The sequence below is a fragment of the Micromys minutus genome, assembly GCF_963924665.1.
Source record: "Micromys minutus genome assembly, chromosome: 15".
NCBI classification, from domain to species: domain Eukaryota; kingdom Metazoa; phylum Chordata; class Mammalia; order Rodentia; family Muridae; genus Micromys; species Micromys minutus.
Genome location: NC_137984.1, coordinates 5334893 through 5479071, shown reverse-complemented (window position 1 = coordinate 5479071; position 144179 = coordinate 5334893). Strand labels below are relative to the sequence as shown.

General features: G+C 45.9%; 2 protein-coding genes, 1 long non-coding RNA gene and 2 pseudogenes across 7 annotated transcripts; 1 reads left to right on the top strand and 4 right to left on the bottom strand.

The window, feature by feature from the left end:
- Positions 1–8947: 8947 nt before the first annotated feature.
- Positions 8948–14790, bottom strand: LOC308430358. Its single transcript, XR_013975345.1, has 4 exons — positions 14669–14790; positions 9646–9725; positions 9202–9254; positions 8948–9099 (listed from the first exon to the last, which is right to left on the bottom strand). It is a non-coding gene; the product is annotated as an uncharacterized lncRNA (long non-coding RNA).
- A 42759-nt stretch (positions 14791–57549) lies between these two features.
- On the top strand, positions 57550–110354 carry SLC2A12 (solute carrier family 2 member 12). 2 transcript variants are annotated; one of them, XM_080929366.1, is made up of 5 exons: positions 57550–57806; positions 76239–77579; positions 96764–96886; positions 100642–100774; positions 108517–110354. In XM_080929366.1, exons 1-5 carry the CDS (start codon positions 57689–57691, stop codon positions 108665–108667), a joined length of 1866 nt encoding a protein of 621 aa, XP_080785492.1. In that variant the 5' UTR covers positions 57550–57688; the 3' UTR covers positions 108668–110354. The 2 variants fall into 2 exon arrangements, with proteins under 2 accessions (XP_080785492.1, XP_080785493.1); XM_080929367.1 differs by lacking the exon at positions 100642–100774 and having other exon boundaries at positions 108517–108612.
- On the bottom strand, positions 80271–95390 carry LOC308430255 (aurora kinase A-like; annotated as a pseudogene). Its single transcript has 3 exons — positions 95342–95390; positions 90510–90577; positions 80271–81724 (listed from the first exon to the last, which is right to left on the bottom strand). The product of its transcript is annotated as an aurora kinase A-like (transcript).
- Positions 110355–111805: 1451 nt separating the features above from the next.
- Positions 111806–135427, bottom strand: TBPL1 (TATA-box binding protein like 1). 2 transcript variants are annotated; one of them, XM_080929370.1, is made up of 6 exons: positions 135223–135427; positions 117939–118011; positions 115352–115434; positions 115170–115233; positions 113789–113987; positions 111806–112340 (listed from the first exon to the last, which is right to left on the bottom strand). In XM_080929370.1, exons 1-6 carry the CDS (start codon positions 135342–135344, stop codon positions 112261–112263), a joined length of 621 nt encoding a protein of 206 aa, XP_080785496.1. In that variant the 5' UTR covers positions 135345–135427; the 3' UTR covers positions 111806–112260. The 2 variants fall into 2 exon arrangements, with proteins under 2 accessions (XP_080785496.1, XP_080785495.1); XM_080929369.1 differs by having other exon boundaries at positions 111832–112340; positions 117939–118117; positions 135223–135351.
- A 7047-nt stretch (positions 135428–142474) lies between these two features.
- On the bottom strand, positions 142475–143067 carry LOC308430281 (sorcin-like; annotated as a pseudogene). The gene has a single exon. The product of its transcript is annotated as a sorcin-like (transcript).
- Between the last annotated feature and the right edge of the window lie 1112 nt (positions 143068–144179).

Here is a 144179-nt window from a genome sequence, read left to right as displayed (position 1 = left end):
AGTATCCAGCAGGGGGCAGCAACAGCAGCAGGATGGCCTTGAAGTGCTCCCACATGCCCAGGCTGTCCTCCCTGGTGACCTTGAGCAGCTCCAGCAGTCCGCCCATCTGCTCTTCCACACGCTGTTGTGCTAAGCTAGCTCTGTAGCAAGTCAGCCACCAGGTCCGGGTGCTCAGTGGGCACATCTGGGATGTATCATCACTTCCTTCAGCACCGTCTCGTCATAGGTGTTGATGGCTGAGCTGGACTAGGCAGTGACATTCCCTTCAGTGTCCATCCGGGACCTTTACATACAAATCAGCTGACCCATCATCAGGAGTGGCAACCATCACATCTGAGCCACTTGCCGTGGCCCTGCTTAAGCAAGCAGCTGAGGAGCAGAGCTGGCCAGCAGACACAAATTCAACAGCCACACGTGGAGAGAGCGACTGAGCCCAGAAAAACGAAATATTCGAAGCCCCAAAGGGGAGAGACTGCCAGTGTCCAACCAGAAATACACTGGAGGGTTCTGGGTAGTTTGGACATTCAGACTTACATCAAAAAACCGCGGGTGCACCACCAGCAAGTAAAGCATACACGTGATTGCATGGACAGTCCTCTTCCCTCAATCCTCTTGACTTGGTGGAGCTCTCTGAAACAGTGACCTTCGGGAATGGCTGCCAAGAAGCTGTGTCTACCCTCCAGGTTTCTGATTCGAAGCTCAATGAAATGTGCACTTTCCCACCCTTCCCCCAGGCCCTTTGTCAAGCAGACTGAACCAGTGGCCTGTTCGATGGGAGGTTTCTGGCCACAGCTGCTTTGGCTCTACTCAGACCTTGCCGGGACGTTGGTTGTGCATCGAAGCCTGGAGTAGCCCCAGCTACTTTTCACCACCAGGAAGAAAACATGCCCCCCTCATATTGTTGGGAATGGAACCCAAGAGCCTTGTGCATGCAAGGCACATGTCTGAGCATGGGGGAATATCCCCATCCCTGAGAATGTGCCAAACATGTAGATGTACTGCGGGAGATAACTTCAAACCACCCACTGAAGCATCTACTTCTAGTTCCCATAGCACCCCCTTTATCATCTTTACTGAATATTCTCTGTATTTACATTTCAAATGTTATCTCTTTTCCCCCCAACTCCCATCCAACACCCCCCCTTGCTTCCATGAAGATGCTCCCATTCCCAACCACCCTCTCCCACCTCATGTGTGCTCATTGGTTGGTGTGTTAGTCCCTGGGAGCTGGGAGGGGGGGTGATATTGTTCTTCACATGGGGCTGCAAACCCTTTTACTTCCCTTTAGTCCTTTCTCTAGATCCTCCATTAGGGTCCTCGTGTTCAGTCCAATGGTTAGCTGCAAGCATCCTCTTCTATATCAATATGGCTCTGACAGAGCCTCTGAGGAGGCATCCATATCGGGTTCCTGCCAGTAAGCACTACTTGGCATCAGCAATAGTGCTTGGGTTTGGTGGCTGCATATGGGATGATCCCCGGGAGAGGCAGTCTCTGATCTTCTCTTCAGTCCCTGATCCTCTATTTGTCCCATTATTCTCCTCCTGTGAGTGTTTTTCCTTCTAAGAAGGACTGAGGTATCCAGTCTGGCCTTCTTTTTAAACTTCATAAGTCTGAGTTATTGGGTATTCTCAGCTTTTAGGGCTAGTATCCACTTATCAGTGAGTGCACACCATGTGTGTTCTCAGTCTGTGGTTCCCCAGTGCAATGGCTATTTCTGCTTGTCAACTTGACTATATCTGGGATGAACCATAATCCAGAATTGGGAGGCCCACCTTTGACTTTGATCTTTATGCATAGAGGCTAAGAATCTTAGGAAACTAAGCAAGTCCCCAGATCCAGGTGTGGTGGCACACAGCTTTAATCTGGGACACACCTTCAGTTGGAGACCTACCTAAGGACATTGGAACAAGGAAGGGGCTCTCTGACTGCCTGCCTTGTAGGACTGAGCATCTGCTAGATCCTTAGACTTCATAGCTGCTGCCAACCATTTTTAAGGAATTGGACTACAGACTGTAAGTCAACCAACAAATACCTTGCTTTATAGACTCTAGAGAACCCTGACTAATAGACCCAGATAATTGGACATAGTACTACCTAAGGACCCAGCTGTTAGGGAAAGGATGAGGAGAGTGGGGGGCATATGGCCTATGGAGGTTCGGCAAGGCCTTGGGGGTAAGGGGAATGCCTCTGGAGGGGGGTCCATGTTGGGAAGCCCTTCCCCCTGAGGGACCGGCCACACAATGGTATAGTACAGAATAGAGTTTATTCAGGTCATGGAGTTAAGAGGGTGGTAGAGGCAGAAAGAGGGGGAGAGGAGTAGAGCCCGGCCATGAGCACGTGGAGAGAGGGGGGAAGGGGAAGAGGAGGAATAGGGGTGGGAGAGCAAGAGCCAGGAGGCAAGAGAGGCCAAGAGCAAGAGGGGGCAAGCAGCCCCTTTTATAGTGTCAGGTCACTGGGGCGGAGCATACCTGGCTACTGCCAGGTAATTGAGGGGTGGGGTTTACAGAATCACAACACCAGCTATACCACTCCTGGGCATATACCCAAAAGATGCTCTACCATGTTCATAGCAGCCTTATTTATAATAACCTGAAGCTGTAAAGAACCCAGATGTCCTTCAATAGATGAATGGATATAGAAATTGTGTATCTGAGGCCAGCTCGAACAATCAACAGGGGTTTGCCAGAGCGGTAGAGAGGATTGAAAGAAAAAGGTTACAATGTGACTTTGCCCAGCTTTGAAGTTGAAACCTGGAGGCTGTAGCAAAGGCTTGTATTTTTTTTCTCCCTGTTCTTAAACCACTTTAATTACATGCAGAAAGATTACATCAGTTCTGAATCAAAGATCAATCAAGTTAACAAAGATCCTGTAACTGTCATTTTGGAGACCAGGTGTGAAGATCAGGGGACAAATGGTGAGGGTGCCTACATCTGCTAAACTACACCTCTAAGGGTTCCTACCAGAGCTTCAAATTCAAATGTGCTTCCCTGGGCTTCAACCCTAAGTGATTTGCCCAGAACTTTCAGATGCAAATGTACTAGTTAGGGCCTTTCTTGGGTATAGCACTAAAACCCAGGTTCCCGCCTGGGCCAACTTCAGTGTCCTGGTAAAATTAATATTACCCCGCTACCAACTGTCCAGAGGTGCCAAAAATGCTCTCCACAATTGTGGTACATTTACACAATGGAGCACTACTCAGCTATTAAGAACAATAACTTCATGAAATTCTTAGGCAAATAGATGGAACTTGAGACTCTCATCCTGAGGAAACCTAGTCACAGAGCCACCTCTTTTATAGGTCGATTGTTATCCCAGTGTTCATGTTTACCCACACAGCTGGAAATTGAAGCTCTGTCATATACTTCGGGCTTACTATACTTTGGAGACACTGGACAAAGAGGGAAGGATCCTGGAAGGAAGGGGCATGGGGAGGCTGGGCAGGTCCCATAGACATCTAAGGCACAGGAGTAAGGTGCTCTTAGTGACTGTCCAAGAGACCAAAAGCCTTGTTGCAGGAGGCCACACAAGCCAAGATGAACAAGGTAGACTGGTCCATCCTTAGCAGACTCTATTGAAACCACATCCAGGATTATGAAAGCTTGGAATCATACGTCCTCAACCTCCTGCCGCAGGGTGGTGGTTTTCAGTGCTAAGATTAGATTTTTCTCCAGGAGGAAGAGGGGCTTCTCAAGCTCATGAACTCGCTCGTTCTTCATCTCAACCACACGGTGCAAACTCTCCAGCTCTTGCCCCCAGAATGGGTCAAGAACACATAGCCTAACCTTGAACTCAAAGTCACAATGCCTCAGCCTCCTGAGTGCTGGGAACGTAGGCATGTACCACCACATCCAACTAGATAAAGAGTTGAATTTGCTGTAGAGCTAAGCACTGTTAATACTTAAGCATATTTATCTGAGGTCTTAATGTAAAAATTCAACTGCTTTGTTAAAATAAAACTATTTTCATGTTCTCTTGGTGAGGTCCTTGCCCTTCTTTACCTTCCTTCTCCCGCTGCTGTTTCTCCTCATTGCCTTTTGGGGAGCTCTTATTAGTAAGCACCCTAAAGTCCTCTGTGCAATGCCCTTGAGCGCGATCTTGGGGCTGCTGGATTCAGGGTCCGCGGTGGAAAGCGCCCTGTTAGCGGGCTCCAGCTCTCCACTCTTCAAAGCTGCGCAGGATCTCTGATCGCTCACAGCTCGTCTCAGGATGCTGAGTCCTCGCCTGCTTTGGAGCTTGAGCTTTTCCGACATGGATTTCTGACTGTTGGGGGCAGGCTTCATGGCTTCAGGTGTGGGCCTGGGGGTTTAATGGAGAGCAGGGATGAGGTAGCACTATGCTTTACGCTGAGGAGGGATGGAAGGGCTGTTCTCCAACGAAGCAGGCACTGTTTTTTTGCTCATTCTGGGATGGAAGGAGGCAGAGCTTACCAATGGCTCTGCAGAGACACAGGAAGGGAAAGCAACCTGAGTTATCCACTGAGCTGCACTGAAGGTGCAGGAAGGACAGCCATGGCTACCCGGAAAACCATTCACCATGCGTGTGCCCTGAAGCTCCGCTACTGAACATGAGGATTATCAGTGGTGACAATGTAAACCCAGTTCATCCTCCGTCTTCCAACGTGCGCTGTCCACAGCCCCTCCCCCAGCCTCACCACATCTTGGTTGTCTGTTCTGTAAAGACATGCCAATCGTAACAGTGCAACTCAGAGCACAACTAAGAATGTAAATCTATGGAAAAGAGAAAATCCTTTACGCCACCACATACAGCCTGTGGTATTCGAGGGTGTAGGAAGTAAATGCTTTAAATGATTGAACCCAGAATTCCAGTTATGAACTATAGTCAAGTACCCAACCTTTAGAGGACAACTTATAGACATTAAAACAGACTGAAGTAAAAATAGAAACTAAGAAAAATCGTTTTCGATGAAAAAGATTATTCATAAAATTTACTAATTCCTAATGTCTTTAAGTCAGGGTTTCTATTCCTGCACAAACATGACCAAGAAGCAAGTTGGGGAGGAAAGGGTTTATTCAGCTTACACTTCCACATCGCTGTTCATTACAAGAGGAAGTCAGGACTGGAACTCAAGCAGGTCAGGAAGCAGGAGCTGATGCAGAGGCCATGAAGGGATGTTACTTACTGGCTTGCTTCCCCTGCCTTGCTCAGCCTGCTTTCTTATAGAACCCAGGTCTACCTGCCCAGGGATGGCACCACCCACAATGGGCTGGGCCCTACCCACCTTGATCACTAAGAAAATGCCTTACAGCTGGATCTCATGGAGACACTTCCTCAAGGGAAGCACTTTTTTGTGATAACTCCAGCTTGTGTCAAGTTGACACACAACCAGCCAGTACACCTACCTATGTAAGATTTTTCTGTTAGCTCTTTTTTTATGACAGGGTTTTTTCTGTGTAGTTCTGGCTGTCTAGCAACTCACCCTGTAGACCAGGCTGGCCTTGAACTCTGAGATCTGCCTGCCTCTGCCTCCCCAGTGCTGGGATTAGGGTCATGAGCCATCATGCCCAACCTAAAGAATTTCACTTTGTCCTATCCTGTTCAGGGGAACAGGTGAGGCGCATTCACCTGGGAATTGACAGTGGAGAAAAATGAGGGATTTTCTCCAGTGAACACTTAAAACCCACACACATCTCAGAGTGGGTGTGAACTGCCAGCCTTTCAGTTAACAGCCAAATATGTGCTCAGCAATTGCACTGGGGTTTTCAAAGGCTCACAAAGCAGACTTTGGAGACCCTCTTAAGAGCACAACCCGAGCATGTGCCCCAGCCCCCATCTCCAACACACATGCAAGGTGAGAAAACAGCTTATCTGAAAGTCAAACCTTTCTCCTTCGGCACTGGTGCATGCTTCCCTGCCCACAGTCCTTTCCCAGAAACCCATGAAGAGATCTCCGTGAGTGCCAGGACCATGCTGGGAAGTGTGCACTCCCCGATGCTTCTGTCCTGTCGCCTACCACACCACAGTGGGCCCGGCAACAGAGAGCCCCCCAAACTGCAGCCCCTTGTGATGGGTCAGTGGCTCCAAGTGCCAATAGCTGCTAGAGAAAGTGACCATTAGAGGAAACACCCTCCACTGAGCCTGTCCCAAACCCAACCCACCCAGCCCCTTTGTCACTGCGAAGTCACAGTGGCAGGACTTACCTAACAGCGGCCACTTTCTCCCACAAAGATTCTCTAGGAGAATTTCTGCAAGCGGAGAGGCCGCCCTTCCAATTGTCACAAGTGCTTTCAGTTTAAACTGCCCAAGTTTCTAATTAGCTTTTGTCATCCGCATACTCCTGTGCCCAGAAGGGCAGGATCAATGGCTGCCTCCTCAGCCCTCTGTCCTTTCCCCACCTCCCCTTCCTAATAACTACGCTCTGCTGCCTCCCAGCAACAGAGTACACTGTACATAGAGCCGCTTTGGATGATTTAAAAGTCAACGGCTGGGTCAAGGCAGCCCTGTGTGGGGTGCAAGCGCTGAGAGCGCAGCTGCCTGGGGAAGCCACAGCTCTGGTGATCCAAAGCAGACCTCCCCATGTTTTAAACCGCATCTTCCTGACTTACTGGATTTGGAGGGGACGGTGCTCCACCAGAACTCACAGGTGTAGCTGGATCTTTTCCTAGGCAGAATCACAGACTGGCTTACTGTAGGAAGCCGCTGGTGCCAATAGATGGCGCCAGCTTCCTACCTATATTCAGCCAACAAAAACCTTTCCCCTCAGTGCTCATAAACCACATAGGTCACAGCCCACTCTCAGGGCATGCTAATGAGCTACTGGAGGATGCACCAATCAGGTAGCGACACAAGTCTCTTAGACATATATAAGCAGTGCATTTCTCTCCCACGTGGGGGTCCCCTGCTGAAACTATTGTACAATAAAGGTTGTTCGCAGAATCGGGCGCGCGACAGCTTACAACCTACCTATACCAGCTTGTCATAGGGGCTCCTTGGCTTGCCCCGCCTCCTGGGAGGTGTCTCATGGATATCTGAAGGCACACCACTCAACACACTGTTAAATGATGTTCCTCCTCCCCTTTTACAAGAAAGGAAACAGACCAGGCAGGGCTGTTTGACTGTGTTCTATCAGTTAAAATGGAATACCTGGGATTTGAACCCAGGTCTCCTGACACAGTACTCTCCACAGCAGAGACATCTGTTTGTTTTTTGGTTGTTGTTAAAGGCACAGTCTCCTGTATCCCAGACTAGCCTTAAATTCGTTCTACAGTTGATGACCTGCCTCTATCTCCCAAGTATGCGGGTCTGGGAAATGAACTTGGAACATGCTAGAAAAATTTCTCTACAACTTGAGCTCCAGCTCCAGCCCACCACTTCCTTTTAAAGAACAAATGCAAACATCAGTCTCTACTGCCTAGAGGGCTTTCCTCACACCTTACCCTGGTGACATCCTTAATGAGAGGCAGCCACACCTCTCAGCAGGAAGCTGCTATATCACAGAGTCCCTCTGGCTAATGAAAGTAAGTTTTCAAGTCCTGGAAAACTTTTCCTAGTAAAATCGGTTCCCTTTACCTGGGATCTAATCAGAAGCCGAATGAAACAACACTCATCCACCCACCCACCTGCCCACCCCTTCCTCCCACTCCCCCACCTGCCCACCCCTTCCTCCCACTCCCCCACCTGCCCACACCCTTCCTCCCACTCTCCCCCCACCCCCATCCACCCACCCACCTGCCCACACCCTTCCTCCCACTCCCCCTCCCACCCCCATCCACCCACCCACCACCTGTACACTCAACAGTCACTAGTTTATCAAGCATGTCACACACACACCCCAAATACTGTTCCAGACACAACAAAACAGATCTTCTGCCTTTAGGGACTTTATATTTTAGAGAAAGGAAACAGGAAATCATCAGTCACATTTGCTGGAAAATACGCGCTGAAGAAGAGTGAGGCTGACTTGTAAGATCAGCAGCGGGTTCTGCAGGTCTCCGAGATTGAGACTGGCTTTGTCTATACAGTAATGCATGGGGTATTTCTTTCATTCTCAAATATTCTCCCTAATGTTTAGTAATGGAGGAGGCTGTCTGGGACAAGGTATTGTCAACCTCGTTAATTCAGAAATGCTGGTGTCCTAGGAAATCAAGCCTGGAGGAAGAAGGGGGGGTGGGTCTTCTAAATGAAGAGAGCTATTCTAATAACAGCTCTTGCCTTTTTTTTTTTTCTCATGTATATGGGCCTTCCCCTTCCTTACAGCAAAGGAATGTGTTGGGGAGGAAGGGACAGGAGAAAAGGATTGTAGGAAGCCCTTGGTGCCAATTCATGGTGCCGGCTTCCCACCGAGAACTCAGTAAACAGAGCTGTTGCCCAGCCAAGAGACTTAATGCACATGTGCCACATAAGTCACAGCCCACTCTTGGGGCACGTGATTGAGCTACAGGAGGATGCACCAATCAGGTAGCAACACAAGTCTCTTAGGCATATATAGCAGTGCATTTCTCCCTCACGGGAGGAAGAGAGGAAGAGAGTGGAGAGATTGCGAGAGACCCCACGTGGAGGGATGGCGGAGAGATACCACGTGGAGAGAAGCCCAATAGGAGAGGTTGTGGGAGATCCCACGTGGAGAGAGACTCGGTAAAAGAGATTGCGGGAGGACCCGCGTGGACAGAGACTGGACAGAGAGATCGCTCGTGGGGGACTGCGCGTGAGAGGTCGCCTAGACGGTAGAACTCGGTAGGGAGTCCCCGGCTCAGAGAGAAGTTTCCTGCTCAAGAAGCCCCCTGCTCAAAGTGCTGGACAATAAAGGTTATCTGCAGAAGAATCTGTTTGTTGCACGCCTGTTCCTAGCGGCGGGAAGCGTGGGCGCGTGACAAAGGATACAAGAATATTCTGGACATTCTATCCCCCATAGTGCAGGGGCCACTGTTGGGAAACCACTTTATTTTCACAGACCAGGAATGAGCATTTTTATCCTTTTCAATGTATTTTGCACCAGTCGGTGTATAAATGAACCATTTCATGTTTATTAAATATACATTTGAGCTTCAAGTTGACTTAAAAACATGATGCAGAGAATCACAAATGGTTTGGAGAACTGGTGAAAATCATATAGGTTCGTGAGCAATGCAGGTTGAAGAAACACTATTAAAGGAAAAAAATATGTATTTTATATTAAATCTATCCTTTTGCCATATGTCGTGCTGGCTTCAGAAGTCATCTGAAATGGCTGCTCTGGGCACTTACGTCCTGAAGGGTGTGAAGTTTACTTCTGCGAACAGCCAGGTCAGCGGCAGGACCTAGAGTTGATGAGCACAGGTGAGTTTAAAATAAGCTCATCACGATTCACTCAGCAGCTTGTGAACTTGTGTCTGTGTACGAGCATGAACAGTGCTGACATACTTTCTAAAACGACACTGTTGCCGGCCTGCCTGCCTATCTCTCCCTTCCCCTTCTCTCTCTCTGCATGTGTGCCCTGGCATCTGCATGCTTGTAAACAATTTTCTGGAGTAGATTTATTCCTTACACCATGTAGATCACTTTCTGAGCCATCTAGCCCCCACCCCCCCCCCATTCTCTTATTGTGTCGACATAATGTGCTCTAGTGTAATGTTTACAATGCTAGCAGCAAGGACCTTAGATTAGCTCAGTGTATGAAGGGCTTGCCTTCCGACCCCAGAGCCCACTTACAGTCCTCAGCATGGAGACATCCACTTTTAATCCAGGTATCTTAAGGCTTCAGGTCTCTTAAGCCATCACAGAACAGGCACCTGTAAAACACGCTTTGCTGAGAGGTGCCTGTCATGCTTGTAGGATTCAGAGCTTTCTGTTTCTGATGCTGGGGGTGGGGTGAGTTGCTGCTCTCCTGGCTGAGGGTGAGGATCCAGCCCAAGGGAGCCAACAAGTGCAGCCTCCCGGGTGTTTTTCTTGAAAAGCCAAGTGTGGAGCATCCGGGAGTGAACCTAGGTTAGACAGGAAAAGCAGGATGATTTATTGCCCCCCCCCCCACACACACACACCTCCTACTCCAAGAGGGAGGCTTATTTTGAAGAAGAGGATGGGCATGCAAATGTGTTGGCAGAGACACTACAGGATTTTTTTTTTTTTTTTTTTTTTTTTTTTTTTTTTTTGCAGGAGAATTCAGGGAGGCAGGTGGGATTTGGGACCAGCCAGCAGAGGGAGCTGTGTGCTTGAGGCCTACGGGAGACTACCCCACCTGTCTGAGTCCTGTCCCCTTCTCTCCTGGAAATTCTTCCACAAAATCTATATATCTTCCCTGGGCTTTCTAGGGCAAGCAGAGATTCGGGAATACAAAGAGATGCCAAGTTCTGCTTCCCGACGCGTAAGGGGCCAGGAACGAGCAAGACAAAGCCGCAGTTAGGTTATTCCGGGTTCGGGTGTGCTTCCGTGGCTCCTAGGGTGCACAGTGAGCTTGCAGGAGCCCTGCAGGCACACTGCGCCCGGTGAAGGGAGATATCCCTACTGGCCGAGGCACAGTAAGTCTCCGTCTCAGCGCCCGCCCTCTTCTCTCCTGCACCGACTGCCACACACCAGCATGCCAACTGGCTGACTCAGCATTCCTCATCGCCTCCTTTGGCCTTGGCTCCGTCCCAGCCTGTCTCGGGTGACCGAAACTTACCTGACTCTTCTTGTTCCTCATGATCAGGGCTGAGAGGTCTGAAGAGACACAGAGCTCTCTGTTCTGGGAATGAGTCACACTTCTCAACTAGTATTTACATTTCCAGCCCAATCAATTCTGGGCTTTAGCATCAAGTGGGCGCATCTATGGAATCCATCTGGTAAGCCTGCCCAGTATGGTTTCCGTTTGGTAAAAGGGGGCTTGTTGCTGTTCCTTTGCTTTTTTTTAATTATTGTGTATTGCCTGTGAGTTTGGACGTTTTTGTGTGAATGTGTTTGTCGTATGTGTATGGTTGGTGCCTGTGGAGACCAGGAGGATGCGTCGGATCCCCTGGAACTGCAATTACAGGACGTTCGAGAGGCCATGTGGGTCCTGGGGAATCAAAGCCAGGTCCTCTGGAAGAGCAGCCAATTCTGAGTCGTTTCTCCAAACCTGTAACTTTTTAAAAAAGAAACACACTGACACAAGTAATGTGTGCAGGGCTGATGAAAATTCCCAACAGCCAGTCCAAACTGTGTTTCCCATGCAAACAACCTGAGTAAGGAAACATCAGTGCACACAGGTTGCTCCAAGTGAAGCAAGTCCAGAGAGGCCCCCAGGGCACAGGGCAAAGGCAGCACAGGTCTTTCCACGGTTTCACCCAGGAAAATGTGGGAAGTAGATTGCTCAGAGCCCGGGAATATGATAGGCATTCAAATGCATTTATCTGTGTGTCGATATACACACAAATTCACACCCCTTTACTCAAGGGGGGATGCATCAGCCATTTATAGCAAGTCATGAGGCACTGACTTTTGAGATAATCAGGAACAGGTATTTCAACCCTGTGGAGAGCTTTTGGGGTCACTTGGCAAGAGTTTGACATTGGGCCAGGACAAGGAAGTAGGACTACTCCAAGCAGGAATTTGACATTGGGCTAGGACAGGGAAGTCAGCTCAGAGAGGAATCCGATTTTAGGCTAGGACAAAGAAGTAGGCTTCAGGCAAGGGTATGACTACCTAGAGCAGGGAAGTAGGCTCAGATAATCCTGTCATCTTTACAAGCCTTAGAAACAGCGATCACGGGATGTTGTTTATGGCTTTGCTTGTTCCCTGTTTGTGTTTACTGTCTTGATTGTTCCTTAACCTAGAACTGACCTTATTACTACCTGCATGTAATTAAAATGGTATAAAAATTAAACCGACCTTTCAGTCTCAGAACTGGCTGGGGACATGCTGCAGTATTGTCTAACCTTCTCTATCTTTTTAACCCTTGCTCCGCTGCTGGAGAACCCTGTTGACTGAGCAGGCTTGGTCGCAACCCCAAAGCATTTGGCTAAGGGAGCGCGTGTTGTATTCTGAAACTCACTATCGTGAGGGAGTGACACAAAAAATTCTACAAGTAGAGTGTGCCCTAGACCTGGAGACAGGTCCTGGCTTCACCCTCTTTTTACACTCAGACCGGGTAAGCCACACAAACTCTTCCAAGTCCTCCTCCTATTCTGTGAGGCACAGGCAGCATTGGAAGTCAACATCTGAGAGTGGCCCCTGGCTGGCATTTGGGGTAGGAACCGTCTGTCTGATCAGGAAGGCACTGCCGGATCCCAGAAGGTCTGACACTGTCCTGAGGGGTCAGAGTTTTCCACGACACTTGTTCAAGAGAACCAGGACTTGCCCGACAGACACACTTCTGTGTTGTGGGCAGGAAAGTTGTATGGAAGGAACTTTAGAACCTCTGGTCTGCAGGCACTTTCCAGCAGTGGCTGCCCCTGTCCTACCCTAGGAACACATCCCACCTTCCTTCCTCACAAGGGAGCCGCATTCCTTTCTCAGCAGTTCCACAGCTAAGAGGTTTGCCTTCCATCGAGGCAACCAAGTGACCGCTGTGCCTTGAGCCCTGGGCCCTTCTCAGATGTCAGAGCTGCCAGGCCTATGGGGGAATCCCAGGTTGCTGTGTTTTATGTTTTTACAATAAGCTTTTACCAGGAAGACTAGGAGAAAAGGGGCTGTCCCCCACCCGGTAGACAGTGTGGCCCTGGATACAAAATGACAGTTTGCACAAGTGTACTATTTATTCTGGTTCTGGAGTCCCTGAACGGAGCCCTGACGGAGTCATCTTAGGAGGAACAAAGCTGTGTCTGCCTCCCAGCTCTACAGGACTCACACAAGCCAGTCCTAGCCATGCTGGGAGACAGCATGGGAGCCTGTGTATGTCATATAGATAGGGCCACTGGTGCCCAGCTGGACACGGATCAGCATCAGCACCGCATCTTCTAGTTCGGTCCATATACCACCACATCACAAGAGAGTTAGAGAAGTCAGCCTGGCTCATAGGGATAGCCAAGATGGAGAGAACTTTCTAGAAGAAATTTACGTAAGTCTGCAGTTCCTAATAAAGGGAAAGAATTGGCTCCTGTGCCTATCCAGGTTAAAATGGGAATGGAAATTCCCACGCAGGCACACTGGTTTGTTGAGGCTCAGAACACATTAATGGCCTTCTTCCGGTGAATCCTATTTTTAACACTCTAGCTCAAAGAAAAAAATCCATTCTACAGGGCACTGAGTCTGGAGCTCAGGAGCTGAGAACTATATCCCCGAGATGATGCTATCTACAGCTGTACCTAAAGTCAAAGAGATGCATGTCCCTTTCCCTGCAACCTTGTTGCCGTGATAAGACAGCACATCTGGAGGATGAAGGCAACAAGAAAAGGCAAATGGGTTGGCAAAGTGCCTCAGCCAGTAAAGGCGCTCGGGTTCAAGTCTGGCGATGTGAGTTCAAGTCCCCAAACACACAAAAGCAGAACGAGATGCTGACTTTGTAGCGTTTTTTACTCTGAGAAGAATCAGAGGCTTCAGCACAGCAGGATGTCCCTGACCTGTGTCAAGCCATATTTAGGGCTTTCCCTTACGTCATTCACATGCCACGCAGTGTCTGCTCACTCGCAGGCAAATGCCATAGGGCTTAAACATGTGACAGTGCAGCGCCGAAGGTCGGTTATAGCAGCATGCCTCTAAACACACAGGGACATCTTCTCCATCACTTCTCCAAACAAGGCTTGCTACCTTGGGATGCTAATGTTGTCTCAGAACTTGGGCTATCGGCTTGATGGGGAGGGGGGAGAGGGAGGGGAAGCTCCCAGACCTGAGGCTACAGCCTCACATCAGTCTCTCAGACCCTATCAGAGATCGCACGGTCGTGTTTCCAGTGCCCAATGCTGCTATTGTCTGTCGGTGACAAGAGTCGTCTGAACAACTAAGGAGATTCTAGATAAGTATATCTCTGCTCAGTGAACCAAGCTTCCACGTGGATTCTCCACAAGTGGGGAGTTGGGTTGTCCTGGCCAGGGGCAGGGGAAGCTATAACACACTCGTGAAATATGCCATGGTCACAGCTGGCTGGGTGTGGTGGTCCATGCCTTTAATCCCAGCACAGAAAGTCAGAGCCAGGTTTAGGCCGAGCTAGGACAGCCAGGGTTACACAAAAATCCACTGTTTGTGGGGAGGGAGAGAGGGGGGAGAGAGGGAGGGAGAGAGGGGGGAGAGAGGGAGGGAGAGAGGGAAGAAAATAAAATGTCAGGGTTGCCAGGGTCTTACCAGGTAGGAACTCCTTCCATCTTCCCTCTCAAATCTTCCCAGGACTGAAGCCCTCTAGACTACTGCCTGACACTTCCAAGCCTTGACACCAGCGGACTGAAGCCCTCTAGACTACTGCCTGACACTTCCAAGCCTTGACACCAGCCCATCTTTCTCCCTCCCCACTGCACCTGCCCAGGCCCCATTAAGAAGCCAGACTGAAATGGCCACACCTGCTGTCATGGTGACCCTGCCCATCTGGCCTCTGGCTTCCTTTGAATTTGGGCGACTGTATTTTCTCAGACCACCAATAACTTCCAGACAAACCCTTCTCCATCTACTTTAAGGACACACCACCGAGCCTTCCTGCCTTCCTGAACCAGGACACATGACAGAAAACAGCGGGGCTGAGGGGGTGGGGGCGAAGAGCGATCTCTCAGAGGACTCACAGCAACAAGATCCTGGTTGAAAGGAGCCTTACCGCTCTCCCCAGACACCCTTCCCATGCCCCTCACCCACTCACCACTTTATAATGGTCACAGGAATCACGACTTTGGTCCCGAGGAGGAGGGACCCACACGTTGATGTGTATAGGCATAACCGGACCCCTGCTGGCAGGCACTAGTGTGGTCCCCAACAATCAGCAGCCAGCAGCTGGTGCCCTGTCTAGGTGTTTAGTTCAAAGCAGTGAGGAGGCGCGTGCAGCCGCAGAGGTTAATTTTAGCTGTGGTCAGATTTCCTTACCGGAGCCACCTCCTGATCAACCGCAGCTTATGTTACCCCATCCGCGGGGCGGCCTCCTGGCCCCCTGCTCTGGCTTCTTGGTGCTGTGGCTCCTGTACCTTTGTCACATCTGCCCCTGCTACCCTCTTAGCTCCCCTCCCCATGCCCTGAATAATTCTGTTCTGCACTATAACGTCATGTGGCTGGTCCCTCAGGGGAGGGGACTCAACATGGGTCTGCCAGAGGCATCTCCTTTTTGCCCATACCTCACACCTCAACAGAACATGCCCCCTCTTCTCTCTTTATCTTCTTCCTAACACACTAAGCATGAAAACACCCTCTTTCGACTTGATGCTCATACGGAGAGCCCTGTGTGGTGCAGTCCACTGCTTCATGTGTAAACAGCAAAATCACCCCTAATGTGAAGAGCAGGCTGGAGACTGGCCAAGGGACAGTCAAGGTTTCAGGTGTTCCAGAGGCACCAACGAGGAAGCAACCAGGTCATTGTTAATGATTCGATTATATGTGTGGGCCTTGTGTGCATTAGTTAATATAGAAAGCATACTGCATATACTTAACCTATAGACTCTAATGAATATCTATGGTATATATATTACAATGCCAGAAATCATTAGAATTTTTTTTTTTTTTTTTTTTGGCTTCTGTTTTGGTTCTTACCACCCACCCCCGCAGCAAAAATACATAAACCATTTTCTTGCCAAATATTGTCAACACAACAGAAAAAGCTACCAACAAAGTAACCAAAGAACAGTGCCACCATGGGGCAGAAATTTCAAGAAATTCCTAATAAATGCAGCCTATTGAAAAAGATGAAAATTCAAAATAAATACATTTCTTTAAAAAAAATAACTTGCAACATGAAATGACAATTTTATATGCGCTGAGGTCTTTGAATATTTTAAAGCGGTGGGAACTTTTTCAAAACCTTTAATAACAGTTTAGGCTTTTCATTTGTGTTCAGCTGCAAAGTTATTTAACAAATACATACCTTAGATGTTAGCAGTCCTTCCACACAGTGACTTGCCTTAAGAATGGTGGTAATATTGCTGGATAGCATGTGCTAAGTGCATATGAGACTGCCCATACCACAAGAATGCAGCCTGGTAGCAATTCTTGGTATTTAAAAATCATTATGTTTAATCTTTACACACCAAGAGAACTTTGACTATTTCCGTGTTACGTTTTGTTTTACATGTACTTTATGCTCATTGAAACTAGTAAGATTTCAATTAATACTATCAACCTTAAAAAAATCAAATACTGACAGTTTTGTGCAAAAATGCTTTTAAAGTCTGTACGTTTATCTCTGTCTTTTTAAAAAATAAAGTTGTTTAAAATACTTAAAAAAATAAAAATAAAAGACTGCCCATACTATCTATGCATCAGGAGACAAAGGCACAGAGAGTTTAAGTGACTCCACAAGGTCACACAGCTGAATGCAGACTGTAAGTGTTCTAAGTCAGTGAGGCATGTTGTAAAATCTTTCAGGAATGAGGAGGGACATCCTCGATCTAGATAAACATTTTTAAGTCGTGAAATGGGACTAGAGCGATGGTTAAGAGCTCTTGTGGACAAGTGAAATCGGTCCCAGGTCCCGCCTGATGACTCACACCTCCAGGCACACACGTGGTGCACATGCTTGTAGGTAGAACACTCGTAGATATAAGTAGATCTTCTAAAAAAAAAAAAAAAAGTAAAAGTAAAAGGAGGTCACAAAGCAAAGCAGAGCTGAAAGAACGGTTTCCGGTTTCCGGATACACTTATCCCTCCAGACTTCATTTTCCGGAACACTGTCCTGGTGTCTCCAGTAGATGGCGATATTGGCCAAGAAAAGCTACCACACCTGTGGTCCTCAGACACTGAGGCTGCAGCAACATTTACTTGAGAGATTTTGCTTTTGATTACATTGTTGCTCGTTGTTGCTCTATTAATTGTACTTTCTTTTTCATCTTAGAGCATTGAAGTTAGAAGTGAAGCAAAAGACAGTTCCAGAAACCTCAAGTTCTGCATTCTGATAGTTACTCTTCCTAGACGCCTTTTGTAAGACTTAACAGTGAGGCGCCCGCAATCAGGCCCAAAAGGTTTCGCTGACGCTACCAGCAACACAGGAACAAAAATCAATTACATGTCACTTCCAAAACTGAAAACAGCATCCAGTTTTAGCCCTAGTGTCTCTGGAGTTGATGCGACACACACTTTCCCCAAGACCAGAGAACAGGAACATGAGACATAGGAGTTGCAGTTAATTTAAAACGTTTTAAAGATTATATATTAATTATATTAATGCATAGTAACGGGTTTCATCACGACATCTTCATATATGTATGCATGTTTTGATTATATTCAGTCCTCAATATCCCTTCTTTACCCTGCACTTTCTCTTCATAGCTTCTTGCCCCTGCTTATTAAAGAACTTTGTAATTTTTCGAGTCTAACTAGGGTTAGACTACTAATTACTGCTTACAGGATCATGGGTGTGAGGTTATATTCCAAGAACATGGACAGCTTACATTGGGTACACCACTGAAGAGAAAGTCTCTTTTCATTCTATCAACCATGGGCTGCCTACAGAGCCTCTAGTAGGGGTGGGTCCTCAGGTAGGGGTGGATCCTCAGGTAGGGGTGGGGCTTCAGGTAGGGGTGAAGCTTCAGGTAGGGGTGAGGCTTCAGGTAGGGGTGGGGCTTCAGGTAGGGATGGGGCTTCAGGTAGGGGTGGGTTCTCAGGTAGGGGTGGGGCTTCAGGTAGGGGTGGGGCTTCAGGTAGGCATGGGGCCTCAGGTTAGAGTTAGAGTCTCCCCCTCCTCCCTAGCAGGGTTTTGTTTGGCCAAGTCTTATAACAGATCATATTTGGGTCCCCACAGTTGCTGTGAGTAATTCTAACTCTTTAAACCTTATATTGCAGATTGAATTTATACAAACACAATTAAAATTCAAATGAGGAAATATAACCGAAACCCTCTGATGTCATTTACACCAACACCATTTTCAAGAATTTGTTTGCCTGGTTTTCTGAGGTGTTCAGCTTTAATTTTTCACAAACAGTAGCTAAAAGCCCTTTAAAACAAACAACTTTCAATATGTGACATAAATATTGGATATTTCAAGACTCCACCATAATCAGAGGACAGAAACCTAGACGGCTTGATTTAGGGGTTAACAATCTGTGTGGGACCACAGGCTAGTTGTCAGTCAAATGCTTAGATGGGGGAAGGTTTCTTTGTCTTGATGATACTTCTTATCTTGATGTTACTTCTTACTGATTGTACCCATCTTTAGATGACTCATTCTGGGATCTCTTTTTTATTCTTTTTAAGATTTATTTGTTTTATGTATGTGAGACACACCAGAACAGGGCATCAGATCCCATCACAGATGGTTGTGATCCACCATGTGGTTGCTGGGATTTGAACTCAGGACCTCTGGAAGAGCAGTCAGTGCTCTTAACCGCTGAGCCATCCCTCCAGCCTGATCTCATAAGACCTATGTTGATGTCATGAAAAGAAAGCTTGCTTTAGGTTTGACTAAATTTGCTTATTTATTACTGTATGTATTCATTTAATAATTGCCTGTTAAGCCCCTGGATAACATCAAGATGGGATTAAGAAAAAAAAAAGCTAAAACCATACTTTAAAAAAACTCCCCTTCCTTCTAACTCGCTTACAATACAAGCTCAGATTCAAATGAACTGTGGGACACAGTCACCATGGCACTGTAGGGACCGCTGTGAGCGGCACTGACGTCATCTTCACAGAGCGTTCATGGGGTTGGCACTAATGTAATCAAGTCAGTGGTGGCCTGGCTCAGAGTCTTGGCAGCAGGGTATTTTGACCTTCAGGCTATTTTGACCTTGGGGATGATGCAAAATTTCTTCCTTGAGTGCCAAGAAATGTTATTCAGATCATTAGGAGTTGCCAACAGCTATCAGACCAAAGTGATTTCATCCATTAGAGAAAAGTTATTGAACAGCATCTATGTGTCCAGTGCAGTGTCCAGTACTGTGTGCCCAGTGCTGTGTGCCCAGTGCTGTGTGCCCAGTGCTGTGTGCCCAGTGCTGTGTGCAGTGCTGAGTGCCCAGTGCTGTGTGCCCAGTACAGTGTGTCCAGTGCTGTGTGTCCAGGGCTATGTCCAGTGCTGTGTGTCCAGAGCTGTGTGCCCAGAGCTGTGTGCCCAGGTCTGTGTACCCAGTGCTATGTAGCCAGTAATGTGCTATAGCATACTGTACTATATTAACTAAGAACCATAGAATGGGGCTGGAGGGATGGCTCAGTGGTTAAGAGCACTGACTGCTTTTCCAGAGGTCCTGAGTTCAAATCCCAGCAACCACATAGTGGCTTACAACCATCTGTAATGGGATCTGATGCCCTGTTCTGGTGTGTCTGAAGACAGCGACAGTGTACTTATATGTAATAAATCAATCTTAGAAAACAAAACTGACTTATCTCAGTAATATTTCTGGAACTTTCTGGAAGTGTAAGGTGGGTAAACCCTTTCCTCCCCACGTTGCATTTAGCCAGTGATTGATCACAGCAACAGAAAGCAACATGACAGTTGTCAAATGTGTTTATACAGACCTCTGCAGTGCAGTGTAAAGTCCTTTCTCCTGTCTCTAAAATACTAAAATAACTGCCAACTCCACATTGTCACTAGGGAGGGAAACTAGAAAGTGCACTTTCAAAGACAGGGTGGGTGCGGTCCACTTAGCAGCAAGGCAGATGTCTGAGCTTAGCCTCGGGCCTACTGAACTCCACCCGAGTGACTGGGCAGTGAGCGCATGGGTGAAGGGAGATACTCTGAGTCACTGTTAAGAAACTCTTAAAGTGGTACCAAGGTCTAGATTTCTCAGTGGCCAAATAACAAACACAGCTTGAACAGGGCTTAGGGGAATGAGTTTTATTTTCATGGTAATTGTAGTCACTGGGCGAAAATATGATCTTTTCCTTTCAATACATATTTAATCAGTGGCTTTATGTATTATAAGTAAGCAATGTACAGTGATCTCTTTGTCTCTCCATCCTCACAATAAGATTTGACAGGCGTTGTCTGCTTTGATCATGAGACATGCTGACATTTTATGAGCAATGGCAAAGGTTAAAATTAAAGAAAAAAGTAACTGTTGCTAGAGGAAATTACATGTATGGGGTTTGCTTGTGTAGATGTGTGTGAGAGAGTATGTGTGTGTGTGAGTGTGTACGTGTGAGAGCATATACACATATGCATGAGTGTGTACATGAAAACACACATGCTCACACACGTTTGTATAACCATTCACACACACACACACACACACACACACACATATGCATGCTTATACATACACACACCTCAATCTAGGCTTATGCATCATCCTCGGCTTGGCTTATTTCGCTTGACGTAGTGATCCCCAGTTGCACCTGTTTCCCTGCAGGTGCTACAATCTGTCTTCTTACAGCTGAGTAAAATTACATCCATCTGCTGAGGTGCATCTGGGCTGCTACTGTGTTTCGGTCGTCAATAGTGCAGGAATAAACATGGATGTGCAATATCTCTGTGTTGGAATTTTGAAGACAAGATGAGGTTGACTTGGGTCCAGCGAAAGCTCATTTTCCCAGTGTAGGGAAATGCCAAGGTGCTGAGGTGGGAGAGGAGGTTGGGAGAAGGAGCAACTTCAGGGAGGCAATGGGAGCAGGAGGGGGCTGGGAGTGGGGAAAAGGGGATAACATTTGAAATGTAAATGTAGAGAACATCTAATAAAAATATTTTAAGAGGACATACTCGGAATTCTTAAGTCTAGAAGATCATTTTTGAGTATAAGAGAACAACCTCAGTAAAGTATTTTATCTCAGCAAATTTCTTATGGGTATAGCCTACTTAAAATACTATCCAGTATGAGAGTTTTATTAAGTGAGCTCTGTTAACTTTCTTCACTAATAATCCAATTCTTTTTTTAAAATATCTTTCATTCTTTTGGCTTTTTAAAAAAAATTATTTATTTATTTATTTATTTATTTATTTATTTATTTATTTATTTATTTATTTAATGTGAGCACACTGTCGCTGTCTTCATACGCACCAGAACAGGGCATCAGATCCAATTACAGATGGTTGTGAGTCACCATGTGGTTGCTGGGAATTGAACTCAGGATCTCTGGAAGAGCAGTCAGTGCTCTTAACCACTGAGCCATCTCTCCAGCCCATAATCCAATTCTTTCATGTGAAATTTATATGCTGAGTCCAATGAAAATGATTTAGGCAGGGTAGTGTTTTTAATCAAATCTATATGTCATTTGATTTATCTATAAGTACTTTTAAAGTAATGCCTATTATAAACAGAAACTAATAACCTTCATGATTTTTACAGTAGAGTAAAGCTGTAAAGCATCAGGGTGCAGTATTCAGAGAACAGAAGCAATTGCCAAATACTCTTTAAACATTATATCAACAGCTTTATTGTCATGGCATTTTTACTTTTATTCATTAAACTTTTGTTCATTTGTGTATTACTTTTCTATAATGGCAAATTAAAGATATAATTTTACCATTAAAAAAAAAAGTCTTCGCACAGTCTTGATGTAAATGAAGATTTTTGTGTAACCTGGATCCTTATCCAGAAAATGAGTCTAGCCTGTGCATCTGGTCATATTTATAATTCTATTTTTATGATTTATAATGCTAGCCTTTCTGGTAAAAAGAGGGGGTGTTTTGTTTTGTTTTTTTCCCCAGTGCTAAAAGTGAACCCAGTGGGCTGGAGAGATGACTCAGTTAGAGCACTGGCTGCTCTTCCAGAGGTCCTGAGTTCAATTCCCAGCAACCACATGGTGGCTCACAACCATCTGTAATTGGATCTGATGCCCTCTTCTGTGTGTCTGAGGACAGCTACAATGCACTTGTATATATTAAATAAATTAATAATAATAATAACAACAACAACAAAGTGAATCCAGGGCCTTGAGCAAATAGAAAAGTGCTTTACTGTTGAACAGACACAACCAGCCCTTCCTCTCTCTTTTGAAACAAGATTTCACCATGTAGCCCAAGCTACCCTTGAGCTTGGGTTCCTCCTGACTCTATCTTCTAAGTGCTAGGAAACCCATCAAGGCTGGCTAGAAGTCATTTTGATCCAGGTATTTTTTAGGAGGCAGTTGAAGGAAATTGGCTATTTTAAAGATTTATTTTAACGTTTGTTTTTATGTATATGTGTGTGTGTGTGTGTGTGTGCTCGCGCGTGCAGTGTGAGGTTTGTGCACAGGAGTGCATGTTCTCACTGAAGCCAAAAGCATTGAGTCCTCTATAGTTGGAGTTACAGGGCTGTCAGGAACCATCTGACTTGGTCCTAAGAACCAACTCAGGACCTCTGGAAGACCAATTGTTTCAAAACTGGCTGGAACACCACCTTTTCAAGTCGTCATGGTGCAGACGCTGAGCTCTATTGATGAGGATCAATTTTGACTCGTGGTTTTATGGGATGTAATCCACCCTGGCAGGAAAGACATTGGAACGAAAATGGATACAACTGGCCACACTTTGTCCACCGTTTGGAAATAGAGAGATGAATGTTCGTCTTTCCTTCCTCCTTTTATCCTCCCTCAGCCCCTGGGGTGGTACAGCCTGCAGTTAGACTAGAGCACTTCCTTCAGTTAAACCTCCCTGGGTGAGTACAGACAGGTACAGAAGTGTGTCTCCCAGGAGATTCCAAAGCCAGTCAAGGTGATGAGGAAGAGTAACCACCACCAAGGTGAAGGGGTGTGTGTGTGAGAGAGAGGGGGGGGGGAGATACGTGAGCATGTGTGATGAATTGGAAGAGGAAAGGGGACTGTGGATGAACTCCTTCAGACACCAACAACTAGACATTGTGGCCTTGGTCCTCCTATAGATGGATGCCTATGCTACACAGGGACACCAGGGACAGCCTTAGACCCCTTAGGATTGATTTCTTTCATTTAGAGTGTGCAATATAACACAAATTCATTGTGTACATGAATTCATTCCTTGTGTACATCAAATTCATAGCTGGTGCTGGCAATCTAAATTTAATTTGAAGGAGTGGTTGACAATTACATGAAGGATGTAGAAAGTGGAACAAGGAGAAATTAAAACTTTCCCTAACACAGGAGGACAATGTTCACAGAATAAACACATGCTTCCTTTTCTGCACAAAGTTGCTCTGCCACAGGGAGGGAAATCCTAATTCTGAATAAGTTCTGTTCAAAATAGAAGCAGCATTTTAGTCAACTAAATAGAAGCCTAAAATGTGAGTTCCTGTTCTCTCTGTAAAAAAATTTTTTTCTTAAATCATTCTGGATAGAAATACAAATATGGGAACTGGAGAGATGGCTCAGTGGTTAAGAGCACTGACTGCCCTTCCAGAGGTCCTGAGTTCAAATCCCAGCAATCACATGGTGGCTCACAACCATCTGTGATGGGATATGATGCCCTCTTCTGTGTGTCTGAGGACAGCTACTGTGGACTTATATATAATAAATAAATCTTTTTTTTAAAAAAAAAGAAATACAAATATGTTGATTGAAGTGTCCCCCAACAGTCGTATCTATGAGAAAGAAATGTTGTTTAACCTGACCAAACAGCAATAGAAACAAACCCTAGCTACTTTCTTCAAGACAATTCTGGGTGGGAGTGACTTGCAATCTTCCTCCCTGATAATTTTAAAAACACTGGGCCTGGATCGTCCTTAGTACCATAATGACTCACAGAGAAAGCCACAAAGCGTTTGAAAACGGTTTTGATTTCTTTGCATTTGCCATGATGTTTGCCAAGTCTGAAGGTGTTGTGTGAGAAAAGTTGTTAAGGGTTTTAAAGATTTGTTGTTCTGTCCATTTTTTGCCATCCTCTGTTCACTGAATGGCAGATTTAATTTACATAAAAATTGTTGTAAAACTCATTTCCTAGCAGTAGCTCTGTCTCACAGTCTAGCTCCTTTTCCGTGGATCGAACTCAGACTCACGGCCTGGGCCCCACTCCACCCCCATCCCGTTATGATCTACCTGTCTCCCCACCAGAAACCTCCAAACTTAGTATTGTAAATGTCTGTGTTAACCTAAGAAAATGCACATAAGAAGTACCAGCAAGCAAACGAGGTGTGAAAATTCTTTAGTTTGACTCTTTGCACACAAAGTCTATTCTGATGTGCTGCGGGCCATTGATCACACCAGAAACCCAAGAAGATTGTTGTTAACTGGAAAAGCCTGTTTTTGTCTGTGCTGTGGCTCAGCCTTAGCATACCCCTTTAATCCAAGACCTTTCTGATTGAACATTGTAAATAAGATGAAATAAAGTCAACCATAGGTCAAGCAACCAGTTGGCAAGAAGTGAACTTGGGAGAATCGAGAAAACCTTAGAGAGAGGGAGTCAGGGATGGAAGTAGAAGGGAGGGATGTTGAGGTAGAAGGTTTCATGAGTCAGCATGAGAGAGGAGTCTTCCTGCTGGGACTTTGGCTAAGGAGGAAGGTCAGCTGGGTACCTTCTCTCCTCCTCTGAACTAGCGGGCTTTCACCCCAGCTTCTGACTCTTCACTGGTGAGACCACATGACTATGATTTTGTTAAAAACCATCAATGATATGTGCTATGATTTATGTCTTTTTCATCTTACCCTCTTCCAGACTAAGATCTGGACAGTGTGGGTCCTCTTCATGTTTACATCCCTCGTGTGCACCTCAGACCATAGCACACAGCAGAAAGAACCTCTTTTGTCTGTCTGTCTTCCTCTTTCTCTTCCTCTTCCTCAAAGCCTTCATGTGGGCTATGCTGGTCTTGAACTCACTATGTGGCTGAAGCTGAGTTTGAACTTCTCTGCTCTTCCTGCCTCTACTTTCCAATGCCCAGATTACAGGCGAGCTCCACCACCTGGCTCCAAGCAATTAGTTTTTAACTCATTAGCGTTGACTAAATTAGCATCCCTGCAGTCTGGTTGCTCCCTATAATTCATACTCTGAAGTTCTCACTCAGAGTTAGATGTGAGTAAGAAGAACAGAGCTCAGAGTGCAAGCAGCATTTCTAGTAGATTACTGTTTCCAGACTGCAGTGAGATAGCTCCCCTCTGTCAGTTGAATAGGCCCTGAGGAAAACCTCAAGAAACTCTTTTCTGTATAAAAAAAATTAATAATAATAAAGACCTCTCTCCATAGGCGCAGTTATTTATGGTAGGATTATTTATCTCATTCATTAATATTAAGCTGCTGAAAGAAAATTAAATTCTAGGACTGAGAACTTTGTAAAACAAGTCCAGGCATACCCAGCTAAGCCCATTGTTAAAAACATCCCTAAGGCTAGGTTAATTGACCTTAAAGATAAAATAGAAATACAGAAGCATGCCCAGGCAGTCTTTTACTGAATGAGTCCTCAGTCAAATGTAAATTAGATGTTAACCACTTGTGTGGTAACTTAGATAAGCATCTTCCCCACCAGCCTCCGGACTTCTTAACTGCACATAGACTATGGGTGTTGGGTAAACTTTGTACTCCTGCTAATTATTCCCAGCCCCCAACCCTCTCTCCCAACCCCCTCTCTATAAAACCCCCCAGCTTTTGAGCCTCGTGGTGAGTACCTCTATCTCCTGCATGAGATACGTATCAGTCCGGAGCTCCGCCACTAAACTACCTCGTGCTTTTGCAGCAAGAAGGTCTCTCAAGTTTCATTGGGTAACCCTGTGTCCCGAGACTCGAGTGGGGTCCCCGAAAGGGGGTCCTGCACTGCTTCCTTGGGAAGTAAAATCAAACTTGGAGACAACTTCATCCAGCCAGGCCTCCTTTGGTCTAGGTATGGAAAATGGGGCCTGCTGAGGGTGAGTTTCCCTGAATTTTCCTCTCAGCCACTCTGGGAATCTAACCGAGGACAGGGTAGAGAGGCTCCAAGCTGACAAGTTTCTCTGATGCTCCTAAAGGTTTCCTAGAGACCTCTATGAAGCCTTCTGGTGCCTGGTCCTCTCATGGGTAAATGCTTCTGTCAGAGCCATTAGGCAACAGTCACCTGTACCCATGTGTTTCCTTATCCTTCCTATCCATTCCCTCACATGATGGCTTACTTGTGTAGGTAGGGTTCCTTGTCAGTGGGGTAGTTATGATCTTCCTCGCCCTGTTGACCCAACATCTGGCCAAGGATCTTTGAGTTTATCTTGGTTCCCACCACAGCCAAGGAGAAAAGATGGCAGCAGAATTTCACTGACTTTCTCAGAAAGCCTTCAGGAAGGTGGGCTCTGTCTCCTCTTCCTAGCTCCACAGGATCAGGGGAAGCAAACAGGCTTTTTTTTTTTCTTCCTTAGAACACATTTTTGTCAATCACAAGGTTAGTGGCTACCTTCTCGTTCACATTTCCTACTCAATTAGCACGTGGCCAGTGGTGTGTTTAGCCCTGGAAAAGAGTCTCCATGGGGATTTGGTTTCTATAGGAACCCAGCAGCCTACCATCCTGCTTGGTTTATGCCACACTGGAGTAAACCCGAGTTTTTAATCAAGGAGAGTGGCCCCCGTTCCCTGCCCACATCCACAGTGTTTCACTCCTGTGTGCCCCACACCCTCCAGGCAGCAAGCCTGTCTGAGAGTTGCTTTGGAAAACATATCTGCCTCTTGCGTTAATGAATCTCCCTCTCCATGGAGAAAGAAGAAAGGACTCTCACTCGAGAGACTAGGTCAACACCAGAGCCCCACCCCCACCCCATGCACACACTGTGGAAGTTGGGGTCAGAGAATATTTGAGAGCCCAGTGGCCCCCATCCTGTGAAAGATGTGTTTGATGGGTGAGGAAAGGGTACAGTGAGTGACCCTGAGTTCCCAGTGCTCACTGTCCATATACAGGAAGCAGACGGTTGCCTTTGGCTACTAAGGCATCTGAGTTCAGGCACCAGTTATCTCCTGGGAAGTGCCAGCTGTCTACATCTGGATAACACAAGGAGGTCTGCCGCCTGGAGAATTTAAGTTGGTACAGGCTCCAGTAGAGCTCTAGGTTTTGTGGAGAAATTTAGACTCTCCGAGGATGCCTCAGCCAACTAGCTTGTTGCCAGGTAACCAAGAACTGTCTTCCCAAATTAGAGAACAAATAAAAAGGGCCAGGAGGAATAAACAGGCTGACTAATCCTGGAGAAATCAATTTTTTTAAACATGGGACCAAAGATACTTAAACAACAGGAAACAATAGAGAAAATGCCATGCATACCTCACTCCCACCATGCACACCCCATTTTCATGATGTATACCTCACTTTCACCATGAACACCCCACTTTCATGATGTACACCCCACTCCAACCATGCACACCCCACTCCCACCATCATACTTCCCACTCACCTCCCGTAGGAGAAGGGCTGACATGAGAGACACAACTGCTGACACTCAGGGATGACAGACGATTGGGTGCAGAGGTGGAGTTTCTTTCAGGAGGAGCACAAGCCTGCCAAACTCCACATCCCTTGTTGGGAAGGCAGTTTATTGTTTTTAGATAACAATTGTTCTCTGAAGTATGCTTTTTACATATGGGTGTGTGTGTGTGTGTGTGTGTGTGTGTGTGTGTGTACAAGGGCTTGTCTTCCTGGTTGCCCCCAGGGATTATCCATTTGTTCTTACCTTTTATTTTTATTGTATTTCAGTTCTTTTGTGTGTGCACAGAGTTCAGAGGACAGCTTGAGAGAGTTGAGTTCAGAGTTCAGAAGGCAACTTGGGAGAGTCTTTCCATCACATGGGGATTGAACTTGGATCAAGTTCCCCCCTCCCCCTCTCCCACCAGAGAGTCTTCTTGATGACACCGTTACAAACATGCCCTGTGAAAATGTCTTAGTATTTTTATCACTAAGTGTATGTTCAAAAGGTGCCATTATTTGAATCCAGACAGCCAGGGCTTCTTACACAGAGAAACTGTCTCAAAAAACAAAACACACAAACAAAATTGCTTTCACTGTCCTGTATTTTGTTTTAGACCCTGGGACAAGAGACTGAGATACATATTTTGCACACCAAAGCAGACCTGGCCCCCAGGTTCTCCCAGCATCTCTGTTTCTCCCTGGTATGCCCTGACCCCAACCCTGAACTTATCTGGGAAGCCCTAGAATGTAGGAGAAGGGCCTTGGTATACAGCCCAGGTGCCAAGCAGCACTTCTTCCCAGGGAGAAGTGTCTCATCCTTATCTAGGCAGCCCCTGGAATGTAGGGCATAGATCCTGAGATTCAATTCACATCAGCAGCAGCCAACTGACTTAAAAGTCAACCAAACCCACTAATGCTTGTATGCCTAATCACCATCGCTGTAGCCTGCCCATTACAAAGTATATAAAAACTGTACTAACAGATAGCTCAGGGTTTCCTCTCCCCTGGAGGTAGGCCACCCCAGTGCACTGGACCAATAAACCTCTTGCTTTTGCATCAATCTCCAACCTTTCATCTTATTCACAGGAGTCTCCAAGTAGATAAGACTCAATTTGGGTGTTACAGTCTCCCCAGCAGGTGGTCTTTCAATGCTGGTAAGGGTTCCAGTTGCTCTGTCCACTGTTATCTTCTGCAACTACAGGATACCTATATCGAAAATTGTTCCATATACTTCTGAAATCTTGAAGCATTTTCTCTGGATCTCCCCAGTAGTGATGAAAGACCCCTGCAGAGGGGAGACCCTCAGTCAAGTCTCGGGATAACATGACCCCCCAAGAACTCATGAGAGACTGTCCTTGCTGCAATTACATGAGGTTTTTTAATTGACCAGTGCACTGGGGTCGAGACTCATATTCCACACAGGAGTAGAGGAGTCTGACCCCAGTGGCTGGGAGATGGGGGTTTTAAAGGAAACAAACCATAAGGGGGGGTACGGCATTGAAGAATACCAAAATTACCAGTGAAGAATTGTAAGGGAAATACCTGGTTTCTCAAGATTGCCTATAAGGTAAAACTTACCAGTGAAGAATCGCGAGGGGAACATCCGGTTTCTCAAGATTGTTTATGATATAAAAATTACCAGTGAAGAATCTCGAGGGGGACATCCATTTCTCAAGATTGTTTATAATGTGTTATTTAACTTTTATGTTTTTATGGTCAGTCAATTTCTGAAACAGAGTCACCCTGACCTTAGGGTCATAAATTCTTTTATGGTTGGCTAGTTCCTAGAATAAAAGGATAGTATTGCAGAACTGGCTAGCCTACATATTTGGTTCTACTCTACCTGCTAGGGGTCTTCTACTTTACCTGTTAGGGGGTCAGGCTTTATCCTGGTCTTTCAGTTATAAGTCATATATTCAGTCATGTGTTAGTTTCTCTTTCCCAGCTGTCAGGTGGATCAAGATTCAGACTTCTTTGAACAGAGATATCAGTTTCCCCAGCACTGGTGCTAACAAGGCTGTGTTTTCTACAACCATCTCCTTACGCTGTTATGGAGAATTGGGTGATCCTCTATTGCATCTTTGTCCCTGCAATTCTTTTAGACAGAGCAAATTTTGGGTAGAGTTTTGTGGGTGGTGTGGGGGTCCTGCCTGGGTACAGGAGCAGGGACTGAAGGAATGGCCAACCAATAACCAGCCCTACTTGAGATCATCCATGGGCAAGCACCAATTCCTAACACTATTAATGATACTCTGTCATGCTTGCAGACAGGAGCCTAGCATAGCTGTCCTCTGAGAGGCTCCACCCAACAGCTGACCAAAACAGATGCAGAGACCCACAGCCAAACATTAGACAGAGCTTAGGGAGTCTTATGGGAGAGTTGGGGGAAGGATTGACGCCCCGGAGGGGTGGCAACTCCATAGGAGGACCAGCAGACTCACTTAACCTGGACCCCTGGGAGCTCTCAGAGGCTGGATTAGTGAGCAAAGAGCATGCACCCGCTGGACTGAGGCTCTCCGTACATATGTAGCAGATGTTCATCTCAGTCTCCCTATGCACCCCATAACAACTAGAGCATAGGCTATCCCTAAAGCTGTAGCCAGACTGTGGTATCCATTCTCCAACAGGGCTGCCTGATCTGGCTTCAGTGGGAGAGGATGCATCTAATCCTGCAGACTTGATGTGGCATGGTGGGGGGGATATGGGATGAGGAGTGCCCACCCTCTCAAAAGAGGAGGGAAGGTGGGGGAAAGGACCTTGGGAGAGGGGCAGCAACATTTGGGATGTAAATAAATAAAATAAAAATAACTAGGTGGCCTTTAGCTAAGCAGACCTTTCCCTGGCTTCCCTATTTCCATGGTTACCCTTTATTGTATAATAACTGTGCTTGTGCCGCGGCTGGCTGTTTGGCTTCACTACAATGATGGACGGTAGCCTAGAATGCAAAACTGAAATCATTCCCATTTCTGTGGCAGCTTGCTTTTGGTCGGTGATTTTACAGAGCAGCAGAAATGAGGTTAGGTGGGTGCTAACTCCAGCTCTGGGTTTGGTTCCCGTTTGGAGAGTGATCTGACCACAGGTGATCTTCTCTGAGGACTTGGGGCTTAGCAGTGGTCCCCAGAGAATGTTTACCAACCTGTCCCATTGTGTCTGGAATGTGAGTTTCTTTCAGGGTAGGGGTTAAAGAAGCAGAAAGAAGAGAGAGCCATTGGGCCAAGCAGTCAGTAGAACAGTAAGGACTGAATGCATTAAAATCTGAGGCAGGACTCCGAATGGGATTCTGACCCAGGACAAATGGCTCGGGTGCATATTTTACAAACCAAAGTGGAGCTGTCCTCCAGGTTCTCCCAGCAGTCCCCATTCCCTACCTGTTACAGGGCATGGTTGGAATCCATGCCCTCTACACTGAACTTTTCAGCCCAGCGGCTGGGCTTTGCCTCCCCCCAAAAGTTCTTCCTGATTCCCTATATAATCCAAACATTTTGGCCTCTCTCTCTTCCCCACCCCCCCCTCTCTGCACATAAGTTCTTCCTCTCTCTTCCCCCTTCCCTCTGTCTCTCTCTCCATGGTGACTTCCTGTCTTAGTCGGTGTTTCTATTCCTGCACAAAACATCATGACCAAGAAGCAAGTTGGGGAGGAAAGGGATTATTCAGCTTACACTTCCATATCACTGTTCATCACCAGAGGAAGTCAGGACTGGAACTCAAGCTGGTCAGGAAGCAGGAGCTGATGCAGAGGCCATGAAGGGATGTTACTTACTGGCTTTGCCTCCCCTGGATTGCTCAGTTAGGAAAGGATGAAGAGAGAGGGGTGGGAGGAGATATGTTCCATGGGGGAAAAGGGGAATACCCCTCTGGGGAACCCATGTTGGGAAGCCCTTCCCTCTGAGGGACCAGCCACAGGACGGTATAGTACAGAATAGTTTGTTCAGGGCATGGGGAGGGGAGTTAAGAGGGTAGTAGGGGCAGAGAGAAGAGGAAAGGAGGAGAGGCCGGCCATGAGCATGTGGGGGGGAGGGGATGGGGAGGGGAGAGGCAAGTGGGGAGAGCAAGGGTGAGAGACCAAGAGAGCAAGAGGGAGAGGAGGCAAAGCAGCTCCTTTTATAGAGTCAGGTCACTGGGGCGGAGCGTACCTGGCTGTTGCCAGGTAACTGAGGGGTGGGGTTTACAGAATCCTAACATGCTCAGCCTGCTTTCTCATAGAACCCAGGTCTACCAGCCCAGGGATGGCACCACCCACAATGGGCTGGGCCCTCCCCCCCCATCACTAGTTGAGAAAATGCCTTACAGCTGGATCTCATGGAGGCATTTCTTCAACTGAGGCTCCTTTTTCTGTGATGACTCCAGCTTGTGTCAAGTTGACACAGAACCAGCCAGTATAGTTCCCTGGCCTTGTTCCCTGGGACAGTAACCCACCCCACCCCCTCATTCCCAGCTGCTTCTCAATAAACCTACCTATACATACTTTCATTTGGCTTGAATTGGCTCATTTCATCGAGAAAAACACAATGAATTTGGAGGTGGAAGGGCAGTAAGCTCCTTTGTCCCCATGTAAGGAGCAGAGCTGATTTAGAAAAGGACATAAACAGTAGCTCCAGGACCAGGCCATAAAATCCAGAAACAGGGTCATAGAACTCCCTCTCAGAGAATGCCCTGGGGGTAATCTCAAGAATGGGAGAGTATCTCAGGATGGCCCATCTGTGCTGGGCAGCCCTATCTCATCCCGCAGTTAAACTAGTTAAACCTTAGTGATGTAGGAATGCTGGCCCCTGACCACCCGGCACAAGCCAATCAGAAGCTGACCCCTGTGACCTACCCAGCAGTTCAACTTTAGATCACCCAGCCCGCTCTAAATACAGAACTAACACAGAAGCCAATCAAAGTCCTACTGCTGGCAATGCTTTGGCCCCCGCCAATCACATGAGAGATTACCTAATCCTTCTAGAGAGTTCCCAGGCTCCCTAAAGGAAGGCCTGCAGGCTTTGGTCAGCAGGTGTCATTTTGGAGAAAGGCTGACCCTCCTCCACCCGCACCCCGGTTGTTTCTTAAACACTCTTTGTCTTTGTATATTGAGTCTGGGGTCTTCCTTCAACGGCTTCCCATCACTTAGAGAGGAGAGTGAGGACCTGGGTGTTTGTGTAGGTACAGGTACTGATGGGAGATAAAATCCAATCCCCCCTCCCCCTCTCAAAATTCAATCTTCTGAGATTCTGTCATGCACCCCTCTGACCCAAGTGTACAAGAGGACTGAGTGTTGCCTTCCCAGTCACAAGCACCCCGACTCCTCCCTCCTTCCTCACCCCTGCAAAGTTCTCCCCAAGGTCCCGTTCCTGCTGTGGCTCAAGTCTGAAAGACCCGAGCACTCATTCTCCTTTTGAAGCTGCAGAATTCTCTCCAATCCGCTAAGGGGGAGTCAAAACAAAAGCCAGGAGGAGGGTGCCTGGTAACCGCTACTTCCTGCAGAGCCGTACAAAAGCACCCACAGCAGCCCGGAACACAAAGGCCGGCTTGCTCGGATGGGGGAGGGAAACACACTGTAGTTATGATGTAGAAGGTCAAACTGACGTTTTCGGGGGGGGGGGGGGGGCGGATATCTTGAAATCTCTACCCCAGGGCCCTCTGAGTAGACCAGGTCTGGGAATCCCAAGATATTATCTGCCTTAGCTCAAGGTGTCTGTTAGTAAAAAGAGGTCTTCTCCACAGGTTCCAGGGCTAGGCAAGTGCAGCTGAAGGAGGACTGCTCGGAGCAGGGCTGCAGTCTTTAAAGTCAACGTGGGGTCACTGCATAAAGTAGTAATGGAGGGGGAGGGAGAGGAAGATACGGGAACTTTGGATCGTTTTGGAGGCAACATCAGGCATGGATGGTTGATTCCAAGAACCATCACAAAAACAGAAACATCATCAAAAACAATCTGGCACAAAGACGGCTTGTGCTTTCTAACTTAGGATGACCGGAAGCCACACACCGCCCTCCTCAGCGCACCTTTACCCACACTTGTTCCGGCTTGCACCCTGGGAAGTGCTCAATCTGTGATGACCTCAGCAGTCCTGATGTCCTGATGACCTCAGCACTCCTTTCCCCTCCATTTTATCTCACAAACAAGTGGATTTTGGGCTTTTTGAGGCAGAGTCTCAAATTTCTCAGGCTGCCTCCAGACTCTCTCCTAGCTGAGGATAACCTCAGACTCATAACCTTCCTTGTACAACCCGAGTGCAGAGATCACAGGCATACCAGCTCCAAATGAGCCTCCAAATATTTACAGAATTTATATTTTTTAGGTTGTGTACCAAATGGTGTCTCTAACCCCCGAGACCTCAGAATGTAATGGAATCATAGAGACACCGCACAAACAAAGGGGTTAGTTAGGGGTGCACTAGGGTGAGGTGCCACCCTCATGAAGCATGGTAGTGTCTTCAGTGGGGGAGGCCAGGAACAAAGTGTTTCCGAGAAAGTTCTGAGGGTGTGTGACTTACAGCCTCTAGCACTTAGAGACCATAATCGTGCACTGTCTACCTAAAAGGTCTTATGGGTGTTAATTATATATGATGCTGGGCTTCGTTGTATTTTCATATATGTATTGTTAATCCCACAGATGTGAGAAAAAAAAGACCGCTGACCCCAAGTGTTGGGACAGAGATGGGTCGTCTTCATCTCCATCTCAATTCTCCCCCCTTCTGCCTCTCTCCTGTCTTACAAAAACTCTGTCCCCGCCCCGCTGTCTACTGTCCAATCATGTATCGCCTTGACATCAACCTAAAGAAAACGTGTCTTGCGTTGCTGATAGACGTGATAGGCCCACGGAGCATAGCCAAATTAATTAAAGTAACATTTTAAAAAATGTGTACACAGGCTATCTCCTCCTAAAGTGGGGCCAAGAGAACAACCTTGGACATGGGGAAGACAAGGGTTTTTACAACTCAGGAGCAGGGAGTTTCCAAATGAGGGATTTGGTGGGCAAACAGTCGGGGTTACAGGGAGCATAAACAAAACAAGTTGGTCATAGCAACTTCCTGAAACAAAGGCATCTTTGCAAGGTGGTCATGACAAGGTGGCCAAAATAGATGTGTATATAAAAAAAGAAAAGATGATGTCCCAGGTTTCGGCACCAAGAATCGGGGGGATATGTCCCATGGAGGAGTGGCGAGGCATGGGGAAAAGGAGGATGCCTCTGGGGGAACCATGTTGGGAACCCCCCCACACCCTCGGGGACCAGCCACAGGACTGTGTAGTACAGAATAGAGTTTATTCAGGGCATGAGTTAAGAGGGTAGTAGAGTCATGAGCACATGGAGGGGGGGGAAGGGGATGGGGACAGCAGGGGCAAGGTGGGGAGAGCAAGAGACCAAGACAGCAAGAAAGCAAGAGACAGAGGAGGGGGCAAGCACCTCCTTTTATCGTGTCAGGTAACTGAGGGGCGTGGTTTACAGAGTCCCGACAATAATGACCTTTGAAACAAGGCATGGCTGCTATTCCCTGGAACAGGCTGTACAGAGCCATTTGTAGTCAAGGTTACAGGTGGGGCATTGCCAATGCTTGAGAAACAGATTAATTATAAATGAGAATGAATATAGTTTGTTTTTACTATAAGACGGCTTTCAAGACCAAGATGGAGGCAGGCTGGCTTATCAGTATTTGAGCACATTCACCGTTCAGGACCCTTTTCATTGATCCCTTCTTTATAATCAGTCATCCCCCCCTTCTTTCAAAGCTCATTGGTGTTGGAGCTATGATCTTTCCTCCCATCTCCAGTGAGCTTAAGGTTACTTACAGCAACGTGAGTAAGTTGTAACTACAAGGGTATGTAACTTACCAGTGCTAAGAAACTGCCTCTCCTTCCCCTTAGCATCCATGAACTCCCCATAGATCCCAAAGTATGGGAGGGGCTTCGGGAGCTCCTCTGCTGTATACACTATTAACTGTTAACTGCTTATATACGTCCAGGGATGGGTGAGGCCTTGTGAGCCCCTCCTCCTTGGTGACAAGATATTGATGAAGGACCCATAACTGAACTTTTGTTCAGGCAGAAGACAGTAATTCCCTGCTGCGTAAGTGACTGAGTTTGTAGCACACTGTTGGTTCAATCTCTTAGAAACTACAATCCGGGCTATGGATATCTTTCACTGTGAAACAACCCACTTAATCACACTTGTCCCTGCCTAGGACTCTGTTGTGGTAATAATTAATATCAATTGGGGGTTTCTACTTTGCCTTGGATAATTTAGTTCCCAAACAAAAGACAAAACCTTTATATTTGTGATAAGCCTTTAATATCACCAGACCTGGGCAGATCTCAGTCCTCTATGCTATTTTGTTTACTTTCCTGTCACTGACCCTGAGTTATAATTTGCCACGATCTCCCTGGGCCACTCTTACTCTAACTGGCTGTGTTTTCGTGATTCACTTACCCCATGTTGTCTTCTCTCTCTCCTTTCTCTTCTCTCTGGTCTCATCCTCAGACTCTAAGCCCAGGAACTGAAGTTCTGCCTACCTCCCTTCTACCTTCTATAGGGATCTTTATTGACCAATCAGGAATATGTTGGGAGGGGGTTAGAATACATAGATATACTTGGTTTATATAGAGGATCACCTTGTCCCAGAGGCAACCAGGGCCAGCATTTAACATCACAACAGATAGCAACAGACCAAACCTCAACAAGACCTACCACGGCTTGTTTTTCACTGATTTTTACTAGGGGCTGTTTCCATTACTGTCCCAATAGCTTAGACTGTAAGTCAGGGAGCATGGCACCTTGGAATGCAGGCATGCCACTTTTATATTCTTAGAAAAGGGCTATTTTTTCTTCTTTAAAGACACATGTCTTGAAGGCTAGTGGCCTTACAGATCAGTTCCACATGCTTCCTGTCATCAAATCCTGAGACAATGCAAAACCACTCAGCACTGTTGTCTCTATAGCCTCTTCTGACAAGTCTGTCAATACCTCACTTAGCATTGCCCAAGGCTTCTGAAGCATTCTATCAGTCTTGAAAGGGCTTCAAAGTATCTGAAGGTGCTAACTCACACTTGTCAGCCCAACGCTCAAGAGGGAGAGTTGGAGATCATTTGGTGATAGTGAGTTCCAGGCCAGTCTGTGCTACATGAGACCCTCTCCGGCAGAAAAACAGTCCACAGATCTCCTCAGCAAAGATGTAGGAGGCAGCTGTGGAGACATGTGCCGGTAATCCCGGCATTGAGAAGCTGACACAGGAGGATTGCCAAAGGCTAGCGTAGCTTACATAGTTAGCTCCTGGCCATGTAGGACTACAGGTGAGGTCCTGTCCCCAAAACACAGATAGAAAAACAAAGCCCTCACTCAGCCACATTGATCAGTTATCCAAGAGTCAAGTTTTTATTAAAAAAAACCAAGCCACCAGTAGTTCGATGAGGATGAAGCTCAGTGGGGAAGCACTGGCTGAACTTGAGCAAGGCCTTCTTTGGTCCCCAGCACCAATACCAGGGGGGAAATGATGTTCAACTTTGGATTGCAATTATTTATAGATTGCATAAGAATTCAGATAGCCATTTTGGGCACCATATAATCCTTGTCTTCTCCCAAGTTCACAAAGACCCATTTATAACAGGATAGCTTCATTTATGTCCTGACTCTTTACCTCGGTCCTGGACTGAAGAGTGTCCCCCCAAACCCAGGCACTTTCTGGGACTTCAGACTGTAGCATTATTTGCAAATAGGGTCTTCAAGCATTATCAAGAGTTAAGGTGATAGCACACTGGAGTGTGACTGGGGTCCTTATTAGAAGAAAAATGACAGAGACCCATCACCGTTCTTCCTCGGACAAGTGAGGTTTAAGGCAAAGGAAACAGAGATTGCTAGCAAACACAGAAGCCAGGAAAGGCAGGGACAAGCTCCTCCCTGCAGCCTTCACCTTCATTCTTAGACCTCCAGCCTCAGATACTGGAAGAAGAAACTTCTACCATTTGAAGTATCTGGGTTATTATGTGCCTTATTCGAGGGTGTGCATCAACACAGGCCTCCCTGTTCTCTGTCTTCTACAGGACCCAGCAACTAGACTTCGGTAAAGCAAAGCCAGGAGGAATCTTGTTTTCTCAGCCCGGGCCACTGCTGCTTCCTGGCTGATTATCAGTATCCCCAGGGCAGGGTACCCCAAACCTTGGGATGCTGAGAGCATGTGGAGGTAGAGTAGGGTGTGGAAGGGTAAGCAGGTTGGGGGTAGGGGTGGACGGTGCAGATTGGGTATCTCTGTAAATTATCCAGGTGCAATTCATGACATCTGCAAAGTCGAAGGGCAAAATCTGACTGGGTGAGTCTTGAGATTCCACTTTCCCGTCTCTAAAATGCATTAAATCTCACATGTCTGATACGGCTATTCATACAAGAAGGGCTTAAAATGAGGGCCGAGCATAAGTAGCAACTCCTTCAGCCTCTACAAGAGCTTGGACGGTGGAGGATTTCACTCCCGGGCTCAGGGGCCACGCCCATCCTCCCTCAGACACAGGCCCTATCTAAGAACATGGCTGCTTTTCAGTTTGCCTCCTTTGGCAATCTTAAGTTCAACCTGGGTGGTCAGCAGGGAGATTCATGTGGTTCCATTGAGCAGAGGAATCCAGGCTGCCGACTCTGGGCTGCTAGGCTCTGCAGCAGCTCTCTGAGGAACAGACTTTGCTTGGAACTCTCAATGTCTCTTGATCGTGGACAGACCCGGCTCATCATTACTGTTGAAGTTCTTATTTGCTCTGTGGATCTGCAGTGCCAGCAGTCCATACAGGATGGCCTCCTGTGGTGCCAGTAAGACAACATTTAGTTAGTGTGCACACAGACTAACATTTCCACAGGTTCCTCAAAACAGTGCAATTTAGTCTGGTACTGTAATGTTTGCGAGACATTGCTATATCCGATGTATCTGCTTAACCTGAGGCTGGTGGAATCATCTGCCTGTCTGTCTATCTGCCTATCTATCTATCTATCTATCTATCTATCTATATATATATATATATATATATATATCTACCTATCTATCTATCAACTATCTATCTATCTATCTATCTATCTATCTATCTATGAATCTATCTATCTATCAATCATCTATCGATTTTGTTAGAGCAGTTCTAGGTTCCCCGTAAAATTGAACAGAAAATTCAAAGACCTCTTTTATACACCACACATTCAATCTCTCTCACTATTAACAGCCTGTAACAGAATGGCATGTTTGTTACATTAGCTAAACCTGCATCAAAATATCCATGACATCAGAAGTCAGCGTACCCTGGGACTCCCTACTGGTGGTATGTTCTCTGGAGCTAGGCCAGGGTAAAAGTCATCATCATCATCATCATCATCATCATCATCACCACCACCATGATGTATCTTCCATTAGTTTCTCATCCAACACCTGTCGTTCTCCCAGAATTCTTCATGCTTTACTTGTTCACCTTTCTTCCTCCCCACAAAGCTCAACAACTGCTGAATCCTTTACTGCCCCTTCCTTTTTGTCTGTTCTGGCCTGTTACAGAATTTGAACCACACACATGACAATTCTATACTTGTAACCGAGCCTTTTCAGTTGGCTTCTCTCCTTAACAGCGGGTTTCCTCTGGACTCTTGGTGGAGTTGTGGCTCCGGCTGCTTTTTCACATTTTCCAGTGTGAGAGGGGGGCTGGGCCTGCCTGCTCCTCCTGCAAACTTGAGGCAACAAACCCCATCCCTCCCTCCCTCCCTTCCTTCCATCCAGCATCTATCTACTTTAGAACAGGAACTCAGAGACAAGAGGTCAGTCACCGAGTACTGTGTATTTATTTAAATTTAATGTACGCCTCAGCGTTTCCTCATGGGGGAAAAGTGAGCATTATCCACCGGTTATGTAGCAGATGTTACATACAAGTTGGATCTAGAATTCCTATTTAAATTAGCACATTTAAATAACATACATATTATGCAGTACCTTGTCAGGGGAAACAGACATTGGACTACTTCATTTGTAACGAAAATCTAGAGTCTGTCGTGATGCTCGGGAGACAAAGGTGTTGGCTACCAAGCCTGTGGACTTCAGCTTTCTCCCGGGAGAGAGAATGAGGTTGCACACACATGGGCCTTGAAAAATAGATAAATGTTCATTTAAAAAAATGTTCTTTGTTGTTTTTTGGGGGGGGGGTGGTTAAAGATATCAGCTTTAAAATGCCCAAAAAGGTACACAGCTTTTCAAAATTCTTTCATGGTGTTCATGAGCCAAGTTGTGTTAGAACCACCGATGTCCTGAAGCAACCGAGTAAAGGATGTGAGCTAACTCCACTTCACGTACCGATGCCCTAACCAGGATGTAACAACGGGGTGTTTCAGTCCACAGCTAACCGGGGAAATGTTCGCTCGCCCTGGTTGCTACCATAAGAGAATCAGGGGCATGAAGCATTTAACAGAGATTTGGGTGATGACTAAAAAAAAAAAAAAAAGATTCTCTTGAAGTGGTTACCCCCCCCCCCCCCAAATGTATTCATTCATAAATTTCCTGAGCCCGAGACAATTTTAGACATGCTTTATATTTTTAACTGCCTTTTGTGGTGTTTAAATGTTTCACAGTGTAGAGAGGAAACAAAAAGGGAGCGCCTCCTAGGGGTAAGAGAGAGAAATCGTCTTCAAGAGGCTTCCGTTTGTCCTTGTCCTGGATAGGCTGAGTGAGACCTTTGTTGCCCTAGGACTGAAGCATACAAGGTCAGGGGTGGGAGTGGTTTATGCTTCTCTGTTCTTGCATAACCAAAAGTCAAAGCATTTAACCAGACATGACGGCACAGGACAGCAACCCCAACACTGGGGAGGTAGCGGTGGGAAGGTCAGGAGTTCAAGGTCACCCTCCTTGGCTAACGGGTGAGTGTAAAGCCAGCTGCGCTGCCTAGAACCGCCACTGTCTCACAGTTTTCAGAAAGCAGATGTTCAGAATGCAAGAAAAAGAACTGTCTGTGTCCATCAAGTGAGTGGTAAGCAGGAGTTCTGGAGGTAAGGGGGGTTTAGAGAGCTCACCCACAACCTCTGAGCTCCCTGGACAACTGAATCAGCAGGAGCTGGGGACAGGTTGTGAGACATTATTTTCCCACTTGCCTGAGATAATACAGGCTTATTTTTCCCACCAACAACTTAACTTCTTTGAAAAAAAAAAAAAAGGTTGATGTGATGAAGTATTTTAGCCACTGCATGTACAAGGCCTTTAACTGCATTTCCACGTAGAGAGAATTTACTATGAAGTGCAAGTTGTCAGCATGAAAGATGGGACCCACAATGGTCTTGTGAACCTGTGTTTCTATAGAAACAGGCTACCTGCACATTTAAGTCTTGAGACTTAACATTTCTTTGCAGATAGTCTCTCATGCCCAAGGTAGGCTGGAGTGGTGCATTATGAAACCCACATTCTACCTCAAGTCTCAGTAAAAATCAAAACAAAATCGCAAACAGTGAAAATCATAACCCTAAAGAAGCCATACATAACTAAAGGACAAAGTGTCCTTGCACAGTACTGCTTGGGACCTAGAAAGCCGTAGAAAGTTGCTTGCTAGATATGTTATGAGAAGATAAAGAAACCCAGATCAAAGACATGTCTTTGTAATTTACATTTAGAAAGGAAGAGAAAGCCAGGGATAAGAGCAGTGAAGGAAGCCAGGAAAGTCTCCTTTGTTCTGTTCTGACCCTTTGCTTCACACGAGGCTCCATGTAGGCATATGGCAAGTATTTGGATGGGTAGATGGATAGATGGTGGATATATGGATGGATGGATGGATGGATGGATGGATGGATGGATGGATGGATGGATGGATGGATAGATGGACAGGTGGGTGGGTGGATGGATGAATGGATGGATGGATGGATGGATGGATGGATGGATGGATGGATAGATGGACAGGTGGGTGGGTGGATGGATGAATGGATGGATGGATGGATGGATGGATGGATGGATGGATGGACAGGTAGGTGGGTGGGTAGATGGATGAATGGATGGATGGATGGATGGATGAATGGATGGATGGATGGATGGATGGACAGGTGGGTGGGTGGATGGATGAATGGATGGATGGATGGATGGATGGATGGATGGATGGATGGACAGGTGGGTGGGTGGATGGATGGATGGATGGATGAATGGATGGATGGATGGATGGATGGATGGATGGATGGATGGACAGGTGGGTGGGTGGATAGATGAATGGATGGATGGATGGATGGGTGGATGTACAGGTAGGTGGGTGGATGGATGGATGGATGGATGGATGGATGGAAGGATGGATGGACAGGTGGGTGGGTGGATGGATGGATGGATGGATGGATGGATGGATGGATTGATGGATGGATAGATGGATGGATGGAAGGATGGATGTACAGGTGGGTGGGTGGATGGATGGATGGATGGATGGATGGATGGATGGATGGACAGGTGGGTGGGTGGATTGATGGATGGATGGATGGATGGATGGATGGATGGATGGATGGATAGACAGGTGGGTGGGTGAATGGATAGATGGATGGATTGATGGATGGATAGATGGATGGATGGAAGGATGGATGTACAGGTGGGTGGGTGGATGGATGGATGGATGGATGGATGGAAGGATGGATGGACAGGTGGGTGGGTGGATAAATGGATGGATGGATGGATGGATGGATGGATGGATGGATGGATGGATGGACAGGTTGGTGGGTGGATGGATGGATGGATGGGTGGATGTACAGGTGGGTGGGTGGATGGATGGATGGATGGATGGATGGATGGATGGATGGATGGACAGGTGGGTGGATGGATGGATGGACTGATTTCTAAATGAACGACAACCTCTCTTTTCTCTAGGTCAAAGACGCCTAGACAGGCTCAGAAACAGCACAGACAGGTAACTGGCAGGAGTCACAGAAATTACATAGAGTTGGAGGATGACACTTGAACCATACGAGTTCAAGTGGCACCCTCTGTCCGCTCCTCTAGTGATACCTCCTCTAGTGATACCTACCCTTCTCTGTCTCTGCAACTAGAAACCTGCCCTTCCCTTACGATATCAGCAGGGGGCAGCAGAGAAGAGGAAATGTAGGTTCCTGGCTATGTTTAGTAAGAGGCAGTACAGTTTGAATGGCTAACCAGGCAAGTAGCTTAGGGCATCATCACTGGCTGCTGTTGCTGTCGCGCATGGGAGAGACAGATCATGTTTATGTATTGCTTTCACAGTTTTAAGATGACTTTCGATCCTTCATCTGGTTTTTATCTTAACTAAAATCTCCTGAGAGGATGCATATTAGGAAATCATTACACCCTGGCTAACATTCGGCAAAAAGAATCGCAGTTTTAGAACTGGTCACCCAACTATTAATGAAGGGAAAAGGAAAAAGTAGAGACTTGTACAGTGCCTGGAGCGTTTCGGTGAATCAGGTGATAGGAGACAGAAAAAAAAAAAAAAAAAAAAAAAGACCTACCTTAGCCTTCTATGCTAATCTGGATACCTCCCAGCCTCATCCCACGATATTTGCAGATTGTTATTGACTTGGTTCTTTGGGTTTCGTGGGTGTGTTTCCGTGATCTTTCTCTGGACCCCTTCCTTCCGGGTCCAAGTGCTCCATCCTCCTGGCTGATCTGAATCTCGCCCTCTGCCTCCTCTGGTTGGCAGGTGTCCTGCCTTAGTCTCCATTCTGCCCAGCCATTGGTTGATCAGCATTAATTGACAAGGTATAGTGATGGTAAGAACTGTTGACACAAGCTTGAGACAGAGATACTTGGTATAAGCTTTACAATACCACGTCCAGATTAAAGAGGGAATGAGGGCCACGAACTTAGCATTTGAATAACACAAGGACACACTTTACTCCGTGCACAAAAACATTCTAGCCACATACCCCTGTTTTCCACCAGTTGCTAAGAATGTCTATTTAGGATCTTACAGTGTTACCAGAAGTTTTGGGACCCCAATGTAGGCTGCCATATGTTACCATGGAAATTGGAGGTCTCCTCTTGGGATCTTAATCTTATTCATAAGAGATTTTTAAAACAGACTCATTAGGATACTCAAGGGCCATGTTATCAGCATTGGAGAGAAAGGGACAGAGCAGGAGAACTGCTCAGAGGGCATGAAAAGATGAAGAGAAAGTCTCCTGGTGTGTGAGTTAGACCAGCACGTTTAGCAGCAGAGGCCTTAGCAAGAAGCCCCAGGACAGCAAGCAGCAACATGGCACGGGGGGGGGGGGGGGGGGGTTACAGTAGGCTTTAGCTAGGATCTAACAGAAATACAGAAAAGAAGTCAATGGTACATTTCTCAGACAGACTTGGAAGAGCTGCACCAAGGTGGCTTTGTAAGAACGTTATCTAATTATCTAATTAAAGGGTAGCCTTGTCTTTTCTTTCTTAGCTTTCTTTAGATGTAACAGCCTTTCTGAGAAGTCGGTCTCTTATGCCGGGTGATTGACAGACCCAGACGGATTAAGTATTTTTATTTTACGAATATGAGCATTTTGCTGGCATATATGTGTGCCCGAGGTGTGTGTGAGCTACACGTGGATGCGAGAGAAGGAACTCAGATTCACGGGAACCGGAGAAGGTTCTAGGAGCAGAGCCCAAGTCCTCTGCAAGAGCTCTTCTTAATCACTAAGCTGTCTCTCCAGCCTGTGTTAACCTTGAGTGAGAAAATGACGGCATGACATTTTCTAATGTTTGGGGCAGGTCAGAGGGCCAGGTCTACCCAAGGCCAGGCGTATTCTGTTCTTTTGACTGAGCCTTACAGAGCAGCTAAGCCAATGTTTACTTTTCTAGCGTTTCTGGGGAAATGGGAGGAAGGAGTAGCCATGCCTCTAAGGCTATGTGGACAGAAGGAAGACAACAGACACAAGATCAAAAAGTTCCACCGGCTCCGTGCTCAGCCCCAGGCTCCAGGATGGATTGCCGGTTCACCACTGCAGGCTGCTGCCAGCCTGTGTCTGTTGACTGAGAGGTGGTGTATGTTAGCTGGCAGGCTGCTGGAAGCCTGCCCCTTGGCTAAAGCAAGGTATAAGCTCATTGGCAGGCCTGGAAAATTGCTATTTCCCAGAAGAATGTTATAGGAATCTTGCCAAAACGAGGGCACTTGGCTCTGGGCAAGCGTCTAGGTCCTTTACCCAAAGTCGATACATGCCTCCTTGTCTTAGAGAGGAATAAACTAAATTTATGGCGAACATTTCATTTTCTAAAAATCCAAAACTAAAGATGAAACATCAGAATGCATGTTGTCCAACCCTTGGTTGGATCTTTCTTAATGATACTTTCTGCATCTGTGGGGCTCTTGGAAGTAATGGTAACTGTCATTTCCCGGGAGCACTATGTTCAAATATTGGCTTAAGTCCCGTTTCTGCATTAACTTGGTTAATCCTCTTGCGAACTCCATGAGATGGATGGGCATAATTATTATCCCATATAGAGAGGAGGGATCTGGAGCAAACAGAGGCTCCGGAGTGACCAGTGGTTGTAGCTATTTTGAAAATCAAGTCCCAGGATCTTCAAAAGACCTGGCAATGACTCCACCCAAGGTCAAGGTGGGGTTTCGTGGTGTGAGCCCCCTCCTCTCCATCCTGTTCTTCTGGATGGGGTTCAGCAAATAGCTAGTGAGGGACTCAAGGTTTCAGACACCTGGAGGGATAGGAACAAGCCAGTCATGAGCTACCTCAGCACAATTAGAGGCTGCCTAGAGACTCCCTAGGGGGAAACAGCGGAGAGTGATTACGCCACTCTCCTCTGCACTCCAGCAATACAGCCCTGGGAGCTGAGAAAACAGATGAATGACCCATCCAGGGGAGATAGGAGACTAGTGAAGGCTAGGGTACCTGAAAAAATGTGAACAGAAAGGGGTCAACGAGAAAAGGATGTGTCACCTACCCATTCCGTCCAAGTACTAGAAGGTGTCAAGTACAGGTAGTCCACAGAGAAACCCCAAACCAACACCATGGTCATGGGACCATAGAGTTGCAGCTTCCTTCCAATGTCTCCTCAACACACATTTCCGGTACTGCATAGGCATGTGTGCCTTATTTACACATGTGCACGTATGCATGTTCACATGTATGTGGGTACACATGTGTGGAAGCCAGAGATTGACAAGAGGATCATTCTCAATCACTCTTTACCTTATTCCTTGAGGGGGAGTTTCTCACCAAGCCCAGCTTGCTTTAAGGATGCCATCTTCACTCTCAAGCCGTAATAACAGGTGAACAACTATACTCATCCAGTGTTTCCATGGTTTCTGAGGGTCCAAATTGTGGTCTTCTGGCTATGGTAACTCAAGCTTCAAACTTGGACCTTCCATGAGCCATCCTCTAGACCCCACACCAAATAATCTATTAACCCAAGCGGTCACCATTGTAACAGATAAAGTATAGTGCCTCTGGGCACCTCCACCCTCTCCTCTACCCCACTGAGAAGAATAGAAATCTACACACCTGGTTCCCAGGTATCAATTAGATGCACCTGCATAAAGGAACATATGGTTAACTGGGGGCTACTTTCTTCGTCTCTGTAGGGAGCTTCTGCTAGCTTCCAGGATCAGGCAGACGCAGGCTCCAGGACAGACAGCTTCTCGTGAACATTGTTTTGGACGCCGATATAGTCTAGTCCTGAAATAAAACCATAGATTTATATTTTCTTTTTCCCTCGCTTCCTGTCCCTTCCTTGAGGTATGTGGTGGTGGTGGTGTATGTGTGTGTGAGTGTGGGTGTGTGAATGTGTCTGCCTGTGAGTCTCTGATGTCCTGTTAGTTTCCACCTTAAGTTTTCAAGATTTAGTCTCTTGTTTTATTCAAGAGCTTTTGTTTTCGGCTATACTGGCTGGGGAGTGAAACACAGAAATGTGGCTAGCTCTGCCTCCCACAGCATGGTCACAGACGTGAGTGACTAGGCACGTTCTATGGGTGCTAGGAACTTGAACTCATGTCTTTGTGCTTTCGTAGTAAGCATTGTAACTCCTCTCTACCCTATGCTACGTAACAGAACCCCTGATCGATCCGTCTGCCTCTGCCTCAGAGTGCTAGCTCCCTCCCTCTTCTCTGCCTGTCTTCCTATGGAGGCCGTCTGTCTCCACAGCTCACACTGACCTCAAAGTCATAATCCTGTTCCTGCCTCTCACCTGCTGTGTGTCATGAGGCAGCTGTTCTGGTCCTCACTGCTCCACTTGGCAGCTTAGATGTAGGAGCTCAGCAGATGCGTGAGCTCTACGTCGTCCTGAGATGTGATCCAAAATGCATGTAATCAGATGGTTCAGGCCTTGCAACATCGTGTTATAAATCCTCTAGTTCCTGGGTTGACTTTCCTTCTGCTTACAGGACCGATCGGCTCTGACTGACACATCTACCCCCCAACTTCATTCAGAGGGAATTAACCTGGCAAAAGTACTTTCCACTAACCCTTTGCCTCCTGCCCATGGGATGTCTTGGCTCTGGCTTGTTCAGTTTTGCTGGAAGAGGTGGAAGCAGGTGAGAGAGCCAGTAAGTAATAAGAGGGGAACATCTACGGAGGAGAGGCCCAAGCAGGGAGCCCGTGGGCTTGCTCAGCAGAGTCCAGTGTGTGGCCAGATTAAACTAAGCCAGAAAGATCTGCATCTACAAGGCTAGCTCACACCAGGCCATGATGACATTTTAAAAAAAGATTTATTCCATGTATGTAAGTACACTGTTGGCTGTCTTCAGACACACCAGAAGAGGGCATCAGATCCCATTACAGATGGTTGTGAGCCACCATGTGGTTGCTGGGACTTGAACTCAGGACCTCTGGAAGAGCAGCCAGTGCTCTTAACCACTGAGACATCTCTTCAGCCCCCATGGTGACATTTTAGGCAACATTAAGGAGTTTTGCTCAATCCTGAGACCTAATGGAAGCTGATGAAAAGTTGGCCATTTTGGTGGTAAGTGAGCCTAGACTCTAATGGTTGAGTCACCTCTCCAGCCACCGTGAAAGGTTTGAAAAGGAAATAATTTTGATTTCAAGCCTTCCATGCCTAGAATCCCAATACTCAGGAGGGAGAGGCAGAGATATTCAAGGTCACTCAACCACAGCCAGGTCTACATAGTGAGTTCCCGGCAAGCCACGGCTACATACCAAGATCTTGTCTCAAGTGAAACAAGACATCTAGATTTAGAATAAACCCTTCCTGGCCGCAGCATGGAATCTGCTGAGGCAGAGAAGACCTGTGCTGCGTGGTCGGCTGTCATGTGGGAGGTGGTGAGGCAGCCTGGATTTAGAGAGTGGCAGGGAGGATTTTCGAGGTTTCTAGCAGGCACAGTCATCTGGAAAAGCCCAGGTTTTCAAAACATAGTCACGGGGGACAGATGCAAGGTTTTAGGGCCTGGAATTAACAAGATGTGGTGCTCCTATATAACACAAATAAAAAATTCAAAATTAAGTATGAAAGTGAATATTTCGATGAAATGCTAAGGAGCTATCGAGCATTCTAAAACGTGCAGGGCTGAGGGGCTGTCTGGTGTTCTCCTCTTTGTGTTTGGCTTGAAACTTTGGCCCTCTTTTCCAAGCCATGTGTCTGTGGTGAGTCCACACTGTGTCCCACGCTGACGCGGCCTAAAGCCACAAGCCAGGTCCACATCGAGAGACATCATCTGGCTCAGAGCCTTGTCCTTGCTCTGTTCAGGAAGAATGACATGGAGCGTGTGCCACAGGAGTTGGAGTTATGGGAACAGAATGTCATATGGGGGGGATGGCTATGTATACACAAGTATGCCCGAGAAGGCAAAATTAACCCACAGCAGTGACACAGACCAGTAACCCCAGCTATGAAAGAGGCTGAGGCAGGAGGATGACAAGTTCAAGACTTGCCTGGGCAACTTAGTGAGCCTCAAACAGTGAGAGAGAAGACTTGGGGTACAGCTCAGAGGCAGAGCTATATTCTATGTGCATCGTGAGTAAGGCCCTGGCTTCAACCTCCAGTTCGTAAAATAAGGGGAGGGGAGGAAGAAGAAGGGGAAGGGAGGGGAGGGGAAAGGAACGGAGCAAAAAGAAAGCCAGTATTTTCCAGTTTGATGCACCCAGTCAGCTCCAAATTAGTCCATGGTCACATTTTTAAAGTCACAAGAATAAACCTCAAGTCCCGTCTTTAACTGGGTGTATGTAACTGTGTGTATACATATTTTAATTGAAAAATCATTTATTTTTGAGAGTACAGTATAGTCATGTCATTTCCCCTTCCCTTTGTCCTCCAAATCTTCTCATTTACCTCTCCTTGTTCTTTTTCAAATCCATGGGCTCATTTCCCATTAATTGTTATACACATGTAAGATGTATATGTGTATGACATATATAAATACACACATCTTCCTAAATAGAACCTGCTTGTCTATATAATTACTTGTACATATGTTTTCAGGGCTGACTGTTTGGTATTGGATAATCAATCGATGCACTTTTCTCTGACGAAGACTGTGTCTCCCATGCTCAGCATTCCTGAGTTGCCCGTGGTTCCTTGTGGAGGCCAAGGCCTCTTGAACTTTTTCTCATCCACATTAGCACATCCATTGTCCGTGTTCGGCTCACGTTTAGGCAGTCATGTCGGTGAGATTTTATGAGTATAGCTGTGACGTTCCTTGAAGACACAATCTCACAGCAAACTTCCTGTTCTTCAGGGTCTTAAAATCTTCCTGGTGTAGAAATTGTATGGTAGATGTAACCGTTGGGAATGCGCTCCATAACTCTGCAGTTTGATTGGTGGTGGTTTTCTGTAATGGTCTCCATCTACTGCAAAGAGAGGTTTGCTTGATGAGGGTGAGGACGATACTCATCAGTGGGCATAAGGACAAAAATTTAGAGCGTAGTCAGGGGTTGTGCTGGTTTAGGAAAGGGTGGTTGCAGGTTCTCTTCCAAGATCCATGACGTCAGCAGCCTGTGTGGTTGGCTAGGTTTCCAGTACCAAGCACGTTCTCCTTGTTGAGCAGGTCTTCTGACAAATTAGACGGTTGCTGGTTACTGCCAAGGCCTGGGTGCCAGTTACGGTTATCATGCCGTGCTGATTGTTGATTTGGTCCATAGGCATCATGGCAGGTTAGGACTGTTGGCTGCTTTTATATTTTGGAAGTTTGCATACACCTTCTGGTACCGCAAGAGCTAGTCCTCGGGGAGAAAGTTTTCAGGTCAGTTCCCGTGGCCCCTGAGCCTTGTGTCTAAGTGCCTGCTGTCGTCAGCGATAGGAACCCACCTACCTTCTACCTTTCACCTCTGAGTGGTGACCCCCAAGGACAGCAATAACCTGCATGCTTTAGGAATCTCCTGGGAAACACTAGTCAAACACACACTCACGTACACACTCACATGCACACACTCATTGGGGGAGGGGGAAGAAAAGTCTTATGACTGAGTGTTGGGGGTTTTGTCAGCTGGTTTTGGGCTCTTTCATGAAACATTATCAGCCCAGATGCAAAATTTGTTTAAATTATATGTACATATTCATACAGCAACTTATCTGCATTGTAGGTATTTTAGGTAGTAGTTAACAGTGTGATTCTTTGTGACTGTGTAAAAAATCTTTATTGTTATTTACCCTTCTCTATTTGTCCCCTGCCTGATTGGAGCCCTCCATTGCCCCCATTTCCTCGTCCAGATCACTGGGACCCCATTATTCTCCTTCCATTGTTTCCTACCACCCAACCCCATCAGTGCTTCCTCTTTACTTTCCTAGTCTCTCAGCTACTCCAGGATCTATACCCACATGTGATAATTTGGAGCTCGGTGCCTCAGAGGAGAATGAACATGTGATTCTTTTTAGGAGGTATCTAGGAAAGGCTAAGGCTAGCAGGTCACCTTCTTGGACTGCCGTTTTTGAGTGGTCTGTGATGGGTGAGCTGAGCAGCAAGGCCCCAAGAGACTTCATCCCTGGATTGCTTCTTAGATCGATATGCCTTTCCTGTCACTATTACATAGACTAAGGATTCCCGCATCAGCCCAGCCTATTGAGCAGATTTCCTGCAGATCAACATCAAGATGAACTTCCATGAATTAATGCTGTTTAGATGAGTTAATGATTTCCTAGAATTCCGGATTTGATTGAAATAATTTTAGGAAGAAAGTTTTAAGATGGCTATATTCATTTTGCTAGAAAGATGTAGTAAAGTTAAGACTCAAGAATAGAATGTGCCTCCCCCTCATAGGACAGAAAGTAAAGGCTCCATAAGAAATACAATGAGCTTTCGTAATTACACTAAAAAGAGATATGGGCTTGGGACAAGTTTGCATTCACAAAAAAACATTCGAATTCAAGGGTGAAGCCACAAGTGTGCACTACAATGAGGCAAAGCCATGCAAAACTCATTGCTGTGAACTTATAATGAGCTTACAGAATGGAACATTGCTTTGAACTTCTGTTACACCCCTTTTATCTAACATTTCATCTTTGAGCTAATTCTTTCTCACACAGAAAACTTTCTGTAAAAGAGCTGAAAGCAATAAAGGTGGTGTAGCCATTTTCTGCTTCACTTGGTGTGTGCTGTCTCTGTGGCTTCTTTCCTTTCCTCTCCTTTCTCTCTGGTTCAAAAGCGTTAACAAGCTCTGAGCCTCTTGCCTGGCCAGCAAGAGGCTTCTTCTGGCTGACTCACCAGAGAAGGGAGAACTAGCAATGAGTCCTTTCTGTAGTCCCCCAGTACCTGTACACGCACCAAGAGTTAAGTTTTTAGTGTGTATAGAAGCATAGAAGAGAAACAGAGAGTTAACCCCCAATGTTTAAGTACAGAGAGCTAAAGAGAAAAAAAAAAAAAAAAAAAAAAAAAAAAAACAGCAGTTGTCAGCCACAGAACAAGCAAGAGCGTTGTTTCCTCAAGTTATCTGCTCCTCACCCCCAGTACAGTCAGAAAATTATAAGGCCGGAGGTCAACAGGATTTTGGCTTTCATGAGACTCTATGCTCCACCTCAGCTCTGAACTCCAAAATGCTGGGGCAGGCCCCTGGCAAAGTATGTCTTTGTGGGTCTGGGTTACCTTAGTCAATATGATCTTTCCTAGTTCCATTCAATCACCTGCGAAGTTCATGATTTCTTTTTTTTTTTTCTTTATGGATGAATAGTCTCCCACATTTCTATTATCCATTCATCAGTTGAGGAGCATTTACGTCACCTTCATTTTCTAACTATTGTGAGTAGAGCAGCAATGAATGTGGCTGAGCACATATGTGTGGGGTCCTGTGGGCATATGCCAAGATGTTGCGTGGGTGGTTCTGATGGTAGATTTACCTTTGTTTTTTTTGTTGTTGTTGTTTGTACAGTCTTGTCTATTTGTGGGTAGGTCCTTTCTAAGGTTAGGAAAGTTTTTCTCTATTGTTGAGCATCTAGTTTATGCTGCTGACTTGGGATTCTTCTTCATTTATCCCTATGATCTAAAGGTTTGATGTCCCACGGTCTCATGGTGTTCTGAATTTTCTGTATGTTACTTTCTTGCGTGTGTGTGCGTGTGTGTGTGTGTGTGTGTGTGTGTGTGTGTGTGTGTATGTGTGTGTGGTGAGGGTTTCAATATAGTCTTCTATAAATAATAAGCAAGTATCTACCACTAAGCTGTATTTCTATCCCCCAAACAAATTTAAGACAATAGTTTTACACGATTACCAGCCCACCACATCAATAATGCTTCATTTTAATTCCCCAAAGTTCTTGAGCAATGCATACATGTATATCCGTGAAGGCTTGTATGAAAATATTGAGTGTATAAGTTTCTGCTGATTTCCCTACTTAAAGTAACAAGATCGACATTTTCTTGCACTGCTTCATTGTCTTGTATTTGATGACTAATATATAATATTAAATTAATATTATACTATATAATATTAAATATAGTGACCGCATCATTAACTTACCTATGTTCATTTTGTAGCTTAAGAGATTGTAAATAATATGAGCCATAATAGTGCTCTCACCGTATGAAAGAAACACTGAAAACATTTAGCAGCTTGGGGTTGCTGGCAGATGCCTATAACCCCAGCATTTAGAAATCATGGGCACAGGGATCACCAAAGAACAGGATCATTCTGGAAAGTTCCATCACATCTCCTCTGAGAAAATTCTCACCCCAACCTCTAGAAGTAACCAATATTCTTCCTTTAAAAAAATTTATATTCCTTTATTTATATCCCAAACGTTTCCCCCTGCCTGGTCTCCCCCTCACAGAGACCTTACCTCCATCCCATTGCTTCTCTGAGAGGGTAGCCCCACCCGTCCTTCTTCCCTAGTTCGAGTCTCCGTCAGAGTAGGAGCATCCTCTCCCACTGAGGCCAGATGGGACAGCCTTGTTGGCAAACTGATACCATAGTCAAGCTGCAGCTTTAAGAAAAGCCTTCCCAGTTGTCCAGTATTCTTGTTTTCTATGTAAATCATCTTTATTTGCTCTGAAAACAGTGTTACTATTCAGACAGCTACATAGCAAGAGCCTATTTCAAAAATCAAATGGATAAACAAGAAATCGTTTAGAAGGCAAAACTATTCAGATAACATAAGAAAACAATAAAATAAATATCCTTACAAAAATCAGGCCAGTGTGGGTATTCATTGGCTTATGACTAAGCAAGCACCAAATTTGTACCTAGACTCCTTGTTGGTCTAAAGATCCTATTTCTCAATTTGTGTTTATACCGTAATGAGTCCTTTTAAGCTGAAACCCCGGAAACATCCACATAAACATAATGGTAGGGTGCAGAGAAGCAGCAGGCTGTAAAGGCGAAGCCCCGTGGACCTGGGATCCAGCAGGCCTGGCCTCTGTGCCAATGCCGAGCTGTCAGGTTCTGCCAAAAATACTTGTCCTCATCACAGCTTTACTTATACAGGAGCTGGGGATGGCCTAGGAGGCTGAAGGAAGAAATGAGTAAGTCAGGAATTCACTCATGTCATGCCGTGAGCAATAAAGGGCATGAAGTGATAGGTGAGGGGCAAACACCGGCGCGTCTCTCCCCTTGTACAAGGATTCCAGGCAGGCGGAGGTGACTGACTGGCAATGTTATCCCCCTCCCAAATCCCCTCCCTCTCGATTTATCTCCACAAAGGTGCACCCTCTCCCAATCACCCTCTCCACCTAGTGCCTTGGCATTTCCTACACTGGGAAAACATGCCCTCAATGGACCAAAAGCATCTTCTCCCATTGATGCCAGACACTGCTGTCCTCTGCTGCATATGAAACTGGGTCTCTCCATGTGTGCTCATTGGTTAGTGTTTTAGTCCGAGGGAGCTCTGGAGGGTCTAGTTGGTTGATAATGTTGTTCTTCCCATGAGGTTACAAACTTTTTTTTTTGCTCCTTAAGTTCTTTCTCTAACTCCTTCATTAAGGTCCTCGTGTTCAGTCCGGTGGTTAGCTGCAAGCATCCTCATCTGTATCTGTATGACTCTGGCAGAACCTCTGAGGAGACATCTCTATCTGGTTCCTGTCAGCAAGTACTCCTTGGCATCAGCAATAATGCTTGGGTTTGGTGACTGTATATGTGGTGGATCCCCAGGTGAGGCAGCCGCTGAATATTTTCTTCAATCCCTGCTCCTCTATTTGACCTTGTATTTTCTCCTGTGAGTGTTTTGTTCTCTCCCTTATAAGAAGGACTGAAGTATATACATTCTGTTCTTCCTCCTTTGTGAGATTTATAAGGTCTGTGAATTGTTTCTTGGGTATTCAGAGCTTCCTGGGGCTAGTATCCGCTTACCAGTGAGTGCATATCATACGTGTATTTTTCCGACTGGGTTACCTTACTTGGGATGATAGTTTCTAGTTCCATCCATTTGCCTAGAAATTTCATAAAGTCATTGTTTCTAAAAGCTGAGTAGTACTCCAGTATGTAAATGCACCACATTTTCTGTATCCATTCCTCTGTTGATGGACATCTGGGTTTTTCCCAGCTTCTGGCAATTATAAATGAGGCTGCTATGAACATGGTGAAATTTGTGTCCTTGCTATATGTTGGAGTGACTTTTGGGTATATGCCCAGGAGTGGAATAGCTGGGTCTTCAGGTAGGACTATGTGGATAATGGCATTCTTAGGCTCGAAGCACAAAACTGTATGTAAAACTTTGCTGAAAGAAAACCTAAAGAGTGGAGATTTCCTTAACGATACCACATAGAAGGCACTGACATTTTTTTTAGCTGTAACAAAATCATTAATGTATTTCAATAGATGGGGTATTGTAAGGTAATTGGGAAAACAGTGAGATAGTATTAGAGAATATAGGATTTCCTGTGTGATTTGAACTTCTCATTATCAGACACTGGAAAATATCTTTTGATCTTGGGCATGTTTGGTACAGTTTTGAGTTGATTTTTGCAAAGTGGGGGCAATGATTTTTCACAAAACAAAGCAGCTGCTGTCCTCCGCTGTCATTCTGTGAGCCACAGTGTTTGGACGCCTGACAGCACCGTCCGTCAACAGTGGTCTGAAGTACAATGTAGTAAACTTATTGGTGATATGAGCGGCCGGCTGCCTGTCTTCCAGCGGCTGATTATATATTCTCTGAGTAGAAGAACAGCGTTTAATGTTGGCCTTAATAGTCCAGACTCCCTTGGGATGCCACAGTGATACTTTTCGCAAAGGCAAAGGTGAGAGTAGGGACCAAGCGTCATAGGCAGTCACAATTTGGGTTTTGATATTTCAAAAAGAGCTTTAGCTATTTGGCCCACTAACAGCTCTCGTGGTGATAAATCATCTGTGCGTCAGATATTTTGAGCATGTACAGCACGGCTGGCATCCCCCCAGGAGCTGGAAATACAGGGATAGATGAATGTGCCGACATCTACAGCATCCTGCCCTCTTGAAGTCCACGTTCTGGAAATGATAAACGTTGGGTTTACAAGGGCCAGTCTGCTAGCTGTGGAGGCAGAAGCATGGGGTAGCTTTTCTTACCACCCATCCTGACAGTCATCGTCCCCACAACCATAGCAAAAGGCTGGCTAACCCAAGAAACCACAGCACATTCTTCTAGCTACACTTCTGTGTGGTGTAGGGCCCTTCTAAGACCTATGGAAGACTGATCTCATTCTTGGGTTCAGGACAGACTGGACAGGACAGCCATGTAGAGATGCAGATGGATCCCAAGGGTGTAGTCTAATGGTCACAACTAAAACAAAAACCCAGAAGGGCCTGTGTGTTCAGATTCTTGGTCCTTTTGTGTAGCGTACCTTCTGAGAATCCAGTGAGACCCTGCTTGAAGGGAGAACGGAAAAGGTAACTCGAGTTTTATTGCCTGCTTTGAAGAAGGGCTCTAGCTTCTATGACTCACCTTGTGTCACTAGCATCCTGATCTCTATCACTTGCTTTGGGGAAAAGCAGAAGTGAATCTGCTGAAAGGTGGGACAAAGTCAAAGAAACTGTTACTGAGGGCTGATGAAACTACACAGCACACCCTGGTGCCGCACAGTGAGTGGAGTCAACTTTGATGTGAAAGAACAAAGTGAGTATAGACCAGAGCTTGAGACAGCCAGCGGCATTAGTCAGGCCAACACAGAGACAAGAAACAGATTCGGATTCCAGGAAGCAATGCTGTCGGTCAGGTTGGTTCCTTATTCTTCTTGACTTCTGATTTATACTTACGGAGTCTTTGAATAGTGCAGTTCCAGAGAGCTGAGCAGGGGTACTGAGCCACTTACAATCATAATAAGGTGTTCTAGAAATGGGTTTGTCTTGTGCCTACTCAATTGCCCCAGCAAACAATCCAATGAATACTTCCTGCTAACAGGAAGCCGGGAGGCAGGGGTGGGGAGCTGTCATAAAACAAAGCATTTGTACAAGTCACCCACAGCAAGAACGTTTGTCCCACCCCACACTAAGTTCATTACAGGTCCCCAGCAGGAGACTGTGAAGGAATGATAAATATGTGTCTTTCTTTATATTCACAGATAAACCCTGCCAACCCTGTAACGCACATGGGGACAAGCTAAAAGCACCCTCTTCAGCTGTTTTGCATATGAGTTCTTTGGTCTTGGTACATTGATCTTCTTTGCGCTTCTACTGATAATGAGGCATAAGTGGGGTCTCTGTAGGGATCTCCCCGGAATGAGAAGCATCAACAGCCGGTGTTTCATCGATGCCTGTTGAATAGTAACTGGATTACGGACGAACCTGTTTGTATTCGCTCCTGTCTTTCCTAAAGCACAGTATAGAAATGCCTAGAGATGAGGGAAGATGTGTGCAAATGATGCTCATGTAAAAGCCCAGTTCTGACGTAGAGTGTGCACAAAATAAGCAGGTCACTGCCTAGCTTTCCTTTGCTGGGGAACGGCTGATCGGAGAATCTAGGTTTCCTGGCATCTCTTAAGGTCAGGAAGAACTACGGAGTGTTGGAGCGGGCTGGAATGTTAGATGCAGGTGATTACCGTCCACTCCCGACTGGCCTTGAAGAGTTTGGGAGCACTGGGTGCGTCTGTTGCAGCTCTGGCACTCGGAACCCAGGACCTTGAGTGTGGTAGGCAGGCGCTCTACCACTGAGCTGCATCCGGCCCTGAAAAGCGTAGGCAAGTTACTTTGGCTCCCTTTTCTCTGTAACAAGCTTTATTTTGGGTAAGAATCGCTTGAGGGTCACACGTCCGGCATAGCTTCAGTCTTACAAAGCACTTCCTACATTTTGAGTCCTTACCCCCAATGATTTCTAAGGCGATGTCACAGCCCTCTCGGAACGGATGGTAAGACATGCCAGTCTGTCTGACTGCTTACGTAAGTCCAAACCAGTAAAGCACCCCTCCCTCCGGTGCTCTGATTTGTTTCATGTTACAACAGCTCTAGTCATTGATGAATGCCGAGCCCCCTGCCAGCCGAGCCAACCAGCGTCCCGACAGAAGATCCTCTGTTTGCTCCCCGATTTCAGGTCAACTGTGCGTTTTTAAAAGGACCGTCTAGCTATAAACTCAGGCTAGAAAGCGCCTGAAGAATCCGTGCGTTTGGAGTTGGGAGCGGGCCTCCATCCGCACGGCAGGCCTAGAGAGAAAGCTATGCTAGGCATTTACCTAGACCCAAATCCAGTGGAAACAAACAAGTTTTCCGCTTTGGTTTTCTTTAAACCGGTGAATGTCGTGGCTTTAGGGTAACAGGATTGCTAGCAAAAGAAAAATTAATACTTTTCCTTCTGGTATGCCTTTACATAAAATGTTCCTCTTCGGCAAGATTAACTGATACCATCTGTGGGTGTTTGTTCCCCACTCTTGGCGTGCAGACTTGCATTTAAATCTGCGTGCTTCTTTTTCTAAGCTGCTTTTCAAATTGCGGGAACACAAGAGCTAGCCCTAGCTGGTGGCCAAACACTGCCTTTGAGTCCCAAGTCTTTTTAACCTCTTGCTTCCAATTCGCATCTAAAGGCAAAACAATCCTGGAGACTCGGCCCTCCCCCTGACTGTGATAGGCTGCTTGGAATAGCAACAAACTGTGTCACCGAAAAGGGCAAAGCCTTCGGAAATAGAAACAAAGTTGGTTACAAATCACACTGGCTTTGACCGAAGGTCGCCCCCCCTCCAACCCCTCCCACTTTTCTTTAGCATGCTGCCCATGGGGAAAGTGACCACTGCTGTCAGCGCGCTAGGTCGGGGTGGTCCGGTGGCGAGGGAGAAGCTGTAAGTCCTACGGTGACCATGGTACCTGTTGAAAACACAGAGGGCCCCAATCTGCTGAAGGAGAAGGGGAGAGAGGCGGAGACCGAAGGCAGCTGTGGAGGAGCCAGCGGCGGCCGGCATCCTGCCTGCGCGGGAGGTAAAGTGAGATGGCCGGGTTGGCTCCGGTGACCGCTAGAGGGGACAGTCGTCCCCGCGAGCCCCTTCGGGCCGTGCGTGTGCGTGGGAGTGCGTGTGCGCGCGCAGCCCGGGAGCGTGCCGGGTGCGTGGAGACGGGAATGCAGGGTTCGGTGCGACGCGGAGTGACCCAGAGCCATACATGCGGGGACCCGAAGTCTCTTTGGGACTTTGTGCGCTCAAACAGGAGCTGCTGCAACAATGGGCTACAACAGTTTGCTTTATGTAACGCGATGTACACAGTTCTTCTCTCTTGGAAAGGTGGAGCCCCTGAACTCCACTGCTTGCCCCTGCTTTCCTGGAAACTGGCCTTTCGGAATGAGATTCATTGAATACTCTTTCATTCCCAAAGAGAACTTTAGTAGCTTTCACCGAGTTTTCAGTGCTTCACCCAGATGCTTGTCTTTGCTTCCACATCTACAGTTCTCCACCTTTTTGTTTGTTTGTTTGTTTCTTGGTCCCTCTTTCTGTTCATCTGTTTTGCAAGGGACCATATACTAATTGTGTTCTGACACACAGAACACAGATGACCCTCTTCTTCCTGTGGTTAATACCTTTTCATGGGCTCCACATCCTTCAGTCATACACCCCATTCCCAAACTGCCTAGTGGAATGTTACCAATAGTCAGCACTAGTCACCGATGCTCAGCGACACAGAAGTCATTCACTGACTTTCACCTGGGGATGGGTCTACACAAGGATCTTTATGATTTGGGAACGGAATCCACAAAGGCTCATTTGGAGGTGAAGAGGTTCCCACCTCAGGAATGCCTTGCTCCAAACTTCCTGGCTTAATCTTTCCTTCCCTCATCTAATCAAGGATGGACACTTGAGGCCATCTTTGACCTCTCTCTTTCCCCAAGGCCTTTTGGGTTGACTTGAAGTTCTGTTAAGAGCAGGCAAGGGGAGTCAGATGGAAGTTGGAAAGGCTTATCCACACATTTCTGAGAAAATGAGCCACAGCAGACAGCAGAGCATGGAGATGGTGCTGGCGAACAAAGGGTTAATTAGATGGTGTCTTCTTGTGTCTCAGGGTCACAAAGACCAAGAAAAGTAACTGCCCAGTATGACTTTTGCAACAGCCATAAAGAGCTGACTGATTTTTACCACCCACCCTGTAATGTCAGTAGTATACAGGAGGAGGGGGAGGCAGGAGGACTTAGGCCAACCAGCATGACATAGTGAGTCCATCTCCAAACAGACACACACACTCTCTCTCTCTCTCACACACACACACACACACACACACACACTGAATCACACACTCACACTCAGATACTCACACACACAGACTCACACACACATACTTACACACACAGATTCAGACACACTCACATACTCTCACACACACACACACACTGAATCACACACTCACACTCAGATACTCACACACACAGACTCACACACACATACTTACACACACAGATTCAGACACACTCACATACTCTCACACACACACACACTCACACACACACTCACACACACTCTCACACACTCACACACACTCACACACACTCTCACACACTCACACATACACTTACACACACAGACTCAGACACATTCACATACCCTCACACAGACACACCCTCGCACACACACACTCACACACACACACTTACACACACAGACTCAGACACATTCACTCACACACACACTAATACACACAAACACACACCCCTTTAAGATAGCTTTGAAAGAACAGTGTACCTTCATATACACAAGTACAACTACCCTCATGGAAAGTAATATATAGACAGACTCATATATCTTGAATATTTATGTAGAAGTCAGTGCAAGTGTAAAAGAGTTACTGCTTATCACTGTAAAAAATGAATACCTCAAATAATGTATCAAATTTAATCCTAAATGAATCTTCATTATGTAAAAGAAGAAAAGCTCTAGAGTTTTCATTAGCATCTCAGATGACTATAGCTTTGGGTTATCTTTATATAGTTTATATTTAGATGAACGTGAACATTTTAGATGTCCCTAAATTGTGTTAAGCATCTCTTGACCCCCCCAAGAAATCCTGTGCATATATGTACATTTATATTATACAGCCTTGCTATATAGTTTTAGAAAGTCATTTATGTCCCCTTTTCTAATATTGGGATTATATTTTAGTTCATTTAAATCAAGATGTTGATGCTTTATTGAAACATTTGACAAGCACTTTTTAGCCTCTTTGTATTTCAAACTTATATAATTTCTTTTAATCAGGAAATTCAGAGTTTAAATTTAAAGTATGCTTGGTGGTGATCCACGTATTTCTGTATTTAGAGTTTTTAACTATACTTCTAGGTGGGGGAAAAAACAAGAGAAAAGGGAAATAAATTATATATCCCAGGCTGTGGTGAGTGATTAAACCTTGTGAGACACGGAAGACACAAACAGAGTGACCGAAAACTCAGCTCATTCCATCTGCACCCCAAACTCTTGCACATGGGGAAAGCATTTTTGGCTAGAATTCCTTGGTCAACTCCTTAAGTAGGAAGGGCACTCTGTCCCAGGGAATGGAAGATAGTGAACATCATTGTTTTTCCAGGAAGCTATGACTCAAAGTGAATCTGTTGATAGTAAAATTCACAGTGTGTGTGGACACATTCTAATTGTCCTCTGAAGGAGGGTCATGTTCAGTTTCAAATCCTGATGCTTAGAGCTGATGTTTGATCTAGGTGAAGGCAGAGGCTACAAAACTAGTACATCTCTCACAGGGTTCCGGAAAGTTGGTAGGGAGTCAGAAGGTCAGTATAGAACTAACCGTGGAGATTCCCTGGCTAGGAGCTCTGAGCCCTGCTCCTTCACCCTCAGCTCCCACACTTTCCTCATTTGACAGACTCCTGGCCAGAGAGTTCCAGAAGCCTCCTCTGCCTCACCCAGTGGTTTCTCCCTCCCTCTTCTGCCTAAAAAGGTCAAAAGCCAAGAGCTGTATTTGTTGTATAAGTTCAGAACAGGACTCACAGACCCTTCTGGAAGGTCTCCTATGTATCCCACTCTGAAGACATCAAAGAACGGAACTTCAAAATACTTCCACTAATCAGAATGCCCTAAGGAGCTGTTCTTAGAGACTGTGAGGCTGGGAGGACTGAGATAATGCCACAGGTCATTAAGACAGCCTGCCCTGTCCCCTCAGGCTTAGCCGAGCCTAGAACCTCTGAATGCAACTCATCTGGTTCTCTTGGCCTGCCCATGGGGTACTCTTTATAGAGGAAACTTATGGGGAACAAACCCATTCCCAGGGAAGGGAAAGTCAGACCAACCAGCCAGGCCAGATAGACATTTGATTTCAAAAAGAGTGTAACAATAAGTTTATTTTCTTGGTCAAAAAATACTGAATACCTATAAGCACACACACTACAGATAAATAAATGTAAATTTTTTTTAAACGACAAAATTACTGACTCTTAAAACCACGTATTTCACAAAGGGATGGCAGACAGCCAGGGACTGACAGGATCTGTAAAGCACTAGAGACGTCTGTATGATAATGAGACCGATTTTAAAGGTAGTCAGCACCTCTTTGATGTTTCTTTGACATTCAATCTCACTTGGAAATCAGGCCAGAGTTTCCAGCTTGGGACTCCGCTTAGATGTGAGACTAGAGAAAGTGGTTCCTAGGGAAGCCCCTGGGGAGGGGATGCTAGATTTTCGAACCACCACGGTAGCACACATAAGAAGAGCAGTGCTCTTGTCCCTTTCTAAGAACCACTGTCACCCAGAGAAAACGCAGACAGGTTGTCCCTTTGCCACAGATCCTGGACCAACTACAGCATCAGGAGCTACCATGGGAGCAGGCACATCAAGCACTCAGGCTGTGGCAGGGAGTTGGCAGCCATACCTAGCGCTAACAGCCAGCCAAGCCCTGGGGCCCACCTGTGCGGCGGAGACTTTGCTGACATACACCTGCATGCTGGAACTGGCTCTTATGACCAGCGTCCCTTCTGATAGGCCAGTACCCCATCCCAGGTGTTGAACGTTTCCAACACTGCGCTCCTCTGGCAGACTTGCCACAGTAGCTGCAGCAGCAGATTCCAGGGACATGCTTGTTAGGTAACTGTGGAGGGAGGTGTCCGCTGATCTTGAAACGCAGATTTAGATTTGTGAGGTTTTCATTTTCTTTTAAAGAAAAAATATATCCCGGGAAAGAGGAGCTCACAGGGAGCATCTGCTCAGTGAGAGGGATCCAAGTACTACTCAGCCTCATCGTTAAAAACTTACTAGAGCGTCAGAACCCTCCATCAGTGAGCCTCGAGTGTCCACAGCTGAGTTGAATGGAGCAGCCATTTACCAGGAGCTGTGTAAGCAAAGACAGGTTTTATAAGATCCGAGGGTGAGCAGCAGGAATACCCTATGTCAACTGCCATGTGAATAGTCTTTTCCAGAAGAGCAAGTCACCACAGCACCAGGAATTTGGGGGTGAGACAGGGGAGAGTTGAGCAGCTTCTCCACTCTTCCCCAAGGACTCTGCAGAATTCCAAATGAGGACAATTTCTCATCTTGTTAGTCCTTCAGAAAAAAAAAAAAATTCAATTTCGGTTTCAGGCGCAGATGCCGAATGCTCTCTAAATACTTCTCAGCTGAAATGGAATCAAATGAGCCGCACGGTGAATCCTAAGCTTCTGTGAGCTACGCCTATTTCTTTGGGTTTGCTTTGTCGCTGCCATTCTTTCCCTTCATACGTGAGAGCACGCTCTCCGTACGTTTGTTGAGCGGCCATCTCTCCGTGACATACTAATTATTTATGTACCTTGTACAGAAGCAATACAACGGAAACAACTTCTTCCAATGCTAGCAGGATCCATTATACTTGAACAATGACTTCCTTTATAAAATTCTATTCAAGTATCAGGGAAGAGTACGGTCCCTTATTGGACGTGTAGGAACTTCTTTCCCTTAATAAACAAATGCAGTTTGATGTCACACTTCAGCTGTGATCCCCTTGGACGTAGTTGATTCTTGAGAAGTTTGTCTGCCAACTATTAACATCACCCTGGGCCACAGGCTGTGTCCACAGAACTTCATACACAATGTCTCCACACTTTTACGGACCTTGGAATTGGGAGCTATGAGGCAAGCTGCTTTGGAAGCCTGCTTGAAATAGCATCTTAGCGTCAGATGTGTACGACTCTTAAGACCTGGAGGGCGGGGGAGTTGTAATTAGGATCAACTTGCATGCTGAGAGAGCATTCCCACCTGAATAAAATACTTGATTTCTAGTGGGACTAAGTGGTAGAAACCCACAAAGCAAGAATCATAGAAAGAATGCTTTGCATGATGCAACTGTATTATCCAGGGCTGTGGGTTTTAAAACAAGGGAATTCACAAGTTTATGAAAATACATGCTGGACTCAGGCACCATTTTATTTCCTAATAGGGTGTAAGAAGCAGTATCCAGGTTTTACTTTTCTTTTTGACGGTTTCAAAAGTTTGTGCTGACTCTCTCTTATGTGGTTCTCTCTCTCTCTCTCTCTCTCTCTCTCTCTCTCTCGTGTGTGTGTGTGTGTGAGTCTCTGTCTCTTGTTAGTAGTTGAAGAAATCAAGTGGTTGTTCCTATAGTTTCTATAGCGTGTGTTTGGCTGTCCGCAGGTTGGTGACACAGCTCAGCGCTCTCCCCGCTGTGTTTAGTGTAAGTTACTAGTTGACTCTCCAAGGCTCCATCAGGTGGAAGGAAGAACCGAGGCTCAGAGGTCCATAAATTACTCCCGTGGTTTAAGCCTGGAAGAGTTCTTTGTCTAAAGTTGTTCCTTTGATAGGTATAGAGTGTTTTGTAGTTATTTCGTTTGCTTATTAGTTTTGGTTGGTTGGCTTGTTTTAAGAGCAGGTTCGGCACCTACCAAATGCCAGGATGGTACCATTTTCATTTTATGGAGATTTTACATCAATTCTGATTAAAGGCTTTCCTGAAATGAGTACCATGGACCAAATGCTTCAGTGACGGCCTCCCTTCTTCTCTCACGATGACGCACTGCAGTAACATTAGCCCTGTCTCACACACGGGCTCAGAAACAGCAGTGAGCAGCGGATGCTCACCGTGCACTTGATTCCGTCAAACAGCCAGGCCTCAGCTCACCCGCTATCCCAGCGCGATGAAGTGGGTAATATTATTTGATCTCATGACTGAGGTCACAGAGGAACAGAAAGTCTGAGTCGTGCCGATTTTTCTCAATGTCTAGCCACTAACTAATCAGGCGCTCTGATTCCAGAAGCCTTCTCTTCTCAGCCCCACATACCTGGCAGGGAGAAGCCAAGTGTCTGTTCCATGTCAGCGGCAGGATAGGTGGCAGCAGAGACACCAACCACAGAATCCCAAACCTCCACCAGTCCTACAACCAGCACCCTTTCAACCTCCTGACCTGCCAAATCCAGAGAGCAGAACTTGACTGTGTTCCTTTTTATCAAATTCCCTTAGGTTCATGGTAACATTTTTTTTAATGGAATTATAAGTTCCTGGGCTGAGGATATGAGAACTGGTCGAAATTCCCATCATCCATGCAAAAATGCAGGTCACTTCCAATGCCAGCATTTGGGAGTGGGTTTGTTAGCTGTCCAGGCCAATGAGACCCCATCTCAAGGGGAATTCCTGAGGGTGACATCTGGGGTTGTCTTCTAGTGGTGTCTACAAGCACCCCTCCGCATGCACACACACATATATACACGCACATATACAAATACACACGCATGCATGCATGCACACAGGCACACACACACATGAACTCACATGCATACACACACATAGGCAGGCACAAACGATATTACAATGTCATAAACGACATATATATGTGTTTTGCCCATCAGAGCTGACTGACAGTGCTCGCAGAAGGGGGGATCACTCCCCTCTCTGTGTATTCTAACATCTATATCAGAAACGCTGTATGTTTAGCACAGGATCACCAGCAGTGGTATCCTGGGAGCTTGGTGCTTATTGGGGTCTCCAAGGTGCTGAGCAGCAAGATAAGCCTTGTCTGCCCTCTGTGCACAAGCCAGGGCCATGCGACACACGTGATTGCTCAGTGCACAAGATGAATAAGGAAGGGCTTGTTGGAGTCAACAAGAGAGACTTTGCATTCGGCAATGTATGCAGCAGCTACTATATGAGACACAGCGTATGGCGCTTCAGGGTAGGAAAGACTTTAGCACAACTCCCCTGCCTATAGATCCCGACCAGCTCATCTGAAAGAAAAGTCTAAATAACTATAGTCATGCAGTCGTGTTAATCAGCTGTGGATACCTGGAAGGCTACAGTGCTCCTCTCTGGGGCTTTTGATGTTAGATCGATCGATGTTCTCTCAATAGATTGGTCTTTAGCACTTAGCTCTGTGGCATGCTATACAGGTTTTCCCCTTGTCTACTTTGTTTTTAAATTTTCTTAATATTTTAAGTAGGAAGAACTGTGTATTCCTTCCTTCCTTCCTTCCTTCCTTCCTTCCCTCCCTCCCTCCCTCCCTCCCTCCTTCCTCCCTTCCCTCCTTCCTTCCTTGCTTTCCTTCTTTATTTTGTTGAAGGGACTGTGTTTGTCTTTTTTTTTTTTTTTAAGTAGGAGTTACTTTGTCTATCTTTGGTAGAAGGGACTGTACATTGGATGTTTTATAGGTGTTGCATGGGTCTATAAGTTACACTTTTTCTTTATTTACATTTCTGTATTTACATTTCAGATGTTATCCCCCTTTCCCTCAATCCCATACTCCCTCCCCCTCCCATTGCCTCCAGGAAGGCGCTCCCTCTACCAACCTCCTTCTCCCATCTCAGCACCTTGGCGTTCCCCTACACTGGGAAAATGCACCTTCACTGGATCAAAGGGCTCTTCTCCCATTGATGACAGACAATGCTATCCTCTGCTACATATGCAGCTGGAGCCATGGGTCACTCCATACAAACTCATTGGTTGGTATTTTAGTCCCTGGGAGCTGTGGTGGGTTTGGTTAGTTGATAATTTTTTTGCAGACCCTTTCAGCTCCTCCAATCCTTTCTCTAACTCCCATATGCAGCTATTAAACCCAATCAGCTATTAAACTGCTGATGCCAAGAAGTGCCTACTGGCAGGAACCTGATATGATGCCTCCTCAGGGGCTCTGCCAGAGCCATACTGATATAGAGGAGGATGCCTGCAGCTAACCATCGGACTGAGCAAGGGGACCCCAATGAAGAGCTAGAAGTTACACTCTTAAATAGTCATTTAAAAAGTGATGAGGTCCAATGCCCTGGTCCAGAGCTCCACCAAATCAGAAGCAATGAGAATGGGAATCACACCTCACAAAGCCAGGTAGTGAACAATGACAGGAGATACTCTATATCAAGTCTGGCATACACACACACACACACACACACACACACACAAATACACATGCATGCACACATATGTGCAGATGAACACACACACATACATGCACATACACAATACACAAGCACATGCACACACACATACACACAACATATACACTCAGGTACACATGTGCACACATGAATGCTCACACACTCATTCATGCATACATTAAAATATAATTGAGACCGATAGGTTGTATAACATTTGACTGGAGAAAATCAGCAGATAGAAAGCTGTAGAAAAGAGGACGGCACATTGGGAAAGGGCAGGCGTTTCAGTTTAATGGGAACAATGGGTCCAGAGAAGGGACCACGACAGAGGAATCTGAAGCAGGGTGCAGGGCCTGCAGGGAAGCTCAAGAAAGGAGAAATTCCAGGGAGCATCTTACTGTAGTGACCTCACAGTCTTCAGCTCTCAGAGGTCCAGCCCCCTGCCATCCCATCCCCCCCACCCGCCATCCCATCCCACCCTGCAGTCCCATCCCCAGGCCTCCTGGCTCCCAACCTTTGCTCCCACCCTCAGGCACACAGTCTCTGCAGGACTTTTCTGATTCTTGGTGCCATAGCTTTCTGTTTTCCCTGGATTCTTGCCCTTCCATTACAGCAGAGGGTTGGTCTTACCCAGCTTGTGAGAATGCTCTAGCCATTCCCTCACCGTTCGCAAATCTGAGACTCACCGATGAGCTCCGGAGACGATTGAGTGTAGGCTTATTTGTACATTTTTGGTTGTGAGCTTAGCCTTTAATGGCTGAGCCCTCTCTCCAGCCCATGTAGGCACATTCTTAAACGTCTCTTGTCATACCTAACGCAGAGAATTTATTGCAAACTTGCTTTTCTAAAATCTTCCCATTTCTCACCAAATTGTGTTTCTTGGCTTCTCTTCCCTCCCTTGTCCCTGCGAATTTTCATCATATTCCAGTCTTTTCTTCCTTTGCTCCTTTGTCTTGTATTTCTAGACCTTCTTTATCGATTCCTCCCTACTTCCAAATTTTCCATGTCATATGAACTATCTCAGTCTTTTGTCCCTTTGTCCCCCTGGTTCATCTGGCCATTGGCAGAATTCCCTGTGAGCATCTCTCTCAATGCCTATGTGACCACCTAAGCCTTAATTTAAATAAGGAGCGCTCTCTAAAATTATCCCCATTATAGGATTTGCAACAGTATTTGTGTTCTTCCCACCTTGCTGCCCTGTTTGAGGATTTACGAAGGACAAATGGAGCCAGGTGCGGTCCTGTGCCAGCAGTGTGTAGAAGGTGAAGGCAGGAACAGCCGGAGTTTGGCTAGAAAGGCCAACCTGGGCTACCTTCTCAAAAACCAAATGCAATGGTAACGAGGAAGCCTATAAAAGGGCAACTTTTCAACCATTTTAAAGTAAAGGAATGACTTAAAATCCTCAATTTTTTTGAGGTTCTGTACTTATTAATTAGAAAACGCAGTGACAGATCACTTCTATGTATGTGAGTTAAACAAATTCCACCCCATGTCCACACATTTGAAAGTCTGTAAAACAAAAGGGATGTTTTTTTTTATTAATATAAAGAGCATTAGATAGTCACTTATGGGAATTCCTTATAAGAAAGTATAAACGTTCAAACATCCATATCTTACCACAGCTCCCCCACACTGAAAAGTTCCACTTAGAAACAATCAGAGGTGACTAGAGGCAAAATGGCTGTGTGGTTTCTGCTTATTAAACTCCTTCTATTGGAAACCTCTATGTTGACATAGAAACACATGCAAAATGGCAGTTGTGTTGAAAAGCAGAAATAGTTGTAAGTGAAGTAGAGGCCACGTTGATAAACTATGCTACACTAAAAGATGCTACACCAATATCTAAGACCCAAGGAACAATTTAGACTCTGGATAGGTACCTCTGTGTGTCTCCATTTGGTGGATGCAGAGAGGAAGAGAAAGGCACTCCCACGAAGTTGTCCTCTCTGAGGGGCAAGTGCTTCATTCCACAGCCCGTCTCTTCCCACATTGTTCTGTTCTTTCTGAACTTCTTCAGGGAGAAGATTGCCAGACCTTCCACAAGTCTGGCCCGGTGTTGGAGAGAGCATCAATGCATTAAGAAAGGCAGGGAGTGGTAGGGAGAGGAAGGCAGAAGGAGGGAGGGGGAGGCAGAGGGAAGCAAAGGGAGGGAGGGGGAGGGAGGGAGGGGGAGGCAGACAGAGGGGGAAGAAGGCAGAGGAAAGCCAAGGGAGTCACTGGACACGCTAAACCCAGCAGAGGCATCTCCACTGAATACATATGAAAGTGAAGAAGATCCATCATGTGTGAAGCCTCAGAAGGTTTCAGGTCTTGGGGTTCTTGTAGTCAAGAAACATCATAACTGGCTCATGAGTGAAAAAAAGTACTTGAAAAAAATCTGGTTATTGTCCAGTGCATTCCAAATACAATAGAAAAGAATGAGTTTTTTTTTCCTCATTTTTATCAGAAACATAGATTTTAGGAAGCTACCTCTGCTCTCGAAGTAATCTTAAAACAGTGGATTGTGAAAGAAAGTAACGGAATGCCTGTATTAAGCTGCTATTGTTTAATTATTACTAAACGCCGCAGGCAGCGTTTCTTTATTTAGCTTACGTTTTCAGAGGCTGGTAGTCCATGGTTAAAGACTTCCTTAGTCCTGCTGGTTGTGAGGATCAAGAGGTCATAATGTTGAAAGTGCGTGTGAGAGGGAAAATAATGACCTCATCTCAAATCAGAAAGCCAGATTTAGTCTCTCATAACAAAGCCAGGAAGAGACACAAAGTCAGGATCAGGCATGTTTAAGAACCTGCCCACACTGAAGCTCACTTGGGAGTTGAATATGGTGGCATGTGATGGGTAACATTTGACACGTGGAACCAAGAAGAGCCATTAGCTTTTATCTTTAGCATTATCTGTAGCTACATACCAAGTTTGAAGCTAGCCTGGGCTACATGAGACCCTATATTTCAAAAAGAAAGAGAAAAAAGCCTCACTGTACAATATTAATATTCCCTCTCGAGGACATCAGTATTCCATCTCATTGGTGATGTCCCCTGTGGCCTAAGGACCCCTCACTGGAGTGACCACCTCCTGAATTCACCACACTGGCAACATGCTTCACCACACGGACATTTAAGGTTCTGAAGAAGTGGAGATGCTTGAGCTATAACCCTCAGAGATGTATAGGATTTCCTGAAGCTGAGAAAGAAGATGAATGCAGATGTTTGAGAGCGTGGTGGAGAGCAGAGAGCTGTCCAAGTCTGGGAAAGAATGGAGACGTTTCTGGTAACCGGAAGTGGTGGAAAGTGATGTAGAATTTGAAAGGCTGGGCCCTGAGAGGGGATTGCTAACGGTGAGTGTGGGCAGGTGGGTGGTCACACAGGACAGACTCATGCTCAAAGCTAATTTTATCAAAACGCAGATACGCAAAAGACTTTATAGTCCGGCAGCCACCCGGTGGGATGGTAACAATCCAATGACTGCTCTGAAAATGTTTTGGAAACGTTGATGGTATGCTATCCAGACAGCAAGCATGTAAACGGTGATACAGTCCTGCATGTTAGCAGTGCATAATGGAGTGGAGGGGAGGAGAGGATGGACCAGAGGACGAGCGTTCTGCAGCTGTTTCTAGTCACAGTATCAACAAGACACACAAGACTAGCGCTAAGAACAGAGACGCGTGGAGAACAGAGCTTGGCGGCCAAGCTAACTTAAAATCTAAAAGTAAAAACGAGGAGATCCAGGAACCAGCCTGTCCCATGGGGCGGGCCCTCTGAGAGCAGCCTTTGCACAGAGGCTGGACTGAGCCTGCAGAACACAGTCAGGCAGGGTAATGACAGCATGTATGAGGGTCTTCGCAGGGGTGGTAACACTTGAGGTGGCCGTTGAAAGATAAGTCGGGATCAAAGGCCCCTGGGTGAGCTGGTGAAAGGAAGTAGCAGGCACAATAAACGGGCAGCTTGAGGGGCAACTGCGAGCTTTTCTCGAACAATACACGGAGGAGGGTTCTTTAAGTCTGAGAAGCATTCACAGTTGGTCAAGCTGTATAATCACCTGGCTGCCCGCCAAGAAAACCTGTGCGCGCATGCTCTTCAGCCCACTGCGGGACTTAGTGAGGCGGCAAATATCTATTGTGTGCCCATTATGTACCATTGGCATCCGGGGAAGAAGGGGGAGAAGAAAGCAGGCAGAAACCCAAATATTGTGGAAAACGGAGCATCTCCTGTTGAGTGTGGGGTGCCGTCATGGTTTCACGTGACTCGCCATGAGCAGAGACAGTACAGCTGTTGTTGTGCCCCTGCCGGTCCACTCTGTGTGGCCCCGTGGGTCTTAGGGCGCCTTTGTATACAACATCTTGATTGTGGTCACATCTTCATATTGCCTTGGTATGCAATCCTGGCCGCATCAAAAGGCACCCGGTTATTTCCGTTGCAGGTGTGGACCTCCCAGCAAGGTAGCCAGAAGACACAGGGACAGGTGTAACCCAACAGCCTGTGGGTCCCCAATAGTTTCCCTTTCTGCCATACGCTTTTCACCCTCTGCTTGCGTCAGCATAGAAAGCTGCAAGGTTCCTGCGGCACTTTTGTGGAGAACAGCCAAGTGAAAGAAGGGAAGCTGGGACTCGGGGTCAGGAGGAAAGGCTGTGAGAAGCTGGGGTCGAGCTTTCGACTTGATGTCGGAGAATGGTTTTTGTTGTTGTTGAGGTTTTGTTTCTTACATTCATTTCTGCCCCAGCCCTGGCTACTTCACCTCAAGCCCTCCTGCTGCCCCAGACTCTCCCGTCTGTTTTGTTGACAAACGCAAACTTTTTGTTTCTGCCATTACCTCAGACTACATCCTGTTTCGTTCAGTTTACTGCCAGATTCCCTGGACAGGTTACATCTACTTCCTGGCACCTGTAGGATGACATATTGTTTCTGTCAGTGTCATTAACCAAAAAGTAGACCCAAGAAAAGGCCCGTCGATGTCTCTCTTCATGACTTTTCTATGAATGAGCAGTGTCAAGTAAATGTTCTCTGCTGGAGGTCTGCCGGGGAGGAGGTGGCCATCTTGGAGGCATTGCACGTGGAGCTAGAGTTCAAAACCCAATGGGACAGCCTTTGAACTGGAACCAGAGTTGTAAGGTGAGGAGAAGAGTTTGGATCGTGTTCCTGGAAGCATACAACTGGGACAATTCAGGGTTTAAACGAGTCCCCAGTTCTTACCAGTGTTGGTAAACACTTCCCATAACATAGAACATCCTACTGCAAGGTAAACTGGCCAGAGAGACAGAACAGCTCGGTACTGAGAGACCCAATGCTGTGATGTTTGCAGATTAAAGCAGAATTGTTTCAACAATCCATAGACACATGCCATCATTAATCACTGAAAACTGCATGCAGTGTTCCAGGTCCTCAGACATCCACAAACCGGATGGCTGCCAGGCCCCCTCTGCACCTACCCCTGTTTGTTAGTGCTTTGTGCCCTGGCTAAGGAACGAGGCAAGTGGTCTGAGTCCAGAGAGCGGCAGCAGGAGCCAGGCCTCTCTCTCCTACTGAGTACTTCTTCACTGAGCAGATGGCAGGAAGTCCTGCTGACTCCTGCAGATCTCTCCAAGGCAAAGCAGCAGACCCAGCATCAGAGGAGGGGACCTTGAAACACCAGAAGTACCCTTGTAGGAAAACAACCTTTCCCATCTTCCAAGAGGGAAAGGAAGGGAAGGGGAAGGTTGCCGGGACAACCATCTGTTTCCTAAATTCTTCATGTCCACTGCATCCTTAACCCTGGCTACTCTTGTCATGGTGAACACCTTTCGGCTGCCTCACCACGTCTGCCTCCAAGGTTTCACTCTCCAGTGGCGTCAATCAGAATGTGAGAGGCCACGGTTGCCAGCTGACAAACACATGCATACACCAGTCCATACAGCACACACACAATAGTAATGGTAGAGGGAAGGGTGGATAATACCGTGTTCTTGGGCTGGCAAGGTAGCTCAGCGGGTAAAAGCACTCAACCTGGATGTCTGAGTTTGATCCCAGATCTCATGACAGGAAGGAGAGACCTAACTCCCAAAGGTTGTCCCCTGTTCTCAACCTGTACATATAACCACACTTTATAACACATTCACATCATACTTTATCACACACACACACACACATACACACACACACCACTTCATAACACACAAACATACAACACTTTATCATACATACATACACCCCCCCACACACACTCCCACACACCCCACTTCATAACATACACACAATAACATACACACACACCACACTTCATCACACACATACACACACTCCACCGCACATCATAACACACACACCACACCACTTCATCTCTCTCTCTCTCTCTCTCTCTCTCTCTCTCTCTCTCTCTCTCTCACACACACACACACACACACACACACACACCACAGAGAGACAGGCAGACAGACAATACTATTCTTATTCAGTTAGGAGGCTTTCACTGATCTCTTTGCAATAAAAGAGTTTGCTGATGGGAAAGGGATCTGAAAGAGATGAAGTCATTTAGTGTGCGCTGAAACAAAACAAACGTAGTACATAGTAGAGCATCAGCAGGCGATTAAGTTACTTGAAGGTAGAGACAATATTTATTTCATCTTCTCTGTGTGCATGTGAATCTGTGTGTGTGCTGGTACGTAGAGACGTGCCTGCTGAAAAGATACGTAATATTTATTTTCTGATCACATGGATTGCTGATACAGTTTTAATCTACTGGCTTAATTCTTATTCATTTGCTTTATTTGGTTTATTTGATGTGGTCTATTTTACCATGGCTTGCTCTGTCTATCTATCTATCATCTATCTATCTATCTATCTATCTATCTATCTATCTATCATCTATCTATCTATCTATCTATCTATCTATCTATCAATCTGTCTATCATCTATCTACCAACATAATCTCTGTAGCCCAGGTGGACTTTAAATTTTATGTGTACCCAAAGATGACCTTGAACTTTCTCAGATTATCTTGCTGAAACTTTTAGAGTGCTAATATATGTACCAAAGAGTCTTTATGTAGTAGCAGGAACTGAACCAAGGGTGGTTCTGAGCATGTTAAGCAAGTATGTTACCAATCAAGTTATAACATCTGCCTCAATTTATTTGTTTATTTTTTTAAAGATTTATTTATCATTTATATATGACATAATGTGTGTATATATATATATTGTGTATGTGTGTGTGTGTGTGTGTGTATGTGTACTATAGTTGTCTTCAGACACATCAGAAGAGGGCATCAGATATCATCACAGCATTACAGATGGATGTGAGCTGGGATTTGAACTCAGAACCTCAGGAAGAACAGTCAATCCTCTTAACCACTGAGACATCTCTCTAACCTCCTATTTGTTTATTCTTAATTGTCCATTCACATGTGTCACTAATTTGCTGGTGATGAAGAACCTTGGCTATTTGGTGCCTAGATCACCTTAATTTGACCTGTTTATTTCAAGAGAGCTGAATAGGCTTTTATGGTTTGGTTTGGTTTGGAGACAGGGTATCCCTATTGAGCTCTGGCGGGGTAGACCAGGCTGCCCTTAAACTCACAGAGATCTGCCTACTTTGCCTCCTGAGTGCTGTAATTGAAGGTCTGTGATTCCATGATTGAGTTCTGAATACCATTTAAAATGGCATCCTGCTCATCATCAGAAGCAGGCAGAGTTAAATGGCCTGAGCCTTTGAGAGTGAGGCCCATACACTTGTTCCAGTCAGCTGGCTCAGGATTACTGCTTCTGCACATTTCTTCCTGATCCTGTCTTAACCCTGCTATGTTTCCTCCATTCCATCTTCTTAAGTGACCTCACACACTCTGTGGTTTTAAACACCACTCTCCAGCCTCCATCTGCCATGTGTCCCTCCTGGACACTTTTATCTTTCAGGGGAAACAATGAAAACATTTTAGTAAGTTTAAAATGAAGCTTCTGGTGTTCATGTCTCTTGTTACTACACACAAACAGTTCCATTTTGTCTCTACAACACGTCTCAGCTCTAGAGAAAACATAGTCATTTAGAATATTTTCAAGTGGTAATAGTTATGCACAGCTTACATTTGAAGGTAAAGTTTTTTTTAAGTAAACAAAAAGGGTGATGTGTAGGTTTAAGGAGATCCATAATTGGACAGTGGAGAGGTAGGCAGGGAAAGAGGCTGGAGGAGTAGAAGAGGAGGCAGTAGACAGAGATTGACAGAGGAGGAGATGGAGGGAGATGTGTATGTTTTTGTTGGTGCATCTCTACCTTGATGAGGTTGTTATAATTATTTCTAAGGGTTTATATGGGTCTAATTTATCTCATATAGATGGGCAGTTTATACCTTTATCCACTGGTTGTAACCTTATTGTGTAGAGAATTTGTGGATTGAGAATTTAACACATAAACCTGTTTGATAAGTTAATGGATGTGGAGTCATGTTTTTACCAGGCTATGGAGACTATGAGCTAAGTTCTCGGCTGGTAGAAGAGCATCTGGGGTGAGTGGTTTCAGTGTGATGGCCTGTGGCTTCACACAGGAACTGGTAGCCAAAGTTCCAGACTAAGAGAGAGACAGCTGAAAGAGGGTAGTGTAGGGACCATGTGGTAGAGAAAGAGCACAAGGTTCCACAGTGGAGTGGCTCCCACAGAGAGAGACCGAGCAGGACTGGTAACAACATATTACTATTTTAGTATTTACCACAACAGGATATGTTGTACCAGTCCATCTAGATAAACATGCATATGTGCGCTGAGTGTTGTAGAAGCACCCACTTGACTGCTCAACCCAAATGCCATTTGAGATACCAACGACCTGGCTTAGTCCACTCTTAGTTCATTCCCGGTTCATGAGAAGCTAAACTCAGTGGGCACTCGTTTGGCTTGACAGGAAACCTTCTCTTTGCTGACTTGTCTCCAGTTCCACCTGAGCCCTCAAATCTGAACCAATGTCATTTTCTGTCACATACTGTATGCTGTCTTTCTCACTGTTCCTGAGACATGGCAAGAGCTTCACTGTTGTGCCCCAGAAATGGCTGCCACTAGGAAATAAAATGAAATAGAATGTAAAGTTTATTTTATGTTAATATTAGTTACATAGTAATACAATTATGTATTAATATTAATATAAAATTGATATATTCAATTATATATATTTCTTCCAACAACATTTTCTGTTTATTCTATTTTGTCTTGTCATTGAACAAGATGTCATTTTTATCTATTTTTGTATATATGTGTGTGTGTGTGTGTGTGTGTATGTGTATGTATCTTATAATGTCACATACATATATGTCACATACATATATATTTATGCATACCCATTACTGAAAAGTAATAACTGTTTGACTTTTCCGCTTTCCCCTGGGGTTTTACATTAAAAAGGGAAATTGCAATCCCCTTTGCTCCCCTCTGTTACGTCCCACTTTCCCGCTTCATCTCATGAGTAACAGACATTGTGGGCTGCCTCCCCCACTTATTTCTCCCATCCTTATCTTTAACACATCCTTGACTTTGTTCAGTCATTCTTACACCACCTGCTCCTACCTCTATGGCACTGGCAAAAGCCAAGTACAGCTTAATGGTGTCCAGTGAGGAATGAAGGAAGGTAAGAGACTTCTGTGGAACTCCACACAGCCAGGAACCCACACCTTTGTGTAGAGGTCCCTGCCCTTGGAAGTTTGTCTTTAAAGACCTGGGTTGGGCTGGAACAAGCAAGTTATCTGAACATCTAATCTAATACCGAGGCAGGGACTAACTGGTAATCTTGTTCTGCCTTTACCTTCTGCCAGCTGCTTATCTCCCATAGCTGCTTACTCTTGGCTAAAACAACCTCAGCGTTCTAGCCAGAAGGAAGCCAGACTTCATAAATGCCTCCATGCATCTTCTCCCAAACAACAAAGAAAAAAAAAAAAAGATCTTTCCCGCTGTTGTTAATTTTCTTTTTGGCTAGTGTCTTATTCTACCATGGTATTTCTATTTAACCGTGGTTGGTTGGTTATAGGCGTGTCTAAAGCCAACATTATGAAAGTCTTACCCAGGGACAAGTATCCATATCCTTTTGGATATGGCATGTTTGGGATGATCTCTTAGACCCATCTCACCATTTCTCTTTTCTGCTCGTAGGTCCCAGCATGTTTACATTCCTGACATCTGTTACTGCAGCCATCAGCGGCCTCCTGGTGGGTTATGAACTTGGGCTCATCTCTGGAGCTCTTCTGCAGATCAGAACGCTATTGGCCCTGACCTGCCATGAGCAGGAAATGGTTGTGAGCTCCCTCCTCATAGGGGCATTCCTTGCCTCTCTCACTGGAGGGGTGCTGATAGACAGGTATGGAAGAAGGCTCACCATAATCCTGTCCTCCTGCCTCCTAGGACTCGGAAGCTTAGTCTTGACAATGAGCTTGTCCTACACACTTCTTATCATGGGACGCATTGCTATCGGGGTTTCCATCTCCCTGTCTTCCATTGCCACGTGTGTGTACATTGCAGAGATTGCCCCTCAACAAAGAAGAGGGCTTCTTGTGTCACTCAACGAGCTGATGATTGTCACCGGTATCCTCTTTGCCTATATTTCAAATTATGCCTTTGCCAACATCTCCAATGGTTGGAAGTACATGTTTGGCCTCGTGATTCCCCTAGGGGTTCTGCAAGCAATTGCAATGTTCTTTCTTCCTCCAAGTCCCCGTTTCCTGGTAATGAAAGGACAAGAGGAGGCTGCAGGCAAAGTTCTTGGGAAGTTAAGAGTGACCTCAGACACTGCTGAAGAGCTCACTTTGATCAAATCTTCCTTGAAAGATGAATATCAGTATACCTTTTGGGATCTGTTTCGCTCCAAGGACAACATGAGGACCAGAATCCTGATAGGTCTGACACTGGTATTTTTTGTCCAGACCACTGGCCAGCCGAATATACTATTCTATGCATCAACTGTCTTGAAGTCTGTTGGCTTCCAGAGCAATGAGGCAGCTAGCCTTGCCTCCACTGGGGTTGGAGTGGTCAAGGTGGTTAGCACCATCCCAGCAACCCTCCTTGTGGACCACGTTGGCAGCAAAACCTTCCTTTGCATCGGCTCCTCCATGATGGCCGCCTCGCTGTTGACCATGGGCATTGTGAATCTTAACATCAACATGAATTTCACCAACATCTGCAGAAGCCATAGTCCTCCTAACCAGTCTCTGGAGGAGTCTGTGTTCTATGCCACAGGAAACCCGTCAGTCAGCAACAGCAGTCTCAGGGAGCAGTTTAAAAGAATCACTCCCTACAGCAAGGGCCCATTTATACCCATGGGGAATGACATGGAGCCAGAAGGGGAGATGACCATCACATCTTTACCAAATGCTGGACTGAGCCGAATGGAACAGCAGGGAGTCACAGACCCTACAGTTGTCCCAGCTGCTTACAAATGGCTGTCCCTGGCCAGCTTGCTTGTTTATGTGGCTGCATTTTCAATTGGTCTGGGACCCAGTAAGTACCTTTTTTTTTTTTTTTTTTTTTTTTTTGCTTTATCACTTTCGACTGTTTTACTGCCTGTGAACAGTAAAACCATCTAGGGTCAGGTACAACCTTGTTAGATGCAAGTTCGAGAAGCAAAATGAGTCTGCTGGTGGATACCCATGTTCTGCAAAGGTGGGAAATGTGCCTGTTGTATATTTGCTTCCGAAAAGCACAAAGCCTGTGTTGGTCTACAGGATCAGCTGTTCATCACTATCTGCATCCTAGGAGCAGACTTTAGCACACTTGACCAGGGGCAAATCAGACCTCGAAAGAGATTCTCTGCTCAATGGCACTAGATTGCTGTATGAATGCAACTTTATTGAGGTCACATTGCATTCTGTGAATCTCTTTGTGGATGGGAGGGGAACCAATGAAGTGTTTAGATTTTGTTAATGATTGGTGCATTCCAGCAAAAATGAGAAAGGGATTATGAGTTGGGAAGAATTATTTCTTATTTGAGTAAAATTTATTTGCTAGAGCAGTTTCCTGGAGGAAATGTCACGCTCTTTCATTAAATGAAAGGATGAATGTGTGGTTGTGAATGAATGACAGCTTACTGGAACCTACCTGCAAGGCTCTTTCATTTTCTAGACTTGGTCTGTTGGAACACAGACTGAGATAGTCTGTCTCTGTTCTGCAGTCTTTCTCCTCACAAGACGTCTCAACCTTTTACCGGGATTGTGGAGGATCTTTTCTATGTCACTGTGGGAAAAATGCTAAAGTCCAGGGTAGCCCCCATCTCAGATCCTCCTGCCCTCCAATTCCCATCTCTCTCCTTGCCTCCCCCTCTGTTTCCTCCATCTTTCTACCCTCTTCTTCAGTCCCTCCACTTAGTAAAGTCATCTACAAGGACCAAGGTGACATTTTCTCTAATAAAGGATGTTCTCTTTCGGATCGAAAGACAGCTGAGTTGACCTGTTAGGTCTCAGCTAATCAGTACCCTGAACATGCTGCCACAGCCTCTCCTGCCCCAATTCTACTACCACTTCATTGTTTCAATTCTGCACTTCTAAAATATCTGTTTCTAGATATTTTTTTTCAAATTCCAGAAAGGCAGGGATCCGGTTGATTCTGCACTGTGTTCACTCACTTGAGGCAATCTAGGACCAAGCAGCTGTACCTGGGCTGAGCAGTCAGAGGAGGTAATCTTCTTACACCGTGGGTAGGGAGATTTCCCATATGAGCTGTGAAGGGGCAGCTAGAATGAATATCATTACACGCTAGCTTCTGATCGATTTGTCTCAGCCTTGATCCTGTTCATTAAGATGATAAGATAGAAAGCTGTTTACCCATGATGGCACCTGTGTGACCGGTCTCGCTTTTTGAACAACTTGACATTGTCTATTAAACTCTGCCGTATAAGCAAGGACAGTGAGACTTGTTCATCTGATAAACTTTGTGTGGTAGTTACCCATCTCCTGGCTTTCTTTGCCCCACTATGTTCATCATGTAATTAAAGAATATATATATATAGCTAGCTAATCCTCTGAAACATCAAGGATCTGAGAAAAAGCATAAAATAGGTGTGCCCTCTTGGTTTGAAAGTTGTGACCCTCTTCAGTTGAAAGAGCTCACATTATATGTGGTATGCAGCCTAAGAGAGCCAATGACCTTGAACTTTTAGAACCACCCTACTCAGGGAACAGGTAAATGAAGTTCTATAAATGTGTACTTTAACATGAACAAGGCCTGTCCAGGGCTCAGGTACTAATGGCACATGGTAAATTGGCAAAGCCATTGCCCATACAGGCCAGGCTGTCTTCTCAGAAGTGAGATATGAGTGTTTACGAGCCCTTGAACGGTGTGTGCGATGCCTAGCAACCACAGCTTCCTCCTCCCAGCTGCTTCCAGCCTGAGGCTGCTCACCTGCAGGGGTTCTCTGCAGAGACGAGCTGACCCCGCCCTGTGTCCTGCACACAGCAAACACTCGAGGTTCTAGGTTGCCAGTCTACAGAGCCCGTCTCCTCTCTGGTTCCAGTGTCATTGCACGTAGTTCCGTGTGTCCGTCTTTTCTTCATTTTCCCGCTGCTCTGCAGCCAAGGTTCAAGGACCACCGCTGCTTAGGACGCTGACAAACCCGTCCACCACTGGAGTCTTTTAATATCATGTCATCTCTCTGTCAATTCCAGCTCGTCTTGGATGGAGCACATTTTCTAATGTAGCTCACCAGTTCCCATCTCAATTCAACAGAACTGACTTCTCTGTAGAGAATCCAGTTCGATTCTGAAAGAAATTAGTGGCTTCATTGTTTATGCTCCTTAAAAGGTATTCTGCTCTTTGTTTTTGTTAGATGTTATACACACAGTTATATATTTAACAAGTTTGCACACATGACAGAACTCCAATATACAAAATAGCCTTTAACATCTAGAAACACCTGAGTCAGGTCCCAAGACAGAGGTTTGGCACAGGCTCCATAACAGTGGTTGAGGATCCGAATCCCATGTGGGATTCAGAAGGCTGACAGCAGGAGGGCCCTGAATGGGCGCCACTTAAGAAAGAGTCTATACAAATCTTTATTTTGACACTTGAAAGATTACATATCCATTCCAACAGTATTCCCAGGCCTGATGACCCAATAAGTACACACACACACACACACACACACACACACACACACACGTTCTGGCACTTGAGGGCTACGATGCAGATGATCACTGGTTACTTTCCCACAGTGAGACCCCCCACAAGGACAGCTTGGGGCATAGGCCGGGGAACAGTGGCAGTGGAACCTTCCCTCCAGATTACTAAGACAGGAAAAGCGACATGGTTCTTGGGGGCTGGGTGACAGGTGGGACTTCCCGGATGCAAGGCCAAGGACTCTTTGCTCAGCAAGGCCCCCTGAGGGCAACAATGATGGTGGACAGCTTCAATGGGGGCTTTTCTCACAGTTGCACAGTGCCCATGGCCCCAGATTCCCTTGGATGATTTGCTAGTTGGCTCTTTGCTATTGTGGCCAGTTCGAGGTTTTGAAGAATTAGCTTTGATCCAAAGGTACTCAAGGGCTTCCCCTAGTTTTAACCTTTGGCTTGAGTTGTGTTTTAACAGTCTTGAAATGAGGTAGGCCCCTGGTTCCCTTCATCATGAAGTTAGGAAATGTGAATTCGACCCACGATATCCTTCTGTAGGTCTCCTGGTCAGTGTGCGCCTTGAAAGGAGGCATCCCCACTAGGAACTCATAGCAGAGAACACTTAGGCTCCAGAGATCCACCTTCTCATTGTGTATCAGGTCTTCAATCATCTCCGGGGGCAGGTAATCCAGGGTGCCACACAGCGTGGTTCTCCTGGGAGATGGAACTTGCACGGACCATCCGAAGTCTGCGATCTTCAACTCCGTATTTGACCCAAGCAGCAGGCTCCTGGTTTGATGTCTCTGTGGATGACTCTCTTTGGATGGCAGTAAGACAGAGTGTTTGTTAGCTCTGTGATGTAAGTAGCTGTCCTCTGTTCATCAAACTTGGGGACTTTTTGAAGCTCCCTATAGACTGCTCCAAGGGGTGCATATTCTAGAGTCAGATAATTTCTGGTGGCATCGTGGAAATAGCCGTACAGCCGAGGATGTTGGGGTGCCGCAGTTGGGACTGGATCTCCACTTCTCTCCACAGCTGGTGCTCCACACCAGCCTTCTCCAACTGTGTTTTAAACAGCACCTTCAGAGCCAGATGAACTTGCTTTGCTATTCCCTCTCCAAATAGACATTTCCAAACTTCCCTTTTCCTAATGGGCAGCCAGTGCTAAAAATCTTCCAAAGTCCATTGCCTTTTGTTTTGAGTCTTCCATTTTCTGTGTGGGTGCCTGTTCCTTTTCAGAATTATTTCCCAAGGCTGCGGGCTGTGGCTGCTTACTCTTCTGGGGTCACTCAGCCAGGGCACAGGTCGAGGAACGCTGGCAGCAGGCAACTGCTTTGGCTCTGGCTTCTGACCTGGGACAAGTTTCTGTGATTCTGGAGGGACATGCTGGGAGTTGGAAGGACACAGGGCCTGCTGGGCCTGGCCACTGCTAGCTGATCCTCGGTTCTGGGAAGAAATCTGCTTGTTCACCAAGACTCGTTTCGGACCGAAGGGAACTGTCGTCTTAACAGACCCAGAGACACTTTTCTCTGCATCTGTCCTTGCCTTGTGTTCCCGGGTTAGGTTTCTCTATCACCTTGCTAACTGTCATTTCCTACCCTCGTGGCTTAGACTCATTTCTCCCCCAAGTCCAAGGCCTTCCCCTTTGCATAGGCAGGAGCGTGCTTCTGACCGAAGCCTCCACGCAGTCCTGGTAGCTCTCTGCTCTTCTTCTTGAATGTATCTGAAACGTAGTGTTGGGTATTGGGTATGAAGGGTCAACCAGCCCAGAAACTCATGTGCTGAAGGGCTCATTCCTCAGCTGGTGCATCCAGTTTCCTGTTAGTCTTGATAATAAACATTAATGAATTAGAGAGCTTCCTGTTCTTCTCATAGATTCTCCTTGTCATATGGTGTCTCAGTTTTTAGTCTGTGATCACCGTGTCCCTTTTGCCTTTGAGCCAATGTTGAGGCAACACCTCACAGGACAATGCACAGCCAAGAAAAATACTGTCGACAACACAAAGGAGGAAGGAAGCAAAGGTCCTACCTTCTAGAAGGGTCCACCACTTCCTAATAGCTCTATAGGCTTAAAGCAAGCTCTTAAAGTAAGGGCCCTTAGGGGACACTCTGAACAGAGACATGGTAGTTAACTTTGTTTAGCTGAGTCCTCTCCTTGAAGATGCATTAGAAGTAAGAGTGAATAAAAATAGTTAATGTAGTCCCCCTTCTCCCTCCCTCCCTCCCCAAACTAGAGACACAGAAGGGACTCTAACCTGCCCCCGCATGTCAAACATGGCTCTAGCAGTCCTTGTTCCTCTCCTTTATCCCCCATGCCTCACTAAGACCCATTAGATTGCATTCCTACAGCTAACCCCTGTGGTCTGTTTCCTTATTTGGCTATTTCCTCCTCCTGAGACTGACTAGCAAGGTACAGCTATGGAAGTATTGAAGTCCGACAATCAAAAGCCCCCTTTGGCTGCCCTGACTGACCTGTCTAATCAAAATGATACACCTCATCTTAACACAGGGTTTCCCTTTTTACCTTTACACACTGCCTTTCCCTGTGGGCCATGTCTCTCTCCTGTTTATACAGAGGCTATTCTTTGTCAGTCCCCCACCCCACCTTCCTGGGACAAATATCCCTTCACCCTCTCTCTCATTCCCTTCCCCTTCTTCTTTGTCGTCTATCTCCTTGTCTCTTCGTCTCTGTCCTTTGTCCCTCCTTTTGCTGGGAACTTGGTCTTCGGGTGTCTCGAGCCAATTGACAGCACTGCCTTCAGGTCTTTCTGTGCACTGTGGTGATGCTCCCAGCAACCAGTAACTTCCCCACTTGGGGTCTCTTACCTTCATCAGGCTGTGCTCTGATGCTGGCTCCTCCTTTGCCACGATTTAAACACCGAATTATGTTTTACAGTGTCGTCACCCTTTAGTAGTAGCTAGTGATCCCTTAGAGCAAACACAGTGTGCACAGTAGAGAAGGACCTGGGTTGTCCGCGTCCTTGAGGACGATTGCACTGAGGCAGGATCGCTCTGGGTAATGAGCTCTTTTTATTCATTTTTCACACCTCACCACTGTGCACATATGTGTGCGTGTGTATCTGCGTGTGTCACTGATGCACGAGCATCTGGGGATTGTCCTCCCTGGATGCCTCCATCTTGAATCCCACCATATTAACACGGAGATTGTGGATGCTCTACCCACTGAGCCATCTCCACAGCCTGGGATGGGTTTCTTACAGAGGTCAGACGTCACAACTGGGAGAAGTTAAAGAAGCAAAGGTTAGCAAGGGGAAAAGGAAAAGGCTTAGTAACCAGGGCCGTGGGGAAGCTGGTGGGGACGTGTGGAAGGCTGTGGCCTGTTTATTTATTTGCAGCCTGGGATCTCTGCAGAGCAGAAAAGAAACTTACATCAGAGTAGGCAGAAAGCAAAAATCAACTGAACTTGCCTTGGCAAACTAGGAGTGTGTGGGAAGAAACTTCAGCCTGCTCCCACGTCTTCCCCTGAGGTCTGAGGAAAAATGGCTGTGTCTCCTCTGTGCTCGGCCTTGGGAAAGTTCTAAAAATAGATCTGGCCGCATTTTGTGTTCCCTGCCACCTATAAGGGGACCCAGTATTTGACAGCGTGGTATCTAAGCCACAGTGATGTTGGGAACCTGGGCTGTGGTTTTAACCTTCATGTCTCCATTTCTCCTGTAAGGTTGCCACCCCTGCAGCTCCTCAGGGTTGATAGTTGGGGCTTTTTTTTTTTCCTTAGTTCAGTCAGTGACCAAACCCTTGAGCTGTTCCTCAAAAGTGACTCCTGTATTTGTTGTAGCTTTTTGATTTCTGCTGTCCGAGGCTGGGATAACACTGAGCTGGTCTCCAGAGGATTCCATTACAGGCCTTGCTCACACCCATCTACCTTCCCTGCATGCCCGTTTTATATCACATTAGAGAAGCTGACTGCTTTCCAAGATGAAAAGATGGTGGGTTATTTTTATTTTCTGATGGAAAGGGAATAAGCTGTCAAGGAGCCTGAGGCCACATGGGTTGAGGTCTGTAGCCCCAGACTCCTCTAGCTGATCCCTCACTCCCTACCATTACAGCCCAGCCCGAAAACCTCAGCTTCTCGGGGCCTTCACCATGTCCCCGAGTCCCACTCCTCCCTACCCCAGTCATAACCGACGAACACGTCACCTCTTCCTCCCTTGATCCCAATCTTCCCTACCTCTGAGGCCTCATGACAATTTCCTCTATGCATCCACTCAAATTCATGAAAGGCCTCGGTTTGTGTGAGCCGTTAATGGATGCCAAATGTAGAGTGACTCGGTCTGGGATTTAAAGAGACCAAGTTAAAAAACCAGGAACTCTGGGTTCTAATCCCGGCTCTTTAACTCACTGGCTATGTGACCAACAAGCCTCCGTGTGTCCTCAGTTGTTCTCCTCTTTGAAATGGGCAGAGTGATGCCTGCGGCATCTGTGGGAGAGAAGAGGTATATGCCAGCACAGCTACTAGATCATACGTTCTTGGAACAAGGAAACCAACCCTGCGTTTCTTTCTTTCTGTCCTTCTTTTATATGATCACCTTAGAATTCTGCTTTGAAACCATGCCAGGGCTACATTTGGATTGTGAAGGGAGCTGGGGAAAGACTTTGAAACCAAGGAAGGAACTCTGAGTCAGCTCAAAGTGGGCAGGCAGAGGATGCAGGAACTTAGGAATGCTGCGCTGTCAGAGCAAGCCCGCCTGCTGCCAGACGCCAGCGAGGCTCTCCGTAGAACAGCACATCCCTTTGGATACAGCTTTTAAAAATTGGTCTGGTTTTGCCTGTAAGAAAGGAGGCTGGGAGACAGTCATGCTCAGAAACATGGTGGGAGGCAGCCAGGGCATGTCTTTGTTAAATCCTAAATAGCTGGACACAGAGTTCTGAAAGTCATCCTGAACTTTCTTGGACAACTTGGCTCCCCCCCCCCCCCCACCTCCAGGATGTGGAGGAGTCAGTGTCTTTCAGAGCTGTTAGGTCCAAGGTATTGCCTCTGGTGAGGAAGCTGAGGGCTGAAAGCGCTTGGGGTGGGGATGGATTCGCTCTCCCATCCCATGGTATCGCACTCGGAACGGCCCCTCCAAGGACTGGCTTGGGTGTCCCACGTGAGGCTGTGAGAGGGGCCAGGTTCTGAATGAACCCTCCCGACACGGAACAGTCACCTCTCACCACGACTTGGAGGCAGAGACTGTCCTAGTGTCTTTGGGATGATCTAAAGAACCACCCTTTGATTATTTTACAGAGAACCAGTCCCTCACAGCTGTATTTGTGTGTGATTTTTTTCCCCCTCCCAACGAAAACATGCCATAGGGGGTTCCATTTCAATGTGCAAGATCTCACTGTAGGGCCTCGGCATGAACTGCAAGAGCCAGTTAGAGCTTTGGTTTGAGCTTTAAAAACATTATTAGGAGCAGGCTTTTCATACCAGATTTTAAGTGCATTATAAAACTTATTAGCTCGGCGTGATTATTGCTCAGCTCTGGAGGTTAGAGAGTTTATTGCTTGTAAAAACAAACAAATCTTTTGTATACTCAGAGGCATAAAGGGGAAAGTACTTGTTGTTCCAAAGCAACATTGAAGGGAAGATTAAACCATCCTTGTTAAATCTTCTTAAGTGTGAGTTGGCTTAGGGCAGCATTCTTTAATTATATGAGATCATAGCGTGGCTTTTCCTCTGCCAGGGAACCGTTTCTATTCTTAGGTTAAAGTCCTCTTGCTCTTGGCTCTTTGGGTTTTCTAGCTGCAAACTAACAAGGTTGCCTTCGGATGTAGTTTCGGAGGAGGGGACCTACCTACATGTGGCATCAAGTAACGTTACATACTTCCTTGCGTGTACTTAAAATGACATCCCAAGGGGATCACTGGCTTCAGCCATGCTAAATGGGTCCCTGGGACTTAAGAGAAAGAGAGCCCTTGTTCACTTCTGTGTATCTAATGGTAAGATTCTTGCATGGAATTAAATTGGGACATGAACCCCCACTGCCATTAATTCAACATTAATCACATAGGCAATTGTTCACACTTTGTGCACCAACATAGATTCAAAACCTTAACCTGACTTTGCGGTGCATGTTCAAGGGGCCTTGTCCATTTTAGCTCCTTTTAATGACTGAGAGTGTTTTTAGCATATAATCACAGATTCCTGATACCATGAGAACATCCACTTACTCCACACATGAAGAGGAGCCAAGGCCGAGAGTCTGTTGTCATTACGTCATGAGTTCATCTGAGGTAACATTTGTGGAGAGATTCGGTTCTGCCTACAATACCCACTGTAACATAGAAACAAATGTGTGGTTGTTCTTTCTCTCTGTTTGTCTTCCTTCCTTCCTTCTTTCCTTCCTTTTTTGGAGGACATCTCTGTCCATCTGTATTTACTAACTTAAATCACCATATGGTGATATGCAGCCAGCATACCGCTTCCCGTATATAACAATATGCATTGCTTTTAGGCTACACCTTGTTCTAGGTCACAGAGGTTGGCTCCCAATGCTACACAGGTTTGGATCACCTAAAATCCTCTTATAGACTCGGTCCACACTCCACCATAGTGTTTTCTTCTTAACTGCCCGTTGCTCCTCCTGGCTTTTCTCTAATAAGCTCATCTGTCAAGGTTTCTGACATTCCTGTTCGATCTAGAGTGTCATCCAGGAGCCACGTGTGACTGCTCTATTCACGGCTCTTTAATCCAAAAATCCATACACCCAAAAACAAATTAGTTATCCCCTCTCTCATTCATAAGTCCCTTCTCACCAGGAGTAGATGTAAGGGGTTTTGTTTTGTTTTTCCTCTAGGTCATAGATTAAGACTGTCACCCTTAGACTATGTTTGTTTCACATGTTCAAGCAGAACATCACGCCAAAATCTGAATGACAGCTGACACCAGAGAAAACCTCTTCCGGTATTGCCTGCCCGTTCTGGAGTTTGGTATCGGCAGGAAGAAGCAGATAGAAAAGGCCAGGAAGAGAAAACTAAGGGACAACATGGTGGGAAAGTCTTCATTCATCCGTTCCTGCGGAGCGGTGGTTCAGCACAACATACCTGGCACGGATGTGTAAGGGACAGACCACGGGATGAATGCAGTTTTAGGGAAGAGCAGTGTTTCGTTTCCGTGGAAGCCAGAGAGTAAAAAGGGCCAAAGGAAGGGTGTCCTTGGGGAAGGGCTGCTCCAGGTGGCCGTGTGTGGGGTGAGGGTGGTTCTGTGCCCGTGAAATTGGGGCAAGTTTTGTACAAAGAAAGCAGTGTGAATGTCCGGAAGGAGGGGGTTTAAGCAGGGATAAATGGAGGCGGGCCAAGTGTCTGTGAGGATAGGCATGAACAGGAGAGACTCGGAGCAGTCAAAGGGGCTCATTAAGTCTGTCGACACAGTGCTGTGATTTGGATGGGATTTCTGGGATTTCTGCCCCGGGCTTCCTGGTTTCAGTCTCAGCCCCATAGTATGGCAGTTTGGACAAACGAGTTCCTCTCTTGGTGTTCTCGGTTTGCTAACCTGGACAGCGGGCTGTGTAGTATCTTCCTCACTGTAAGAGTACAGTGAGAAGAAGCAATTGGTACGACATGTCCTTCATTGAGATTCTGGTGCACAAGGTGAGCTCGCCCGGTGTAGACGTGAGAAGTTCAGACGCTGCCAGCACTAATGTCCCCGAGGACTTCCCATGGCTTGCTGTTGTTCTACATCAGACTCTGGGTGTTTGTGGCCGTGACCAAGCCCTGTGCTGTGAGGCTAACACACACTGGTTTCTTGTGGTTGAGAGTCAGCCATGGCATCTAGGAAGGGCCGGGTGGGGGTGCCTCTGTGTGTGTGTGTGTGTGTGCATATGTGAGTATGTGTGCATGTGTGTGTATAAGTGAGTGAGTGTGTAAGTGAGTGAGTGTGTGTGTGAGTGAGTGAGTGTGTGTTGGGGGGTGTGTATGCACAGGTATGTATGTATGTGCCTGTGTGTGTGAGTGAGTGTGTGTGTGTTGGGGGTATGCATGCACAGGTATGTATGTATGTGCCTGTGTGTGTGCATGTGTGTGTGAGAGTGTGTGAGTGTGTTGGGGGTGATGGCACATGTGTGCACATTCAGAAGTCAGAGGACAACTTTTGGGAGTCAGTTTTCTCTTTCTTCCATTTGTGGGTCCTGGGGCTCGAACCTAGGCCATCAGGCTTGGTAGCCTGCCCCTTTATCTACCAAGCCATCCTTACTTTACCTTCAGTAAAGTACTTACCTGCACACAGATACTCTAACGTGACACCTGTGGTCTAATACTCTCCATTTTATTTACCTATTTGCTTGTTTTTGAGACTGGCTCTTACTTTGAAGCCTAGGTTGGCCTCAAACACATATCCTCCTGCCTCGGCTTCCCTCACTGCTGACATTAAAGACTTGGGCCACTGTGCCCATCTAAGTCAAATATGAAGCAATTCCTTTGTAATTTTTTCTAAGAGAATTATGTGCCAGTCTAAACCTGGGGCTTGGAAAGGTTATTATTTTTTTTCCTTTTTTGTGTCCCTGATTAGTATTAAAGCTTGTAGACATATTTGTGTGAATTATCTTAGCCTTAAATTTTCCACTGGATTCCTCTGGTGTGAATGTGTGAGTGCAGTTAATAACTGTAATGGAAGGCGTACGCTCTCCACAGTAATTACTGTGTCAGTAACTGGAGTGAAGCCATGGTTTTTCCCACTTGCAAGCTCACAGGTTAGGCTCCTCAGCCAGAACACAAGGCCATCGATTGCTCACAGAGCACTGAGGATATCAGCACTTACGGTAGACATCCAAGCTCCATAGATCAATGGGATTACTTATAAAATTTTGTACAGATGTTGGGTCATCTGAGAGAGAAACCCAAACTTTGGAAAACCCAAATCTTGGGGTAGCACAGACAATAAGCCAACCTGTTTCCTTTCTTGGAGGCATTGCATTTATTTAACAATGATGAGATAATTTACCTGTGTTATATATAATAGCTGTGTTGTATGTAATAGCTGTGTTTGTTGTGTGTAATAGCTGTGTTGTATGTAATAGCTGTGTTGCATGTAATAGCTGTGTTGCATGTAATAACTGTTGTGTGTAATAGCTGTGTTGTATGTAATAGCTGTGTTGCATGTAATAACTGTGTTGTGTGTAATAACTGTTGTATGTAATAACTGCGTTGTGTGTAATAACTGTGTTGTATGTAATAGCTGTATTATATGTAATAACTGCGTTGTGTGTAATAGCTGCGTTGTATGTAATAGCTGTGTTGTATGTAATAACTGTGTTGTGTGTAATAGCTGCATTGTATGTAATAGCTATGTTGTATGTAATAACTGTGTTGTGTGTAATAGCTGCGTTGTATGTAATAGCTGCATTGTATGTAATAGCTATGTTGTGTGTAATAACTGTGTTGTGTGTAATAGCTGCATTGTATGTAATAGCTATGTTGTATGTAATAACTGTGTTGTGTGTAATAACTGTGTTGTGTGTAATAGCTGCGTTGTATGTAATAGGCACTATTAGTGGGTCTGCAGCAGAGATCTGTCGAAGCCACTGCTCCTACACAAGAAGGAATTCCAGACACGCATGGGAAACTCTCCCAGCTTATGTGCATATCTGAAAACTCCGATGCCCCTTTGCTGTCTCTCATGAGATGAGAGTTTGAGAGCCTCCGGATGGTCTAGCCTGGCCTGGCCTGGGTTTGTTTCACGGGTATCAGCAGGGAGCGGGAGAGTCCTTTGCCGTAACATTTGAATCAGAGGTTGTATCCAGACACCTCTGGCTCTCCAAAACCCATTGCTCATGTGATGCTTACACAGCCAGGATGCATGACATTCCAGGCATGTGGACAGCAGGTTCTAATTTGGAAGTTTACTCTGCTGCTTCATGCCAAACCCATGCTGGGTTCAAGACAAGGGCTGACGTTCCAGACGTGCATCTTGTGTTTCATAGCTTTCCTTGATCAGCTTTGCATTGCCTCCTGGGCCCCACGCCCCTAGTGTTCAGAAGCGTCCCCTTAAAGGCTTTGCAAGTGTTCATTCTCTCCCTGCAAACACAAAAATGGGACACGTTACAAAAATCACCTTTTAAACAGTAGAATTTGAACATCGAACATGGACATTATATAACAGTATTCACACAGTGGGCATGTTAAGTGTTAACCCCCTTTAATATCTTTAAAACAGTTTTCCCCTCTCAGATCTGACCCACATCTGCAGTTCTCACTGTTCTCTCCAGTTAGCTAGGCTAGTCTGAGTTATTTCACCCTCTGGGTTATGTTCCGGGAGCGTCACACCGCGTAGTTCTCGGCTCACTTCGTGTTCAGGCGCAGAGGCAAACGTAAAGAAACCCGGGCATCGGCTTACGCAGTCCTCCTTCCTCGTCAGAGTTAGGTGATGCAGTTGTGCTACTGAAGGAACCACCGAGTTCTTCGCTGCATAGGAGCAGAAGTAACCATGCGGACGAACAGGACCCCCGGTTCTCTGGCTGTCAGTGACTGCTCACGCCAGCTGTAGCTTCCAGTCAGCGTCCCCACTGTCATCTTTTGTTCTGGAACGCTGTAAATCCTGGGTATCACAGACATTAAAGAAGCACATTGAGGTTTTAACATGATCTTAATAAGCGCAGACATTCATGGGTTACTTAGCTGTTTTCTAGAACATATTATTAAAAATTGTTCCTAGGAGTGTTGGGAGCAATAAAAACCACAGCATCAGTAACGAAGGGGTGGAGTATGGAAAATTATGTCTGCATACAGGAGTACTTCAAATGCCATGTCACTTAAACCAGAAAAGAGAAATGCCTTGCCCGCTGTTGCTTTCATGTTTGTTTGCCTATGGAGTGCTACTTCTGTCTAACCAGGGTGTATACATTATATTCCTCCATGATACTATAAGAGAAGTCACTTTCCAAAGATTCATCTTTGAGAGCAGCAGCAACAACAAACTCAATTGGTTGTCCTTTCTAGGCCAGACACAGTGGCACATGTCTGTAATCCCACCACTTGGAAAGGGGAGGCAGATGGAACAGGGATGCAGGATCAGCTACACGAGACCCTTATCTCAAAAACAAGATACATAAGAAGGCTTGCTCCGTCAACACAAAGACCTGGGTTCAAACCCCCAGCATCCATGCAAAAAGCCAAGTATGGCTGAATGTATCAGGCCCTCTGATCAGCACCGGTGAGCAGAGACAGATCCCGAGAGCTGACTAGCCAGCCAGCCTAGACGGTTGAGTCTACAGAGATGCTGTGTCTGTATAGATGCTGTGTCACTATATATTGAGGCAATCGGGTATAGAAGGAGAGGAAAACCAGCACTGTGCTCTGGCTTCCACTCGTGCACATATGGTGGTGTACCCACTAACATACATTCACCACTAACACAGCACCCGCCGCGCAGGGCAAACAGTGAGTTTAACTCGCCCCTTCCGAGCTCCTCAGTCATATGTAGGCTCTACTTAAAGCTCATGGATTGCTTTATGACGAGTACTGTTATTATACATAGGGTGAATTATAAGAGCTGAAGGACACCGATTTAAGAAATACATGAATGTAGGTGTTGAGAAATGACTCATGGCTAAGATAATAATTCTTTCTTCTCCACTGATTTGCTTTCAACAATAAAATAAAGGATGAGTTAATCAAACCACCAGCTGGCAGATCAGCCCCAAGAAGCATTTGTCCTTAATTCAGAGAGGCGGGTGACAGTGCTGGTACTGAATTTCTTCCTCCTGACACCTATTTTATTTCTGGGAATAGTAAATGCCGTGTGTTTGAAAGGAGGAAAAGTGATGCTTTACCCGCCCACAGGAACCCAGCAAACGACAGTGTCCCATCCGTCTCTCGAAGGTACTGCGATGCTTTTGTGTTCAATAATCATTTGAACATTTCGGTAAAACATTTGAACATTTTGAGATGCTACTCTCGGTTTTTGTTCCTCTCCTAGGGTGTAAATTCATGATTAAAACGTGAATGTAAAAAAAAAAAAAAAAAAAAACACTCGCTTTTTCCAAACTTCAAATTACTTTTTAGGCTACATGAGTGAGAACGGTTTGAAGCCCCATGGCACAGTGGTTTCCTATTCTTCTGGTGCCTGACCAAAAAAAAGGGATGTCTAGTTTTTGGCTGGGCATGATGGAGCACACCTTTAATTCCAGCACTTGGGGGAGGGGCAGAAGCAGATGACAGATTGAGATCAGAGTGGTCTACATAGTGATAAGAGTCTGTCTGAAAATCAAGAGGGACTAATTTCTAATCTCACTCTATTTTAAGTTAAGAGTCATTCCAGGGCTGGAGAGATGGCTCAGTGGTTAAGAGCACTGACTTCTCTGCTAGAGGTCCTGAGTTCAATTCCCACCAACCACATGGTGGCTCACAACCCTCTGTAATGGGATCTGATGCCCTCTTCTGGTGTGTCTGAAGATAGCGAAAGTGTACTCACATATACTAAATAAATAAATCTTTAAAAAAAAAAGTCATTCCATTTAGCTAGTTTCTGCTAACATCCTCCCCCCCCCCCCCCAAAAAAAAGAAGAAGCCGTTCTGGTTGATTTTGATTAGGAATCCTTATTTGGGAAATTCGAGTGCTTTATTTCATTGCCCGACTTGGCTTGTCATCTAGGCAGGTCAAGATCATATCTGTGAATCAAGTATTTCTTTTACAGAAGACCATACATGTAACAACTCAGGGAGGCCACGGGACATGATATGATAAAGCCAGCCAGCAAAATGAAAACTGCTTGTCCCTGCCCATGTTGGAGCTGGTGGCCTATTGTCCCTGCTCATGTTGGAGCTGGTGGCCTATTGTCCCTGCTCATGTTGGAGCTGGTGGCCTACCAGAGTTGCCTCAGGGTTCATGCATCTGGCTGGACGAACATCTGGGCAGCACACATCAGCTCCTGTCCACATTTTAAGCAGATCTTTGCAGGGGAACTAAGTGTGGGGTGCCCTGCGTGAAAAGGCAACACAGCCACTGAGCCTGGGTTTACTTCTGCCACGCTCAGGGATGGATCCCGCGGCAAATCCAGCCGTTGAGCTCTTTGCTGCCCAAGTGTGGAACTCCCTCCGAAGCTGATGGTTCTCTGGCAGGACCTCAGTAAATCTTTCAGACTCTGGGTTCACACGCCAGGTAGTTCAGGAGAAACTCATGCCAAATGGAAAGTGTGCCCAGAGAACGGCGGGGTTTATATGTAGAAAAAACTGGGGCAGTGGACCAGAATAAGGAGGAGGCTGGAAATGCTCAGGACGACTTACGTGGGACAGGGCTGTTACTTCTATCATCCCTCCTAACCTGAGGCTGAGTCCTCACAGAGTCACATGAACACTTCCCTCCCTCATGGGCTGTTTATGTTACTCTGTGGTTATAATCACCGTGTCTGTAGACTTTTTCATCTGAATGTGGCAGATTCTTATGGGACCCTGATCTGATACAGTTTGGCATAGGAGTTACATAGCTGTGGGTGATTACTGAATTTGGTCCCTAACAAGCTCAGATTCCTATAGTCATTAGGGCACAGAGTGACATTAGGGGCATCGCAGACTCTGCCATCTTCAGGGGCACTGGTTGCTGAAGTGGTCCAGTAACGGTAAGACGGCTTGAATAAGAGTCGAGGAGAGATGTTTTATGCCTGCTTGGGCCACGTGTGCTGTGAGTGCTCTACAGAGCAAACGGGACAGCGCATGTTCTGCTGGCCCATCATTAGGGTAGGGAAAGAAGAGCATCTTCAAAGAGAATCCCCATTTCTTCCTGTATCAGTGAAAAAAAAAAATTTCCATGTAGCCGTAGATTGGATTGACTTCCTTTAGAGAGAAAATGGGCCCTCATCGCTGATGCTAAAAAGAAAATATCACACTGTTTTTTTTTTTTTTTTTTTTTTTTTTACAGTGATCACTGTACTGTACACGTGGTGGGTCACATGCCTGTGCTCTTTCCCTGTGCACCGAGGCCACGCTCTTCTGTTCCTTTTATTTGGGGCATGCATAGCATCTTTCCAGGGGCCATCACGACTCAGACTCTTGCTCTATCTTGCTCCTGTCTGTCACAGGAAGCCGTTCTTGCTTCTGCATTCCAAGTTTTATTGTGCTTTCCCAGGGTTTGAAAGCTTGTGATTTCACAGTTCCGTCATCGTCACTAAAACAATACCCTTATCTTAATCTGCCAGGCTCCGTATTGGGGGGCTAAGCATTCATTCGACAGTTGCCACAGCATCCGACTGTGGCAGTGTTTTATCAGCCAAGACATCGGTTCTTGAGTTCCTCCCATGTGATTTGAGGTGAGGTAGAAGCTTCAGCAAAGATGCTCTTTATTTTTGGAGACGTCAGGTTCAGGGCTTGACTGACAAGTTTCCGTCAGAACACACACCGAGGGAAGTTTATTTTCAGTCTTCAGTTCATTACTTGGGCTGGTTACATGGCCTCAGGACTTGGTTCAGCTGCTGAGCTGTTTGTATAGTGTAGACTTTCTGAATGTCTATTAGTCCTTGAGACGAGTCCCCAGCACCTCAGACCAGCACGTACAACCTCCCGCCAGCGCTACATACAACCAGCTTCACCCGCTTTGTTCTCTTGAGATGGAGGCCTATGTCTTCTAGGAAGGTCTTGAACTCATCTGTAGCTCCCACCTCCTTTTTTTGCCTTCAAAACGAAGGCCTGCGGGGCTCCTCAGATGAATGGCTGTGATCCACACCCACAGTGAACAGTGCAATGGAGGGCGGTTGTTCAGCTCTAAGAACAGAAGTTAAGCCTAGTATGGCACAAAGCTATAACCCAGGCACTCAGGCTGCTTTGCTAAAGAACACACTATACTGCATCTACCTGGGACCAGTCTTTATTACAAGAATTCCCTTCCTTCTGCTTATGATATAATCATCTTGCAGGTCTTCAGGATAGTATAGATTCTCTTGGAGGCTTATCAGTTTTCATACATTTCTTGAAAGAAGGAAAGAAAGAAAGAAAGAAAGAAAGAAAGAAAGAAAAAGAAAAAGCAGACAGATTCCCCATGAAGCATGGCTGTGGTAAGAGAGGCAAATCGTCAGCTGGAGACCCTGCTGACTGCTCAGTCCTGGGCCACGCCTGTCACTTTGCTTCTTCCAGGCTATGACCATGTGGTTGGAAATGTCCAATGGGTTTGCTGCCCTCCGGAGAGCCTGGGCTGTGCACTTCAGAAATCCTTCTTTCTGGTCCTTTGGATCCTCTTACCTGCCAGGCTGCCTTGTCTGTCTTGCAGCTGGGATACCAGGAGCGCCATCCCATGTGGTTCAGGGAAGGCAGAATGTAGTCCAGGATAGCCCTCCCAGCCTGTGCTTTCTTGGGTGAGAAACAGCAGGGGCTGGGACAGATGGTGTGCTTCTCAGTCCCCCATGTATGCAGATGCCGCTGGGGACCACAGGCACTGAAAACAGTGGTCTGCGAGTCTGTGGGTCTGTACTGTCCTTACACACCAGGCATGGAGGGGACGGCTGGGTCCCAGGACTGGGCCGAATCCAGTGTGGTTCGGAGTGAATGTAGAGAGGTCACCGGCTGGAAAAGAGAAGGTCTCCTTCTCGGGGAGATTTAGATAAGGCTCTTTATGACAAAGAGCACCTCCTGCCCCCATCCTTGATGAAGGAGATGGTCTCTTCTGGTCCAAACTGCTTTATTTATGATGAATACGGATGTATACGTCTTACTCAGAGTAAACCAGGGATTAAATACCTTTCGCAGGAAGGGAAGCTCATTGGCTAAATACCCAGGGCCTATCTAGATACCTCATTAGCATGGAGAACTCTGGGCTTCTTTTGATTTATGTTTTATGCTACATGACTGGTTCTAATGGTCCTCTCCGTGGGGCCTCATGGTGACATGTTCTAGGACAGGTAAGGTATGACCAGGAGCTGGTTCTGCAGCCTGGCACTCTTAACTATGAGATTCCCCGGGTTTTTGAGCCCTCTTTGCCGGTTCCTCTGCTGGGCGGCATAGTCCGCTGCCTTCACACTTAACCTTCAGGTTTCTTCACTCCTTTACTGTTTATCGAGCCATCGCCAACAAAGCACATTGACATGAAGAGGGATAAAGACCGTTCGGGGTTCAGTGCTCCACTTCCGCTAGGAGCTTCGTGACCTTGGCAAGTCATTAAACTCCTCAAAGCTCAGAGCCACCACCTCTTCTGCGAATGGAAAACAGCAGTGGTTCGACCTGGGTTGGTGAGGGTCAAATGAGAAAATGCAGAGGCGTTTGTGAGCGGAAGACAAGTTAATTTGCCATCTTCTGCCCTTCCCGATCCAACCAAGCAGAGCCCAGGGTGTTCCCTGTCCCTCTCAGATTAAAAAAAAAAAAATCCTCTGATCAATTTGATAGCAAGAAGAGTCGCTTTCCAAAAATCTACATGTCTAGTCTGGTATTACAATCAAATCTGGAAGAAATATTTAATTTAGGACTTCTGTCTGCCCATCTTCCCCCGGGCTCTGGCATCCAGTCAGAAAAGGGAGAGACGTCATTATCGGGGCTGCCCTGTGGAAGGGAAAAGCAGACTTGACCTCCAGCCGTAAAGCCAGGCACGACTTGAGGAGAGACCATAAGGGTCTCTTGGCATCAAACAGCTCCACTAATTTCTCTGTCTCATCGTTCTCCCCTTTGTCCTAGTGCCTTGGCTGGTGCTCAGTGAGATCTTTCCCGGTGGAATTAGAGGCCGAGCCATGGCCCTGACGTCTACCATGAACTGGGGCATCAACCTTCTCATCTCTTTGACATTTCTGACGGTGACTGGTAAGAGCTCTTTCCCATTCATGGCCCTCATAGTCTTCATTAAAGTGTTTACTGTGGAAAACTTTCAAATATACCCAAAATTAGAGAGATTGGTAAAGAAACACCAGTATGTACCTAACCTAAGCAGCCTTTAATCTTAATGTCTTTCTAACCTCCCACTTATCAAGTTATTTTGAATCATACCATATATATTTTCTTCATGGAATTTCAGCATGGATCTCGAAACGTTTAAAGCACAATATAATTATCACCCTTGAAATATTAATAATTTCTCCTAGTATCTCTGTTTACATTTTACCAAGTACCTTAGAGTTATTTTTTTATTGCTTGGGTTATCTGTAAATGCGTAATTTACAGGAGAAGGGTAGGTCCCAGCATGTGTAGGCACTGACTTCATTGTTTCCACTAGACTTTCACCTTTACAGTTTCAGGGGACAGACTACCTGGCGTATTGCACAGATCTTTGCAGGGTCCCCATAGGTTTCATGTCTGCGCTCCTCTGTGTTCCTTGTTAGGTTCTATGTATATCTACATGGAGGCTGGTTGAACTCCTTTGATTCTTGTCACCAGCCCTGTCCACACTCTTTCAGTCAGCCTGGGTTGTTTGTTGTTGTTTTGTTTTATTTTCCTGGACTGCTTCTCCAAAGAGAGGTTTATTTCTTCTCACTGCCATTTGGCTGCTCTGAATGCAGACCTTGTGTAAGGCAGGGTAAGTGCTTGAAACTTTGTGAGCCACCATGTGGTTGCTGGGATTTGAACTCAGGACCTCTGGAAGAGCAACCATTGCTCTAACCACTGAGCCGTCTCTCCAGCTCTCAGTCGTTCCCCAAATGCTGAAGTAACAAGGCAGTTTACCAGTGCTTTTCAAAACTGACCACTGAGATTTAATTTACACACACACACACACACACACACACACACACACACACACACACACACACAGAGGAGGGGGGCGAGGGAGAGAATCTGTTATTTAGTGTGTGTGTATGTGAAAGATTAAAAATGGCAACAAATGATCTAACTGGCTGATATACTGGCTGAGCTGAGGAAGAGGCGGACCCTTGAATAGATTTTTAAGCATGAATCCTAGGAAAACAGATTCTCCTCCTGCCCCCACAGTGGTAGTTGTCCTTCCAAGAGCTGACTATGACTATGTAGTACAGTCTGGCCTTGAACTTATGGCAATCCTCTTGTGTAAGCATCTTCCTTCAGCTAGGATTATAAGCACAAGCTACTATATACAACCAGATCCAATTAGTTTTGTTTTTTAAGATTTATTTATTATATATAAGTACACTGTCATATGTCTTCAGACACACCAGAAGACGGCATCAGATTCCATTACAGATGGTTGTGAGCCATCATGTGGTTGCTGGGATTTGAACTCAGGTCCTCTGGAAGAGCAGTCAGTGTTCTTAATCACAGAGCCATCTCTCCAACCCCTCCTCCCCCTCCAATTAGTTTTTAAGGCCTAGACTGATCAAAAATATTTACTTGACTTCTACTTGAGATGTCTAAAGATCTCTACATATTTTCAAAGATTGAATATTCAATCATAGATAAGAGCGATTTAAGAGATATGAGTCTTTTTTTTTTTTTTTTTTTTAGTGAGATTCACAAGCACACTGTTGTTAGTAAATAAGCATTGTACAGTGGGCACTGAATTCTGTTCTGAGAATACTAGTCTGACTCACTGTGTACCCAGGACAGAGCAGAGTGTTCAGAAAGACAGATCTGCAGTCCAAGTAAGGTATGGTTGTGGCGATAAGACTTGATCTGTCTGTTTCTGCTGGTGTTCCAGCAGAATGAGGAACAAGCTTAATGAGATAGCCGTTCAGGCTCTACTAATTCCAACTAATGCCACAGAGTTTGATTAAGCAATTCACCTGGCATTAGCGTACACCAGTGGCAAGAAAGGCATGAAGACAGGATTAAAACTGCCAAGGGCTGGCTTGGCGCTCAGAGGCTGTCTCAGCAGTTAGGAGCACTGGCTGTGCCACTAGGGACGATCAGAACTTTACCAAGGTGAGCACCTGGCACACATCTGTAGTCATACCTCTGAGCTGAGCAGAAACAGGAGAATCTTTAGGGCTTGTTAGTTTCCATCCTAGCTGAGAAAACATGGACTTCATGTGTGGGAGAGACCCTGCCTCAAAGAACATGCAAAGGGTAATAGAAGATGAGACTTGGTGTTTTCAGGCCTCCACATTTGTGCATGCACACACATACACACACATGTGCACACACATGCACATAAACAAACATACATACACACATGCACATATACACATGCACATATACATATACACTTGCACACATGCACATACACATACATACACACACATGCACATATGCACACATATACATCCGCACACACATTCACATACACTTACATGCACATACACACACATGCAGACACACACATGTGCACACACATATACTCACACACATGCACATATACACAGGCACACATACTTGCACACATGTACATACACATACATACACACACATGCAAACGCACACATACACATATGCGCACACACATGAACACTTAGACACATGCACTTGTAGCATGTAATTTTAAAAATCCATGCTAAATCTGGCTAGGCGCCTGCCTCTGAGGTCACTGCTAGCTTGGTGTCATGTTGCTGTGCCATTCTGTCTGCCCTGGTCTGGCATGTTCTTGTCTTTGTCTGTTCCTAGCCTGGTGCAGCAGCCTGAGACTGTGACCACTGGTCGCCTGTTTGTCCTAGCCAACACCTCTCCCACAAACACAGACTGCCTCTCCAGAGCTCTAGGCCCTCTCTCTTGCCAGCCCACCAGAGTGGCCAGCTCCGCTGGAGCCATGTGTCTGCTCCCTCTCACTCACTGCACAGTGAGTCACTATCCTAAAGTCATCAGCTCTTCTGTGTTGGGATTCTTCTTGTGGCACAGGCCATCACTGAATCTAACAATTCCCGGCCAACATCCTGCATCTTCATGTCTGCCCACCGCCTGATCTGACAACTCATCCTCCCTCCCCCTACCTGCCTTGCCCCGAAAATCCTACCTCCATGTCTTTGATCAGCAATTTGCTTCTTGTCATCTTCATTAGCAGTCAAATAATTGGGGGGGGAATTCCCCTACATACACTAACACACGTATACCACACACATACACACACATTCACACATAAGAGAAACGCACACCTTTAAAAAGAAAGAAATATGTCTTTGTCTTCTTTGTCCTGTTTCTTCTTACCTCATCTCAAACTTACCCACAGTGGTTGCTATGCTTAGACCCACTATTTCTTGTCATACTGAACTCTTACTGCAGTCCAGAGACCAACAGACAAGCTTACACATGTCCGAATGTCTAGTGTAATGTACCTTGAACTTGGCTAATGGTTAGAAAGGGTTATAATTTTGTTCAGAAGTGGTCAAGAGAGCTGACAAGTGAAATCTGCCAAAACCTGAGGATCTCGGTTCTTGCTGATGATGTCTTACTCTGCAGATTTTCCTTTATTGGCTCTGCTCTCAAATTGAAATTGTGATGGTTGTAAGACAGCCTTGTATTTTACCTGATAAGGTTGGGGGTGAGGTATTATAAAACAAAAGGAACCTGGCCATGTTCTGAATTTGCAAACTGTACTTCCACGGTGGATAGTAGCGTGCAGAAAGATACACGTGGCTTCCCGCAGGCTCTGAGAAGCTCACAAACGGGATCAATGCAGCACAGAATACCTTTCTAATCACATTGTTTTTTGTCCCTTATAGATCGTATTGGCTTGTCATGGGTGTGCTTCATATATACAATCCTGAGTCTGGCATCCCTGGGTTTTGTTGTTCTGTTTATACCCGAGACAAAGGGACGTTCTTTGGAACAAATATCTGTGGAGCTAGCGAAGGCGTAAGTATCTGTATCTTTGGCCTTTGGTCAAAGTGTAGCTTTTATATACAATTAATTCAATAACATCTGACGTTGTTTTAGGATATTCCCTTTGCTGTAAGGCTGTCTACATAATCCTACTTCCCGCCCATGCCCTTGATGTGTGTGAACCTTTGCTTATTGGTAAACAAGGCTTTTAAAACTCTGTTCAAGCAATGAGCAAGAATCCCAAGCTGGGCATGGAACTAAAAGCCCGTGATCCTAGCACACCAGAGGCAAAGTCAAGAAGACTGAATTCAAGGTGACCCTTAGCTACATGTAAGTGTTAGGCCAGCTTCAAGAGATCTCACCTTAACCTCCCTCTGCCCCAAGAAAGAACATCTTCATTTCTAGCTCCTCACCCGGGAGGCCAACGTTGTTTGAGGTTCTAGGTAGATGCTGGGATCTGACGCTTGTCCTGGGCTAAGACCATGGATAGCTTCGGTGCATCATCTAAAACAGGCTCAAGGGTCTCCTGAATCTAAAACAGGCTCAAGGGTCTCCTGAGCCCAAACCCTTAAGGCTAAGATTAGCAGAAGAACTCTCGGTGCTAAATGTCTACGGTTTCTTACAATGTGGCACACTCGAGTTAATTTTAGTAAGGTAAGGAGTGTCTTACATGATTAGGCATTTAGAATTAAATTCTAGGCACTTAAGTGAATTACACATGGAGAGAGAAGACAAATAATTTAACTGGAAAGTGGGCCATGAACACCGTTCAGAGGCAGAGCGCCAAGTTCTAACTGATAGGTCTCAGGGCCAGAGGGAAGTGGTAGCCACAGTCTAGGCATGAAGGGAAACATGTTCTTCTTAGGATTAAACTGGAAATGGTGCCCCAATTAGTCCTCAGCTTTACGACAAAGGAGTAAAGTGTATTAATTTTTTAAAATAGGTTGTAATTTCTGTCTTAAAAATAGTGCTCAGGCACCGAGGACTATGACAGGGACGCCCTAGGCTCCGTCTGAGGGATGGTCCAGGGCAGCAGACGAGCTGATAGTGGGAGGATAGGCCGGCAAGTCAGTCCCGAGTTAGCCTGGCCCGGAATGACTAGGCTTGTGGAACTTTGTGTTGATGACCCTTGGTGTGGTTGCAATCGTTAAAACAACTGAAGTCACTGAGCAAAAAGTTCCTCTCAGTTCAAATCGTAAGTTGGCCATCAAGTTTGGGTTACACTTTGCTGCAGATGAGGCCACTTTCATAAAATAAAACAGAAATGATTAATATATAACGAAATGAATGCAGTTGTCAGGAAGGCTGATTGATTACCTAATTGCACATGAGACTGGGTATGAACAAGTCAACCCTTCCTCTTAGCTGCAGGACAGCACAGGTTTGCTTTTTGTTTGTTTGAAAGAGGGTCTCAACACAAGCTGGCCTTGAACTCCCAACCCCCATCCTCCACCCCTCAACACAGAGCAGGTTTTCACTGAGGGTCCTAAGAGGTCTCTTTGTCCATATTCTACATAGTTCATGCAACGACAGGAGGAAGCAGTAAGGATTAAAATGAGCCACATACAAGCTACTCTCATCTCTGCTTTGCCTGCTACTTCCTTCATGGTTTAATTCTTCTTCCCTAAGGCAACAGACTAGAAAGAATCAAAACCGTTAACTCCAGCGTTTGGGAGGTAGAGGTGAGGGATCTCTCAAGTTCCAGGCTAGCCTGGTCTGTCTACACAGCAAATTCCAGGCTAGCCAGTGTTATATAGTTATACAGGAGGGTCACTAGATCCTCCCCCAATTAAATACTGAAAATTAAGGGAACAAAGAAGAACCTGTTCCTACTTTAGGTGGTAAACAAGAAATGAGATCACTGTAGGATACCATTGCTGGTTTTGTTAGAAAATGTCATTGTATAGGTCTTTCCCCCCTAAAGGAGAGAGTACCAGCGCTGAGTCTTGAAAGTCGAGTCGTTTGGGTAAGAAAAGTTCTTGGGGGCTGAGGTGTTTTGCACAGGAACACTGCACTCACAACTATGCTACGAAGGTAACATGCCTTTGAGACTGCAAGATGAGCCCAGAACAAAGAGGGGTCAGGCAGGATCTCTATCTTAGTAAGGACTTTGGACTTTAGGGCAGTAGTGAGTTTTATCCCCTCGGCAATGCATAGCATGTGAGAAATATACCATGTGTCAGACGGAATACCTGTGCCATGAGTATACATATGGAGGCCAAAGCTGGGCTTTGCCACCTTCTTCTATTGAGCTCCACTGTATTCTTTTGAGCTAGGTCTCTCAGTGAACTTGATGTTCACCATTTTGGGTAAGCTGGATGGATTCTCTCGGCTCCACCCCTTGGTGCTAGGGTTGTAGGCATGCTTAACCACACCCAACTTCTACATAGGTGCTAAAGCTTTCCACGCTTGTGCAGAAAATGCCCATATCCACTGAGCCACCCTTCTAGCAGAAGTGTTTAAAATAAAAGGAGATGAAGTGGCCAGAGTTTAGAAGGAATGTTCTGGCAAAATTGGAAGGGTAGACAGAGAAGTGGCGGAATGAGATGGCAGATGGGAAGGTGTGAAACTGGACACGGTGCAGCAAGAGAAACCACGAACCTGGGTGGCAGACAGGAAGGATGGATGAGGGAAAATAGCCAATGGGAATTGTTCTCAGGCATCCAGAACCAATCCAGCATGCATGAGAGACATTCAGGGCAGCAAGAGGTTGGGGAAGAGGGGCAGGTTTGGCAGAGGGTCTGGGGTGGAGGTTGCAGATAGCCCTGGGTTCCGTCTGGTCCCCTCTGTGGTGCTCATGTGACAGTAAGTGGAGGATGCAAGCATGTGCAGGAAACTGGGACACAGGAGAAACACCTCTCAAGATACAGACGTGGCAGCCAGCACAGGGACGCAGGCACTTGGGACGCGGGCAGTGGCTGCGTGAGAAACATCTGCAGAGCCCACGCTTTTGGCAGCTATTTAAAAATATATATATTAAGAATCATCAGTCCAGAAGAGGCTGGCCTTTCGTTGCATGTATGGTAAATCCAATTTGTGTGTATGCACTTTTGAATTACCCAACTCCTAATGTGTTTTACAGGTCTGTTTAGAAAAAGTCTTGTGAACAACAGTAAGTCTGTTAGGATTGAACTGCCGAGCAAACCGTTCCTTTCCTTTAACAGACAAAGCTAAGGGCTTATAACCGACCACACTGCCTTTCCTTCCAAAACTCTTAATCATTTCTCTTTCAGCAGCTTTCAGGTAGGGTTGTCAGGTAAAGCAAACCACAAATCCTAATGACCTGAAGACAGAACTAAGAAATACCCAATCTTTCTGTTCAGTGGGCTTCAAGAATGCTCCTTAAGAGCATAGGATTTGCGTATCTAAAACTCAGCAAACTTTTCAGCATTCTGGGAGCAGGGAGGATAGTAAGAGCATACACCCCTGACTGACTGTCTGAGTCATGCAGTTACTCAAAGCCTCGGTCGGGCACTGTCTGAGGCAGTCACGTGTTGAAAGCTAGAAGACTGAAGTGAAGTTACTGTGAGCCCTCAACAGTGCTGTGAGGGGAAACAGGCAAGGACATGGGGGGGGGGGGTGGCGGACAGGTCTGTGGCTGAAAGGGACAGCAACAGCAGGGCCTGTGGGGTGCGTGCTGCAGGGGGTTCCCCAGACTAAGCTCCGAAAGGAAAAGAATTCTTTCAACTCCTCATCACCCAATCTTAAAGGGCTGCAAGCTTTTCTCTCCTTGGTGCAGTAGGTTGAGCCAAGCTTTCAAAATGAGTGTGAGTAAGCAGTGAGCTATGGAAGCCTACTTGGGACAGTTTGGGACATATGTTAACAGGGTTTCCTGGTGAGAAACAGAGACAGAAATTTGAGTGGATTATCAAATGAACCAAGGAAATGTAAGGCAGTGGAAAGCCTGGGGAACCGCCAGTCTGTGGAGACTGAAGTGAAGCTGACAGAGGAGGGCTACTGCTGAGCTTTTGGAATCTAGAAGTTAATAAAACGGGAGAATCGACTTTTGTCACCATGGAAACCAGTCCTCACGTGCAAATCCCACTAGAGTTTTCCCAAGGAGTAAGAAAGTTAACTCTAACATCGCGCTCATTTTAAATTTGATACTGCACATTGCTTAATATTTCCTCTCTCCTATTAGAGTCGGTCCCCACCCCAGCCCCAGTTTTTACAAAGCTGAGAAAACAACTCTTCTTCCAAGGATGCTAAGTTCCTAATAAAATAAATAGAGACTCAGCTGAGAGTCAGGAAACACACTGCTATCATGTAATTTGAAAGGGTTTTGTTTCTAATATCTGCCTTGCCAACTACAAACCCCAATGGGATGTTTGTTATATTCAGTTTCTTCAACTGTGATTTACCTTCCTTGTTCTCCCAACTTAGGTGAAAACAAACCAGCTCATGTTTTATAAATAGGTCAGTTCTGACGTCTGTTTTATTGTTAGGAGTTGATGTGGTTTGTCCATTCCTGCAGGCAAGCAAGCTGCTTCTAAACACCAAGAGAGCCTGGGAGATAGCGCGGTCAGTTCCGTGTGTGCCATGCAAACATATTTGTCCCCAGCACACAGTGGGGTGGTGGCAGCGAATGCCTGCAATCCTAGCACTGAGAGAGAAGGCAGGAGGACTCCTGAAGATTGCTGGCCAGCCAATCCAGCCAGATCTGAGTTCCAGGTTCAGTGAGAGGCCCTGGGTGTATGTGTGAGACACTCAGTGTCGCGCGCGCGCACACAAACACACACACACACAGTAAATAAATGAACGGATATGTATTTATTGAGCAACTATTATGCATCGGACCCTGGACTCTGGTGAGGATTCTGTAACCAAATTATCAACACAAAAAGACAAAAACAATACTCCCAGGATAAGGAAAATGTACTGACTAGTGCTTGGGGCAGGGCGTCCTTTAGAAGGCTGCACTAAGATAACCTTTAAGATATGGTCCGGGAGGGTAGGGATACAGAGAATGCAGGCCGAGAGCTGCTAGTCCAGAGGCTAACTCAGAAACAGGCTTAACCTGTTCCTGGAAGGGCAAGAACTCTTCAGAGGGCACAGTCCTGGGTTGATGCAGCAGGTTGAGGGAGGAGTTGCTCTAACTGCAGTGGGGAGAACCTCGTGTTTAGCATGGACAGTGACAGGATGTGACTGGCATTCCAGGCCAGGTGCGTTATGGGTAGCCTGAGGCTGAGGACGCTCCCATGCACAGCGCTGGCCTCACATGGCCCTTCATGCCGCATGGCAGCCATGAATCTCCAGTCTGTCCTAACGATTGTCTGGCTTTGTGCTCACACCACCAGCCCTCCAGGTTTGAGCGCCGGCTATGTATTCCCATTGTGTCAAACCCGCATACCCCGTCCCTTCTCCAAGACTTACTCCTTCACTTCATTCTCCATTTCCTTGTACCTTGGTACTTTTTATCAGCCAAGAACACAAACTTGTGGGGACTCCCCCTCCCCCTCTTTTAAAAAAGCTATGGCTCCACAAATCCCTGCCTTGTCTTTAACTGACTGCATGGTTGAGCGTCACTGTGAACACCAGACGCTCTTGCCTCTAGCCCCCAAGTGCCATCTTTACAGGTGTGTGCCACTACATCCGGCTTATGAGGTGCCAGGGACTGAAGCCAGGACTTCCTGTATGCTGGGCAAATCATCTGCCAACCGATCTGCACACTGCTTCTCCCGATCTTCTATAAAGGGTACTTTGGTACCATTTGTCTCCCAAATTTGCCATTTCCTTCTTTACAGCGAGGTTCTTTACCCCTTCTGCCTCTTTTCCCTTCTCACCAACCTGCTCCCATGAGACCTCCATGGCTACCCACTTCCCGGAAACAGTCCTGCGGCGGGACCAGTTCTCAGCGCGTGTCTTAGTGGAGTGTGTGATCTTTTCTCAATGGCTTTACCGAATACGGGGACCTACCTCTTGGCTGTCCCATCTGTCCCCACACAGCTGTCCTCACCTGGTTCCACATCATGTCTGTGGTGGGCTTGAACTTCCTCCTGTGGCTGCTCTCTCCCTCTCATGGCCTCATCTGGGTCAGTGTCATGCCCTCTGAACCACATTTACCGGGAGCTGAAATGAATCAGCCTCCATCTCTCCTAGCCTCGAGGTGTGCCTACCCGTGCCTTGCTTTCCGTGTCTCCTCAGGGGAAGAGATAAGCTAAGCATGCTAGGAAGCTCAGCCACTGGCTCCACACCTACCTTTCTCAGTTGAGTCAGTGTCTTCTTTTTCATCGCTGCAGCCAGACGCCCGGCTTTCGTCTCTCCCCCACACCCTACCTTCAGAGCAGGCTGTGCTGGCTCCTCTTCCCACCACCCATTTCTTCCACCACCTCTGAGGTACCATGAACTCCTTTCATTACCACAGTGGCTACTACCTGGTCCCGGCTTCCCAACTTCCTTCCTCCCCTCCACTTGTTCCTTTCGAAAGGTGACCAGTCTTTTGTTGCAGTCTCCTTGGGGTTCATCACGTGGCAGAAAAGCGATATAGGTTATGCTTCCTACTCCTTTACTCCAGCCAGCGGCTGTTCTCGTCCTTCCCCAGGGCAGCCTTCTGCCCTAGTGCCACCTGGTCCCTGCCAACCTGCTTGACGTCGCTCTCGCCTCCCGCATTCCAGTTCTCAACAGTTCTGACTTGGCTCATTAAGGATCTCTCATTAGATCTGGTTCCTTGGGAGCAGGAGTCTGTATAATATGTGGGTAATATATGTACCACATATATGCTTAGTGTCAGAGGCTAGAAGGCTGGAGTTAAGGACTCGTGTGAGCCGCCACGTACAGACTGGGGACCAGGCAGAGGTTCTCCGCTAGAGCAACAAACGGTAACAACTTAACAGTTTGCTGCTGTTTCTCATGATCTCCTGGCTTGTAAGGAAGCTCACTGCTGCTGGGCAGTAACAAATGAACAGGAGAACGAGATACAGGAGTGAGGCATGGTCAGCCCATCATCCAAGCTTCTGAGGCACCGAGATACAGTAGCCTGAAGGGTCTAGGCTTCAAGGCACAGGGGGACCTTTCCATCTCCTCTCTTTCCCCCAGCCCCCGTAAACTGTCACAGGCCAGTCCCTCGGAGTACTGTGCCAGTGTATTCTGGGATTCTGCACAAGGATTCCCAACTTGAACTCCAGGAATTATGGATTGTTGAGCAGCGTATAATCCCTACCACAGCCCTCGCTGTCTCCTATGGTCTCATCCACAGCTTTACACTCCCAAATCACATACTTTTGCATTTGTCCATGAAAACACAAGCCCCTTGGAAGCCACTCTTACCCAGCATCACCCACATTGCCTACTGAGACCTATCTTGCTCACTGTGGAAGACAGAAAAGTTCAAAGGCCCTCCCTTCCTGATACATAAAAGGGTATAGCATATTTTATGTGCATACAAGTAATTTATGCTGTAGGAAAGGGGAACAGAAGGCAGAATATTGGCATAAGAGCAAACTAGAAAATGCAAGAAAATGAGTCAGGATTAGGGGTGAAATCACTCCTTCCTGGCTGGTAATACACTTTTGGAGTCTTGGCCTGAATAGAGCAGTGCTGTGGCCATGTTCTGAGAGGACAGCTGCCTCTTTACTCTCGAATGAGACTCAGCAAAGGCCGAAGGTACATACCACAGTTCTCAACACCTTAAGGCTTTGCAGTAAAAAAAAAATGTTTTTCCATGAACTAAACCATGACAACCCCAGAGTGATTTTAAAAATAATACACTGCAGATTTCTTTCAAGTACTATATAAACGAAGAATGACATTTTCATTAGCGCCTCTTTCTCTTTCAGGAACTATGTGAAAAACAACATTTGTTTTATGAGTCATCAACAAGAATCAGTGCCAACGCAGTTTCAAAAGAGGAAGGCCCAAGAGCCGCTTCCAGAGTGTAAGAAGCTGTGTGGAAGGGGACAGTCACAGCGGCCCTCACCAGACACCTAAGGCTCCACCTGTGGCACAGTGGCAAGCCTTACGAGGGTCTCTGCCATGGTTTCTCCTCACTGTCATGGAGAAGTTTTACACAGGCACCATGACATCAGAAAGACCACCGTTAATTCCTCTTCCCCCAAACTTGCAAAGGCACATGAGGCACCAATGCCCTGAAGTATCAGGTCAAACAAAACAATACTGGCAGGTTCAAAGCCCTCAACTTTCTTTCCTAGTTTAGCTTTTGAAAAGACTGTGTTCTAGTGATGAGGCCTCTGCCTGAAGCTGTCTGTGTAGATGCCACTCACAGCTTCATACTCAGGCACAGCCGTGTTCTGGGCAGGCACTTAACATGTGTGCCTCTGAAGACACTCCTCGCTCCAGGTCTTCTGTCAACACACTGTGGGGTGACGTCATTGCATCTATGTTGTACGTTAGGACAGAGTCCCGGACAAGACTTTAGTTGTCACTCGAGTCCACCAGGTCAACGATTCCTCAGCTTGTACATCACACCGAGTGAGATACTAGTCAATCAAAATGTTCTTTTGTAAGTTTTATGCCAATTTTTAAAACTCTTCAGATAAGCCATTTTCTATCTTTTTGTTTAAATGACTAGAAAGATCAATTTAAAATTCCTGGGACCATATTTATTTAGAAATAGCTGCTAGTAAATATTAGAAAAGGAGTCCGATTAAATAGTATTATTTATCCAGATCTCTAGGCAGTTAGCTTTAAGTTATAAAGTCAAATCTCCTAAGACTTGTCCCCTGGGAAGGCTTTCGTGGCGACCGGCAGCCTTCTGCACGTCTTCCCACTGCTCAGGACCGGTTCTACCTCAGGCTTCAGCAGGCTGACTCTCATTGCTCACTTCCCACTGGCTCGGAGGGCACTGGCATCAGGACACGCCCCTTTCCCTCTGTGAAGAGCAGTGATGGCGAGCCACACCAGCAAGGTGGCTTCTACCCACACGATTCTCCATTTTTTCCACTTGAATTTTAAGATCTGCCAAAGCATTTCACCAACAGAATTTGCATATGGTAGAAAAACAACCCGTTATAAAAAGAGCCCAGACCCAGTTTGGGATTTCCTTCCTCCCGGCCTGAGGTGCATGCCCACCACACGCCCTGGGAGCAAAGTGCAGACACTGAGAGCAGGCAGCAGGAAGAGCAGGAAGAGCACTGCCTCAGCCTGGGGCACCGCAGGAGGCCTGGTTCTCAAATGCAGCCTCCACATTAACCCACAACTTAAATCTGGGGGATGTCTCGGTATATTTCACATTGAGGATTGTGCATGGTTTCTTTTGTTGAGTGAGGAGAGGGTCGGGTGTGTTTCATAGAGCACCACCAAATTCATCATCAGTCTCTGAATTACAGGCCACATTCTTTGAAACACGCGAGGCAGGTTATCAGTGCAGGCTGTTTTCTCCTTTTTCCCTCCAAGTTCTTGGATTAAGATATTTTTAAAATTGTTAAATGACCCAATTTTACACACTTATATTGTTTGTGTATTTCTTGTGAATGGGCAAAAATCAAGCAAACGTAGCTGATTACTAATGACAATGGAAGCACCGCAAGCCTTCTACTCTCTAGTATGGACCCTAAGCACCTGTGTCTTTAAAAGAGCTTTTTACCCAGTATTAGCCCCACCCCACTCCCAGCACATGAAGCCTTTGGTTTTCAAAAATAAAAAGGGGGAATACTTAAAACTTGTATTATATATTCACAGTTTTTATTTATAGAAAAATTTTTACAGTACTTGTAGAAAACCAGGCGGCGCGAGACCCTCGTACTCCTCAGCTCTGTTCAGTGAACCGTGCAGGAAGCTGCCGGAGTGCCACACTCGTGAACCCCGACGCACCGTGCTCCCCCCGACGCACCGTGCTCCCCCCGACGCACCGTGCTCCCCCCCCTCCTCACCTGGCTTTCAGGTCACTCAACACTGAAAAATGCTACAGCACTTGGATCTGCACCTACCCCAGTTTGTACCTCACACGTTTCCGAACGCTGCAAAACAGGAATTCACTGTCAAACAAGTGGTGAACCCTCGTGGTTTTGAAGCAGTCTACCTCTACCTCTGAATTTTTGATAATCTTAAAAGCCAAAAACAAAACAAAACAGAAAAAAAAAACACCCAAATACAAAAACAAGTTTTAAAAAAATTGAAGGCTTAAAAAAGTCACAATTAACTATGAGAAAAGCAAGTGTAACAGCTTCCCTTTGCTCCCATGTTCTGAAGGAGCAGAGAGGCAGGGTATGAGAAAGCTTAAAGACAAAACTGAACATCCACTCCTATGCACGATTCAGCCTTTTAAGGTTTATAATATGGTGCAGATGCTGCAAGCCTTTGCAAATGTTTAAAAAAAATACCGTAGTAAGTCAGAGCTTTGTGGGGAATAGTTTGTACAGAGAATCTTAAGTTTGGACTCCATCTGGCTTATCTGTAGGTAAAGCCACTCTTGGCTACTCGAAGCTCCCATCAGACTCAGTCTTTTCACCCAGAGCCCATGCATGGCTGGGGGCCCTGCCTCAGAGAACAGGAGTTTCCGGTGGCCTCTCTCAGTCCTCCAATCGCTCAAGACTGGAAAGGACGGAGATGAGCCTGCCAGCGGCTCCCTGGGTCAGGTGGAGCTGGAACCATAGTGGCACAGCCATAGCTTGTGGCCATGTCTTAGTAAAACACAAGCCAATCATTTCTGACAAGACTTTCGGTACAACCTTGAGCACCAACCGAAGGGTAATAAGAACCTCAATCGCTCCCTCTGCCGACAGCCAGGCTTCCAGAGTAACAACGGCAACGCGGTTGCTGCATGTACGCCAGGACAGGAAAAGGCCTCTCTTCAGTTCCTTAGCTTTTAAAACGCACCTACCATTTCCTATCATATTAACTTAGTAACACAAACACCATCATTTCTCTGTGGAGTTCTACCCTAGTTATCTAGAGCTTATATACATGGTTTTTACTCCCAATCGGCAAGGAAAGAATTCTAACTGGTATTTGAACAGAGCATGAAAAGATACTATATACACAGAGCACACACATTAATACAAACTCGCTGCAGAAAGAAGCCCACACACTGTAGCCCGAGTCTAAACCTGCATAGCTCTTAAAAAATTATGAGTACAGTTGGTGAAAAGAGGAAATGTTGAATAAAGTTACAGCATGGGTATGAAGAGAGATCTTTTCCAAACTTTTATTTGTGCACATTCAATTTAAAAAGATAACGTGTACAGGTTCTTTGGTGCCCATATTCGCATACAAAAATGTAAAAGACTATTCACAAGTCGAACACATCGGCTCTGCCTGGGACAACGACATCAGCCAAACAACTGGAAGGCAGTGACACTGCGGCAGCTCTGCCTGCGGGACAGGGCATCGCTGCGGAAATAAATAGAGCGTCCTTCTGTGAGCAGCAATGCCATGTCTTGTAAACTTCCTTATATTACAGCAAGGGTTGACGTCGAATGCAAAGGGACTGGAGCTTACACTGTAGCCGTGAGTACGAGTCTGTCCTCAGTCACTGTTGGTCCAGTTTTCCTTGTGTTTTGAGTCCAATGTGCAGCAGGTTTCAAACGGTGCTTGGTTAGAGACTCTAACCAACCAAGTTTCAGTTATAAAATCTCCTTCCTGCTTTCAAACACGAATGGGTAGATCTGCTCCACGGCTGTGGCCACAGCCTTTACATTGGGTCCTGTAATAAGGAGAACAAGGAAGGGTTGGGGAGGCCCCGTCCTCCCAGTTAGACACACTCCCTGGTTTAGACGTTCAGGCCTCTGTCCACGATACTAATGCACACTTACACACACTCACACAGCCAGAGCAAGAACCCAAGCACTGCTTGTTTGAAAACACAGTTCTGTGCTTTAGTTTCTGGCACTGGCTCTGCCACAGAAGGGTTCAGACAGCAATCAGCACAGGGGGGAAGAACAGACTTTTCAGTCACCATCGATGGGTCACTGTCCTCACATTAGCCTTCGTCCTCCTGAGGATCACAAGCCATGGAGAACCCAGTCAAGAGATATAAGGCCGCTACCCAAGCTCTGGCCCTTTCACTGCAGGGTCTGAAAGTGCCCAGCCTACGCCAGCATCTCGGCAAGCACTGACTGCAGAGCTTATCGAATGCAGCAGAATTCGGCATCAGGTGATGAAGCCATGCCGTGTAGCAATCAGCCCACAAATACATGCTCGAAAGAAACATGAAAAGAAGGGTTTCTTAAATTTGTGAACAAAACTGTCGCTGATGACATAATCACCCCTGCACAGTCGTGAAAGCCGAGATGTCTGCTGCCTGCACTCATCACTGGAACTGCACACATGGCACAGTGACTGGTCAGGCCAACTGTCTTCAGTTTGGTAAGGAGTTTGGCCAGTCCTCTATCAATTCAATAGTTATACTTAAAAACCTGTCAAACACAAAGTATAGTAATTATCTAGGTCAATTTTCTTACGTTTGTTATGGAGTCTTACTTACCCACATCCCTCCAGCCCCCGAAGTCTATTTACTGAGTTAGGTCAGAGTCTCTCAGTGGAGACCAGGCTGGCCCTAGAGGTCGGCCTGCTCGAGTGCTGGGATTAAAGGCATGAGCCACCACACCCACGATACATGTGCACATTCGTACTTCTTTAGCATTTAGCAGAGACTTAACTACACACTGGGGCCCGACAGAGAACTAGGCTCAGACACTTAGAAGCAGGTGAAGTAAGAGAGCAACTGCCCTGCCTCAGTGTTAAGACTCAGGCAGAGAAAACACACAGCATGAATTAAACTGCAGCTGATTTGTTGACTCTTCATTCACTTGAGAATTAAAAATAATTCAATGGGTCTATCTTAGCTCATTACTGTCTTCACGGCTTGCCTTCTAAAGCATGTCCAAGTATAGTTTATTATCACTACACACACAAAACCAAACCAAAACAAACAACCAACCAAACAAAAAAACAACCAATGTGCAAGTGAATGCTTCCCTGAACAAGTCTGCAAAGTACAGCCGTGTACTAAGTACGCTGAGATTACGTGAGGTAGACCCAGCATGGGAGCTTGAAGATGAGCCTCATGAGGACAGACTCGAGACCACCGCACCATAGATCAGGGGTGAGGGGTTCAATGTAGACCCACTGCAGACCCGCGTGGGAGATTACCTGTCACTGTGATGCTTCCTGTTGAAAATATCTGTAATGTGGCTCTTAGAGACTTTATCCGATAGCACACAGCAGGATGAAGTTCAGGTTCATAGCTGGCATGAGGCCTATTGTTCTTCGTGAATTCCGGCAAACGGACTTCAAAGGGCATGTTACAGACTGCCAAAACATTCACAACCTTAAAATCTGTAAAAATTACCTGTGGAGGGAAGCGGGGCTCCATAAGTTACTCTGAAGCATGTCAAAGTGCTCGCTATAGCAGTCTGTACTGACTACAAATTCTCTGTGACATATCACAAAACTGCATTTGTTGTCTTTTAAATTTTATGTCATTAATCTTAATATTGAAAATGGGTTATTTAAAGTTAAGAAAAGAGCTAGAAAAGGAATTCCAGAGTCAGAATGGAAAAGCTGTCACTTGAAGAATACACAGAGTGAATGCTGCACTCTTATTCATTTTAAAGGCACTTCTGTGGTCCTTGTGGTGATTTAGTCAAAGCTGCTGATAACTAGTAGATTTCTCTTAACACTGGTAAGCATACGCAAGGAAAAGCAGCTTTGATATTTCCTAACATTAACATTTCCTTTTCATTCTCTACCTCCATGCCCACTGTGTCTGTGTTGTGTCTGTCTGTGGCAATGGGGTCACACTCAGAGCCTTACACATTCCAGGTAAGTCTCCCCCACCATGCTATATTCTATACACACTCCCAGGCAAACACTCTCCGTAAGCCACAGCTGTAGGTGAGCCACTGTCCAACCCCGTGCCTGCACAGAGCAGCAGAGTTAAAATGCCTCGGCACCACAGCACGGCTCCTCTAGGCCACGTCATCCTGCGCTCTGGCGCCCGCCCTCACCGGCCGTGCACTCATTTCTACCTATAGTCCTACTCAAGTCACCCGACTGAGTGTGACTTACCAAAGCCACTGTAATTGGCAACTGACTGACATTTGACTGTGACAAAGTCAAAACTGACAAGTCAGTGGTGGGCGGCTCCGCACAGGAGAGGACGCTGCCCTAGTCAACAGGGCTCTGTTGCTCTCTAACCACCCTGACCCGGTAACTTGAGACCATCAAAAGACATCTTCTGATGAATGCATGTGTGTGATGGAGGAAGGCACAAAAGCTCGAGTTCACAGAGCATTAGTGTGTAGGGAAACAAGTCTCTAAGGGAAACGATTTAGCGGAAAAACCACACTCTTTCCAAATCTCCAGAGCCACACTTTGTTACCAAATGTTTACACTGAAGAGGATATATAAAGAATCTAGAAAAAGCTCAGCAGAGAAGAATTCTTATTTTTTGTTTAGTCTATTGAACTTTTTAATTTATAAAATTAAATCCTTGAACATGTACAGTATGCATATTTTTAGAAAATATTACCTGAAACCCTAGTTTCTGCAGACTACGGGCTAGACGCCTGGCACCGAACTTAGCTTCTTCTTCACTGTGGTTGAAGTAAAAACAGACGGTTAGCGGCACAGAGAATGGTCCACACTGCGACCAAGGGCTCTAAGTCTAAGTCGGGGAGCGAGGACACAGAGCTCCGCCCAGGAAGCGCTCACCTTGTTGCTCCAGTGCAAATGATTTTTCCTGAGGACCAAATTGTAGCTGTAATTCTAGGTTTTCTAAGCTTCATCAATACTTTCTGGAAAAAAAACAGACAATTATCTCATAACCATTAGTCTTGGCAGCAGCTCTGTCCTGACTCAGCAGTTGAGGTGCAAACAGACCTAAGAAAGGCCTGTCTGTGTCTCTCCTGCAGAGGTCTTTCCTTTACAAACTACAACACACTTCCGTCTGAGGACGACTGAAAATCTGCCAGGGAGCGAGATGACATTCAAACTAAAATAAGCTGTAAGATTTCAGATGAGGAACCATGAACTGAGATCATCTGACATTTAGTTATCACTCGCCCACCTCAAGACTGCCAGCTTAAGTTCTTATTGTTTTGCTTTTCTGATGGGGGAGGGGGTCTTTTTAGGTAGCCCAAGCTGGCTAACAACATGATCCTATAGTTCCTGTGGGGACTACAGCCAATGGGATTTTGTTTCTGTTGAATTTAACTCATTCTTAGTTTCTAATTCTAAAAACTGCAGATAATTTACCTAGGGTACACAGGTTTTAGAACTTAAATGGAGCCTCTTTGTGTGTTAATGACATGTACATGCGTACTCATATGCATGTGTGTACAGTGTACAGGTGTATATGTCATGGTGTGTGGCAGTAAGTATGAAAAGATTTTATCCGCCCCCACAGTCTCACTCCACGGACGCCCCTCTAGTGTGGAGACGAGCACACACATGTGGTCCCCACACCACTCGGTGCTCCAGGCCACCTCTAAGAACTCAGGAGAGGTTCCCTCTACCGCCCCAGCTGCCTCTGTCCCTGGTGGATATCACAGACCACCTGGGCGTGTTCCGTTCCTCCACCACCGCCGGGCACAAACATGACTCCACAGCCCGGTAACTTACCAAACAGGTTTATATGTTAAAATCTCAATCCACAAACCCTCTACACACTAAACTTACAACCAATGGACAAAGATACAAACTGCCCTTCGATATGAGATAAAAAGACCCATAGAATCCCTTAGAAATAATAACAACCTCATCAAGCTAGTAACACACACGTCTACCTCCATCTCCGCTCCTCCCGGAATCCCTCCTCCTCCCTCCTCTTCCGTTTTCCTAGCCCTTTCCCTGCCTACCTCTCCACTCTCCAATCACGTATCGCCTCAACAGCAACCCACAATGGTGTATATCACCCTGATCTATACTGAGACGATCTCTCCTGTGACACACTGGCTGGGCCATGGACCCCCAGGGATTGCATCTCTGACTGTCTCCCACAGGAGAACTCCATGCACCTCTGCTCCTGGTTTGTGCATGGCTCTGGTATCCTAACGCACCGCATTTGTGCAACAAGTGGTTTACCCACAGGGTCACGTCCTTGGTGTCTAGACCCTGTCCAGTGCTGGGTCTTATGGCGTATCATGGATCCTTAGCACTCGTCAGTCTTGCGCTCTCCTTCCTCCCTGCTCCCACGTCCGTCTCCTTTCTCTTCAGTCCTCCTAATCTCCGTTTGAGAAAGGATGTGACACTTGCAGTGCGGAGTCTGGCTTACTCCACTTAACAGGATGCCCTTCACTGCATCCATGCTCCAAGAAATGCCATACTCATTGTACATGCGCCACATTTTCTTTGCGCTCTCATCTCCTGGAGGACATCTAGCCTGATTCTGTAACACCTGCCTTCAGAGGCGGAGTTTATAATTCAGTCAGCAGCGTGAAGGCCACACCCCTGCCAGCTGCTTTGAATGATCATGGTCTCCATAGGCTCCTGTGTTTGAATACTGTCCTCAGCTGGTGGCACTGTTTGGGAAGGAATAGGAGATGTGGCCTTGGAGGAGGTGTGTCACTGGGGTTTGAGGTTTCAGGAGCCCATGCCTTTCCCAGTGTCCGTCTCTGTGCTGTGAGCTCCCGGCTGCTGCCCCAGCCCCGTGCCTGCGGCCATGCTTCCCACCAGGACCACCTCAAACTACAAACTCCTTCTTCTAGGGTTAGTTGCCTTGGTTATGGTTTCTCAGTGATAGAAAAGTAACTAAGATGCTAACATCATGGCTCCCTTTTCTCTGTGAGCCATGCTGACCGGGGCGACCTGGAACCCCGGTGTGCTTTCATTTGCACACGTTCCCAGTGTTTCCTGGCTGTACTTGTTAACAAGTATGCCAGATGCACACCCACTCTACTTATACAGCTAGCCTCAAATCACTAAGACTTTGTTACTTATTAATAACACTAACGCTCTTAAATAGGTTAAATAGGTTTAACAAAACATTAAATCTTACATTTAGGTTAAAACACAAATCACATTTTTTAGCCATTTATAATTAAAATATAATTAAAAAGAAACAGGAAAATTTACATAAAACAAAATTAAATTAGGGCTTGTACTAGGGTATACAGCCACCAAGACTCAGAGTTATCGCTAGTACTTGCAATCTCCACGGGAGGGGCCACCTCTACAGGACTCTGTTCTGCCTCCATAACCTCAGCACAGCAAGGGACTCAGACCTTCTCTGCACAATCCATTCAGGACTAAAAGCCTGGCCAGATCCAGCTACAGTGCACACACTGAAACTGATACTTACCCCAACATCACGCTTATAAATTACATTTGCTCCCTCCAAAGCAATCTTCCTTAGGTTCAAATGGCATCTTGTTCTAAAAACACAGACTACATTTGTAATTAAAATGTCCAGTGCAACATCACTGTCTGCATCCATTGGGGTAGTTAAGAAACTTGGTTCCCCACCACGAGGATCACATCCTGGGAAAGAAAACAAAACAGTCACTGAGCTTTTATGTTCTGACATTTTTCACAAATAATCTTAAAATTAAAATATAAAAAAGTCTTCAAGTATTATGAGAATCAAATCATGTCTCCTATCACAAAATATCACAGCTGAAGCAACAAAATTACCTTTAAATAACCTTCAATCCTTAAAAGCCAGTAGCTTTTACGTAAGAATCACCCCGTGTTTCAGGGCTGCTATAGGTACAGTAAGAAGCCAAGTGTACCACACTCAAAGACTGGGCTTTGTGGTCTCTGAGTCCTTCCCTGTAGGCACAAAACAAACCCCTAGCACTTTATATCAGGGTTAAATCTGTGCCAGCACCATGGCCGTGCGGTTAATCCCTGCACTTAGGAGGCTGAGGCAGAAGGGCTGACCCAGGTTTAGGGCTAGCCTGGGCTACATAGTATGGCCCTGTTTTAGAAAATTAGAAAATAAAAATGTCTAAACCTGTATACAACCATTTCGTATTCAGTTCTATGTGTCAGCCATGCCCTAACTTTACTGTATGTCTTCTTCTATTTTTGGCCTTTAATCTGCATATCTTAAGTTTTCTGTCCCATGTGTACACTGAGCTCCTTCACTCCTTCACATACGGTTAATATATCCACATTTCTAAGTAGAATTTTAATGGTTATAATTATATCATCCCTTTTTTTGTATGTTGTCCCATCTGACCTAAGTACTAAGATTATGCCAGTTTCAGAAAGCTTAGGGTAGTGTATAGTTATAAAATTCTATGGAAAACAATATATAAAAGAGCTTATTTTCAAAATATTTGAATGTGTTGTTTGCTTGAGATTTTTGGAAAACGAATTCAGTATTGTTAGTGTTTTAGGACAGCGGACATTGTCTCCTTAACTTCTACTTTTTTTGAGACAGGGTTTCTCTGTGTAGTCCTGGCTGTCCTGAACTTGGTATGTAGACCAGGCTGGTCTTGAACTCAAGAGAGCCACCTGCCTCTGCCTCCTGAGTACCGGGAATAAAGGCTGGGCCGCCCCCCCACCCCCGGCCCTACCTTCTACTTTACAGTTTACAGAGCTACAGTTTTTCCTGGGGTCACTGGTTCAAGCCGCAGCCACAGCTCTGTGTGCTCACACCTTGCTGAGAGGTCTTCCTTCCTGTGCCGGTTAAGCTGATCCTGCCTTTGCTTTTTTTGTTTGTTTGTTTTGGCCTATGCTTATTTCATCTCTTTAAGATTTGTTCAATTCACTTTCTAATCTTTTACAGTGAAACGACTTAAACTGGAACTCCCTCCCTCCCTCCCTCCCTCTCTGTCTCTCATCAAAGGCCGTCCTAGTCCTAACCTGCTTTGCAGCATTTCACTACCTGGATGTAGTTTTCCCTGCCTGTCAGCTCTAGTGACGTGTAAAATTCTGAGTGCTCCTTGGATGAGTTGGTCAACACTGCTAATTTCATAAACTAGTTAGGCTGAGGAAGTGCTAACATAAGTGAATAGCAGTGACCGTGGCAAACAGCTGGTCCTAGGTACGGCATAAACACGGCCGTGCTTTCTTACAACCCCAAACACAAACAGTCTGTAAGATACTGCGGGAGTGGGTTAGCAGAACCTAAAATATGTACACGCTCATGGAATTGCTGTCACTTGGTAATACCCAGCTAAGCAAAGAATAAACAAGATTATACAGAAAAATTGGTATTAACAGAGACTCACTATCCCCATCTAAAAGGTACTAGTTTTAAAAGCATAATGCATACTATCAAGTATACTTTGGGTGTGTGTGCGCTCTCTCAAAGGTCAAAATAGGCATCAGATCTCTTGGACCTAGAATTATGGATGGTTGTAAGATACCATAGGGGTGCTTAAATATGAACTCAGGTCCTCTCCAAGAGCAGTAAAATATACTTAATCACTGAGCCATCTCGTCAGCTCCACGATACACTTTTATGACTAGTATACAACACAAAAGCTTAGGCAGAGCTTCATTTTGTTAGTGTATAAAGTTATTCAGAGATTGTTCAAAGGTTAAGAGTACTCGCTGCTCTTCCACAAGCAGGAGTCCAGTTCTCAGTATCCACATTAGGAAGCTTACCAGCATCCAGCTTCACGGGATCAATCGCCTCTGGCCTCTGTGGGCACATATGCTTAACTAGGATGGAGGCCTAATATGAGTTCATTCTGGCACATATATATGAGATACACACACACACACACACACACACACACAGAGAATTGGCTCAGAGAATTAGCATTTTCGGCAGAGTGTGGACTTCGTTGTTTTGAGCCAGGCTTTTATGTAGCTTAGGCTGCACCTGAGGATGAGCATCAGCTCGTTATTTACCAACGGAGCTCCACCCCAGCTCTGAATCTGAATTCTTAATCAACAGACATCCATTAGGTTTCATGTTTAAAGGTAAAGTTATTTCAATAACTACCAACAGCTTGCATACTCTCTGTCCAGGACTTATATACCAAAATGGCTTAACTGTCTGAGTTTCATTTGTCAAATATCTCCAGATAAAATGTTTAGAATGACAGCTGTCTTCTCTTCCTGAACTGGCTGCGTTCCCAGCACACTATAAAGTATACATGGAAGCAGAAAGAACCTCCCTCTTGCCCAGAGACTGTGTACACACAGCACCTATCTTTAGGTCTCAGGTTTTCCAGCCCAGTGCGTGGTATTCACTGCAAAGCCATTGATTGCCTCAGCAACTGTAACCTTGGATCTCCTGCACAACACTGCCCCCTCCTGGCTCTGATGACAAACTTCATCAGAAGCAACCACATCACATTTTCTACAAGAGGCCTCAATAATAAATGCTGGTAAAAAAAAAAAATAACAAAGCACAAATAACCTTACCATCCAACGGAGGGCTTAAAAAAAGTCAAAATTAAATATATCTGCTTCTACACAGCCGAAAAGTCTTACTACTCTAAGAGATTGTGTTACAGCTGCAGATGTTGGGAGGGGCTTTAAAGGCTAGAGCACAAAGTTAGCATTTGAGAACTGGCCAACTTAGGGCAAGGCTGGTAACAAACCAATTTACAACACATACAGTCCCACTCACGAAGTCCCAAGAGATCTCTTTTGTAAACGTCAAACAAACCAACACAGTCCACACTGACACTGTACTCTACAGCGTGGCCATCCTGCATCCTGACTCCACCATGCTACCGAAGAGCCAACACTCCTGAGAACAAGAATCCTACTTTGCCTTTTAGAAGAATGTTCTTTCTCATCTCAGAAGGAGCATAAACTACACGGGAGCTTTGCTGTGGAGCTTATATTAACTTTGTGATCAGCCACCTAGCTTTCTCCAAGTCTTCAGCTCCTGTAAACTGGTGGTATCACATGTGTGGCCACCGGAATAATCAAATTAATAATTTGATTATTAATGAAATCAAATATTGTCATCAAGAACAAAGCAAGCAGGAGGTACCAAGGCTGTAGATAGCTTTAAGTTAACTATGGTAACTGAACACTACTGAGTAAGCCGATAGAAAACTCAAGTGTCTTACAGCAACAGATGGAAGACCCAGACCCTAACAGGTTAGACAGGTCAAAACCCTCAAGGGGCCAGAACCTGGGGACTAAAACTTTTCCTGGAACTCAGCCATGCTCATGTCTCCACAGTGACTGCAGCACAGGTAAATGGCGCTGGGGAAGACTGAGGGCCTAACCTGTTTAAGACGTGCCTCTGAAAAAGTGCGATGCCTTGGCCAATCTATTATGATACACCAATAAAATATTTAATTCTAAAAAACACAAATCCCGTTTTAAAAATGAAAATTAACAAAAAGTATCCATGAACAAGGTCTCCTGTTGAACAATCCAGTATAAAAGACAGTTAAGGGCATCATCAATGTTAGGGAACTACTGTGAAATTTTTTTTAGGGGAGACAGCACAGAGTGGTTACCTAGACAACTACACTAATTTTTAGAGATCTGCAGAGTATTCCGGTATTGTCATGTATCTATGATCAACTTGAACTTTAAAACACAGAATCCTTCCCTATCAGAACCCAGTTAACAGATTTGTTGGTGTTCAGTGTCTCTCAATGTCTGAAATCTGACGACACAAATATGCCGAGTCTAATGGGAAGAGGAAGGCATGTGATGTGTGCACATTTGGGAATTAGACTAAGTCCCATCTTAACTCTAGTGCTCTTGTCAGCCTAGATGTGCCTTCTCAAGGCTAAGCTTCCTGCGCTCCCTTCACCCTCTGCTCAAGGGCAGCGGAAGGATGAAGGAGGCACACTACTGTGGGGCCACAGTGCATCTGCCTTGGTGAGCTGGAAACCGTTAGCAGGTGCCATCCCATCACAAAACAGCCAAAGGAAAAGATATGTCACCGTATTACATAAAGCACTGAATAAAGCTGAAGTAAACATCCTCATTACAAACTGATGTTCCCTATATACATCTCTCCCCATTAGCTACACTACTCATTCTAAATAAAACCCCTTCTACCTGTAAACACAGCAACTGGAAGGCTGGGACAAGAGGTCATTGCAGGCTCAATGTAGCCACCTCAGGCTACACAAAGTAAGGCCTTCCTCACCACTCTCCACACCCACCACCCCCTCCACCTCCACCCTCCCACCCACCCCCCCACCCCCACCCCAGCCTGAAGACTAGAACACAGGTGGCATTCATGTAAATAACTTGCATCAAAATGTCTATCATAAACTGCTTTTAAACTTATTCTACAGAGAAGGCCAGAGAGACAGCTCAGTGGGTAAGGGCTCTTGTTGCCACCAAGCCTGGCATCCTGAGTTCCATTGAGTGGGACTCACATGATGGATGAAAAGTAACAACTTGTCTTTTGTTTGATCTTCACACACTTAATATAGCCATGTGAACTCACACAGATAAATATAAATGAAAACAAATTAAATGTAATAAAAATTCTACAGGGAGCTACAGAGATTATTTCTTACTAAGGATAATTCTCTGTACTTGGCAACTGTCTACTGAGCACACAAAGCCACATAAAAATAAGTTTGTCGAATACTTCAGTTACAGCTTTAGGCAGTGGTGCCTAACAGGCAGTAGGAGAAATGTAAATGCTGTTCACTTCCTGAATGAGACCGTGCCTAGGAGATCCCTCTCAGGTTCTGTAGCTGACTGGGCACTGTGGCTTGCTGCTACTGCCCAGGACCCGGAGAGTGGATTTTATCAGAACTATTGCTAGCCAGAGAAAGACATTCTAACTTTGAGTATGTTTTCTACAGAATAAAGTTCTATACCTTTATAAATTAAACCACAGTAGACCAGGAGCCACTGACATCTTACTAAATATAAATTTAAATTTGGGGGCTCAAACCTAAAAGAGCTACCAGCTCCTCATTATGCATAAGCAAAATTTATTTTAGATATGTACCTTAATATTTTAAGTAAACTCGATGGTTAACCAATTGTCAGCTGGATAGGATTTAGAGCCCCCTAAAAGACAATCAGGGAGCCCCCAGGCATGCTTTTGAGGGGCTCCCTGATTAGGTTAACCAAGGTAGGAAGAGCCACCTTCAGGCACAGGAGAGGGAAGCTGAGTACAGACACTCAACGTTCTCTCATCTCTGACCATGGCTGTCATGTGACCGCCTGCCATAAGCTCCTGCAGCTGTCTTCTCTACCATGACAGATGACTGTAATCCTGAACTGTGACCCCAAATCAATCGTGTTGTCCTGAAGTTGCCATTAGGGTATTTTTGTCACAGCAACAGAAAAGGAAATAAGACACTGTTAGCCCCAACTCTCTGCATATGGACGAACATATATGTATTTCACCCCCTTTTGAGACAAAGCCTCACTATATAGTCCTGGAACTCACTCTGCAGGGCAGGCTGGCCTCAGACTCAGAGACCCACCAGCCTTTGCCTCCCAAGTGCTAGGATTAAAAGCATGTGCCACCACACACTGCAATATTTGATTTTTAAGAAAGCATGTCAGTTCTGGTTACATATGAGACACTCAGTCACTGTTATGTTTTCTTAGGCTGTTGAATTCATGTATTTATCTCAGCATATTAAACATGATGGTGATCATATACAAGTTGTTATCTTATAAAGTTATCAAAGGGTTTTGTAAACCCATCCGCAAGAGCTAGAGAAATGGCTCTGGTTAAGAACTAACTGGCTACTGCTCCAGAGGATCCGTTCAATTTCCACACCCACACGGTGGGTCACTACTGTCCCCTCTTCTGACCTCCGTGAGCTCTGGGCAATATGTGTGATACACATACATACATACAGGCAAACCCCCATACTTAACAAAAGAAAGCAATGATAATGATGACATCTTTTGAGAACTTGAGATACAAAAGAAGACAATTAGTTGATTTTCCCGAATATTAATGAGGGCAAATTCTTTAAATACTGCTAACCAGTTATACTTCTTTGAATGTAACTGTTTTGTGTTAATGGTTCGTTTTCCTGATTCATAAGGCTCTTATATATAAATGTATGTCCGGCTAATCTATTCCTTCTGCTGAAAATGACTTCACTATACTTCAAGTATATGGCTAGTGCCTCTTGTTCCATAGCTAGTACCACGTTTGTTCTACCAACTCTGTAACAAGACACTGGAAACCTAAGCCCGAGCGCCATGCTAGGATACCGCACTTCAGCAGTGACTCAGTAGAAGGAAACAGCAAGTGCTCTTAATTCTGACGTATGATGTAAGTTCACACAGTGACATACTGAGACATGAAGGACAGGCCAGCATGGGGACGGGAGAAATGAAGGGAGAAAACTGCTGAGGGAGAACGATCAAACTGTGCCATGGTAAGGATTCTCCCATTTGTCCCAGGGGAGGTGCTAAGCTAGAAGACTGGGTGGGTAAGGACACAGGATATAAACCATTACCACTCTGCAATAGGAGGGCTGGGTGATGAGACTGGGAAGAGTGGACCAGCGTTACACTGGGTGACAAGGAAAAGCTCAAGAGACAGAGTAATAGCTACAGGGAAGAGAAATGTGGAAATGGAGGGATGTTAGGTCTCTGGCTAAGGCTCTCACTTTCTGACACTAAAGAAAGGCCTTTGATTGCTCAGGAGAGGGGAAGTGGGTAACAACTTGTTTGGAACATTTTGAATTCCATTCAAGAGGAGATACAGAATAGACAGGCATCGAAGAGCTCAGCAAACTACTCAGTAAAGCAATCACTAATGAGCCCAATGATGGGGCAGAAGCTACTGACCAGGTGCCTCAGGTCTCCATGTATAAAACACAGCGAGGACCTATCAGAGTGCCAGGCCATGAACTGAAATTCCATGAGACATGCCTGACACGGCACTTGTGCACGGTAAGCATTCAGATTTAGCTCTTCTGTTACTATTGTTAGCGTCTTCCTCTTCCATTAACAGAGAAATGTTCAGCAATGGAAAAGGTCTCTGGTGATTCATTATGGTCTTCAAGCTTTGGAGCACAAGAATACTTCATGTGTCTTCAAGTTTAAGAGCAAGTAAAATAAAGCATACAATCTGACGGACCTGATCAATAAAATTAGTATGGTGGAAACATAGATTTAGCCACAAATTTAATAATAACTGCAGCCTTAAATAAGACTATTTTAAATCACATCACATGGTGGCTCCTGACTGTCCATACTGAGACTGAGGTGGTTGGCTGAGGAGCAGCTGTGCGGGGGCCGGAGAGCAGGGCCAGCAGAGGCTGAGCAGGTACTGACTGCACATTACCAATTGATTACTTTGCTCCACTTTACTTGGGTCCCCACAGAAGCCAGAAAGCTATATATACTACAAGTTTAGACATTCAAATTGAAAATTGAGCTTTACATACTCATTGCATTTTAAAGTGCTGCTTCTCTTGGGTGGGTCGCCTTCCATGGGTCTCCATTCTCACTCCTTACAGACTACCTTTTCAAACACAGAGCAGGGTGGGCGGAGCACGCCTAATTCCAGTAAACAGAAGGCTGAGCTGGAGGGCTGCTTGGAGTTGAAGCTTGTCTCCTCTTTAGATCAGACATCCTTCTAATGCAGCCCCCAAGGAATTAAAGGAATAGTTCCAGCAGTTAAGGATTCCCCAAAACTGTGGAAAGACAGACGTCCCTGTGTGCTTGAAGACTGTTTTCTTATTTTAAATATGTCATAAATCTTAGTCCTCCTAGAACTTTCTGGGCTTCAGCTGCTATCTATGAACTTTAAGGCTGCCTATGTCAATCTTGACCTATCAGAGACTTAGTTTCACATTTCCAACTATCGACTAGGTTAAAACAATTCACTCAGGCAAAACTGCCCAATTCCACAGAAACAGGAGTGTGTGCTCCCACTACTGTCAAGTGAATGGAGTCGCCAGCCACTCATGGCAACCAAAGCTCTCTCAGTCTTAGACATGTTCACTCAGTATGCTAGCCCAACACTCTGGAGGCTGACGGTGAGGACTGCTTTAAGGCTAGCTTGAGCTACACAGAGAGCTCCAAGTTAGCCTGGGCTCAAGTGAGACCCTGGCTGAATCCCATACCAACCCTCTCCACAAAGCTTCAGAACCTTCCTTGATCTTTTTTCTCTTATACTCAGCTAACTTCAAATGTAGCTTTATTTTGTGTGCCCAAAGCAAGAACTACTTTTAAGGGTTCTCGCACTTCATTCTGGGAAGAGCTCTCCTACTACAGCTTTTCTGTTTGCTGTCTCCAACATCTAGTCCTTTATCAAACAACTACAGAATTATCTAACTGTTCTACATCCCTACTTCAAACAGACAGACAGACAGACAGACAGACCGACACCAACCTCTTGGATCTCTCAGACAAACAAAACAGGATCTAATCTGCTCGGGTTCCCAGTCCCACTTTTCCTTTTCTAGCTGAGTTTACTTAAAACCACCCTTACACATCTGCTTTACAGCACACTTCTCCACAGGGCAGATCCCTTTCTCCTGTCCCCACTCCTTCAGCTAATAAACTCTTACTCTAACTGCACATTTACTGTGTAACTGGAGTCAACCAAGCCCTGTGGGACGGCAAGGAAGGGACCTCTTAGCAGTTAGTCTAGCAGTAAAAACAGATGGCAAATAAGCCAGCAATGAAATCATGAGAAATTGTGACCCAGGAAATAAACAAAGGCACAAGAGATGCTCAGGAGGATGATGCAGAGAACTACCTTTAGACATGAGAGTTGAGTCCACAGAGGACACCCCAGCACAGTACTGAGCAAACAAGGAAACTGTCAGTGCTCTACTGCCTACTGGAGAGCTAACACTAAGCTCTCCTGAGAAAAAGCTCAACTCAAATGTCTTTAGCTCTCGGATCAGCAACTGGGTTGCTGAGTTAAATGACTATTTTTGGAGTAAATCAAGGAATTGCAGGACAGATTCTGTTCAAGGTGGCAATAAGTAACAGAAATAAAGACTTAGATTTATTTATAGGTAGCACTTATTCATCAGTTTTCTTTTCCCCAAAATTACTCCATTCTTTATGTCACCCAAGGAACCTAACTTGTACAATTCTTAAAGCTGTTGGATAGTAAGTGTCATCACAGAACAGTCAGACTGTCCAGTCTGCCAGGATACTATTCATTCCAGATAATGCCCTTAGTCCTCTATTTACAAAGGGGACAAAAAACAAACCCCACAACAAAAAAAAAACCTGACAACAACAACAAACCAAACCAACGCAAAACAGCAAGAACACAAGACAAACTAAAAGTATCGTTTCAAAGCTAGACATGTGTCCTGTGAGCCAGAGGATCACCAGGTCAAGGCCAGTCAGGGACACCCAGCAAGATCCCACCTCACTGCAAGACAGACATCTGAAGCCTTCTAATTTTAACAAGAGAAAAGCAAAGAGGCTGAAATAGAGATGCACTTGTAGGGGGCCAGAGGGAGGGCTGGGCAGGGACAGGGATTCTCTGTGTAACTGTCCTGGCTGCCCTGGAACTCACTTTGTAGACCAGGCTGGCCTTGTCACAGAGATCCCACTGCCTCTGGCTCCTGAGTGCTGGGATTAAAGGCTTGAGCCATCATGTTGGACTAGAGATGCACTTTTTAACACAAACACAAGTAGTCACTTGCTGTTTCTCAGAGGTGTGTTCTGAGACACACTCGGGCTGTGTGGTACAGCCTCCACCGAGTCCTACAAATGTGTACGGCGTGATTCCCACTGTGCGTTCCACAGGCAATGGCAACATGATAAGTGTGTGTGCACCTAAATGAAGGTGAAGCAGAAACACAAGGTTACAGGAGATTTGCATTTTCTTTATAATAAGGCCACCATCATCTCTGTGGTCCTCCAGCGCCCACAGCTTCTTTGGGCGGCAGGTCTGCACTGTAGTGAGTTTTCACATTACTGCCAAGCTTTAAGCTGCCATATTGTAGCTCACGCTAGCAATATGTGCTGAGAGGATCAGAGAATTATCATAGACTTTTTGTTGTTTGAACACATGTTCTCATGTAGCTCAACATGGCCTCCAACTCACGATGCAGGTAATGCATAGTGCTAGTACACTAGCAGAAGCTAGTGTAAGGACCTTATACCCTAATCCTCCTGCCCCCATCTCCCAACGCTATGACAGGCATGAGCTAGCACGCCGGGCTCATCTAGGAGTCTGTAATCTGAAATGTCATGTGAGATCTTTGTCCCTGTTGCACCGTAAGAGCAGAGCAGAGAGAGTGTGTTTCAGAGTAGCATGCCGTGTCTGCTCACCATCTATGAACCGTGAGCACTTTCAACAGGGCTGTGCTTCCATGACCTCCCTAAGTGAAGATCCTGGGATGTGGCCAGGTCACTAGAGTCTGCTCAGGACCACCTCACCAGGCTGTCTGAAGCTAACGGCGAAACGGCGAGGAGATACACAAGACACACGGCAGTCATAAGCAAGCGAGTGACAACAGCCCTGTGGCTCCAGAAAGTGTCCGAAAAGGAATGGGGCGAGCTTCCTACAAAGCTTCAGGTTCACTGTGCGTTATCTGTGACTCAGACTAACCATTCCCATCTTCATATCTGCCCTCGAGTAGTGAGGTGGGAAGCCGCCGGGGAAACCCTCTCCAAGCAGGCCAGCTTTACTGTAAGAAGCAGCGCTGACACACCTCCCTCCGTCCTGTGCACCCCCAACCCTCCTTCTCCTTTCAATGGAGTCTCAATATGTACAAGCCTGGAACTCACTATGTAGATGAGGCTGGCCTCTAACTCAAGGAATCCACATGCCTCTACCTCCACCACACTGACTGAAGCTGTGAGCCTCACGCCACACAAGGCTCAGAACCTGCTTTCTTAAAACTATTCTAACACTGAGCTATCTGAAGTTAAAGAAGCTAGAAACATACATTTGGTTTGGAGGGCAAAAAAGCCACAATCATTTCTCTTCACATCTCCATCTCTTTGGTTTTGTGGTCTTAAGATCTAGGATCAATGTGGCTATGAAAAAAGGGTTAGCAAAACTTAATCAATACAAGACGGAGTCTGACTTGCTCCACTAAATCAGGAGGATCTGCCAGGCTTCACTTTCTTTAATTAGTAAAAGTCTTATCTCTGAATACAAGCATACTTGCTAATCTCATTGTAAAATGCAACACACACTTGGAAGTAGAAACTATGGAACTTAACCTCTACATATGAGGAGCACACCTTGCTTTTTGGTATGTGTGTGGTGGGGGAGGTTGGGGTGGAGACCTGGGCATCAAACTTAGGCCTGACATATTGCAGGCAGTAACTTCTACGGACTTAAATCCTCAGCTAATATACTTTGAATGATGGGATAGTATATATTTTATAAAATTATTATTTCAACAAGAAAACAGGACTTAGATATTAGACAAAATAGAAGACAATAGTTTGAAATTCACTTTAAGAAAAAAACTTTCTTTTTAATACAGGGTCTTGTTCTGGATGGACTAGAATTCAGTGATCCTCCTGTCTCAGCTTTCTGGGTACTGAGATTACAGGCATGCTCCACCAGGCTCAGCAAATATTATTATTATTATTATTATTATTATTATTATTATTATTATTATTATTATTTATTAATTTAGTAGTTTCAAGTGTTCAATTAAACTGTAAGACATGATGACTTAACTTTAAGTTAGCTATCTTGACAGTCAACTTTAATTATCAAATTATTTCCCAGGTTAGATAGTTTCAATATTTGGTTTGAGCCTTACCACAATTTAAAAAACTGTTTTAGATTCTAAAGCCCTTTGTAATCACTGCACAGAGCAACAGCTTCAGCTCCAGCTCCTTCTGTAACTCTAAGAGAACTACTGTTTATTTTACGGCTGTAGTGGCACTAACAAATTTATCATCAGTTAAGGTATACAAGTAACAATGCCTTCTCAAGACAGCCAGTTCTGCCAAATGAGTCAATGGGGCCTGTTTCTTTCATTCACAAGTACTGCACAGCGAGGTAGTCAGGCCCACAGGGAAACAGCCTTTCAATAGCTGGAACCAGGAGCCAGACCAGGCTTTGTTGACTTGCCTTTTCTAAGAAACATAGATGTCTGGCTTTACTTAGCCCATCTGCCGTAAGTGATAACTAGATGCTCCTGTGACAATAGAAATGTTCAAAAGTACTCCCCTAAACTAAAATCTAATAGCACAGAGGAGTTCAATAGCCTGGGATCAAAGGGAATGTCCATAATGTAGCAGAGCGTCTGGGAACAAGAGAAAGGAGTGATCTGATGAACGCTGCGGAGGACCAGTGCTCACAGCACCTGCTCCTGCTCGCTCGGCCTCACTCGACCCTTTGAGTTCAGATATTAACTCCATATTGCAGACAGTGATGTCACATCACTAACAAAAGCAGAACCCTGATGCTCAACACAGGTGGCTGCTAAGTAGGCATCATCCATATCTTTAATATATCCACTCTAACACTAAGAAAATATAACCAATCCTGCTGGTAGAAGGAAGGTTGGCACTTTTGAAACTATTTAACTAATGTTTCACTTAGTAAGCCAGGTCAATGTATACACAAAGCTGTCTGTCTTGCTAGGCACCATCAGTACCAACAATTCATGATAAAATGCTCTCTGTAGCACACCATCTCCTCTCTCCCTTTCTGCCTCTAATCTTGTGTGTGCACATATGGGTTTGTGCCCCTGTGTGCACTTGAGTATGGATGTGCATAGGCTACAGCACAGTGATCAGGGGACAACCTCAAACACAGGTCCCCACTCTCTCCGTCTACCTCATGTAAGACAGGCTCTCTTTTGACTCATTGCTGCTTCTGACAGGTTAGCTAGCTCACAGGCTTTGGGGGACTATTCAGTCTCTGCAACCCTTCTAGCCACAGGATCACAAGGATTACAGACACACTACCTCCACTGACTTCATGTGGATTCAGGACCTCACATTGCACACCAACTACTTGTCCCAGTGAGCTATCTCCCTAGGCCTTAGCACTTTCTAATGAGTCAATTCTATATGGTTAAAATAAGCTATACCCAAACTTTTGTACTTACGGAAGGGGGTGATATTTTAAAGTTTCTGTGACCCCCATGGGAAGAGAGATCTAAACTGCCCAAGAAGACACTTTGACATAACAATGAGACATTTAGTAAGGTTCCCGGTAGCATGTTTTCTTGCGTTATCTTCTGTAACTCTGTGCGTTTAGTCACAGGTAAGACCAGGTGAACAAAAATCTCCTTCGTGGTCCCACTATGCACCACTGATGACATACTTCTAGAATCTTGCTGTTTCACAACTATAAAATCAACACGTATTCCTCATCCCTTTTAAAGAAAAGACAGAATGCATAATACAAAAAACACATTTGTCTGGGTGTCCTGAAAGACCCCAGGCCTGCCTCAACCTGTAGCACTCTTCCACAGTGGCACTCCTAAGATGCACACAATCCCTGTGTCTCCTGCTCAAGTGGGAGCAGTCAGCCCTTCTTTCCCCAATCATGCCTCTGACCTGCGGGAGCCAAAGCTGCACCACCACACACCAAGTACTGAACAGATGTGACACAGAAGAATTAGGTGTCAGGGGCTCTTCTCAGGGCTCAGACCCCAGCACACGAGACAGGCTCTCCTCCAGCCACTAGAAAAGGCCCCGAATCAGTAAAATCATCATTATCTGTGTCAGTACACAAGTCAGTCTTCCAAATACACATGGAGGATATAAACACACAGCATGGTGATGACTCAGTACTGCCCCCTAGAGGCTTCTTGCTTCAGGCATGAGGATATCTACTAACCAACAATTACAGTACCAGTACGTATGTAGTACAGTATCTGTCGCTCAAATTCACATCCATCATGTTGTTACGCAAGTCCGTCACTTCTCTGCCCACTGCACACACAGAAAAAGCACACTCCAAGTGGTGCCGGTCAAAAAAGGTGTGGAGTAAAATGGACAGAAATTTCAGGAAAAGTTCAAATATAGTTCAAATGTCAACTAAAAATCTCGACACTAAAAGCTTTAATTTGGAAACATGGTGAAATTTTCTACTCTAAATTCTTCCAAAATCAATTTAAACTTTTATTTTTCATAGTAATAATTTCATCACATGGCTGATGATGCAACAGAAAGAAATCAATCACCTAGGGTCGGTCACTTAGTGTTTAAAACGTTCTCATGTCTACTCAACTACATTATATAGAATTTGCTACCTTTTAAATAATGTCACATTTCTGAGGAGAAATGACATTACAAAATATTCAGTTGTGTCCCACGATCTGTTGTTTATAGCAAATTCTGCAAACTCTTCTCACAGATATTCCCACAACATTTTTCATCAGACTATTTTCCACCTGAAGAAAATGTGTGGAAACCACTTCTGCACTTCCTTCAAAATTGCAAAATATAATTTCAGCCACATATTCAGATGCAAAATGGCAAGATAGGTGTTGAAAACAGCTGTAGAAAAAGAATTACAAGCCTATGTTCCATTTATGACACAATAGGGTCTATAATATCTTTTTATCATCAAAAAAGGTGACTTGTCTCCAGAACAATAGTACCACATGGGCTTCTAAACACACTATTCATCAAGAGCGCAAATATTCACTAGCTTTATTTCAATGCAATCTTTGGAGTCAGAATGAATTTGAAGCTTAGCAGCTATTCTGAAATATAGAACATCTGACATGTCCATTCCAATTCTTCCCAAAAAAGGGTTCATATAAAAATGCAACCAAGTACCATTAATGAAAAACATACATAAGCCCAGGGCATGTGCTGAAAACTCCCTATGAAGTAGAAAAAAAAAAGCCACAAAAGTATAAAACAGCACTTCTGATCAGGATACAATTTAGAAGAACAAGGAATGCTGAGGCTGATACCATGGAAAGCCAAAATTGGATTAATAAAAGTTAAGACACTGGAACTGACCAGCACTCAGGGACCAAAGGCAGAGGTCTCAGCAAACAGTCTAGGTTATAGTCTATAGGCAACACTGAAGACGTGCAGGGAGTTCCTTAGAGCCCTGCACTACAACCCACAGTGGATAATCAAGTAGCCTCCACAGAGTAACCATATAAAAATAAGAAACGAAGTCTCACCCTGGCTTCTAAAACACTGACTTTTCCATCTCCAGAGTTTTACAGCCTAATTTGATTTCCAACGGTTAACTCTCCAGTCCTTTTAACGGGAAGCTGCTGATCTCCCTGTCAACCTGAAAGTACTTTAGCTAACAGCACTGGACCCCAGAGTCCCAGTGAGAGGCTTAAAATCAAACACAGGACTTTAAAAAAGTGTACCCTGTCTGGCTACTCTTCAAGAAAGCACACAGGCCCAGACCATTACTGCTCCTGGCACTCATTTTGGGAGCACATTATATACAAGAAGACTGGCAGTAACAGCGATATCCTTTTGCTGAGGGGAAGCCAGGCTTAGCAACCAAACCCGTGGTCGGCCTATTGCCTAGATGATTATCAATCCTGTCTCCACCATTAATCTTCAAGTTTGTCTGAAGAGCCTTGCTCCTACTGACCATAAAAATACTACTGTAGAACGTAACCTTTCCAAACATCAGAGAAACGTCACTTACTGATGGGAAATTCAGTTTGGTTTTGTTTTCTGAGACAGGTATCTAGCGCGGGAAGACCTGTAACTTACTATTATGTTACCCTAAGCAGGCCTTGGACTCACATTCTCCTGACTCAGCCTCCCAGATGCTGGGATCCCAAGCATGTGCCACCACATCCAACATATTAGGGTTTAGCAAAGTATAAAACAAGTTGTCTATGATGCACGGCCAAAGAGCACAAACTGATGAATATTTAACTGGGCGTATCCAAACCCTAAATAATTCTTTCAACCAGACAGTGCTAAAAGTCATTCTTGATTTGAATGGACGGCTTGCTGTCTTCTCAAACTTGGAAAGAGACTGGCGAATTCTGGCCAGAGTCTGAATGCCCTCCTTACATTTCCCCTTTTCAATTACCTCAGAGAATCTGAGCTTCACACACAAGTCTCAATTCTAAAGCCATTCTTCTTAACCAGAAGCACGCCAAGTTCACACTAGTCACTGCCAGTCTCGCTCTGCAGGTGACAGATGCAGTAAAGCTCACAGATGTGGACTGGCTGCAGCCTGACACTCGGAGCAATGTGCACACTGGCAGAGCCTGCAGATACACACAGCTCGGGAAAGGGAGTGTTTTCTATTTCGGTCATTTCCCATTTTATATATACTTCTAGGACCAGTCCAGGCGATTATAGAGCGATTACCGCCTCCCCGCCCCCAAATCTCACCCCTATTCACAATTCATTTCTACCTTCCCGCGTTCCAGATCCTTCTTCCCGAGGCTTAATTCAGCTACTACTATTATTATAGAGCGGGGCTCCCGACAAGTGCCAGGAGCGAGAGGCGACGGCGCCGCTATTTTGGGGGGAAGCCTTCGCGCAGCTGCTCCAAGTTTTCCGAGAAGCCACGGACCCCTCGCTTAGTGGCATGGTCCCTTTTTCCCCCGCGGGCGGGCTCCAGGACCCGGTCCATCCCTGCCCGTCTTCCTCGGCGAGGCAGGCGCGCCCCACCCCCACCCCGTTATCCCTATTGGGATGCCCGAACCGCTCGGCCCGTCCTCCCTACTAGCCGGTGGCCCGCGGCGCTCCCAGGCTCAGGACCCCGCCCCGCACAGCTCCCCACAGCCCGGCTGGCGTGCAGACGCCCCGCGGCCGCTCGAGGCCCCTCGTCCCCCTCCCCGGACCGCCGACGGGGTTACCGTGGGAAGACGGGGCGGTCGTAAAGGACGCGGCGGCAGCGCTGCTGCTGGTTGCGTCGGACGCGGAGAAGAAGCTGGAGGACAAGGATGAAGATGAAACGGGTTCGCTCCCCAGTCTCCATGGAACTCCCGCCCCGGCCCGTTGCTAGGAGCCCCCCAAGGCTCGAGCTCAGTAGCTCGCTTTGTTGTTCCGGGTACAGGGCGGCCGCCGCTTCCCCCGCGACAATAAATAGACTAGACGCGCGGGAGCATAGAGACGGGACGCGGCGGCTAGAGCGTCACCGGACCCGGGCGCTCCGGGTATCCGCGCTAGCCACCCACTTCCGGTTCTCGCTGCTCTCCTTGCAGCCCTATTCTAGCTCCTTCCTCCCTCCTGAAGCCGCTGGCGAAGTCCTCCTGCCCGCGGTCTGGGCGAGGCGGAAGTGGCTAGAGGGCGTTGGGCACTGGGGCTGCGCTTCCCCGAGCTCGCCCTGGCAGGGTTGGAAGCCCCGTGCTTGTTTTCCGCTCATCGCCGGCGAGCAGCATAACACAAACGGGCTGTAATGCTCCTTTAGAACCAGAACTGTGCCTGGCACCCACCCGTTTGTACAGACAAGCTCAGCTAGCAGCCACTGGGCCCTAGTCCCGACCCCGGGGGTGACGGGGGTCCCGGCCTTACTCAGCGAGGGCCTGGCGGGGCTGGCAGGACGCTGGCGACGCACGCTCGCCGGTTTGAACGGCCGCACCGGGCCGAGTGCGCCCTCGGGACAGCGTGGGCCGTGCTGTCCGCGGAACGAGACACATAACGGCCTTGGCGCCGCCGCGCGACCCCGCTCTTTTCCCCGCTGGCTCGCCCTGGTTAAAGGCCACAGGAACCGGGTTCCTTGGTTGGTTTGGCCTCTGACTGGGGCCACTTGGCCTTTTCAGAATGACCTGGGCTGACTGAGGGATTTGAGGGGTGGCCAAGGATGCTTAGTTATCTCTTCTCCCTACTGTTAAGTGTGAAAACGCCCACATGCATGTACACAATTTTACACACACACACGGGAACGTTTTAAAGCTCTGTCGGACAGATTTGCTTCAGTTCTCCTTCTTTGAGCAATATTAAATAGGTGTACCTTGTGTGGGATAGAACGAACAAGAAGCTGGGTGAGCCTGTGGTGACTGAATTCAACAGATCTGGAAGGGATGTCACAGAGGAGAGGGAGAAGAGGATGTGAGGTCTGGCTACTCTGGGGGTGGAGGGCACAATGCGACTAGGAGAAAGTGACAGAAGGGGAAGTAAGACTCTAAACCATCTGCACCTTGCAGACAGGAGTTTGAATTCTCTTCCAAATGCTAGGGAGTTTGTGCTGGAGAGCAACAGGGTATGGTTTACCAAGAAAATGATAACCAGAAAACGTTCTATTTTTAAGAGCTACTGTCCCTGCTCAGAAGGCGATTTTACAACAATGGTGACTGATTCTAAGGTCTTTGTAATACTTTTCCTTCAAGTGGACCAGCAGGATACCTGGAAGGCCTAGTGCCTTGTACCAAGGAGCCTTAATTGGACATAGTCAGTCTGCAAGTTCCATTTGCTGTGGTGCTGATTTATATTGTTAGCCTGATTGGATTATTCTTTAAGTGTATCTTCAGTAGCACCTTCGGAGACCAATGGATTTTCTCTCAATAGATTCATTACAGTTCAGCATTATTACATGGAAACGAAAGGTCTGTGAGGCCTGCTGGGAAGAAGTAGGTCATGGGTGTGTCTTTAGCTGACATTTCTTGCCCTGGCCCCTGCTTTCACGTTTCCTCCTGAACGGATGAAGGGAACTCTTGCACCATGTATTCCTGGCCATGGACAGGCACCTGTGAAACACTCTTCTTTGATTTTTACTCCCAGGCAAAAGTACCTATTGTGGCTATTTTCCATCAGTGACTAGAATGCTATCATACTGTTTCACTTATTGTCCTTCTGACCAAGAAAGTCCCTTCTAGCAAAAGAAGTGGGACAATACCATCTCGGCTCTTGTTATGTGCACAGAAGACGGCATTGTAAAGTTGCCGTCTGCACTCTCCTGTAAACTAAGCATTTTATTAACACTGTGGCACTGATACATAAAAAGTTGTCTTAACTGTAAAGTGGCGGTTCTCAACCTTCCTAATGTGGAGGCCCTTTAATACAGTCCCTTGTGTTGTGGTAACCCCAACCGTAGAGTTGTTTTCATTGCTACTGCATGATTAGTTTTGCTACTGTTAGGAATCTTAACGTGAATTTTTTTTTCTGGAGAGGTTTACCAAAGGCGATGTGGCCCACAGATTGAGAACTGCTACTGTTAGTCAGGGACTGAGGACAGCGATGCCCTTTTCATCCCAAACCAGACAGATGAGTGGGCCTCATTGGAAAGAGTTCTGCAACTGTGAATGTAACAGAGAGACCAGGATAGTAATATTGACTGTCAGCTTGGCAGGGACCAGAGTCACCGAGGAGGTAGACATCTGTGCACAACTGCGAGGTAGTTTCTACACTGGGTTAACTGAGATGGGACAGATGTGGGTTGACAGTATTCTACATGCTGGCAACGTGGGCCGAACAAAAGGGCTAGAACTGGCTGGGCCAATCAACAGTGAAATAAGACTGAAATATAAAGGGACGCGGTGACATTCTTAATAGTTTAATATCACAATCTTTATTAGTAACTTTAAAAAAACCTACAAAAATGTACCCTTTACTACAGACATTTTAAGACAACAGCCAACGGTCGCAGTAAGAACTCTAAGAACTCAGATCTTCAGATGAGTCTACAGAAGTGTACTGACCCCTCTAGCCTCCCGTAGTCCTGCAAAAGACGGGACACAGGATGGAAGTTATGTCACATCATTGGGTTCAGTTGTTTCTGCCAGTGACTAGTTACCCTGTGCTGGTGAGGATCTACTATGCCAACTAGAGCAACTAAGCTTTTTGTCTCACACAGTTAATGCAGGCCGTTTAAACACAGAGGCCAGGCAGCTGTGGTGTCAGAGCTGCCCCATTCCTGAGGAGCCCCCCTCAGTGTGTCCATATGTCCCTCTACTATAGACTAGCTGAGTCGTAAACAGCTTAGAAGATAACACGATGCTATAACCCAGCTTCATAACCCCAGTCTGCTCCCTGCCCCCCTTACTCCCAAGACAGACTTCTCGACCAGAGTCGCTGAACAGAGTAGCTAGGCTAGTTCCCGAGAGATAGAAAGTAGAAGGGGAAGGTTCATACTCAAATTTGTGTCTCTGTGAGATTTCCCCAAAAAGCTGACAGAGTTCCTCAAATGATATTGACTGACAGCCAAGAGCTGAGGAAAAAGCTAAGGATTTCCAGAAAGTCCTCAGTAGGGCAAAAGGTGATCTGTTTTCAAGGACAGTGTCCCCAGGCTTCAGACCTGTGGAAAATCAATTCAGTTGTTTTCTTGCTGTACCTTTGAAGCAGAATCTGATACAAGAGAAACTTGGGTGCTGTGGAAGGGCGGCCCTTCTTGTTGAGCAAGCATGGTGGATGTTGATCAGTACCACAAACTGTTTTCCTCTTCTGTAGCAGGTCTTACCCTGGGCACGGGTTCAGCATTTGGCCACAATCGACCTGATCAAAATCAACGCTATTCAAAGATTCCTGAATTTGGAGTTTAAATTTAGTAACTGCGTTTTCGACTACCAAGGACAGATTGCACATTTGTGGTAGTATGTGGGGTAGATGATTGAGTTTTAAACAGAACTCCGTTGGTGAGCACACACACACACACAGGGGTGAGTGTGCTCACATATTTGCACAGAGAGGACACAATTCGTGGTCATCATGTTTGGTAATAAGTGTTTTTACCCATAGAGCATATGACTAGTTTAGGAAGGTATTTTTTTATTGGAATTTTATTTTTTATTTTATAAACTCTTCTATTGGAAAAGTGTTCATCTCTCTTTTGGGAACTTCTCACTTCTGGTCTCCAGCCTCACAATCAGTCAGCAAGAACTTCTCTCATTGACTGAGAAGTGGGTTTCTGACCTGAGCTGCCCAACTTAGATAGAACCCGTGTAGACCTGGATGTCCTAGAACTCATTGTATAAGCCAGGCTGGCCTTGAACTCGGAGGTCCACCTGCCCCTGCCTCTGCCCCCCGAGTGCTGGGATTAAAGGTGTGCACCACCACTGCTCGGCCTCTTGGTTCTCATTTGCTGAAGAACAATTACTTGTCTGTGCCTGTTGTCATAAGGTTGGATTTCTGTTAGCCGGGAATGCTGCATACACTCAAATAAAGTTGTTTTGTTTTTACAGTGTGCTCCCCCATAATCTACAGCACAGAAGGCCTTGTGAGACCCCACCTCCTGCGGCACAGGCGGTGACCTCATCCCTCTGTATGCGTCTGGCGGACAGTAGTGAAGTCTCCAAGTTGACCAAATTTAAACAGTATTTTTTGGTCCAGCACATCAGAAGAGATAAAGCTGGCATGTTGACATCTGTCATCTTCACAGAGCCTAAAGTAGGAGAATCACTTGAGTCTAGGAGTCAGGGCTAGACTGAGTAACATAGCAGGACCTTGTCTACAAAAGCAGAAAGCCAACCAACCCCATGACTGACTGATAACTGGAATGTGCTAAAACCAGTTGCTAATGGTTTGACTGAAAGATCAACAATTTGGAAGAAACAAGATGAGATTGGGAAACAGGACGAGGAAGCCTGTTAAGAGGCATATGGGAGTTTTCTGAATAGATACATTCTGTAAAAAACTTCTATTCTAGCTGCATCCACACTCCGACCTTTCGGTGCAGAAGAGACTGTTACGAATCAGGCAGACACAGGAGCACACTAGCCAGCTGATGACCAGGGCCTTTTTCCGGTTGTCTCCCTGCTCAGTCTCTGGACCTTCAGCAGAATGGCTACGGTAGTCAGGAAGGAGGCCGTACATGTGCTCAGTGTGGACGTTCCCTCAGCAGGGGTCACCCTGGCAACACTGCTGCCAAGTGCTTAATCTGTCAAGAGCATTGAGTCTCTAATATGGCACCACTCCCAGGCGCCGTGAGCTAGCCATCTGGTGGCAGGTTGATTATACTGGAGATCTTCCACCATGGAAGAAACAAAGATTCCCCTGATTGGGATGATCACACATTCTGGAAACGGCTTAGCTTTTACTGCCTGTGAGGTTTCTGCCAGCTCCACTGACTGCGAACTCACAAAGTGCCTTATCTCCCATCAATGCATCCTCATCACAACCTCTGATCAGAGCGCCCCTTTCATAGCAAGGGAATTAATTGGGTTGGCCACACACACACACCACTGGGAAGCATCTGGCTTAAATGGATGGTGAAATGACTTATGGAAAACTTAGTTATGACCCCAGCTGGAGACGGTCCCTTGGAAAATGAGATTCTCATTTCAGGCCGTGTCACACTGTCTCTCTCATAAAAAGCAATGTTTGAATCAAGATGTGGCAGTGACGGTGGCTTATCGTACAGTGTCATCTAACAAGCTCCTCATTTTCTCCTTTGCCTGGAAACCTTGGCTGCTGTGGGTTCAGAAAAGAGCCCCAAGGGGAGACTGCTTCTGTCAGATGATGTAACACTGATTACAAGAGACAGGAAGACTACCACCTGGCTATTTTGGGTTCTTTACACAATGAACAGAAAAGGGAAAACAGGAACTAATCTACTGGATGATGTGATTTATCCCAATTTCAAAGAGGAAGTCTGCCTGGTTCTATGCGGTGGAGGCAAGAGGACACTCTAGGGCACCACATTAGTGCCACCAATTAACATTGGAATCAGTGAAAAATGACAACAGCTAAAACCAAACACAAGGTGTCTGAGGACCTCACCCTTCCACAAATGGTTTGTGCCACCATGCCAGGAAAACAAGTTCTGGCTGAGGGCAGGAGAAATGCAGAATGGTCCAAGGAAAAGCATGAATATCACTGGTGGCCTCCCTAGGCTGAGCTGTAGAGACAAAGCAGAGGTGTGGTGTCAGTCTGCTGCTGTTTTCTCTGTATCTCTGCGGATCCAACAATTGTCTTTGTCTTACCCCTCCACGTTCAAGTTGTTCACTGTACTAGTTTTCTTCAGCTTAACATAACAAAGCACCACAAATTCGGTGGTTTAGAAAACAGGAAGAAAGTGCAGTCTCCTGATTCTGGAAGCCAGAGACCTGGAATGCTTGTCAGATGGACTCCTTTCGCAAGGACCAGGGGAAGATACCTGGCAACCCTTGGCATCCCTGGCTGTGACAGACCACCCCCTTCTCATCCCTCTGTCTCTGCATCTGTTTCTCTCATCTCCCCCTCCCAGAATGTTTTCCTGTGAAGACACCAGTCATTGGCTTGAGGACCTACTTCAGGGTGATCTTACATCAAGATTTTATTTCAGCTTCAAGGTTCCTGTTTCTAAATAAGGCCAGTCATAGGTTCTCTGGGTTGGGATTTCAATATATTTGTATAAAAACGTTATTTGTTTATCGAGGCTTCATGCACATTTGATGAGCCATGGACGGTTTCTTCAGGGATGAACTCAAGCGCCACCAGAATAACTAATTCTCTTTCTGTGTTTTCTGAGACAGTCTTATGTAGCCCAGGCTAGCCTCACATTTACTATGGAGCCGAGGATAATCTACAATTGCTAATCCTTCTACCACTGCCTCCCAGTGATAGGGTTATACTTATGAACTATCATACATGACTTTTAATCTTTATGCTTTTATAATGTTTGTTTAATTGGATTTCCAAAGGGCAACAAAGTAAATTCTTGTTAAGCCGAAATATGTACTTGAGCATTTTTACAAATTAAATGTATAACCAAAATAAAGCTAAGGATAAATGTCAAAATTTATTTATTATTTTTTTTAACAAGGTCTCTGGTTGTCTTGGAACTCACTATGTAGACCAGGCTAGCCTTAAACTCATAGATATCCACCTGCCTCTGTCTCCCGAGTGCTGGGAATAAAGGCATTCACCATTATGCTTAGCTCCAAAATTACTTTCAAACACATAAAAATTATTTTGAAAATGCATTTTACTCTCTAGTGGTTAGAAAATTACCTTTTTTATTTCTAAACTGGAAACTTTGATCACCCACTTTATTTCATGTATCACAAGAAAATATATGTGTTAGGCATTTTTCATACTTTATATAAAAGAGGGTCAGCAGGAATATAAGGCATGATCCATTCGGCTCGGGAGATTCTGACTGGTATTAAAAACTTGTTTTTAATTATTAATCAGTGGATGTCAGGGAGTGTCTGTTGGCGGATGTTGGCTATGCTCAGACAGCTTCCTCTTGAGTTAGATGGTCATAACACACTGGATAAAATCATCATGTGAGAAATTCACAACTCCTTGTTGACTAGAATCCTGTGGTGAAAGCTGTCTGCAAGAGCCCTCAGCTTGAAGCAGGCACTGTAGTCATTAGAGGTGATCTTCCCGCTGGTGCTCTATCGCTTTGCAACTGAATCCACCACAGTTTGGTGGCTCAACCTGAATCCCACAGTGGTTAGGACCTTCTGCAGCTCCCGGGATCTACTGTTCCACTCCTATAAAGACTGTGTGGTCTCCAGCTATGCAGCACAACCTGGAGCTCTTTGAATTTATTGAACCCCACCGTGCCAGGCTGTCTCTGTCCAACATCGACACCATAAGGCAACAAGCCTCCATGTCTGAAGGTTCGTACCCTCCCGCAGTGCCGGGCTGTTGAACATCTCTGCAGTTCATCTGTGTCAAGTTGTTCATTCTGGACACAGCAGCAGTGAAACCATACAGGGGACCCTGCGCATGTCCAGGGAACACAGGCCTCCCAGAGCCCCTTCATACCCACCTGGGTAGTACCCTCTACTAGTGCCATGGGATATGCCACGGTGCAGACTGCCTTGATCATACATCTTTACCAATGCTATTACTTTGAAGAAAATGGAGGTTGATCTGCGAAGAGTCCTTAGTCTTGTATGGTTTGGAAGAAGGTTATTTTTAGGTCTTTTTAAGTGAACTCAAACCATCTCTACCCACAAGAGGAAAAAAAAAAAAAAAACATGCATAGATTCACTTTTAATAGAAGGAGGGGAAAAATAACCCTACCATCACCAAACCCATGAATAAGGTATTTATAGAAGCCACACACAGGAAGTGCAAGAAAAGTGGGAACAAGGCCTACACCCGTGTATTGTACAGAGCATACATGGTGCCCCCACCACAGAGAGGGCAGTTCTGATGGACTTAAATGTCTCAACTCAGCTCTGTCACTACTGTACATTAGTCTCTCCTCCACAAAAGGGGTTCTGGGGGTCAAGCTTGGTGGCAAGTGGCTTGACTTGGTGCTAAGCCAGCTCATGAGTTGAAAAAACAGATTGTTCCTGTGGATCAAAAAACAAACAAACAAACAAACAAAATAACCTGACAGATACCCCTGTATCTTCTTCCAAAGGTTTGTTATACTTGAGAACAGAAACATGTGGGGCAGTGGGGATAATTCACCCAATAAAGCATTTGCCACATGAGCACAAGGTCCCAAGTTTAAGTCCCAGCTCCATGTTCAAAGCCAGGCATACGACCACACCTGTAACTCCTGAGAGAGTATGGAAAGACTGGTAGGTCCGAACATGATTTCTGGACCAGTCAGCATTGCCTGTCTGGCAAGTCCAGGACACTGGGAAACGTCTCCCAAAACAAGGTAGGCAGTACACACACACACACACACACACAGAGAGAGAGAGAGAGAGAGAGAGAGAGAGAGAGAGAGAGAGAGAGAGAGAGATACACCGTCACAGCACAGAAGAATGGAAAGATGGGAAAATTGAAAAGAACAGTGACACACTTGCAGGCCAGCTACTTGGGAGGTCGAGACATGAGAACCACTCAGGACTAAGATTTGAGATCAAACATGTCTTTTGGAGAAAATAAAACCAGGAAAATTCTAGCAAGAAATCTTCTCATCAAGGCATGGAGAGATGACTTGGAGTGCTTGCTGCTCTTTCAGAGGATGGGGTTGGTGGTTCCC

Excerpts from the sequence above, each read along its gene's own strand:
- TBPL1 (XM_080929370.1), bottom strand. The coding sequence starts at position 135,344 with ATGGAGACTGGGGAGCGAACCCGTTTCATCTTCATCCTTGTCCTCCAG. Across the intron at positions 118,012-135,222 it reads GACCGCCCCGTCTTCCCACG|AACAAGATGCCATTTGAACC; the intron begins GTAACCCCGTCG and ends CTGTGTTTTTAG. Across the intron at positions 112,341-113,788 it reads AGGAAGCATCACAGTGACAG|GACCCAATGTAAAGGCTGTG; the intron begins GTAATCTCCCAC and ends TCCTTATTACAG.
- SLC2A12 (XM_080929366.1), top strand. The coding sequence starts at position 57,689 with ATGGTACCTGTTGAAAACACAGAGGGCCCCAATCTGCTGAAGGAGAAG. Across the intron at positions 77,580-96,763 it reads TTCAATTGGTCTGGGACCCA|TGCCTTGGCTGGTGCTCAGT; the intron begins GTAAGTACCTTT and ends CCTTTGTCCTAG. Across the intron at positions 96,887-100,641 it reads GACATTTCTGACGGTGACTG|ATCGTATTGGCTTGTCATGG; the intron begins GTAAGAGCTCTT and ends TGTCCCTTATAG.